Source organism: Anabas testudineus, chromosome 7 (genome assembly GCF_900324465.2).
Source record: "Anabas testudineus chromosome 7, fAnaTes1.2, whole genome shotgun sequence".
NCBI classification, from domain to species: domain Eukaryota; kingdom Metazoa; phylum Chordata; class Actinopteri; order Anabantiformes; family Anabantidae; genus Anabas; species Anabas testudineus.
This window is the reverse complement of record NC_046616.1, coordinates 3,265,842-3,408,457: the sequence shown is the minus strand read 5'-3', so window position 1 is coordinate 3,408,457 and position 142,616 is coordinate 3,265,842. Positions and strand designations below refer to the sequence as shown.

Here is a 142,616-nt window from a genome sequence, read left to right as displayed (position 1 = left end):
TTAACCACAATTGAGTTGCTTGGAAAAAACACCATACCATACACTATGTGTTGAGAAAAAAAGGCACAGCACACCAACATCAAAACCTCATCCCCACTGTAAAACATAGGGGAGGGAGCATCATGGTTTGGGGCTGCTTTGCTGCCTCAGGGCCTGGACGAATTGTTGTCATTGATGGAAAAATGAATTCCAGAGTTTATCAAGACATTTTGCAGGAAACCGTAAACCAACTGAAGCTCCATAGAGGATGGGTGATGCAACAGGACAGTGACCCAAAGCATACAAATAATTCAACAAATTAATAGCTTCAAGAGAACAAAATATGCCTTCTGGAGTGGCCCAGTCAGAGTCCTGACCTCAACCTGATTGAAATGCTGTGGCTTGACCTTAAGAGAACGATTCACACCAGACATCTCAAGAATATTGCTACACGGAAACAGTTTTGTGAAGAGGAGTGGTCCAAAATGAATCCAGATCGTTGTGCAGGTCTGATCTGCAACTACAGGAAACGTTTGGTTGAGGTTATTGCTGCAAGGGTCAAAACATATAATGTTTGTTTACTATTATTTTAAGCAGATTGTGTTTTTGTATTCTTATGAGTTAGATGAAGATTGGAGCACATTTTATGACCAATTCAAGTGAAACTCCACGTAATCCCAAAGGGTTCACATACTTTTTCTTGCCACTCTAGATAAAAAATACATAACTGTAGCCAGTGTCGTATATAACACTCATCAGCTTAGGAAGTAATTGTATTTTTGATCAACCTCCTCACTTGAATGTGGCATCAGAAGACAATTGATGCTTTGTGAATTTGTTTTTTTGAGTCATGATGGTTATTGAATAATAATTCTTTGTCCATTTGTCATGAGAAGTGATTTCCTCCACATTACATTGACCCATTCTTTAAAAGAATATTGATAATATTTTTGGTCATTTAAATCAGGTATGAGTAGCAGTTAAAAGTAACAAGGGGAAAGCTGAAGAGTATGACGTAAACCAAGATGGAGGGGGTGTGCAAAAAAAAAAAAAAAAAAAGAAAAGAAAAAGAAATGAGAGAAAGTGAAATGGGGTGAACAGGATAATAAGATGCTTATAACAAATGACTTTTCTCTGAAGGCTGCAATGGTTTAGCAGTTTCTCCTCCTCCCTCTGGTGATGGAGACCCAAGTAGAACTCTGCTTTCCACAATTCAACACTTCTTGCAAGAAGCAAACACACACTCATTTTGAGTCTATTATCATTTACACTCTGCTGTCCTCCTTCTCTCTGCTCACTATGTCTCTCAACCTGCTTGTCATCATCTCCATCTCTCACTTCAGGTACAGATACATGTTTTAATATTTAAAGTACAGTTTGACCTCAGAACATTATATCCTGATGTTTTGTCCTTAAGCACTGCTTATAACCACCACACTAGCCTTGTTGAAAAATTGTGGTTTTACCTGTTAGTACTGCTTTTATAAAAAGTTGTGTGGTTATAATGCTTTTGGTATTTGTAATACTCAGTGATATTGTCTCACTCCAGGCAGCTCCACACTCCCACCAACCTCCTCCTTCTCTCTCTGGCTGTCTCAGACTTCCTTGTGGGTCTCATCGTGATGCCTTTTCAAATCCTCTTCATAGAACCCTGTTGGTTTCTTGGTGAACTGATGTGTGCTTTGTGCTATATCATACCCTTCATCACTGTCTGTTCCTCTGCGGTAAACATGGTTCTGATATCAGTCGACCGTTATGTTGCTATCTGTGACCCTCTACGTTACCCCATCAAATTCACTCTAAAGAGAGTTCAAATCTATATCCTCCTGTGTTGGGTTTATTCTGTTTTTTACAGTTTTCAGATTTTATTTGATAACCTGAAACAACCAGGCAGTTATAACTCCTGTTATGGACAATGTGTGGTTAACATAAATGGAGCTGTTGATCTTGTCTTAGGTTTTATCATCCCTATTTCCTCCATCACCATTCTGTATATGAGAGTGTTTGTAGTTGCTGTGTCTCAGGCTCGTTCCATGCGCTCCCACGTTGCAGCTGTCAAACTGCAGCGTTCAGTGACTGTAACTGTGAAGAAATCCGAGCTGAAAGCAGCCAGGACTCTTGGTGTGGTTGTTGCTGTGTTTCTCATGTGTTACTGTCCATATTATTGTGTCACTCTCTCTGGTGCTGATCTTGTAGTTGGTTCCTCATCTGAGGTCATTATGGTTTTTTTGTTATATTTAAACTCCTGTCTAAACCCTGTGATTTATGCTTTTTTCTATCCCTGGTTTAGAAAATCTGTTAAACTCATTGTTACCTTTGAGATTTTGCGTCCTCTCTTGTGCAGACACTGTTCTGTAAGAGAAAGTTTCTGGATGACCCTGAAAGAGACAAATGTCTTTTTCTGTGAGGGGAAAATACATTAATGATGTTCTTATCTTTTGTAATTTAATGTTGTGCAAATATAAGGAGTTCAGTTTAATTCAGTCCATTTATAGACAACAAAATAAATAAATAAATCACAACAAAAGTCTCCTTTACAGTGACAGTGGCAATTTACAGTGTAGGGCCTTACAGAATCACATGGAAAGCATATACAACTATGTAGAATCATACATACATATTTTCCTTTGCTGAATTCATTTTCAATGCACTTCTATATTCTGACGTCAATAAAATATAACAATATTGTAAAATTAGGCTGTAGATTCACAAGCCTACATTCTTATATTCATGCAGACATGTTTTGAATTGATAAAAGCTGAATTGATACTGCTATGTAGTACTTAACACTATAATTGTTAAAGCACAACAATTGATGGTTCATAACAAATATACAAGAAAACATCCTCACTGTGTGTCTGCTCTCAAAGTCAGAAATCATAATCATTACAAAATAATGGTTTTCAAGGTTTCTTTCAATGAAAACAACACATGTACATTGTAATAATTTACACATGTGCATCATGATAGTTTAAGAAATTTGCACAGTGCACAAATAGAGGAATTATTAGAAATTAAGCTTTCACTTATTAATCACAATGTAAGATTTATACATGGTACGCTTATTTAGGAAGGCCTTTTAATTAATCATTAAAAGTTTCCTTAAGCCAACGTGCAGTGAATCTTTATGTTTTCTGTTTCTACAGTCCCGTGTGTTGCAGCTTCACAAAGTGCCAATCAGTGTTTTTAAAACAGTCCTGGGGAGTAGAGAGTAGAAAGTACCATAAAAATGGTATTCCCTGATATCTGTGGCCTCTTTCAGGAGGATCATGTGCACTGCCGCAAAGCAAAAAATGGTTTATGAATAGTTTGAGGAGCACAACAACGAGTTTAGGGTGTTGACAAATTTCCCAGATCTTAATCAAATAAAGGATCTGTGGGATGTGCTGAACAAACAAGACTAATCAATAGAGGCCCCAACTCACAACTTACAGGACTTAAGGGATCTGCTGCTAAGATCTTGGTACCAGACACCACAGCACATCTTCAGAGTCTTTGACCAATCAAGGCTGTTTTGGCAGCAAAAGGGGAACGAATAATACCATAATGTTATTGCTGATCAGTTAGTAGGACATATTTCAAATGCACAAAAAATTGAACAAAATAAAAACACCAATTGAACTATTATATAAACCACTTCACCATGGACCACGTCTTGTTAAGGGTCCTGGTAGTGCTGCAGCAAATCCCAGCTGTCATTGGTTAGATGTAGGGGTCACGTACACAGGTTGGCAGTCTATTACAGAGCTGACATACGGAGACAGACAATCATTTACACCTATTAGACTCACCAGTTAATCTAACTGCTTGTCTTTGAATTGTGTGAGGAGGCAGGATTGCAGAAATCCCAAACAAGTATGTGGAAAACAGGGAAACTCCACACAGAAAGGCACCTGGCTAACAGGTGGATTCAAACTCAGACAGTGCCAACCACTGCACCTCTGTGTCACTCCAAATAAAATAAAAAATATAGATAGATAAAAAATACATAACTGTAGCCAGTGTCTTATATAACACTCATCAGCTTAGGAAGTAATTGTATTTTTGATCAACTTCCTCACTTGAATGTGGCATCAGAAGACAATTGATGATTTGTAAATATGGTTTATTGAGTCATGATGGTTATTGAATAATAATTCTTTGTCCATTTGTCATGAGAAGTGATTTCCTCCACATTACATTTGACCCATTCTTTATAAGAATATTGACATCACAAATGAATGGGATGGGTTTTTGATCATTTTAATCAAAATAATTCATCTTTTTTCTCAATATGATAACTGAAGTTACGACAATGTATCAGCCAATTGAAACAAAAAGCAATCTGTTACAGAGAGTAACAAAGGGAAAGCTGAAGAGTATGACGTAAACCAAGAGGGAGGAGGTGTGCAAAAAAAAAAATAATAAAAAAGAAATGAGAGAAAGAGAATGAGGCTGTACAGGATAATAAGATGCTAATGACACACAGTTTCTCTCACAAGGCTGCAACTGTTTCATCCCTCTGGTGATGGAGACCCAGGTGGAAGTTAAAGTCTGCTTTCCACAATTCAACACCTCTTGCAAGAAGCAAACACGCACTCATTTTGAGGCAATGATCATTTACGTCCTGATGTCCTCCATCTCTCTGCTCACTGCATTTCTCAACCTGCTGGTCATCATCTCCATCTCCCACTTCAGGCACAGATACATGTCTTAACATTTACAGTTAAAACATCCTGGTGGTTTGATCAGACTTTTGTTCTTAAGAACTACTTATAACCACCAAACTAACCCCAAAGAAACACAGTAGTTTTACCTGTTATTACTGCTTTTATAAAAAGTTGTGTAGTTATAATGCTTTTGGTGTAATACTCAGTGATATTGTCTCACTCCAGGCAGCTCCACACTCCCACCAACCTCCTCCTTCTCTCTCTGGCTGTCTCAGACTTCCTTGTGGGCCTCATCGTGATGCCGTTTCAAATCCTCTTTACAGAACCCTGTTGGTTTCTTGGTGACTTGATGTGTGTTTTGTGTTATATCATACCCTTCATCACTGTCTGTGCCTCCGCAGTCAATATGGTGCTGATATCAGTCGACCGTTACGTCGCTGTCTGTGACCCTCTGCGTTACTCTGCAAAGGTCACTCCAAAGAGAGTTCAAATCTCTGTTCTCCTTTGTTGGATTTACTCTGTTTTCTACAGTTGTCTGATTTTATTTGACAACCTGAAACAACCAGGCAGGTATAACTTCTGCTATGGACAATGTGTGATTAACATAATGGGAGCTGTGGACATTGTCTTAAGTTTTATCATCCCCATGTCGTCCATCATCATTCTGTATATGAGAGTGTTTGTGGTGGCTGTGTCTCAGGCTCGTTCCATGCGCTCCCACATTGCAGCTGTCAAACTGCAGCGTTCAGTGACTGTAACTGTGAAGAAATCAGAGCTGAAAGCAGCCAGGACTCTTGGTGTGGTTGTTGCTGTGTTTCTCATGTGCTATTGTCCATATTATTGTGTTTCCTTGTCAGGCTATGATCTCTTGATTGGTTCGTCATCTGAGGTCTTTATGGTGTTTCTAGTATATTTAAACTCCTGTCTAAATCCTGTGATCTATGCTTTTTTCTATTCCTGGTTTAGAAAATCTGTTAAACTCATTGTTACCCTTGAGATATTGTGGCCTTATTCCTGTGCAGACATCGTTCTCTGATCTGACCTGGGAGGAGACATATACAGTATATTAGCCACATCTCCTTTAATGTTGCACACATAGGAGTGATGCTATTCTATTTGTTGTAATTTGCATGTTAAAATTAAAAACATAACTCTGCCAGAATTTACTGAGCACTAGTTTATTATTTTTCTGTAGTAATTGTGTTTTTTATTGTCAGTTGAGCTACCGATTCACATGATCATATATGTGCTGTAAATGATCTGGTTGTAGTAATAGAGCAATTCCCATCCCTCTGATGACAGAGGCATTGAATTGAAGTAACTACATAAGAAAAAAAATCCATGGCATGTATGTGCAGGTATACAACATCCTCAGACACAAACCTATTGAAGTAACATAGTCAAATCATGTGTTGTAGGCTACAGGTCACATGAAGAAAAATTCCCTTCAGGCTTTTCTGAGATTTAGCATTAACAAAAATGAAACACAAATGACGTCATAATGACCTTGACCTTTGGACCACCTGTTGATTCTTGAGTGCAAATGGACAATTGTGCTCACAAGAATAGGACACATGGATGTACAGACACCCAAAAACATAATATCTCTGGACACAGCTGTCAGCGGCGTGGAGGCATAAAAAGGTTTAAACAAATATTACATTTTTATTATTAACAGGCACTGGGCTGACTTTTGAAGGGTAGTGAATTTCCATGATCGCCAGTATCTTATTGTAAAACAGTCTGATTCAGAAATGTTAGTAACACCGTCACGGTAAGGGCCAGAGTATACTACAGTGCCAAGGGGCCCAGTACCATCCAGGTTAGTGATATATGGTAAAAGACAAATATATTGACACATTACCAGTGTGTTAGCTAACAGTCAAGTCCAATATTCAACGTCTCTATCAACACATCAGAAACATACAGTGAGGGAAAAAATTATTTGAACCCCAGCTGATTTTGTAAGTTTGCCCACTAACAAAGAAATGATCAGGCTATAATTTCAATGGTAGGTTTATTTGAACAGTGAGACACAACAATGACAAAAAAAATCCAGAAAAATGCGTTTCAAAAAGAGTTATAAATTAATTTGCATTTCCATGAAGGAAATAAGTATTTGATCCCCTATCCATCAGCAAGATCTCTAGCTCCCAGGTGGATCTTATACAGGTAACGAGCTGACATTGGCAGCCCTCTCAGCTCGTTACCTGTATAAAAGAGACCTGTCCACAGAAGCAATCAATCAATCCAGATTCCAAACTCTTCACCATGGCCAAGACCAAAGAACTTTCCAAGGATGTCAGGGACAAGATTGTGGACCTACACAAGGCTGGAATGGGCTACAAGACCATCGCCAAGCAGCTGGGTGAGAAGGTGACAACAGTTGGCGCAATTATTTGCAAATGGAAGAAACATAAATTAACTGCCAATCTCCCTTGGTCTGGAGCTCCATGCAAGATCTCACCTCGTGGAGTTTCAATGATAATGAGAACGGTGAGGAATCAGCCAAGAACCACTCGGGAGGAACTTGTCAATGATCTCAAGGCAGCTGGGACCATAGTCACCAAAAAAACAGTTGGTAACACACTACGCCGTGAAGGACTGAAATCCTGCTGTGCCCGCAAGGTCCCCCTGCTCAAGAAAGCCCATCTACAGGCCCGTTTGAAGTTTGCCACTGAACATCTGACTGATTCAGAGGAAGACTGGGTGAAAGTGTTGTGGTCAGATAAGACCAAAATCGAGCTCTTTGGCATCAACTCAACTCGCTGTGTTTGGAGGAGGAGGAAGGCTGCCTATGACTCCAAAAACACCATCCCCACTGTCAAATATGGAGGTGGAAACATTATGCTTTGGGGGTGTTTTTCTGCCAAGGGGACAGGACAATTGCACCGCATCAAAGGGAGGATGGATGGGGCCATGTACCGTCAAATGTTGGGTGAGAACCTCCTTCCCTCAGTCAGGGCATTGAAAAGGGTCGTGGTTGGGTACTCCAGCATGACAATGATCCAAAACACACGGCTAAGGCAACAAATCACTGGCTCAAGAAGAAGCATATTAAGGTCATGGAGTGGCCTAGTCAGTCTCCAGACCTTAATCCCATAGAAAATCTGTGGAGGGAGCTGAAGGTTCGAGTTGCCAAACATTGGAGAGGATCTGCAAAGAGGAGTGGGCCAAAATCCCCCCTGAGATGTGTGCAAACCTTGTGGCCAACTACAAGAAACGGCTGACCTCTGTGATTGCCAACAAAGGTTTTGCCACCAAGTACTAAAGCACGTTTTTCGAAGGGATCAAATACTTCTTTCCTTTGTAGAAATGCAAATTAATTTATAACTCTTTTTGAAACGCATTTTTCTGGATTTTTTTTTGTCATTGTTGTGTCTCACTGTTCAAATACACCTACCATTGAAATTATAGACTGATCATTTCTTTGTTAGTGGGCAAACTTACAAAATCAGCTGGGGTTCAAATAATTTTTTCCCTCACTGTATGTGTTCAACAGCTAATCTGGTGCTCGACAGGTAGTTTTCAGTGGGACTTTAGAGGCTTTTCAGTAAAAAAAACAGCCACATACTCTGTCTTAAGTGTTTTTATTTTTAATTAGTTTGAGTTATTTTGTGTTTTCTTTAACCTTGGGCTTGGAGACGAGACCCACAGATAAAATAGTTGGTTTTAAACAAAAAAAGTTACAATAATGCAATAATGTGTTTGCTCTCAGGCGTGAGTGTTTTCTTTTGTTTGTGAACACAACACACACACACACACACACACACACACACACACACACACCCTGCATAATCTTCATTTTCACACCTGCTTTCCTTGGGGGTCATATGATGACATAAGATGATTCACTGCAGAGTTCAATGAATGCCCAACCTCCTCACATCAACACTGATGCAATCATTGCCACAAGAGAGCCACAGCTCATCAAGCTACCACTATAGTTGATGCAACAATTACAGTTGACATAGTTAGTTGAAGTCTGAAAAAATCACTTACACTGTTCAAGACAAACTAGAAGGAAGAAGCAGTAAGTTTGACTTAACCAGCGTTCTTTGGCTGAACTCACCTTTGTCAGGACTGACTTAGGTGGCTTGTAGACAATTAGGACATTAAATTAAGACATTTTGACATGAGTGGTCAGATAAAAATTCACTGTGCTCCATTAAAAAACCAAAGGCATGTTTGATTGAGAATCTTGAAGGGTCTCTAAGAAAACAGACACTTTAGGGATGGACATCTCAACTCAAACTCAGGGCACCAAGACAGGCTAGCAGGTCCAGTTCAATAGATTTTTCAAAACACAATCATGAAGAAAAGGCCTTGGACCGATTGTCTGTAGCTCCAGATAGCCCTCACACCATGCTTCATTTGTCCCATTTATTGTGAATTTGGCCTTAAGATGTTACCAAACAACATGATGCTTACATCTTCAGACAGTGGTTGTTAATGCTAGGTATTTGACTACTTGACTCCAGCAAAGGCTGTAGGTAGTTCCTAGAACAAGCACAGGGAAAATGGTGCAGGTGCAAAATGGAAAATAAACTGAGAAATGTTGGGTCTTTTAAGATTTCATACAGTTATATCTGTGTTAAACGCTCTTAAAAGATAGATAATGTAAACACTGTGGGTTGGCCCTGAAATCCCCAGTTTGAATTCAAATTGCTTAAGAAAAACACTGAATACAGTGGCAAATAAAAAGTATGTGTACCCTTTGGGATTACGTGGAGTTTTGCATTAAAATTGGTCATAAAATGTGCTCCAATCTTCATCTAACTCACAACAACACAAAAACACAGTCTGCTGAAAATAATCATGTCATATCATAATTCATGTTTTTATTGAATATAACATGTAAACATTCACAGTGCAGGGTGGAAAAAGTATGTGAACCTTTGGACTTAATAACTGGTTGACCCGTCTTTTGGCAGCAATAACCTCAACCAAACGTTTCCTGTAGTTGCAGATCAGACCTGCACAACGATCTGGAGTAATTTTGGACCACTCCTCTTCACAAAACTGTTTCCGTGTAGCAATATTCTTGGGATGTCTGGTGTGAATCGCTCTCTTAAGGTCATGCCACAGCATTTCAATCGGGTTGAGGTCAGGACTCTGACTGGGCCACTCCAGAAGGCGTATTTTGTTCTGTTGAAGCTATTCTTTTCTTAAATTACTTGTTTGCTTTGGATCATTGTCCTGTTGCATCACCCATCCTCTGTGGAGCTTCAGTTGGGGACAGACAGTCTTACGGTTTCCTGCAAAATGTCTTGATAAACTCTGGAATTCATTTTTCCATCAATGACAACAATCCGTCCAGGCCCTGAGGCAGCAAAGCAGCCCCAAACCATGATCCTCCCTGCGCCATGTTTTACAGTGGGGATGAGGTTTTAATGTTGGTGTGCTGTGCCTTTTATTTACGTTAAGTGAACCATCTACTATGTTCTGTTTCACTGCCTTCCAGGATATTAATGAAGATGACCCAGGTGCTCTTTTGCAAACTTCAAACGTGCTGCGATATTTTTTTTAGACAGCAATGGCTTCCTCCGCGGTGTCCTCCCATGTACTCCATTCTTGTTAAATGTTTTTCCTATTGTAGATCTTCTTCTTCTCTTTCGGCTTTTCCCATCAGGGGTCGCCACAGCGAATCATCCTTTTCCACCTCACTCTATCATGAACATCTTCTACCCTAACACTAGCCAACCTCATGTCCTCTGTTAACACATCCATATATCTCCTCTTTGGTCGTCCTCTTGTCCTCCTGCCTGGCAGCTCCATCTCCAACATCCTTCTACCAATATATTCACTATCCCTCCTCTGAACATGTCTGAACCACCTCAGTCTGGCCTCTCTGACTTTGTCGCTAACTCAGTCAACGTGAGCCGTCCCTCTGATGTACTCGTTCCTTATTCTGTCTAACCTGGTCACTCCTAAGGAGAACCTCAACATCTTCATCTCTGCTACCTCCATCTCAGCCTCTTGTCTCTTTCTCACTGCTACCGTCTCTAACCCATAGAGCAGAGCTGGTCTCACCACTGTCTTGTACACCTTTCCTTTGAGTCTTGCTGACACTCTTCTGTCACACAACACTCCTGACACTTTTCTCCACCCGCTCCAACCTGCCTGCACTTGCCTCTTCACCTCTTTTCCACACTCCCCATCACACTGAACTGTTGACCTTAAGTACTTAAACTCCTGCACCTTCTTCACCTCAGCCCCCTGTAACCTAACGCTTCTACCTTGATCCCTCTCGTTCAGACACATGTATTCTGTCTTACTACGACTCACCTTCATGCCTCTTCTTTCCAGAGCAAACCTCCACCTCTCTAGCTGTTCCTCTACCTGCTCTCTACTCTCACTGCAAATCACAATGTCATCCGCAAACATCATTGTCCAGGGAGATTCCTGTCTGACCTCATCTGTCAGCCTGTCCATCAACATAGCAAACAAGAAGGGACTCAAAGCTGATCCTTGGTGTAGTCCCACTTCCACCTTGAACTCCTCTGTCTGACCTACAGCACATCTCACCACCGTCATACTTCTCTCATACATGTCCTGAACTACTCTGACGTACTTCTCTGCCACTCCCGACGACCTCATATTCGCATGGTTATTTTGGCAATTTTTACGCCGGATGCCATTCCTGACGCAACCCTCTCTATTTATCCGGGCTGGGGACCGGCACAGAAGTAACTGGCTTGCAACCCCTGTGGCTAGATTGTTTCCCCTATTGTAGATGTGTCAACAAAAATCTTAGCATGTGCCAGAGATTTCTGTAAGTCTTTAGCTGACACTCTAGGATTCTTCTTTACCTCATCCAGCATTCTGCGCTGTGCTCTTGCAGTCATCTTTACAGGACGCCCACGCCTAGGGAGAGTAGCAACAGTACTGAACTTTCTCCATTTGTAGACAGTCAGTCTTACCGTGGACATCAAGGCTTTTGGAGATACTTTTGTAACCCTTTCCAGCTTAATGCAAGTCAACAATTCTTCATCGTAGGTCTTCAGAGAGGCATGGTTCACATCATATCATATTGTGAAAAGAACAGGTTTTAGTTCTGCTTATGTATTCATAATTATAAGTATGACATTCAAAGTGATTTACAGTAATTTGGGTAGGTACGACACCATACTCCAGCAAAATTATTTGATCCCTCACTGCCGATCATAATAATCTAACTTCATAAGTCAGCCAAAACAAAAATATCCTCTTACACCAATAGATTTCAGAAAATGTAAAAGACGCACATGAGTATGAGGGAGGAGGAATGACAGTGGCCAACAGGAAGAAGAAAGACGGTGAGGGAGGAGAGAGAGATACATTAAGAATATGACAGAGAACTTGACTCAGGTGATTAGCAGCTTCTCCTCCCTCTCTCTCTCTGATGATGGAGACATTTGAGGAAGCTGAACTCTGTTTTCCAGAACTCCTCAACACCTCCTGCAAGAAGCACAAACGCCCTCACTCTGAAACAGTGATCCTTTACACTCTGCTGCCCTCATTCTCTCTGCTCACTGTGTCTCTCAACCTGCTGGTCATCATCTCCATCTCCCACTTCAGGCACAGATAGATGTTTAACTTTGATCATTTGTTGTTGTGATGAGATTCATTGAAATAAGTGACCTCTGAGTTATTACATCTTTTGGTTTAATGATATCTCTGTTCATTTATTTACAGTTTGTATAATGCACTGACAGACTGCAAATAACTGTTCTGTTTGAAAACAGATTTTTCTCTTGGCAATAATACTGTGAATGTTTGTAATAGTCACAATAATAATAATAATACTACCCTACTACAGGCAGCTCCACACTTCCACCAACCTCCTCCTCCTCTCTCTGGCTGTGTCAGACTTCCTTGTGGGTCTTCTTGTGATGCCGTTCCAGATTCTCTTAGCAGAACCCTGTTGGCTCCTGGGTGACCTGGCATGTATTCTGTGTTCTTTTCTACCCTTTATCACTGTCCCTGCATCAATAGTAAACATGGTGCTGATATCAGTTGATCGTTATGTTGCTGTCTGTGACCCTCTGCATTATACTGCAAAGATCACTCCAAAGAGAATTAGAATCTCTGTTCTACTGTGTTGGATTTATTCTGTTTTCTACAACTTTCTGTTTCTATTCGATAACCTGAAACAACCAGGCAGGTATAACTCCTGCTATGGAGAATGTGTGATTAGTGTAAATGGAGCTGTCGATCTTGTGATAAGTTTTATCATCCCCATTTCATCCATCATCATTCTGTATATGAGAGTGTTTGTAGTTGCTGTGTCTCAGGCTCGTTCCATGCGCTCCCACATTGCAGCTGTCAAACTGCAGCGTTCAGTGACTGTAACTGTGAAGAAATCCGAGCTGAAAGCAGCCAGGACTCTTGGTGTGGTTGTTGCTGTGTTTCTCATGTGTTACTGTCCATATTACGGCATATCTCTCGCTGGCTATGACCTCATGATGGGTTCTTCAATTAACATTTTTATGTTTTTTCTGGTGATATTGAACTCCTGTCTAAACCCTTTGATTTATGCCTTTTTCTATCCCTGGTTTAGAAAAACTGTTAAACTCATTGTTACCCTTCAGATATTGCAGCCTCATTCCTGTCAGGCCAACGTACTGTAGAGAGAAACTGTGGAGTGACAGTTTGTGATGTACATTTGTGAAAAGGTTACAAGTGTACATCATTAATATGTCCTGTAATCTTTAAAGAAAAGAATCATAAAAAGATTTATGAACATACAAAGTTTAATATGTGTTATAGTTATTTCTTTTTTCAGTATTCTAGTGTCCATAAAGTGTCTGGACTTTTGTTTCCGTTGTGGATTTTGCCTGCCGGACTTTTCTTTGTACTGTCTGTGTGTATGACCTGGATCACCCCGTCATCAGATATTAGTCTGCTGGATTTAGTGACTGAACTACCTCTGTAGTTGTAGCAAAATGCGGCAGCACGCCTCATTTTTAATCAACCTAAAAGGTCTCATGTCACACCGCTCTTCAGATCTTTGCACTGGCTTCCTGTGGCTGCAAGGATCAGGTTCAAAGCTCTGTCTCTTGCTTACAGAGTGGTCAACTCCACAGCCCCATCTTATCTCAATTCAATCATTCAGGTCTACATCCCCTCCCGTCCACTGCGCTCAACCAGGGAACGTCGACACCAAGGAAAACTGTTCAGCTCAGTGATCCCCACCTATTCCTGTCAACAACCACTTCCGGTTCACACCCAGACTTCCACACTCACCCCACGCCGTCTCCTCCCAACGATTTCCCTGCAATACTCATTGACTTTTCCCCTTTTACTCTTTTTGTAAATAAAACCTTTAAATGCTACATGTTGTAGCTGAGAGGAGGATGCTGTCCAAACTCCTCTCAATCCTGGACAATCCCTCCCACCCACTGCAGTTTGTTGGCTGGACAAAGGAGCACGTTCAGCCAAAGACTTAACATTAAATGCTTCACAGAGCGCCACAGGAGATCCTTTCTACCTGTGGCCATCAATCTGTACAATTCCTACCCCCTCTGTAAGGGGTGGGAGAAATGATGGTGTCATACTTGCTCTCAATCCACATAGGGTATATATCTTCTTCTTCTTTCGGCTTTTCCCATCAGGGGTCGCCACAGCGAATCATCCTTTTCCACCTCACTCTATCATGAACATCTTCTACCCTAACACTAGCCAACCTCATGTCCTCTGTTATAACATCCATATATCTCCTCTTTAGTCGTCCTCTTGCCCTCCTGCCTGGCAGCTCCATCTCCAACATCCTTCTACCAATATATTCACTATCCCTCCTCTGAACATGTCCGAACCATCTCAGTCTGGCCTCTCTGACTTTGTCGCTAACACAGGCAACGTGAGCCGTTCCTCTGATGTACTTGTTCCTTATTCTGTCTAACCTGGTCACTCCTAAGGAGAACCTCAACATCTTCATCTCTGCTACCTCCATCTCAGCCTCTTGTCTCTTTCTCACTGCTACCGTCTCTAACCCATAGAGCAGAGCTGGTCTCACCACTGTCTTGTAGACCTTTCCTTTGAGTCTTGCTGACACTCTTTTGTCACACAACACTCCTGACACTTTCCTCCACCCGCTCCAACCTGCCTGCACTCGCCTCTTCACCTCTTTTCCACACTCTCCATCACACTGAACTGTTGACCCCAAGTACTTAAACTCCTGCACCTTCTTCACCTCAGCCCCCTGTAACCTAACGCTTCTACCTTGATCCCTCTCGTTCAGACACATGTATTCTGTCTTACTACGACTGACCTTCATGCCTCTTCTTTCCAGGGCAAACCTCCACCTCTCCAACTGTTCCTCTACCTGCTCTCTACTCTCACTGCAAATCACAATGTCATCCGCAAACATCATTGTCCAGGGAGATTCCTGTCTGACCTCATCTGTCAGCCTGTCCATCAACATAGCAAACAAGAAGGGACTCAAAGCTGATCCTTGGTGTAGTCCCACCTCCACCTTGAACTCCTCTGTCTGACCTACAGCACATCTCACCACCGTCATACTTCTCTCATACATGTCCTGAACTACTCTGACGTACTTCTCTGCCACTCCCGACGACCTCATACAGTACCACAGCTCCTCCCTCGGCACCCTGTCATACGCCTTCTCTAAATCCACAAAGACACAATGCAGCTCCTTCTGACCATCTCTGTACTTTTCCATCAACATTCTCAAAGCAAAAATGGCATCAGTGGTGCTCTTACGGGGCATGAAACCATACTGCTGCTCACAAATCTCCACCTTCTTCCTAAGCCTGGCTTCCACTACTCTTTCCCACAGCTTCATTGTGTGGCTCATCAACTTTATTCCTCTGTAGTTGCTGCAGTTCTGCGTGTCACCCTTGTTCTTAAAGATCGGAACCAGAACGCTTCTCCTCCATTCCTCAGGCATCTTCTCACTCTCTAGAATCCTATTGAACAAACTGGTTAAAAACTCCACTGCTGTCTCTCCTAAGCACTTCCACACCTCCACAGGTACGTCATCAGGACCAACAGCCTTTCCACTCTTCATCCTTTTCAGAGCCTTCCTAACCTCATCCTTTCCAATCTCTGCTATTTCCTGCTCCACAACATCAACATCTTCCTCCCTTCTTTCCCTGTCATTTTCCTCGTTCATCAGCTCCTCAAAATACTCCTTCCATCTTTTCTGCACACTCTCCTGGGTTGTTAGCACCTTTCCATCTCTGTCCTTAATCACCCTTACCTGTTGCACATCCTTCCCATCTCTATCTCTCTGTCTGGCTGGCCTGTACAAGTCCTTCTCTCCTTCCTTTGTGTCTAACCTGTCATACAGCTCATCGTAAGCTTTCTGTTTGGCCTTTGCCACCTCCCTCTTCACTCTACGCTGCGCTTCCTTGTACTCCTGTCTACTTTCCTCAGTCCTTTCTACATCCCACTTCCTTCTAGCCAACCTCTTCCTCTTGACACATTCCTGTACTTCCTCATTCCACCACCAAGTGTCTTTACCTTCTTTCCTCCTTCCAGATGACACACCTAGCACCTTCCTACCTGTTTCCCTGATAACCTCTGCTGTAGTTTCCCAGTCATCTGGAAGCTCATCCTGACCACCAAGAACCTGTCTCAACTTCTGTCTGAATTCCTCACAAGTTTCTTCATTCTTTAACTTCCACCACTTGGTCTTCTTTTCTGTCTTCCCTCTCTTCTTCTTCCTGACCTCCAGAGTCATCTTACACACCACCATGCGGTGCTGTCTGGCTACACTCTCTCCTACCACCACTTTGCAGTCACTAACCTCTCTCAAATGACCTCGTCTACATAGGATGTAGTCCACCTGCGTACTCCTACCTCCACTTCTGTATGTCACTCTATGTTCCTCTCGCTTCTGGAAGTAAGTGTTGACTACAGCCATTTCCATCCTCTTAGCAAAGTCCACCACCATCTGTCCTTCCAGATTCCTTTCCTTCACACCAAACCTGCCCATCACCTCCTCATCACCTCTGTTGCCCTCACCAACATGCCCATTGAAGTCTGCTCCAACAACAACTCTCTCTCCTCTGGGGATACTCTCTATGACCTCATCAAACTCACTCCAGAATCTCTCCTTCTCTTCTAACTCACAGCCAACCTGTGGCGCATACCCACTGACTACATTCATCATCACCCCTTCAATTTCTAGCTTTATGCTCATCACCCTGTCTGAGACTCTTTCACCTCTAGAACACTGTTTACGAACTCCCCCTTCAGGATCACTCCTACCCCGTTTCTCTTCCTATCCACACCATGGTAGAACAGTTTGTATCCTCCTCCAATACTACGTGCCTTGCTGCCCTTCCACCTTGTCTCCTGCACACACAGAACATCTACCTTCCTTCTCTCCATCATGTCTGCCAGCTCTCTGCCTTTCCCTGTCATCGTGCCAACGTTAAGAGTCCCTATTCTCAGATCTATGTTCCTGCCTTTTCCCTTCTCTCTCTGACCACGAACCCTTCTGCCTCCCCTCTTTCTTCGACCAACAGTAATCAAATTTCCACCGACACCCTGTAGGTTAACAGCATCGGTGGCGGTCGTTGTTAACCCGGGCCTCGACCGATCCGGTATGAAAGTCTTGTGGATGATTCGCATGGTTATTTTGGCAATTTTTACGCTGGATGCCCTTCCTAACGCAACCCTCTCTATTTATCCGGGCTTGGGACCGGCACAGAAGTCACTGGCTTGCAACCCCTGTGGCTAGATTACATAGGGTATATATATTGACCCAATTTCATTTGTCTATTTTACATATTTTGTATATATATATATATATTGAGTTTTTCTGTATTGATGTTTGTGTATTTATGTTGGTGTTGGATCTTTCCTGGTTGTGGTTCCTTTTCTTTCTGTCTGTGTTAAGAACAGTGGTAATGAGGCAAAACAATTTCCCTGGGCTTAAAGTTTTTTTTTTTTTTTTTTTGAATCTTGAAAAATGTTTCCTGTATCAGTGTTATCTCTGACAAAGGAGTCTTTCCTCAGACTTGTGACACATTTATCTGCTATTGTACTTCTTTGCCCTTAAATAACCAAATGCACTTCATATTGACATTATTATAATGGTTTATAGACAAACTCCTCTTACTGTACAGAGACATCAGTTAAGTCGCATAAATCTCCTTTTCAATTAGTGCCAATGGCCTTTATTCGAATGTTCAAAAAAACAAAACAGAATCACAGGTGTAGTGTTTGCACATTATATAGTATTTCTAGCCATGTTGCATACATTATCTCTTAAAACCCAGAATAACAGGATGAAATGCTTTATGGAACCATTGTTCCTAGCAGCAACCAAATAAAAGCCAAGTTTGGCCTCATTCAGTGCATCCTGTGTGCAAAGAAACCAGACTCAGCAGATCATTTTGGGGGCATAATGATCATGAGCACATATGTAACCTACATATCTTCTCTTGCACTGAGTGAATTACACAAATGACTTGCTTTTAAGAGAGTTACATGCAAAACCTCCTAAAAACTGCTTTCAGCTTGTGTGAATGTTGGTCTTAAGGTTAAGTCCTTCTCAACAACCAGCTGAACCAAACAAAAATTTAATTTGGGCTGCATTACTGCCAAAAACTCAATCACTAAACAGTATTTTTTTCATGGCAAATATATTAATATGGATGGTAAATGCACATTTTGCACGCATTCACTAATTTCGTATTTGCATACTACTTTAAATAACACAGGCCATCTGCACCTGAATTTCAGACACAAACTCTTGGGCAAAAATGCTTCACTCAGCAAACTTATGAAGACAAAGTTGCAAAATACACTGAATGTGCTATTTTACTAATTTCAGAGATGCAGTCCTCAGTGCACACCCTTAGTAGATCAGCTTGTGACGTATTTCAGAGGAATATCAGTGTCCACAAGTGACAGACAGTGAGGGAGGAAGAAAAGGAGAGAGAAATTGTCGATGACACTGAACCTTTCTCAGAAAGCTACAAATGATCAGCGGTTTCTCTCCTCCTCCTCTCTGTGATGATGGAGACACTGGAAGAAGCTGAACTCTGCTTTCCACAACTGAACAACTCTTGCAAGAAACGCACACGTCCTCACTCTGAGTCAATGATCATTTACACTCTGCTGCCCTCCTTCTCTTTGCTCACTGTGTCTCTCAACCTGTTGGTCATCATCTCCATCTCCCACTTCAGGCATGGATAATTATCTTAACTCTGATCATTTGTCAAATTTCTCTGAACAGTTACATTGTTTTGGTTTGATGATGTCTTGGTTCATAAGCAGATCTTACCACTGTGACATTTTAAAACTGGAATATGCTGTTGTCAGTAATTTTGCACCTAAACGTTGTTCTGTTCTAAAAATGTTTTTTCTCTTTGCAATGATACTGTGAATGTTTGTAATAGTTACCATAATGATACCATCTCACTACAGGCAGCTCCACACCTCCACCAACCTCCTCCTCCTCTCTCTGGCTGTGTCAGACTTCTTTGTGGGTCTTCTCGTGGTGCCGTTTCAAATCCTGTTATTAGAACCCTGTTGGCTCCTGGGTGACCTGGCATGTATTCTGTGTTCTTTTCTACCCTTTATCTCTGTCCCTGCTACAGCAGTAAACATGGTGCTGATATCAGTCGATCGTTATGTTGCTGTCTGTGATCCATTGCGTTACGGCACCAAAATCACTCCAAAGAGAGTTCAAATCTGTGTTCTCTTATGTTGGACTTACTCTGTTTTCTACAATTTCCTGTTTTTATTTGATAACCTGAAACAACCAGGCAAGTATAACTCCTGCTATGGAGAATGTGTGATTAGTGTCAATGGAGCTGTTGACCTCGTTTTAAGGTTCATTATTCCCACCACATCCATCATCATTCTGTATACGAGAGTGTTTGTGGTGGCTGTGTCTCAGGCTCGTTCCATGCGCTCCCACATTGCAGCTGTCAAACTGCAGCGTTCAAAGACTGTAACTGTGAAGAAATCCGAGCTGAAAGCAGCCAGGACTCTTGGTGTGGTTGTTGCTGTGTTTCTCATGTGTTACTGTCCATATTACGGCATATCTCTCGCTGGCTATGACCTCATGATGGGTTCTTCAATTAACATTTTTATGTTTTTTCTGGTGATATTGAACTCCTGTCTAAACCCTGTGATCTATGCCTTTTTCTATCCCTGGTTTAGAAAAACTGTTAAACTCATTGTTACCCTTGAGATATTGCAGCCTCATTCCCGTCAGGCCAACGTACTGTAGAGAGAAACTGTCACTGAAAAGACACAAACATACAGTACTAATATGTCCTGTAATTTTTTCCAAAAGGGCTTGTTTAGATTTTTGAATGTGTAGAGTTTAATATATATTTTTCTTGCCATAATCTCTGAGTAACATTTATTCAACATCTGTGTCACATTTTTATATCATTTATTGGCAGCAGAGGTAATTTAGGCAGCTGAGTTTCACATAGATGTGATCACTTTAATGTGGTTTATGTGCAGTTGATGGGGAAAATATTCCTGAAAATCCTAGAAATGAACACATAATAAAAAAAATATGATCTTTTCATATTTTACTACAGTTTGAGCTTTTGACATATCTATTATAACAGAAAACAATATAATAAATGTGTGATTAATTGTAAATGGACATGTTGACCTCATTTTAGATTTATTATTCCCAACACAGCCATTATCATTCTGTATATGAGAGCATTCAGAACCCCTTTTTCGATTCCTAGGAGAGTGATTCCAAGCCGGGTGACAGGAGCGAGGATGAAGTAAGATGGGTTAGGAGTTTTGGGACTCAAACTGTTGAGTGGCGGCGTCAGCCTTGATGTTGCGGTTGCCTGGATGATATGAAAGGGAGAAGTTGAATCTATTAAAGAACAAAGCCCACCTGGCTTGTCGGGCTTTGAGACGCTTAACTGTGCGGAGCTACTCCAAGTTCTTATGATCGGTCCAAACCAGAAAAGGCTGTTTGGTTTCCTCCAGCCCGTGACGCCATTTCTCCAATGCCAATTTAATGGCTAGAAGTTCCTGGTCTCCCATGCAGTAATTGCTTTCTGCAGGGGACATTTGCCTGGAGAAGAAAGCACAAGGATGCATTTTATTGTAATTTTTGGATCCCTGAGAGCACACTGCCCCTACTTCCAAGCCCGATAAATCTACCTCCACCACAAACTGGAATCAGAATGGGAGCTTAAGTGAATCTTTGTTTCAGGAGATTGAAGGCTTTCTGGGCTTCTGAGGTCTGGGAAAATCATGCTTTAGTGGAGGTTAGAGTGTGAAGTGGGCTGCCGACCTGACTGTAATTGTGCACAAATTTCCTGAGAAATTGGCGAATCCATAAAAACACTGTAGAGCTTTATGTGACTCAGGAGTAAACCACTCCTGCACTGCCTAGATCTTGGCTGGGTCCATCTGAATCTGTCCAGGAGATACAATAAATCCTAGAAAGGGAACATTCTTGGCATGAAACTGACATTTCTTCTTCTGCACGTGTTCCACGTGCTCGGTTTCAGTTTTGGAGAAAATAAGAATGTCATCAAGAGACAAAAACAAAGTTATTCAGCATATGTCCTAAAACATAATAAACCAGATTTTGGAACATGACAGGGGGCATTGGTAAGTCCAAAAGGCATGATCTTTGCAAAGGTTTAAAGTTTCATAAAGATGGACGCATCCTGCAAGAGCTAAAATGCAGAAGAAATTAAAGGGACAGGATGCGCTTTTTTAAAAATCTTTTTTTATGATAATGTCGTTCAAACCTTGAAAGTCAACACAAGGACAGAGGCCTCTGTCTTTTTTGCCGACATAAAAGAAACCGGACCCTTCTGGAGAGGAAGAGGGTCCGATCAAGCCAGCAGCTAGTACCTCGTCCAGGTATTCTGCATAGCGATTCTCTCCAGGGTAGGGCACCTGATCAGAAGACTGGGGGCTGGATCGTCGCTTGCAGGAAGGTAGCGGAGCTGGTCGGTCCCAAACCGAGAATCCTGCCTGGTCTCCAATCAACATGGGGGTTGTCCCAATTAGGCCAGGCGGAGCCTAGAACCAAAGGTAAATCTGGAGACTAAATTATGTGAAAAGTATCTGTTCATGATGCCTGTCAATGGACAAATGAACAGAATCCATGAGACAGGATGAAATGCTTTATGGAACCATTTTTGCTAGCAGCAACCAAATAAAAGTCACTTTTGGCCTCATTCAGTGCATTCTGTGTGGACAGAAACCAGAGTCAGATCATTTTGGGGGCATAATGATCATGAACACACATGTAACCTACATATCTTCTCTTGCACTAAGTGAATTACACAAATGGCTTACTTTTACAAGAGTTACGTACAAAACCTCCTAAAAACTGTCTCATTTAACTTGTGTGACTGTCGGTTCTTAGGTTCTAAGTCCTTTTCAACAACTAGCTGAACCAAACAAAACTTTATTTTGTGCTGCTTACGTGCTTGTAGTTCAACCAAAAACTCCAGAACTGGATCACTAGACAGTATTTTTTCATGGCAAATATATTAATATGGATGGTAAATACACATTTTGGACACATTCTTTAATTTCGTATTTGCATCCTACTCCTTCAAATAACACAGGCCATCTGCACCTGAATTTCAGACACCATCCCTTGGGCAAAAATGCCTTACTCAGCAAACTTATGAAGACAAAGTTGGAAAATACGCTGAATGTGCTATTTTACTCATTTCAGAGATGCAGTCCCTCAGTGCACACCCTTAGTGGATCAGCTTGTGATGTTTTCTGAGGTTGTTGCCAAGTTTCTACATGATTGACATGCACATCTTTAGTAAACCAGGGCCTTAGTGAGTTTTGAAGCCCAAAAAAGAAGCTAGTTATGGACTTCCATTACACATACACCTTACATTAAATGTTTTAGCATTTTGAAAAAAACAAAAAGAATTTGTGCATATTGTAATTGGAGATAAATCTTATTGTTAACTTTAACAATACTTCTGACTGCTATATCACTGCAGCTCATAATATCGTGACTTTATTACTGCTTGCATCAACCAAAACTGAAATACTACATCCCAGTAAAGGATTTCATACAAAGATAACAGAAGTGACAAAGGTGCATGAGTATGACTTGCAGTATGAGGGAGGAGGATAGTGAGGGAGAAGGGGGAAGGAGAGGAGAGAGAAATTGTCAATGACACTGAACTTTTCTCAGAAAGCTACAAATGATCAGCAGTTTCTCTCCTCCTCCTCTCTGTGATGATGGAGACACTGGAGGAAGCCGAACTCTGTTTTCCACAACTCAACAACTCTTGCAAGAAACGCACACGCCCTCACTCTGAGTCAATGCTCCTTTACACTCTGCTGCCCTCCTTCTCTTTGCTCACTGTGTTTCTCAACCTGTTGGTCATCATCTCCATCTCCCACTTCAGGCATGGATAAATGTGTTAACTCTGATTATTTGTCTAATTTCTCTGAACAGTTACATTGTTTTGGTTTGATGATGTCTTTGTTCATAAGCAGATCTTACCACTGTGACATCACAACTAGAGTATGCTGTTGTCAGTAATTGTGCACCTAAACGTTGTTCTGTTCTAAAAATGATTTTTCTTTTTGCAATAATACTGTGAATGTTTGTAATAGTTACCATAATGATACCATCTCACTACAGGCAGCTCCACACCTCCACCAACCTCCTCCTCCTCTCACTGGCTGTCTCAGACTTCTTTGTGGGTCTTCTCGTGGTGCCGTTTCAAATCCTGTTATTAGAACCCTGTTGGCTCCTGGGTGACCTGGCATGTATTCTGTGTTCTTTTCTGCCCTATATCACTGTCCCTGCTACAGCAGTAAACATGGTGCTGATATCAGTCGACCGTTATGTGGCTGTCTGTGACCCATTGCGTTACGGCACCAAAATTACTCCAAAGAGAGTTAAAATCTGTGTGCTCCTATGTTGGATTTACTCTGTTTTCTACACTTTCCTGTTTTTATTTGATAACCTGAAACAACCAGGCAAGTATAACTCCTGCTACGGAGAATGTTTGATTAATGTAAATGGACATGTTGACCTCGTTTTAAGGTTCATTATTCCCACCACATCCATCATCATTCTGTATACAAGAGTGTTTGTAGTTGCTGTGTCTCAGGCTCGGTCCATGCGCACCCACATTGCAGCTGTCAAACTGCAGCGTTCAAAGACTGTAACTGTGAAGAAATCAGAGCTGAAAGCAGCCAGGACTCTTGGTGTGGTTGTTGCTGTGTTTCTCATGTGTTACTGTCCATTTTATGGCATATCTCTCGCTGGCTATAACTACATGATGGGTTCTTCAACTCACATTATTATGTTTTTTGTGGTGACATTTAACTCCTGTCTAAACCCTTTGATCTATGCCTTTTTCTATCCCTGGTTTAGAAAAACTGTTAAACTCATTGTTACTCTTGAGATATTGCAGCCTCATTCCCGTCAGGCCAACGTACTGTAGAGAGAAACTGTGGAGTCACTGAAAAGACACTAACCTACAGTACTAATATGTCCTGTAATGTTTTTTTTGAATGTAAAGAGTTTAATATATATTTTTCTTACCATAATCGCTGAGTAACATTTTTTTAAAATTAATTTTTCCAATATTACAGTGTCAATACATCCTATTTAGTCAAAATACATCTGTGTCACATTTTTATGTCATTTATTGGCAGTAGAGGTAATTTAGTGATCACTTTAATGTGGTTTATGTACAGTTGATGGGGAAAATATTCCTGAAAATCCTAGAAATGAACACATAATAAAAAAGTATGATCTTTGCATATTATGCTACAGTTTGGGCTTTTAGCACATCTATTTGTTATAGAAAGCAATTTAATAAATACTATTTAATACTACTACATATGTAGACTGTAGGTTTGACCACTCATTCTTCTTTGTATACTTAAATGGTGAACTAAAGATTTTATTAAAGTCCCATTGAGATTTTATAGATCACTATATGTAAGGAAGATATTCACAATGGTGACAAACACAAAAATTGATACCACACAGAATAACAACGATATGACTTAACTGAATAAACTGATAAATACAAAAACAAATATCTCACAGGTTTACCAGTCATCACTAAAAACACAATGACTTTGTATGTAAAGATGTTGGGCAGAATACGAGGGCAAGTCCACAATCAAATACAAAATAGCAGTGGTGGGTTAATGGTCTAAGGATTGTGACAACTTTCCTTCTCATTTTCAGACAGTACCACTCATTGCGTTTAGGCTACTGGTTGCATGGCAAATGTCACTAGTTTCAGGTAATTTCAGCTGTTAATTCCAAGAACAATGTGTTGAAGGTTAAATTGCTTTTTGTAGCCACTGTCTGTTCTCACTCTTCTATATGAGAGTGTTTGGGGTGGCTTTGTCTCAGGCTCTTCTATCCCTGGTTTAGAAAATCTGTTAAACTCATTGTTAGACTTCAGATATTCCAGACTCACTGCTGTCAGGCCAAGGTACAGTAGAGAGAAACTGTGGCATCACTGAAAAGACACAAATACAGTACTAATGTCCTGTAATCTTTAGAGAAAATTTTGAACATACAAAGTTTAATATGGGTCCTAGTTTTTTATTTATTCAATATTCTAGTTTCCACAAAATTAGTCACATTTATCAGCTTTTGAACTTCTTTCCCCTTAAATAACCAAATGAGCTTCATATTGAAATTATTACAATGGTTTATAGTATAGACCAAGTCACAAAAATTTCTCATTTTTACATTTACATTTTACATTTAGTCATTTAACAGATGCTTTTCTCCAAGGAGAAAAAACATCAAAGCAAAGTGTTTGTTTCCAGAGATGTAAGTACAAAAGGGCAATAAAGTTATTTTTATTAAATTTTTTTAAAGGAAGGAAGATGCGGAAGAGTTCTGTTTTCAGCAGTTTTTTTTAAATATTGCAAGTGAGGTGGCTGAGCGTGCAGAGTCTGGCAGCTCATTCCACCATCGTGCGATCACTGAGCTGAACAGTTTTCCTTGGTGTCTACTGTGTGGTGCTGGTACCACCAGACGCCGTTCACTTGTGGAGTGCAGTGGACGGGACGGGATGTAGACCTGAACGATTGAATTGAGATAAGATGGAGCTGTAGAGTTTACCACTCTGTAGGCAAGAGACGGAGCTTTGAACTTGATCCTTGCAGCCACAGGAAGCCAACGCAAAGATTGGAAGAGTGGTGTGACATGAGTCCTTTTTGGTTGATTGAAAATGAGGCGTGCTGCTGCATTTTGGATCATCTGTAGGGGTTTGGTCGTGGATGCCGGTAAACCCATCAGTAGTGCATTGCAGTAGTCAAGACGAGATATGATCAACACCTGTACAATGAATTGGGTCGTGTACTCCGTCAGTTAGGGTCTGATCTTTCTGATGTTGTGGAGGGCATATCTACACAACCTAGAGACTGTGGCGATGTGTTCCATGAAGGTCAGTTGGTCATTAATGATGGCCGTCTTAGCGGAGACAATCACCGCAGATCCAATGTTGATGCTGATGTTGAGTTGTGTCGAAGGTCTGGCAAGGAAGAATAGGACTTCAGTCTTGGGAATGTTAAGTTGAAGGTGTCTTTCTCTCATCCAGGCAGAGATGTCAGAGAGACAGGCAGAGATGCGAGACGAGACAGTAGAGTCATCCGGCGGAAAGGACAGGAAGAGCTGTGTGTCATCCGCATAGCAGTGATAAGAAAAGCCGTGTGAATGGATGATAGAGCCTAAATAAGTATAGATTGGAAAAAAGAAGAGGACCAAGGACTGAGCCCTGTGGTACACCGGTGGAGAGGTTATGAGAGTCTAAATCAAGCCCCTGCCAGGATAACTTGAAGGTTTGTTCAGACGAGTATGACCGAAGCCAGGCTAGAGCTGATCCAGAGATGCCCAAGTCTGAGAGTACAGTCATAAGAATCTGATGGTTGAGTGTCAAAGGCTGCAGATAGATCTAATAGAATAGCAGAAGAAGGACAGAAGAGGTACCTGCAGCTTTTGCCACCCGTAGGGATTCCACAACAGTCAGAAGTGCCGTTTCTGTGGAGTGATCACTCTTGAAGCCATACTGATTGACATCAAGGAGATTGTTCCAGGAAAGAAAGTCAGAGAGTTGATTGAAGGCTGCACGTTCCAGGGTCTTGGCCAGAAATGGAAGAAGAGAGACCGGTCTGAAGTTCTCCACAATGGAGGGATCCAGAGAAGGCTTCTTCAACAGTAATCTGGGCCTGCTTGAACGAGGTGGGAAAGGTGCCTGTTGTGAGAGAAGTGTTGGTGATCTGTGTAATGGCTGGTATTAGTGTTGGTGCAATAGCTTGAAGAAGAGTAGGGGGGATTAGATCCAGAGAGCAGGTGGTCGGGCGGTTGGAGGGGAGGAGGTTGGATACATTGTCCTCTGACAGTGTTGAAAAAGTGAAGAGAGATGCGTTGTTGGGTTTAGTTAGTAGAATGTCATCATCAGGAGGAGAGAACTGGGAGCTGATGGCTGCCACCATGTAAGGTAAAAAAAGGAGGAGAAGTCGTCTGCTGTGAGACAGGTGGGTGGCGGAGGTGGAGGTGGATAGAGTAGAGACTTGAAAGTGGAGAACAGCTTCCTGGTATCTGTGGTGTTGCTGAGCTTGTCCTGGTAGTATTCAGTCTTCCCCCTGGTGACACTGTGAGAGAAAGATTGAAGCAAATCCTGATAATCAGTTAGAGCAGGTTGAGACTTGGATTTGCACCGTGCGTTGTTCACGGATCTGGTCAGTGAGCCACGAGTTGGAAGCTGAAGGAAAAGCAGGTCTAGAAGATATTGGGCAGAGACTATCCAGGCAGAATGAAAGAGCATTGCAGAACCTGTCCGTGGCAGTGTCTGTGTCAGAGGGGGAGAGATCCTGCAACGAGGTCAGCGTTGCAGAAAACGGGGAAGAAAACTGCTCCGGGTTGAGATATCTGAGGTTGCGGCGGAATATGTCCTGTGCAGTGGAAGCATGTGATGGTCTAGAGATGAAGACTGTGAGCTGAATGAAGAAGTGATCCGACAAATGCAGAGGAGTGACAGAGATTTCGTCCACACTGCAGTTCTGGATCAGAATGAGGTCCAGGTTGTTACCAGCTTTGTGAGTGGAGACTAATCTCAGGTCAAACGTGTTCAGAAGAGCGAGCACGTCAGTCAGTCATTTTTAATTAGTACTAATGGCCTTTATTCAGATATTCAAATAAAAAGAAAAAAAAAATCACGAGTGTGGTGTTTGCAAATTATATAGTATTTCAGGCCATGTTACAAATAAAATTAACTTTTGGCATCATTCAGTGTATCCTGTGTGCACAGAAACCAGACCCGGCACATCATTTTGGGGGCATAATGATCATGAACACACATGTAACCTACATATATTCTCTTGCACTGAGTGAATTAAACAAATAGCTTACTTTTATGAGAGTTACATGCAAAACCTCTTAAACAGTCTTTCAGCTTGTGTGAATGTTGGTGTTCAGGTTAAGTCCTTCTCAACAACTAGCTGAACCAAACAAAACTTTATTTTTGTGCTGCATTACTTGCTTGTAGTTCAACCAAAAACTCCATAACTCGATCATTGGATAGTATTTTTTCATGAGAAATATATTACTATAGATCATGGGTCAGGAACCTTTTTGACTAAGAGAGCCATATAAAGCAAAATATTTGGAAATTTATTTCAGTGAGAGCCATATAATATATTTTAAAAGTGAATTCAACTAAAACTAAAGTTCATTGGCTACATCCAGCATGAACGTTTTAGAATACTTGCCATCTGTGAATGGTTTTCCGTTCCTCACTATTGCTAAAGATCCAGCAAAGCTGACGGAATTATAGTCACCTTGCTGGGTCCATACGCGGAGTTGCTGCTGGCTAGCTTGCACCCTGCTCAGTAGCTCTTGGCACGCTTTCTTTCTGCTGTCTCCTGCAGGGTATTTGGATGCAAGGTAGCATGGCGGGTGTCGAAGTGCCGCTTTACATTCGACCGTTTCATCGATGCAATTTTGTCATTGCAAATTAGACACACCGCAGAACTGCTCTCTCCACAAAGGCGAATTCTTCGGTTCATTCGTCCCGAAATGTACGATACTCATCATCTTTTTTTCTTTTTGTCGAAGGGTTAGTGACTGATTCAAAAGGGGGCCTTTACCTGTTTACCGAACAACGGCCAACGTAGGCCAGTATCATCCAATTAAAATAACGGACAATTGCACCTGCAGCAAACTGCAGCCCTGAACAGGACATGAGCAGTGAAAAATCGATGGATGGATTAAAACAAGTGAGAATATTTTGTTTTATCTACGAGCCAGATGCAATCATCACATTTAAATTTACATTTGGTCATTTAGCAGCTTTTATCCAAAGCGACTTACAAGTCAAGAAGAAACAACATCAAAGCAAAGTGCTATCAAAAAAGTGTTTTTGTTTCAAGAGATGTGAATTTTTTTTTTTTTTTAAGTGCAAAGGAAGATGCGGAAGAGTTCTGTTTTCAGCAGTTTTTTAAAGATTGCAAGTGAGGTGGCTGAGCGTGCAGAGATAGGCAGCTCAATCCACCATCGTGGGATCACTGAGCTGAAGAGTTTTCATTGGTGTCGACTGTGTGGTGCTGGTACCACCAGACGACGTTCCCTGGTTGAGCCCAGTGGACGGGAGGGGATGTAGACCTGAATGATTGAATTGAGCTAAGATGGAGCTGTGGAGTTGACCACTCTGTAGGCAAGAGACGGAGCTTTGAACTTGATCCTTGCAGCCACAGGAAGCCAACGCAAAGATTGGAAGAGCGGTGTGACATGAGTCCTTTTTGGTTGATTGAAAATGAGGCGTGCTGCTGCATTTTGGATCATCTGTAGGGGTTTGGTCGTGGATGCCGGTAACCCCATCAGCAGTGCATTGCAGTAGTCAAGACGAGATATGATCAACGCCTGTTGATCATCAAACACATTCTTGAATTTTGTACTTGCATCGTACTCCTTCAAATAACACAGACCATCTGTGCACAGACAGATTGCATATGAATTTCAGACACAATCCCTTAAGGAAAAATGCCTTACTTAGCATATTTATAAAGGCAAAGTTTCAAAATACGCTGCATATGCTATTTTACTCATTTCAGAGATGCAGTCCTCAGTGCCCACCCTTAGTAGATCAGCTTGTGATGTTTTTTGAGGTTGTTACCAAGTTTCCTAATGATTCACACGCAAACCTTTAGTAAACCAGGGCCTTACCGCCCTGTTGCACTCACACCCATCATCATGAAGTGCTTCGAGAGGCTGGTCATGAGGCACATCAAGTCCCAGCTTCCACCCTCACTGGACCCTCTGCAGTTTGCATATCGTCCAAATCGTTCCAAGGACGATGCCATCCCCACTACTCTCCACCTGGCCCTCAGCCATCTGGACAACAAAGACACATATGTTCGAATGCTGTTCATAGACTTCAGCTCAGCATTCAACACCATCATTCCCCAGCAGCTGATTGGAAAGCTGAGCCGACTGGGTCTGAACACCTCCCTCTGCAACTGGATCCTGGACTTCCTGACTGGGAGACCCCAGTCAGTCCGGATTGAGAACAGCGTCTCCAGCACCACCATGCTGAGCACTGGGGCCCCTCAGGGCTGTGTGCTCAGTCCACTGCTGTTCACTCTGCTGACTCACAACTGTGTAGCAATGCACAACTCGAACCAGATCATCAAGTTCGCTGATGACATGACTGTGGTGGGTCTCATCAGCAAGAATGGCGGTCAGCGTACAGAGAGGAGGTACATCAGCTCTCAGCCTGGTGCAAGGCCAATAACCTGTCTCTGAACGTTGGGAAAACTAAAGAGATGGTTGTTGACTTTAGAAGAGCAAAGAGTGACCACTCTCTGCTGCCCCCCATCCTGACTACATTTTACAGGGGGACCATCGAGAGCATTGTGAGCAGCTGCATCACTGCCTGGTTTGGGAACTGCAAACCCACCCCTCACACCCAATCTTCACACTTCTGCCATCAGGGAAGAGGTTCCGGAGCATTCGGGCCTCACAACCAGACTTTTGAACAGTTTCTTCCCCCAAGCCATCAGGCTCCTCAACACACACACAACAAACTGAACTGAGCACACACACTCGCTAGATTTGACATGTTTCCATCTTTCAGTTGTAAATTGTATTCATTTCCGCTACTGGTCGCTGCTGTTTTGTGTTTTGTGTTCTGTTTTTGCTTCAGATCTTCTTCAGATGTCTGTCTGCACTTTCTCTTTGTGTTCTTGCACTGTTTGCACTAGGTTGCACAGGATGCACTTTATGTGGCTAGGGCTACTTAGCAGTCCTCAGCTCCATGTTTGTCTTGTTGCCGTTTTATGTAGCACCATGGTTCTGGAGAAACGTTGTCTCATTTCACTATGTACTGCTTCAGCTATATGTGGTTGGAATGACAATAAAGCTTCTTGACTTGACTTGACTAGTAAGTTTAAAAGCCCAAAAAAAGAAGCTAGTTATGGACTTCCACACCACCTTACATTAAATGTTTTAGCATTTTGAAAAAAACAAAAAGAATTTGTGCATATTGTAAATGGAGATAAAGCTTATTGTTAAATTTAACAGTACTTCTGACAGCATAGCTGCTTTTATCCTTTTAATATATCACTGCAGCTCATAATACCGTGACTTTATTACTGCTTGCATCAACCAAAACTGAAATACTACATCCCAGTAAAGGATTTCATACAAAGATAACAAAAGTGACAAAGGTGCATGAGTATGACTTGCAGTATGAGGGAGGAGGACAGTGAGGGAGAAGGGGGAAGAGAGGAGAAAGAAATTGTCAATGACACTAAACTTTTCCCAGGAAGCTACAAATGAGCAACAGTTTCTCTCCTCCTCCTCTCTGTGATGATGGAGACACTGGAGGAAGCTGAACTCTGCTTTCCACAACTCAACAACTCTTGCAAGAAACGCACACGTCCTCACTCTGAGTCAATGCTCATTTACACTCTGCTGCCCTTCTTTGCTTTGCTCACTGTGTCTCTCAACCTGTTGGTCATCATCTCCATCTCCCACTTCAGGCATGGATAAATGTTTTAACTCTGATCATTTGTCTAATTTCTCTGAACAATTACATTGTTTTTGTTTGATGATGTCTTTGTTCATAAGCAGATCTTACCACTGTGACATCACAACTAGAGTATGCTGTTGTCAGTAATTTTGCACCTAAACGTTGTTCTGTTCTAAAAATGATTTTTCTTTTTGCAATAATACTGTGAATGTTTTTGAATGTTTTTTGTTTGTAATAGTTACCATAATGATACCATCTCACTACAGGCAGCTCCACACCTCCACCAACCTCCTCCTCCTCTCTCTGGCTGTCTCAGACTTCTTTGTGGGTCTTCTCGTGGTGCCGTTTCAAATCCTTTTATTAGAACCCTGTTGGCTCCTGGGTGACCTGGCATGTATTCTGTGTTCTTTTCTACCTGTTTTCTCTGTCCCTGCTACAGCAGTAAACATGGTGCTGATATCAGTCGATCGTTATGTTGCTGTCTGTGATCCATTGCGTTACGGCACCAAAATCAATCCAAAGAGAGTTAAAATCTGTGTTCTCCTATGTTGGATTTACTCTGTTTCCTACGATTTCCTGTTTTTATTTGATAATCTGAAAAAACCAGGCAAGTATAACTCCTGCTACGGAGAATGTGTGATTAGTGTAAATGGACATGTTGACCTCATTTTAAGGTTCATTATTCCCACCACATCCATCATAATTCTGTATACGAGAGTGTTTGTGGTGGCTGTGTCTCAGGCTCGTTCCATGCGCTCCCACATTGCAGCTGTCAAACTGCAGCGTTCAACGACTGTAACTGTGAAGAAATCAGAGCTGAAAGCAGCCAGGACTCTTGGTGTGGTTGTTGCTGTGTTTCTCATGTGTTACTGTCCATATTATGGCATATCTCTCGCTGCCTATGAGCTTATGACGGGTTCTTTAATTAACATTTTTATGATTTTTCTAGTAATATTGAACTCCTGTCTAAACCCTTTGATCTATGCCTTTTTCTATCCCTGGTTTAGAAAAACTGTTAAACTCATTGTTACCCTTCAGATATTGCAGCCTCATTCCCGTCAGGCCAACGTACTGTAGAGAGAAACTGTGGAGTCACTGAAAAGACACAAACATACAGTACTAATATGTCCTGTAGTCTTTTCCAAAGGAGTCACTCTTTGAGATTTTTGAATGTATAGAGGTAAAAATATATTTTTTCTTACTATAATTTTTGAGAAACATTTATTTAAAATGTATTTTCCAATATTCCAGCGTCAATAAATCCTAATTAGTCAGGATACATCTGTGTCCCATTTTATGTCATTTATTGGCAGCAGAGGTAATTTAGGCAGCTGAGTTTCACATAGATGTGATCACTTTAATGTGGTTTATGTACAGTTCATGGGGAAAATATTTCTGAAAATCCTTCCCACTTGACTGAAACAGTAGTTAAGGAAATAAATCAAATTATAAATAAGCATTCATGGCCTCTTTTTTATTTTCTAAATAGAAATAAACACATAATAAAGTATGATCTTTTCATATTTTACTACAGTTTGGGCATATCCATCATACAGTGGCAAGAAAAACTTTGTGAACCTTTTGGAATTTCATGGTTTTCTGCATTAATTTGTCATAAAATGTGCTCCGATATCCATCTAAGGCACAACAACAGAAAAACACAGTCTGCTTAAAATAAGTATGTGAACCTTTGGACTTAACTGGTTGACCAAATGTTCCTGTAGTTGCAGATCAGACCTGCACAACGATCTGGAGTAATTTTGGACCGCTCCTCTTCACAAAACTGTTTCAGTGTAACAATATTCTTGGGATGTCTGGTGTGAATCGCTCTCGGTCATGCCACAGCATTTCAATCAGGTTGAGGTCAGGACTCTGACTGGGCCACTCCAGAAGGTGTATTTTGTTCTGCCATTGTCCTGTTGCATCACCCATCCTCTGCAGGGCTTCAGTTGGCGGACGGGTGGTCATACCTTTTCCTGCAAAATGTCTTTGATAAACTCTGGAATTCATTTTTCCATCAATGACAACAATCCGTCCAGGCCCTGAGGCAGCAAAGCAGCCCCAAACCAAGATGCTGCCTCCACCATGTTTTACAGTGGGGATGAGGTTTTGATGTTGGTGTGCTGTACTTTTTTTTTCTCCACACATAATGTTGTGTGTTTTTTGTTAACAACTCAATTTTGGTTTCATCTATCCACAGAATATTTTGCCAGTAGTGCTGTGGAACATCCAGGTGCTCTTTTGCAAACTTTAAACGTGCTGCAATATTTTTTTTTGGACAGCAATGGCTTCCTCCGTGGTGTCCTCCCATGTACTCCATTCTTGTTTAAAGTTTTTCCTTATTCTAGATGTCAACAAAAATGTTAGCATGTGTCAGAGATTTCTGTAAGTCCTTAGCTGACACTCTAGGATGCTTCTTTGCCTCATTCAGCATTCTGCGCTGTGCTCTTGCAGTCATCTTTACAGGGGAGGAGAAAGATAAATCAGGGAGGAGGGAAATCTTGGTTGTTGTGGCGCCGCGTGTGTGGCAGCTAGTCTCAGCAGCTCTGTCTTTTTGTGTTCTTTTCTTTGCATTTTTTAATGTTTTCTTCCACCTTATTTGTGTTTTTTGTTTTTTATATAAATCCATATGGAGTCCTGCGACAAAGGGTACAAACTTCACTACTTTTGCGCTTTGTTTTATTATCTTTTTTCAGCTTTTTGAGCCGGCCTCGGGGGAGCCTTTAGGATGCAGTTCCATTGTTTACACTCGAGACCAGCTGCTAGTTCTTAGCCGAGCTAAGCATGCTATTCGGGGATCAATGTTTAGCTTGGGCCACATGTCTTCGCTAATAGTCTACACAGTGACTCTGACTCCTTATATACATTCATTCTCATGTTGGAAATTAGTTGTGTAAAGTGTGAATTTAAGAGTTTGAACATGTTTAAGATTTGTTTATTAATGCTGTGTACATGTCCAAGTGATAGATAGATAGATAGATAGATAGATAGATAGATAGATACTTTATTGATCCCCAAGGGGAAAGTTTGGTGTTGCAGCAGCCATTACACACAAAAACATTGAACATTAAGTAACATGATCTACACAACAATACACGAGACACAGTACAAGAATAACACAGAGAATAGACAGTAATACCAACAAAACACACAGTAGGACTTGAATGTAAAGTGACTAAGTTACACATCAGCGTGGACACTGACTCTCTGTCAGGGAGTCATTGTACAGGCTGGTGGCTGTTGGCACAAATGACTTCCTGAACCGTTCCTTGTCACAGCGGAGCTGGAGAAGTCTCTGGCTAAAACTGCTCCGCTGTTTGATAAGCAGGCTGTGGAGAGGATGTGAGCTGTTCTCCATGATGCTCAGCAGTTTGTGCAGCATCCTCCTCTCCACCACCTGCTCTAAAGGTTCCAGAGGAGCCCCCAGCACAGAGCCAGCTTTCCTGATCAGCTTATTCAGTTTCTTAGTGTCGATGGCACTGATGCTGCTGCCCCAGCAGACGACAGCAAAGAATATTGCACTGGCTACAACAGACTGGTAGAAGATCTGCAGCATCTTGTTGCACACATTAAAGGACTTGAGCTTCCTCAGGAAGTAGAGTCTACTCTGTCCCTTCCTGTATACAGCCTCTGTGTTGAACTTCCAGTCCAGTCTGTTGTCCAGGTGAACTCCCAGGTATCTGTACCTCTCCACCACCTCCACCTTTTCACCCAGAATGGACACAGTGTCAAAGCCAGTTTTCTTCCTCCTGAAGTCCACAACCATCTCCTTGGTCTTGCTTACATTCAAGGTGAGATGGTTGTTCCCACACCACTTCACAAAGCTGTCCACCAGACCTCTGTACTTGGTCTCCTCCCCACCGCTGATACACCCAACCACTGCAGAGTCATCTGAGAACTTCTGCAGATGGCAGGACTCAGTGTTGTACTGAAAGTCTGAGGTGTACAGGGTGAAGAGGAAAGGCGAGAGGACAGTCCCCTGAGGTGCTCCTGTGCTACTGACCACCCGCTCAGACTCACATCCCTGCAGTCGTACAAACTGTGGTCTGTCTGTCAGGTAGTCAGTGATCCAGGAGGTTGTGGAGGAGTCTACCTGCATCTTCAGGAGCTTCTCTCTCAGCAGGACAGGCTGGATGGTGTTAAAGGCACTGGAGAAATCAAAGAATGTGATCCTCACAGTGCTGTTTGCCTTGTCCAGGTGTGAGAGAGCTCGCTGAAGCAGGTAGACAATAGCATCATCTACTCCAACCCGGGGACGATAGGCGAACTGCAGTGGGTCTAGTGATGTCTCAACCTGAGGTCTCAAATGAGTCAGAACCAGTCTCTCCAGGACCTTCATGATGTGTGAGGTGAGGGCGACTGGTCTGTAATCATTTAGAGCAGAAGGAGATGAGGTTTTTGGAACTGGCGTCAGACATGATGTCTTCCAGACCTTTGGCACCTGCTCCATTATCAGGCTCAGGTTGAAGAGGTGCTGTAGAATCCCAGAGAGCTGCTCAGAACAGGACTTCAGGACTCTGGGGCTGACACCATCAGGTCCTGCTGCCTTATTCTGGTTCAGCTTCTCCAGCTGCCTCTTCACCTGGCTGCTGGTCACTGACAGATGGGTAGGGGAGGTGAGTATGGTAGAGGAAGAGGAGGGGGGTGACGGTGGGATCATTTCTTCTGCAAGAGTTCCAGTGACGGGTGTGGTTTTATGACCGTCACTGATGTTCCTTGTAGCCTTGTATGGATAGGGTGTGGGTGGGCAGCAGTGAGAAACGCTTCTCTCACCTGGTACCTTGTCTCCACTCCGACGGCCTGCTTCTTCACTCTGCCTTAGACTCACCCTCAGCTCTCTCTGCACAGACTTCACCTGGTCCTTGTCTCCCTCCAGAAAGGCCTTCTTCTTCCTGTTCAGCAGCTCCTTTAAGTTGCTGGTGATCCAGGGCTTGTTGTTAGAGAAGCACCTCACTGTCCTGGTTGGGATGATGTTGTCCACACAGAAGTTAATGTACTCTGTGACGCTGTCTGTCATGGAATTGATGTCGTCTCCATGTTGGTCACAGAAAACATTCCAGTCTGTGGCTTCAAAGCACCCCTGCAGAGTTTCAATAGCTTCCTGAGACCACTTCCTTACAGTTCTCGTGGTCACTGTCTGCTTTTGAACAATAGGAGTGTAGACGGGGGTGAGGAGCACCAGGTTGTGGTCAGATCTGCCTAAGGGAATGAGAGCAGTGGAGGTGTATGCATCCTTAATGTTTGCATACAGTAAGTCTAAAGTCTTGGATGCTGGTTCTGTAAGTTAGCGGTGACTGAGTTGATGACGTCACACGCTACTTCAGGAGCGGCTGACGGGGGAATGTAAGTCGTAATGACAATAACACAGCTAAACTCCCTCGGTAGATAATATGGACGCAAACTTACAGCTAACAGTTCAATGTCCGGGCTACAGAGACGCTCCTTTACCGTAACATGACCGGGGTTACACCACCTGTTACTCACAAGCACTGCAATCCCCCCTCCTCTCTTCTTACCACTACTCCTACAGTCTCTGTCCACCCGCACCGTCCTGGAGCCCCTGATGGTGCAGTTGGAGTCCGGAATATGTTCCTGCAGCCAGGTCTCAGTAAAACACATGATGCTGCACTCAGTGCACCGAGCTCGTCCATCTTATTCACCAGGGACCTCACATTTCCCGTGACCACAGAAGTTAGAGAAGGTTTAAACCTTCTCTTCCACTCTTTCTTTTTTAGTCCAGCTCTGCATCCCCGGCGCCTTCTCCTTAGCTCCACGGGGATCAGAGGCCTTTCTCTCGGTGAGTGTTGGGAGAGCGCGATCAGCTGATCTCTGGTGTAAACAATGCGTCCGCTCCTGGTCGCGTCCATTGTTAATCCCCATCAATACATAAAGTGTTGGAAAAGTCGCGAAAAATGGGGAAAAAATCATCAGTAACGCCATATTCCAACGTGAATTAAGTTGTTTCGAAGGAGAGTTAAAAGAGAAAAGTAAGGAAAGAAAAAAAAACGCCCAAATAACTAAAAAACTACAATCTAACGGGAGCTACTGCAACAGGCAGCCACCTGAGGCGGCGCCAGGGTTAGAGCGAACTTGACTGAGAGGTGGCAAATGAAGATGTCTGATACTCACGGCTTAGGGTAGAACGGTGAGATTGAGTCAGTGCGGGAGTGGTGATGTCGGAGAGTGAGATGATCCGGAAGTGCTTGCCCCAGCAGAGGAGTTTGTCCAGTGTGACTTCCAAAATGACCGACTGCTGTTGGAAGCACGTGTGGGCACGTTGGCCTGGAACTTTCTGGTGAGAGATAAAAGTTAGCACAAGGACAAGCCAGCCGCCTCCAGAATCTGAATTGCTATAGGCAGGTCGAAGTTCTGGTCGGGGGTCATGCGCGGTGATACTCTATTGACAGGGAGAAACGTGGCCTAGATCCAAAATCCTGTGGTAATCCAGGTCTGTCCAATGGGCAGACAAAACTATCTGCCCATTGGACTGAGGATGGAAAGCAGATAAAAGGCTGACCCATAATTCCCAGAAGGCGACAGAACTCAGATCGCAGATGCACCGTTTCTTTAGCAGATGGGAGTTTGGCCTATGAGATGAAATCAACCATCTTGGCAAGGCAGTGCACAGTGGTCAGGATGGTGTTAGGGCCTTTGTAAAGGGGAAGTCGGGTGACAAAATCTACAGAGATCTGTGAGCAAGGATGATGAAAGTTGGAGAGTGGGAGAATGTGCCCTGCAGGTTCCTGATGTACAGGCTTAGCCTGTGTGCAGAAAGAACAGGTTGGAATGAAGGTCTAAACATTGGCTGCCAGAGTAGGCCATCGGAACCAGCGTTTGACCACGAAAAGGGGGCCCGCATCCCAGGGTGGCAGAAAAGGTGAGAAGAACGGCACCAGACCAAATCCTTAGATCAGAGGTTATCAGGAACATACAATTTATCCGGCATCTACCTCGGCTCGGGGAGAATCAGGATGGGAGCTGAAGTAAATCTTTGTTTCAGGAGATTGAAGGCTTTATAGGTTTCTGAGGTCCAAGAAAGTCAAGGTTTGGTGGAGGTCAGAGCGTGAAGTGGGCTGGTGACCTGGCTGTAATTGCCCTGTAGAAATTGGCGAATCCAAGGAAACGTTGCAGAGCTTTATGGGACTCAGGAGTAAACCACTCCTGTACTGCCTAGATCTTGGCTGGTTCCATCTGAATCCGTCCAGTAGATACGATAAATCCTAGGAAGAAAACGGTCTTGGCATGAAACTGACATTTCCTCTATCGCACGTGTTCCACATGCTCGGTTTAAGATTTGGAGAAAATAAGAACGTCATCAAGATCAAGAGACAAAAACAAAGTTATTGAGTATATCTCCTAAAACATAATTAACCGGATTTTGGAACACGATAGGGGCATTGGTAAGTCCAAAAAGCATGACCTGGTATTCATAGTGTCCAGAGGGTGTGATGAAAGCGGTTTCCCACTTGTTTCCTTGCCTCATTCCGACCAGATGGTAGGCATTGTGAAGGTTTTGAATTTGGTAAAGATGGATGCCTTCTGCAAGAGCTAAAATGCAGAAGAAATTAAAGGGACAGGAATTTTAAGAATTTGTGCATATTGTAATTGGAGATAAATCTTATTGTTAACTTTAACAGTACTCCTGACAGCATAGCTGCTTTTATCCTTTTAATATATCACTGCAGCTCATGATACCGTGACTTTATTACTGCTTGCATCAACGAAAACTGAAATACTACATCCCAGTAAAGGATTTTATACAAAGATAACAGAAGTGACAAAGGTGCATGAGTATGACTTGCAGTATGAGGGAGGAGGACAGTGAGGAAGAAGGGGGAAGGAGTGGAGAAAGAAATTGTCGATGACACTGAACTTATCTCAGAAAGCTACAAATGAGCAACAGTTTCTCTCCTCCTCCTCTCTGTGATGATGGAGACACTGGAGGAAGCCGAACTCTGTTTTCCACAACTCAACAACTCCTGCAAGAAACGCACACGCCCTCACTCTGAGTCAGTGATCATTTACACTCTGCTGCCCTCCTTCTCTTTGCTCACTGTGTCTCTCAACCTTCTGGTCATCATCTCCATCTCCCACTTCAGGCATGGATAAATGTCTTAACTCTGATCATTTGTCTAATTTCTCTCAACAATTACATTGTTTTGGTTTGATGATGTCTTGGTTCATAAGCAGAGCTGATGATGGAGTATGCTGTTGTCAGGAATTGTGCATCTAAACGTTCTTCTGTTTTAAAACAGATTGCCCATGTTTTTGAATGTTTCTAATAGTTACCATAATGACACCATCTCACTACAGGCAGCTCCACACCTCCACCAACCTCCTCCTCCTCTCTCTGGCTGTGTCAGACTTCTGTGTGGGTCTTCTCGTGGTGCCGTTTCAAATCCTGTTATCAGAACCCTGTTGGCTCCTGGGTGACCTGGCATGTATTCTGTGTTCTATTTTACCCTATATCTCTGCCCCTGCTATAGCAGTAAACATGGTGCTGATATCAGTCGATCGTTATGTTGCTATCTGTGATCCATTGCGTTACAGCACCAAAATTACTCCAAAGAGAGTTAAAATCTGTGTGCTCTTATGTTGGATTTACTCTGTTTTCTACAATTTACTGTTTTTATTTAATAACCTTAAGCAACTAGGCAAGTATAACTCCTGCTACGGAGAATGTGTGATTAATGTGATGGGAGCTGTTGACCTCATTTTAAGGTTCATTATTCCCACCACATCCATCATCATTCTGTATACGAGAGTGTTTGTGGTGGCTGTGTCTCAGGCTCGTTCCATGCGCTCCCACATTGCAGCTGTCAAACTGCAGCGTTCAAAGACTGTAACTGTGAAGAAATCAGAGCTGAAAGCAGCCAGGACTCTTGGTGTGGTTGTTGCTGTGTTTCTCGTGTGTTACTGTCCATATTATGGCATATCTCTCGCTGGCTATGAGCTTATGACGGGTTCTTTAACTCACATTTTTATGTTTTTTCTGGTGATATTTAACTCTTGTCTAAACCCTGTGATTTATGCCTTTTTCTATCCCTGGTTTAGAAAAACTGTTAAACTCATTGTTACTCTTGAGATATTGCAGCCTCATTCCCGTCAGGCCAACGTACTGTAGAGAGAAACTGTGGAGTCACTGAAAAGACACTAACCTACAGTACTTATATGTCCTTCAATCTTTTCCAAAAAAGTCGCTTTTTGAGATTTTTGAATGTACAGACTTTTATATTTTATTTTACCATAATCTGTAAGTAACATTTATTTTAAATGTATTTTTCCAATATTCCAGTGTGAATAAATCCTCATTAGTCAGAATACATCTGTGTCATTTATTGGCAGCAGAGGTAATTTAGGAAGCTGAGCTTCACATGGATTTGATCACTTTAATGTGGTTTATGTAAAGTTGATGGGGAAAATATTCCTGAAAATCACCATTTAAGTCATTGAGATTTTATAGCTTACTGTATCTAAGGAAGATATAGAGATAAGGGGGAAAAACACAAAAATTAATACCAAAAACAATAACAACACTATGACACAGTATAAAACTGCTTAACTGAATAAATAGATAAACAAATCTATCTCACAGTTTTACCAGTCATCACTACAGTGACTTTGTACATAAAGATGTACTGTTGGGCAGAATACGAGGGCCAGTCCACAATCAAATACAAAAATACAGAGGTGGGTTAATGGTCTAAGGATTGGGACAACTTCCCCTCTCATTTTTAGAGCTGTCACACAGGATGGAATGTCACTGATCATATTACATCATCCTTATTATATTTCAAATTGTATTATTATATCATTGTTAAACAGTATGATCAGTACTGGGATAAGAATAAAACTATTGAATTCCAGCAGCTATGAATAAAATAAATGATCCAAACATTAACAACCTGTTACACCAGAGAGAAAAATGAATGCAGAGGTTAATGAAGACATAGATGATGACACATAGGATGAGAGAGGAGGAAGATCAGAGAGAAAGAGAGTAAAAGACAGGATGGGAGAACAGAAGAGGAGGGAGGAAAACTTTAGTCATAAAACTTCCAGGATCCAGCTTCTTGTGTCTTTTACTCTGTGATCGAGATAATGACTTACACTCTGCTGTCCTCCATCTCTCTGCTCACTGCATTTCTTTACCTGCTGGTCATCATCTCCATCTCAGATACTTGTTTCTGTAATAATGTGTTATTAATACTAATTCATAATTCATACTAATCTGGTTCAGAATCTGGTTCACTACTACATATAACAACTACAAAAACAACTGCTTTTTACTGATCATGATGTGTTTTATATATAATATTCACTGTGATGACTTCTTCTCACTCCAGGCAGCTCCACACTCCCACCAACCTCCTCCTCTCTCTGGCAGTCTCACACTTACTCATGGGCCTTGTCATAGTACCGTTTCAAATCTCTTAAACAAACCCGCTGGTTCCTGGGTGATGTCATATGTACTCTGTATTTTCTATTAGTTTTTATCACTGTCTGTGCCTCAGTTTTAAACATGGTGCTGATATCAGTCGACCGGTATGTTGCTATCTGTGACCCTCTGCATTATCCCACCAAATTCAGTGCAAAGACAGTTCAAATCTATATTCTCCAGTGTTGGGGTTGTGCTACAGTCTACAGTTGTCTGATTTTACCTGAAACAACCAGGCAGGTCTAACTCCTGCTATGGAGAATGTGTGATTAACAAATTTGGACCTTTTCACATAGTTATAAGCTTTATCTTTACCAATGTATCTGTTGTTATTCTACATATGAGAGTGTTTGACAGAATTGTGTCTACCAAGTGGCTGAAGACGACATGCAATTATGAGCATACACGACCCTGACCACCTTCCACGACCAAGATGTTGGATCCAGGGAGCACAGAAGATGAAGGCTGGTCTCCAGCTCTTGATTGAGTAGCTCTGTCTGCCGATTGGACTGAGGATGGAAACCTGATGAAAGGCTAACCCAAAATTCCCAGAAGGCCACAGAACTCCAGAAACGAGCAGTGAACTGGTGACCTCTGTCCCTCTGTCAGTCCTGGGGAAGTCCGTGGAAACGGAAGACATGCTAGATGAGCAGATCAGCCATCTCTTTAGCAGATGGGAGTTTGGCTAATGGGATGAAATTAACCATCTTGGAAAAGCAGTCCACAGTGGTGAGGATGGTGTTAGGGCTTTTGAAAACAGGAAGTCTGGTGAAAAAATCTACAGAGATGTGGGACCAAGGACGATGAAAGTTGGAGAGTGGGAGAAGGTGCCCTGCAGGTGCCTGATGTACAGGCTTTGCCTGTGCACAGACAGAACAGGTTGAAACAAAGGTCTAAACATTGGCTGCCAGAGTAGGCCACCAGAACCGGCGTTTGACCAAGAAAAGGGTGCGGGCCATCCCAGGGTGGCAGAAAAGGTGAGAAGAATGGCACCAGTCCAAAATCCTAGAACGGAGGTTATCAGGAAACTACAATTTATCCGGTGGACAGGCTGAGGGTGACGGCACGTGAGCATTCAGGACCTCTTTTTCGATTCCTAGGAGAGTGATTCCAAGCCGGGAGACAGGAGGGCGGATGAAGTCAGATGGGTTAGGAGCATTCGGGGGCTCAAACTGCTGAGAGAGGGTGTCAGCCTTAATGTTGTAGTTGTCTGCATGGTATAAAAGGGAGAAGTTGAATCTATTAAAGTGCAAAGCCCACCTGGCTTGTCGGGCGTTGAGACGCTTGGCTGTGCGTAAATACTCCATGCATCTAACTTGGGATCAGGGAGAATCAGGATGGGAGTAGAAGTGAATCTTTGTTTCAGGAGATTGAAGGCTTTATGGGTTTCTGAGGTCCAAGAAAATCAAGGTTTGGTGGAGGTCAGAGCGATGGTGAGATACAATTAATCCTAGGAAGGAAACGGTCTCACATGAAATTCAATTCAATTCAATTCAATTCAATTCAATTCAGTTTTATCTGTATAGCGCCAATTAACAACAGAAGTCATTTCAAGGCACTTTACAGTGTAAGGTTTAAGACCTTACAGAGAATAATTATACAAAACATGATACAGACAACCCAACAATCCCATTTGAGCAAGCTGTAGGCAACAGTTGAGAGGAAAAACTCCCTTTAGAGGAAGAAACCTCCAGCAGAAACTAGGCTCAGAATGGGCGGTCATCTGCCTCTCTGAGTGGAAAGAGAAGAGAGAAAAGAACATCATTAAACCACAATAACAACACCAACAATAGATAGAGATATCCTGATCAAAGATATCTCAGAGATTTTTTACAGTATTACTTGAGGCCAATACTAAGTCATCAATGGTGAGAACGTGATTAGACATAGTGTCTCTGAGATTTTTAGGCCCAAACAGTATAACCTCTGTCTTGTCTGGATTTAAGAGAAGAAAACTGGAGGACATCCAGGTCTTTATGTCTTTTAAGCATGCTTGAAGTTTGAATAATTGATTAGTTTCTCCTGGTTTCATAGATAATTATAGCTGGGTATCATCTGCATAACAATGGAATTTTTTAGAGTGTTTCCTAATAATTTTGTCTATGGGGGCATATAAAAAGTGAAAACAATTGGTCCAAGCACAGAACCCTGTGGAACTCCATAGATAACTTTGGTGTGCATGGAAGATTCATCATTAACATGTACAAACTGGAATCTATATGATAGATATGATTTAAACCACTCTAGTGCTGTTCCTTTGACCCCAATGACATGTTCCAGTCTGTGTAATAAAATATTGTGATCTATAGTGTTGAATGCAGCACTAAGATCTAACATGACGAGTATAGAGAGTAGACCACTGTCTGATGCTAATAGAAGATCATTAGTGACCTTTACCAGTGCTGTTTCTGTGCTATGATGTACTCTAAATCCTGACTGGAAATCTTCATACAAGTTATTACTGCGCAGGTGGTCATATAATTGAGAAACTATCTTTTCAAGGATTTTAGAGATAAAGGGCAGATTGGATATTGGTCTATAATTCACTAAAACCCCTGAGTTCAGAGTAGGCTTTTTGAGTAGGGGATTGACTACAGCAACCTGCAAAGTAGGCCATCATCTAATATGGATGTGCTGATCAAAGGTAAAACATCTTTGAGGAGTCTAGTCGGGATGGGATCTAAGAGACATGTTGATGGTTTAGAGGAATTCATTACTAAAATTAATTCAGAATGATCTACGGGGAAGACGCAGTCTAAGTAGGACTGTGGTCTTGCAGATGAATCTAGAGTGGATGTACAATCCATGTCGTACGCAGGGAGGATCTGATCAATTTTTTCTATAATGTTTATGATTTAGGAAATTCATGAAATCATTGCTGCTGAGAGTTGAGGGAATACTAGGCTCGACAGAGCTATGACTCTTTGTCAGCCTGGCTACAGTGCTGAAAAGAAACCTGGGGTTGTTCTTATTTGCCTCTATTAATGAGGAGTAATATGAGGTTCTAGCTTTACGGAGGGCTTTTTTATATATTATTAAGCTATCTTTCCAGGCTAGGCAATATTCATCTCAATTGGTAGAACATCACCTCTTTTCCAGCTTACATGATTTCTGTTTTAAGCTACCTATTTGTGAATTGTACCATGGAGCTAACTTCCCCTGAGTCACTAGCTTCTTTTTCAAAGGAGCAACAGTCAATCACTCAGCCTCACCTCCAATGCTGCATATAAACTACATTTATTACAAATTCCCTTCTCACTAAAGAAGGCCCGAGGAGAAACTAAACGTGGCAAACCGAGCAAGAGAGACGAGGAGGAGGAGAGGGAGAAGCAGCCACAGATGGTAGGAATTGTGTAGGTTTTGTCATGGTTCCAGCCTCGTGGCTCCTGGTGTTACCCCCGTGCTTTTATTTTGGCGACTTCCTGTTTCCTCTTCCCAGTCTGATTGCCTTCACTCACCTGATTGGTTACACCTGCTTTCCCCCGGAGTATAAATACCGGCCTGCTCACCTGTTTCCCCTGCCAGATAGTTTGTTCTCCATACCCGGACTCTATCCAGCGTTTCTTGTGGACTGATTTGTTTGGATTTCTCGGACTCTGCCTGATCTGGACCCCGTCTCTTGCCTGACCCCCTGGTACTGTGAGTTTTGTTCATTCCCTGTCATTTCCCCTGCTCACAGTACCAGACCCGTACCTGTGCCTGCTTGATTCCCTTTCCCGGACCTGTACCCCTTCTGTCCTGTCATATCTCTGGCCATGGAGTCCTTCCTGCAGCATTTGACAGGTTTTGAGTTTCGTAAAGATGGACGCGTCCTGCAAGAGCTAAAATGCTAAGGAAATTAAATGGACATTTTTTTAAGATAATGTCATTCAAACCTTGAAAGTCTACACAAGGACGGAGACCTCCGTCTTTTTTGCCGGCATAAAAGAAACCAGCCCCTCCCGGAGAGGAAGATGAAAACACATTAAATTTACATATCTGTGAATTACACAAATGGCTTACTTTTATGAGAGTTACGTGCAAAACCTCCTAAACACTGTGTCAAGGTTTCAAGTCCTTCACAACAACTAGCTGAACCAAACAAAACTATATTTTGTGATGCATTACTTGCTTGTAGTTCAACCAAAAACTCCAAAACTCGATCATTAGACAGTATTTTTCCCCCCAAATATATATTAATATGGATGGTAAATACACATTTTGGAGACATTCTTTAATTTTGTATTTGCCTTGTACTCCTTCAAATAACACAGGCCATCTCTGCACAGACAGATTGCATCTGAATTTCAGATACAATCCCTTGGGCAAAAATGCCTTACTTAGCAAAAAATACAAAATACGCTGAATGTGCTATTTTACTCATTTCAGAGATGCAGTCCTCAGTGCACACCCTTAGTAAATTGAGGTTGTTACCAAGTTTCTACATGATTGACACGCAAACCTTTAGTAAACCATGGCCTTAGTGAGTTTAGAAGCCCAAAAACGAAGCTAGTTATGGACTTGTTTTAGCATTTTGGGAAAAAAAAAATACTTATTGTTAACTTTAACAGTACTCGTGACAGCATAGCTGTTTTTATCCTTTTAATATATCACTGCAGCTCATAATAGCGTGGCTTTATTACTGCTTGCATCAATCAAAACTGAAATACTACATCCCAGTAAAGGATTTCATACAAAGATAACAGAAGTGACAAAGGTGCATGAGTATGACTTGCAGTATGAGGGAGGAGGATAGTGAGGAAGAAGGGGGAAGGAGAGGAGAGAGAAGTTTTCAGTGACACTGAACTTTTCTCAGAAAGCTTCAAATGATCAGCAGTTTCTCTCCTCCTCCTCTCTGTGATGATGGAGACACTGGAGGAAGCTGAGCTCTGCTTTCCACAACTCAACAACTCCTGCAAGAAACGCACACGTCCTCACTCTGAGTCAGTGATCATTTACACTGTGCTGCCCTCCTTCTCTTTGCTCACTGTTTTTCTCAACCTGCTGGTCATCATCTCCATCTCCCACTTCAGGCATGGATAAATGTTTTAACTCTGATCATTTGTCTAATTTCTCTCAACAATTACATTGTTTTTGTTTGATGATGTCTTTGTTCATAAGCAGAGTTTACCACTGTGACATTTTAAAAACTAAAGCTTGCTGTTGGTGGAATTTTGCATCTAAATGTTGTTCTGTTTTAAAACAGATTTTTCTCTTTGCAATAATACTGTGAATGTTTGTAATAGTTACCATAATGATACCATCTCACTACAGGCAGCTCCACACTTCCACCAACCTCATCCTCCTCTCACTGGCTGTCTCAGACTTCTTTGTGGGTCTTCTCGTGGTGCCGTTTCAAATCCTATTATTAGAACCCTGTTGGCTCCTGGGTGACCTGGCATGTATTCTGTGTTCTATTTTACCCTATATCTCTGCCCCTGCTACAGTAGTAACCATGGTGCTGATATCAGTCGATCGTTATGTTGCTGTCTGTGACCCATTGCGTTACGGCACCAAAATCACTCCAAAGAGAGTTCAAATCTGTGTGCTCCTATGTTGGACTTACTCTGTTTTCTACAATTTCCTGTTTTTATTTGATAACCTGAAACAACCAGGCAAGTATAACTCCTGTTACGGAGAATGTTTGATAAATGTAAACGTAAATGTTGAATGTGTTATTAATGTGATGGGAGCTGTTGACCTTATTTTAAGGTTTATTATTCCCATTTCAATCATCATCATTCTGTATACAAGAGTGTTTGTGGTGGCTGTGTCTCAGGCTCGTTCCATGCGCTCCCACATTGCAGCTGTCAAACTGCAGCGTTCAGTGACTGTAACTGTGAAGAAATCAGAGCTGAAAGCAGCCAGGACTCTTGGTGTGGTTGTTGCAGTGTTTCTCATGAGTTACTGTCCATTTTATGGTATATCTCTTGCTGGCTATAACTACATGATCAATACTTCAACTCACATTTTTATGTTTTTTGTGGTGATATTTAACTCCTGTCTAAACCCTTTGATCTATGCCTATTTCTATCCCTGGTTTAGAAAAACTGTTAAACTCATTGTTACCCTTGAGATATTGCAGCCTCATTCCCGTCAGGCCAACGTACTGTAGAAAGAAACTGTGTGAGAAATATTCCTGAAAATCCTTCTCACATGACTGAAACTGTAGTTAAGTTAATAAATCCAATCAAATCATCAATTAGAATTTATGGCCCTTATTTTATTTCCTAAATAAAAATGAACACATATTAAAAAAGTATGATTTTGGCACATCTATTATAACAGAAAGCAATATAATAAATACTCTTAAATACTACGGCAACTGTAGACTGTAGGTTTGACCACTCATTCTCCTTTGTATACTTTAATAAAATTTTTAATTTTGAACATGGTGCTGATATCAGTCGACCGCTATGTTGTTATCTGTGACCCTCTGCATTACTCCACCGAATTCACTCTAAAGACAGTTAAAATCTATATTCTCCTGTGATGGGGTTGTTGTCTACAGTTGTCTGGTTTTACCTGAAACAACAAGGCAGGTATAACTCCTGTTATGGAGAATGTGTGATTAACATATTTGGATCTGTTCACAGTGATAAGCTTTATCTTTAACAATATAGGTGTTGTTATTCTATATTTGAGAGTGTTTGTACGATACGGTAAATCCTAGGAAGGAAACGGTCTTGTGTCTGTGTTATGTGTCTTGAATAAATCAAGACACAGGCGACTATGAGGAACTGAAGAAGTAGTTTTGCTGAGGACAAAACTTACTGGTAAAAGTTCTGGAATTCAGTCTGTGAGTTCTGTAGTGTAAGTAGTTTTGTAGTGTAAACTAGCAGAATTTATTCTAAATGTGGAATTTTTTCTAAAAATTATATCTTTAAGGGTATAGTTATACTTTGTTGAATCATGGTGGACTGGAGCTCATAATCGTGATAGAAAGCACCATCAGAGTGAAGTCGCAGGTAGAAAAGATGACAGTGGGAAAGTGGCAGGCAGAACAGATAATAATTGTTGCCCAGACAAGTGTCCCCCTCCCTATACCTCCCCCAACCTTTCCAGCGCTCCCATCTCTTCTTTGTAGCCCCTTACAGAACTGCACGCGCTGACAGTGGACTCTGACCTGGACTGCTGCCCCCTTTGTCGCCAACAACCACACCCAGACATCCCAGCATCTGCATCTGCTGCACAACAACAACAGCCACAAGACGAAGGCGATGCATCTGGAATGTCCAGCTCATCAGAGATGGCCAGTCTGCCAGCTAGTCACACAAGAGGTAAAATGCAATCCAAATGTGCAGGTCCCTACACCACACAAGACAGCGATGACGATGATGACCAGGGACCAAGTATGTTCCTTCCCATGGTAGAGGTGGCTGGCCCAGAGGGTCCTATTCTGGTGCATCGTCCATGGCACGCCTATGTTGTATGTAAAATCCAACAACGACTTCCTTCCATTCTGCAAGGAATATTGCCCTACTGGAGTAGAAATCCATAGAATTCTGGCTAAGCAACTGAATGCTAGTGACTTTCACCGGTTGACCATAGCTCTTCCAGCAGTTGGCCTGACATTAAAAAACACTGAGTGGAACCACGTCACTAACGCTGACTACCGTGCTGCCACAGATGCCCTTCAAGAAAAGATAAAAGAAGTGTTTCCCAGAAAAACCAACATGACCAAAATCAGCACCTGCAAACAGGGACCAGATGAACCTGTAGACGAATACGCACATCGCCTCGTTGAACTGTTCAATACACACGGCGGCATGGACATCCCCGCAAATGGCGTGGAAGGAGATGACTGCACAGCCTCCTGTGTAAATATCTTTTGAAAAGACTGAAACCTGAACTGGCGACTGAAGTTAAGCGCACTTATATAGAAGAAGAAGGCCGCTTTAAAGAAATTGTACGCCATGCACGTCATGCAGATAACATCAATAGAGCGAAGGAATCTGCAGCAAAGGAACAGCAGGAGAACATACACTACATATTACCAGTATGTTTCTGAAAGCCCAGAAGGTTTCAAATGCTTTCCTGTGCTATCGTTAATTATAGCTCAGACTCCTGTGCTCTTTTTGGTGGACTCTGGAGCCACACATTCTGTAATAACACATGCTTCATTTCCATACACACCTAAACTGAGCGGTCGCATAGTTTACTCTGTAAGATCACCTGGCTAGACGGTTAAAGAAAAGGTGACAGTTTCACTGTCCTGTACCGCAGCTGATCGCAAAATTGTTAAACATTCTTTTTTGTTCTCTTCTCTATGTCTGATAAATCTCCTAGGAAGAGACCTCATATGTTTGTTGGGTATAAGTATTATCAGCACACCTGAAGGCTTAAATGTAATTAACACTTCTGATTTGGATTCATATGCTGGTGTACGCTTGAACTCAGATCCCCTCATGTATATATATGAATGGTTAATTAAGATTGAGATGCTTACCACTGACCTCCTCACTTTTGCCCATAGGACATTAACAGACACATGTTCAGACTTTATGACATCAGGAGAGCTGCATTGTACAGCTCATGTGTCCTATGGTCCAAATGAACAGTATGAGAAACTATGGCTCCGCTTAGGTGATGAATGTATTACCTCTCAAACCCTGTACTGGGATGAGTACAGGTGCGCGCTTGCGATCTCTCTTAGCCCCAAACAACTTTGTTCTTATGATGTCCCTCACTCCTCCCCACATGTTTCTTTGGCCAAACATAACATGGAGGAGTGGCAGGACCTAGGCTTGTTTGTTAAGCGCTGTCAAGCTGTAAGACAATGGCAACCCACTGCAGATCCGTCTGAGTTATTCTCCGACTCTGCAGTGTTATTGCAAAACGTATCAGGCTAGTTTAAATGTTGTTCATGTTGTTTTTACAGACCAGCTGGTTCCCACCCCTATGTCACCCTTGATGCATTTGTTTCAAGTAACATCAGAAGCGCCCTCCATTTTTGAACCTTTACTAGACTCAGTCCATCCTTCCTTTGGGCTGATCATAAATATGATGTTGGTCTAATAAAGGATTGTGAACCTGTAATTATTATTCCTGAATCTGACTATCGTCCATGTAAACCACAGTATCCTTTAAACGGGAAACCATTGATGGTATCACACCGGCATTTAACTCATTGCTCACAGCTGGAGTAATTGCCCCTGTGAAATCTCCCCAGTGCGCACTCCCTTGATTCCTGTAAAGAAAATCAGAGACCATGGTCAACCCATAGAATGGAGGTTTGTCCAAGACCTACAAGCAGTAAATGCTGCAGTTCCACTTCCATGTCACTACTCTGCACAAGCTGTGTAGCACTCACTGAAGCATGTAAAGCTGCACCATTTACAAAGATTCTCGGTATGCTTTTGGTGTTGCACATGACTTTGGCGCCCTGTGCAAACACAGGAATTTCCTTAAATCTGATGGTAAACCTATACTGCTATACTGCTATTTTGCTACCTTTAGCTTTAGCTATCTGCAAATGCCAGGCACATACTTCTAACCGTGACTTTGTCTCCTTAGGCAACGCAGCTGCTGATGAGGCTGCCAAGGCTGCAGCATGTAAAACTCTTCCTCTCTCCTCCCCCACTCTTCTCTCCCTCTTCCCTATCAGCCCTCCCCTCCCTAACAGAAATGCAGCCTTTTTCTACACCACAGGAAGCACGCCTATGGAAGAGCAATGGAGCACACTTCACTGATGGTGTGTGGTGGGGTCCTGATGACAAGCCTTGCCTCCCAAAACATTTTTTTCCACAATTTGCTGAATTGACACATGGGTTAGACCACGTGTCAAAAGGAGGGATGTTAGAATGCACTCACATAACATTGGTACACAAAAGGCTTTTCTGTGTATCCACAAAAACCCTGTGAAGCTTGCATGATCTGTGCTACACACAATGCAGGACGTGTTCCACACATACAACAAGCAGCACATCACCTTTAAAACCCTTCGAACATCTTATGATGGATTTCATAGAGCTATCACCAGCAGAAGGGAAAAGATACTGCCTAGCGATGGTCAACATGTGGTCAAAGTGGGTGGAAGCTTTTCCAGCTAAACATGCAAACAGTCATGTAGTAACCAAAGCTCTTTTGACAGAGATAATCCCCCATTGGGGAATTCCATGCAAAATCAGCTCGAACAATGGATCCCATTTTGTTAATGCACCAAAAACTGAAGTGAGTACATTTTTAGGAATAGATATTAGACAACACTGTGCCTATTACCCACAAAGTGGAGCAGTTGAAAAAGAGAATGGTACTCTTAAAAACAAACTGGACAAGAGCTGTAGTGAAACAGGCCTACCTTGGACAAAGACACTGCCAGTCGTGCTGTGTGATAACGCCATGTTAAGGTATTGCAAAAATCTCTCGACTGTGCTATCTTAAATATCTCAACAGGTGAAGGACGCACTTCCTAAACAGGCCACTGGACCACTGCATTTTTTCCAACCTGGAGATTGGGTGATCATGAAGGAGCTCATACGAAAGCACTGGAACTCCAAGCGCTGGCAGGGACCCTTCCAGGTCCTCCTTACAGTTTACACAGCAGTGAAGGTCGCAGAAAGAGCTACATGGATCCATTGTAGCCACTGCAGAAAGGTTCCAGAGCCAGAAGACGACTTCTCCCCAGCAGTACATCAACAGGAAAAGATCTAATACCCACTCACTGTGCATACACACAGCACACAGGTGAGGCTGCACTGATTTAATACGGTCCCTGAGTGTAGACGGATCGCTGCTCAAACCGCACCAGGCGATAACATTTATACACATACACGTTCCAAGAGAAAACACACACACGAGTGACCTTAAGTCACCTACGAGGGACATCAACATTGACACATTTCCTCTCCACATGGAGCGGATTAAGCCGCTTGCAGGCAGGTAGCGGAGCAGGTCAGTCCCCAACCGAGAATCCTGCCCGATCTCCAGTCAACATGGAGGTTGTGCCGTTAAAGCCAGGCGGAGCCTACAACCAAAAATAAGTCTGGAGAATGAACTATGTGAAAAGTGATCTGTTCATGATGATAGTCAATGGACAATGAACAGAATCCATGAGACTGGATGAAATGCTTTATGGAACCATTGTTCCTAGCAGAAACCAAATAAAAGTCACATTTGGCCTCATTCAGTGCATTCTGTGTGGACAAAAACCAGAGTCAGATCGTTTTGGGGGCATAATAAACGTGTGCACACATTTAACCTACATACTTTCTCTTTCATTAAGGTAATTAAATAAATAGCTTACTTTTACGAGAGTTACATGCAAAACTGTCTTTCAGCTTGTGTGAGTGTTGGTCTTCAGGTTCTTAGTCCTTTTAAACAACTAGCTGAACCCTACAAAACTTTATTTTGTGCTGCATTACGTTCTTGTAGTTCAACCAAAAACGCCAGAACTGGATCATTAGACAGCATTTTTTCATGTCAAATATATTAATATGGATGGTAAATACACATTTTGGACACATTCTTTAATTTTGTATTTGCATCCTCCTTCAAATAACACAGGCCATCTGCACCTGAATTTCAGACACAATCCCTTGAGCAAAAATGCCTTACTCAGCAAACTTATGAAGACAAAGTTGCAAAATAAGCTGAATGTGCTATTTTACTCATTTCAGAGATGCAGGCCTCAGTGCACACCCTTAGTAGATCAGCTTGTGATGTTTTCTGAGGTTGTTACCAAGTTTCTACATGATTGACATGCCCACCTTTAGTAAACCAGGGCCTTAGTGAGTTTTGAAGCCCAAACAAGAAGCTAGTTATGGACTTCCATTACACATACACCTTACATTAAATGTTTTAGCATTTTGAAATGCTTTAAGAATTTGTGCATATTGTAAATGGAGATAAAGCTTATTGTTAACTTTAACAGTACTCCTGACAGCATATTTGTTTTTATCTTTTTAATATATCACTGCAGCTCATAATAGTGTGACTTTATTACTGCTTGCATCAACCACAACTGAAATACTACATCCCAGTAAAGTTTATACAAATATAGCAAAAGTGACAAAGGTGCATGAGTATGACTTGCAGTATGAGGGAGGAGGACAGTGAGGAAGAAGGGGGAAAGAGAGAAGAGAGAAATTTTCAATGACACTGAACTTTTCTCAGAAAGCTACAAATGATCATCAGTTTCTCTCCTCCTCCTCTCTGTGATGATGGAGACACTGGAGGAAGCTGAACTCTGCTTTCCACAACTGAACAACTCTTGCAAGAAACGCACAGGTCCTCACTCTGAGTCAATGCTCATTTACACTCTGCTGCCCTTCCTTGCTTTGCTCACTGTTTTTCTCAACCTGTTGGTCATCATCTCCATCTCCCACTTCAGGCATGGATAATTATCTTAACTCTGATCATTTGTCTAATTTCTCTGAACAATTACATTGTTTTGGTTTGATGTCTTGGTTCATAAGCAGAGTTTACCACTGCCACATTTTAAAACTGGAATATGCTGTTGTCAGTAATTGTGCACCTAAACGTTGTTCTGTTTTAAAATGTTTTTTCTCTTTGCAATAATACTGTGAATGTTTGTAATAGTTACCATAATGATACCATTTCACTACAGGCAGCTCCACACCTCCACCAACCTCCTCCTCCTCTCTCTGGCTGTCTCAGACTTCTTTGTGGGTCTTCTCATGGTGCCGTTTCAAATCCTGTTATCAGAACCCTGTTGGCTCCTGGGTGACCTGGCATGTATTCTGTCTTCTTTTCTACCCGTTATCACCGTCCCTGCTACAGCAGTAAACATGGTGCTGATATCAGTCGATCGTTATGTTGCTGTCTGTGATCCATTGCGGTACAGCACCAAAATCACTCCAAAGAGAGTTAAAATCTGTGTTCTCTTATGTTGGATTTACTCTGTTTTCTACAATTTTATGTTTTTATTTGATAACCTGAAACAACCAGGCAAGTATAACTCCTGCTACGGAGAATGTGTGATTAAGATAAATGGAGCTGTTGACCTCATTTTAAGGTTCATTATTCCCACCACATCCATCATAATTCTGTATTCGAGAGTGTTTGTGGTGGCTGTGTCTCAGGCTCGTTCCATGCGCTCCCACATTGCAGCTGTCAAACTGCAGCGTTCAGTGACTGTAACTGTGAAGAAATCCGAGCTGAAAGCAGCCAGGACTCTTGGTGTGGTTGTTGCTGTGTTTCTCATGTGTTACTGTCCATTTTATGGCATATCTCTCGCTGGCTATGAGCTCATGATAGGTTCTTCAACTCACATTTTTTTGTTTTTCATGGCAATATTTAACTCCTGTCTAAACCCTGTGATCTATGCCTTTTTCTATCCCTGGTTTAGAAAAACTGTTAAACTCATTGTTACCCTTGAGATATTGCAGCCTCACTCCTGTCAGGCCAACGTACTGTAGAGAGAAACTGTGGAGTCACTGAAAAGATACAAACATACAGTACTAATATGTCCTGTAATTGTTCCAAAAGAGTCGCTCTTTGAGATTTTTTAAATGTACAGAGGTTAATATATATTTTTCTTACCATAATTTCTGAGTAACATTTATTTAAATTGTATTTTCTAATATTCCAGTGTGATTAAATCCTAATTAGTCAGAATACATCTGTGTCCCATTTTATGTCATTTTTTGGCAGCAGAGGTAATTTAGGCAGCTGAGTTTCACATGGATGTGATCACTTTAATGTGGTTTATGTACAGTTCATGGGGAAAATATTCCTGAAAATTCTTCTCACTTGACTGAAACAGTAGTTAAGTTAATAAATCCGGTCTCTAATTATCAATTAGCATTTATGGCCCTTAATTTATTTCCTAAATAGAAATGAACACATTTGCATATTATACTACATTTTGGGCTTTTGGCATATCTATTATAACAACAACAACAAAAAAAAAGAATATAATAAATACTATTTAATACTACTTTAACTGTAGACTGCATTCATTGTTCAACATTATGATCAGTACTGGGATAAGAACAAAACTATTGAAGTCCAGCAGCTATGAATAAAATAAATGAACAACCTGTTACAACAGAGAGAAAAATGAATACAGAGGGTGATGAAGACATAGATGACGACACATAGGATGAGAGAGGAGGAAGATAAATCAGGGAGGAGAGAAATCTTTAGTCAGAGAGCTGCCAGGATCCAGCTTCTTGTGTCTTTCACTCTCTGATGATGGAGGCACTGAAAAAAGCTGAACTCTGTTTTCCACAACTCAACACTTATTGCAAGAAACGCACAGGTCCTCACTCTGAGTCAATGCTCCTTTACACTCTGCTGTCCTCCATCTCTCTGCTCACTGCATTTCCTAACCTGCTGGTCATCATGTCATGTTTTAGTAATAATGTGTAATTAATACTAATTCATTTTATTCTGGTTTAGAATCTGGTTCACTACTGAATATAACAACTACATATATTCTTCTGTGTTGGGGTTGTGCTATTGTCTATAGTTGTCTGATGGGTTGAAATGAACCATCTTGGCAAAGCAGTCCACATTGGTCCGGATGGCGTTAGGGCCTTTGGAAACGGGAAGTCTGGTGACAAAATCTACAGAGATCTGGGACCAAGAGCAACGAGGGCTAGAGAGTGGGAGAAGGTGCCCTGCAGGTGCCTGATGTACAGGCTTGGCCTGTGCGCAGACAGAGTTGCCAGAGTAGGCCACCAGAACCGGCGCTTGACCACGAAAAGGGTGTGGGCCATCCCAGGGTGGCAGAAAAGGTGCATACAATATATCCGGTGAACAGGCTAAGAGTGACGGCGTGTGAGCATTCACTACCTCTTTTTTTGAGTCCTAGGAGAGTGATTCCAAGCCGACAGACAGGAGGGAGGATGAAGTCAGATGGGTTAGGAACGAGGGCTCAAACTGTTGAGAGAGGGCGTCAACCTTGATGTTGCAGTTGTCTGGATGGTATGAAAGGGAAAGGTTTAATCTATTAAAGAACAAAGCCCACCTGGCTTGTCGGGTGTTGAGACGCTTGGCTGTGCAGAGATACTCCAGGTTTTTGAAGTCCAAAGAAATTAAGGTTTGGTGGAGGTCAGAGGGTGAAGTGGGCTGGCGACCTGACTGTAATTGTGCATAAATTTCCTGAGAAATTGGCGAATCCAAGAAAACCATGCAGAGCTTTACGGGACTAAAAGGTTATTCTGCATATATCATCTAAAACATAATTAACCAGATTTTGGAACACGACAGGGGCATTGGTAAGTCCAAAAGGCATGACTGGTATTCATAGGGTGTCCAGAGGGTGTGTTGAAAGCGGTTTTCCACTCGTCTCCTTGCCATTTCGACCAGATGGTAGGCATTGCAAAGTTTTCGAGTTTCGTAAAAATGGACGCGCCCTGCAAGAGCTAAAATGCAGAAGAAATTAAAGGGACAGGATACAGTTTTTTTTTAATGGTAATATCACTCAAACATTGGAAGTCTACACAAGGACGGAGGCCATAGTCATATGGTATACACAGATACACACAGATTAACAAAAATATGACACAGTATAAAACTGCTTAACTGAAAGGTAATAATGTGTTTTAATACATTTATTAATACTAATTCATTTTCTTTCATACCGGATCGGTCGAGGCCCGGGTTAACAACGACCGCCACCGATGCTGTTAACCTACAGGGTGCCGGTGGAAATTTGACTACTGTTGGTCGAAGAAAGAGGGGAGGCAGAAGGGTTCGTGGTCAGAGAGAGAAGGGAAAAGGCAGGAGCATAGATCTGAGAATAGGGACTCTTAACGTTGGTACGATGACAGGGAAAGGCAGAGAGCTGGCAGACATGATGGAGAGAAGAAAGGTAGATGTTCTGTGTGTGCAGGAGACAAGGTGGAAGGGCAGCAAGGCACGTAGTATCGGAGGAGGATACAAACTGTTCTACCATGGTGTTGATAGGAAGAGAAACGGGGTAGGAGTGATCTTGAAGGGGGAGTTTGTGAACAATGTTCTAGAGGTGAAAAGAGTCTCAGACAGGGTGATGAGCATAAAGCTAGAAATTGAAGGGGTGATGGTGAATGTAGTCAGTGGGTATGCGCCACAGGTTGGCTGTGAGTTAGAAGAGAAGGAGAGATTCTGGAGTGAGTTTGATGAGGTCATAGAGAGTATCCCCAGAGGAGAGAGAGTTGTTGTTGGAGCAGACTTCAATGGGCATGTTGGTGAGGGCAACAGAGGTGATGAGGAGGTGATGGGCAGGTTTGGTGTGAAGGAAAGGAATCTGGAAGGACAGATGGTGGTGGACTTTGCTAAGAGGATGGAAATGGCTGTAGTCAACACTTACTTCCAGAAGCGAGAGGAACATAGAGTGACATACAGAAGTGGAGGTAGGAGTACGCAGGTGGACTACCTCCTATGTAGACGAGGTCATTTGAGAGAGGTTAGTGACTGCAAAGTGGTGGTAGGAGAGAGTGTAGCCAGACAGCACCGCATGGTGGTGTGCAAGATGACTCTGGAGGTCAGGAAGAAGAAAAGAGGGAAGTCAGAGAAGAAGACCAAGTGGTGGAAGCTAAAGAATGAAGAAACTTGTGAGGAATTCAGGCAGAAGTTGAGACAGGTTCTGGGTGGTCAGGATGAGCTTCCAGATGACTGGGAAACCACAGCAGAAGTTATCAGGGAAACAGGTAGGAAGGTGCTAGGTGTGTCATCTGGAAAGAGGAAAGAAGGTAAAGACACTTGGTGGTGGAATGAGGAAGTACAGGAATGCGTCCAGAGGAAGAAGTTAGCTAGAAGGAAGTGGGATGTAGAAAGGACTGAGGAAAGTAGACAGGAGTACAAGGAAGCGCAGCGTAGAGTGAAGAGGGAGGTGGCAAAGGCCAAACAGAAAGCTTACGATGAGCTGTATGACAGGTTAGACACAAAGGAAGGAGAGAAGGACTTGTACAGGCTAGCCAGACAGAGAGATAGAGATGGGAAGGATGTGCAACAGGTAAGGGTGATTAAGGACAGAGATGGAAAGGTACTAACAACCCAGGAGAGTGTGCAGAAAAGATGGAAGGAGTATTTTGAGGATCTGATGAATGAGGAAAATGACAGGGAAAGAAGAGAGGAAGATGTTGATGTTGTGGAGCAGGAAATAGAAGAGATTGGAAAGGATGAGGTTAGGAAGGCTCTGAAAAGGATGAAGAGTGGAAAGGGTGTTGGTCCTGATGACGTACCTGTGGAGGTGTGGAAGTGCTTAGGAGAGACAGCAGTGGAGTTTCTAACCAGTTTGTTCAATAGGATTCTAGAGAGTGAGAAGATGCCTGAGGAATGGAGGAGAAGCGTTCTGGTTCCGATCTTTAAGAACAAGGGTGACACGCAGAACTGCAGCAACTATAGAGGAATAAAGTTGATGAGCCACACAATGAAGCTGTGGGAAAGAGTAGTGGAAGCCAGGCTTAGGAAGAAGGTGGAGATTTGTGAGCAGCAGTATGGTTTCATGCCCCGTAAGAGCACCACTGATGCCATTTTTGCTTTGAGAATGTTGATGGAAAAGTACAGAGATGGTCAGAAGGAGCTGCATTGTGTCTTTGTAGATTTAGAGAAGGCGTATGACAGGGTGCCGAGGGAGGAGCTGTGGTACTGTATGAGGTTGTCGGGAGTGGCAGAGAAGTACGTCAGACTAGTTCAGGACATGTATGAGAGAAGTATGACGGTGGTGAGATGTGCTGTAGGTCAGACAGAGGAGTTCAAGGTGGAGGTGGGACTACACCAAGGATCAGCTTTGAGTCCCTTCTTGTTTGCTATGCTGATGGACAGGCTGACAGATGAGGTCAGACAGGAATCTCCCTGGACAATGATGTTTGCGGATGACATTGTGATTTGCAGTGAGAGTAGAGAGCAGGTAGAGGAACAGCTGGAGAGGTGGAGGTTTGCTCTGGAAAGAAGAGGCATGAAGGTCAGTCGTAGTAAGACAGAATACATGTGTCTGAACGAGAGGGATCCAGGTAGAAGCGTTAGGTTACAGGGGGCTGAGGTGAAGAAGGTACAGGAGTTTAAGTACTTGGGGTCAACAGTTCAGTGTGATGGAGAGTGTGGAAAAGAGGTGAAGAGGCGAGTGCAGGCAGGTTGGAGCGGGTGGAGGAAAGTGTCAGGAGTGTTGTGTGACAAAAGAGTGTCAGCAAGACTCAAAGGAAAGGTGTACAAGACAGTGGTGAGACCAGCTCTGCTCTATGGGTTAGAGACGGTAGCAGTGAGACAGAGACAAGAGGCTGAGATGGAGGTAGCAGAGATGAAGATGTTGAGGTTCTCCTTAGGAGTGACCAGGTTAGACAGAATAAGGAACGAGTACATCAGAGGGACGGCTCACGTTGCCTGTGTTAGCGACAAAGTCAGAGAGGCCAGACTGAGATGGTTTGGACATGTTCAGAGGAGGGATAGTGAGTATATTGGTAGAAGGATGTTGGAGATGGAGCTGCCTGGCAGGAGGGCAAGAGGACGACCAAAGAGGAGATATATGGATGTCTTAACAGAGGACATGAGGTTGGCTAGTGTTAGGGTAGAAGATGCCCATGATAGAGTTAGGTGGAGAAGGATGATTCGCTGTGGCGACCCCTGATGGGAAAAGCCGAAAGAGAAGAAGAAGATTAATACTAATTCATTTTATTCTGGTTCAGAATCTGGTTCACTGCTAAATATAACAACTACAATGAATGTGTGGCAAGATGGCGGCTTATTTATGTCTGTGTTATTTTTGTCTATCACATCTTGCTATGCAAGAAACATCTACAACCATCAAGATCTCCTTAAAATGGGAGTTTGTTGTGACCGGAGTGTTACAACTGAGTTTCTTCGTTCACAAAATATCCCGGAGGACATCGCAAGGAATCCCGGCCTTAGGTGGTTCACGATCCCGGCGTTGAGGAGGCGAAAGCGGAGGGACAGGAAACAAAAGAGAGGTTGCAGAGCCGGTGCGCTAGCTAGGCTAAGGAGGCGACCACAGAGACCACCGCTTCCCAGCCTTTTCCTGACGAATGCCAGATCACTCATCAACAAAATGGATGAACTGAGACTAAGGATTAATAACAATTTCCTAAAGTACAGCTGCATTTTGTTGATCACAGAGACCTGGCTTCATCCTCTCATCCCAGACTCTGCTACCCAGCTAGCAGGCTACACCGCTCAGCGCCACAACAGGACAAAGGACTCCGGTAAGAGCAGAGGAGGGGGGCTCTGTGTTTATGTCAACAATAACTGGTGCACAAATACCGAGACTGTAAAGAGTCACTGCTCTCCGGACCTGGAGTTTGTGACAGTTAGATGCAGGCCTATCTACCTCCCGAGAGAGTTTACTGTTGTCATGGTCACTGCTGTTTACATTCCACCGAATGCTAATGCTAACTCGGCTTTCGGACATTTACACGGCAGCATTAGCAGGCAGCAGAGCAGGTATCCCGACGCTGTGCACATCATAGCAGGGGATTTTAACCACATGGACCTAAAGCCAGTGCTTCCTAATCTCCACCAGCATGTTAAGTGTACCACCAGAGAAGCAAATACTCTGGACAAGGTTTACACAAACATTAAGCTAGGCTATAGGGCCAGACCACTACCTCACCTGGGCCAGTCTGACCATGTGTCTCTGCTTTTAATCCCTGCATACGCCCCCCTCAGGAAAACTGCTCTTACAATCTCAAAAATCGTAAAAACATGGCCTGATGATGCCACTCAGCAGCTGCAGGACTGTTTTGAGAGGACCAACTGGGATGTTTTTGAAAATCCAGACCTGGAAGTGTTCACAGATAGTGTGCTATGTTACATTAGAAACTGCATAGACACTGTTAATGTGGACAAGCACATCAGGGTGTACCCTAACAGGAAGCCCTGGATGAACCGGGAGGTCCAGCAGCTACTGAGGGAGAGGAACACTGCCTTCAGGTCTGGCGACAGGGCTCACTACAGCTCGACACGAGCCAACCTGAAGAGAGGCATCAGGAAGGCTAAACTGGAGTATAAGAGGAGGATCGAAGGTTGCCTGGACAGCAAGAACAGCAGGGAGGTGTGGCAGGGAGTCCAGCATCTGACTAACTACAGGACAACTCTCTGTGCCGCTGAAGGCGACTCCTCGTTGGCGGAGGAGCTGAACCTTTTCTTCTCCCGCTTCGAGGTAGATCAACCAGATACACCAACACATCCACATCCTGCAGCCCATCATGAAGGAGCACGAGGTGAGGGTAGTATTAAGGTCCGTCAACTCACGGAAGGCTGCTGGTCCGGATGGCGTCTCTGGACGAGTACTGAAGGACTGTGCAGACCAGCTGGCTGGAGTCTTCACCACGATTTTCAACCTGTCTCTGACCCGGTCTACTGTCCCACCGTGCCTGAAGTCCTCCACCATAGTCCCCCTGCCCAAGAAAACGCACATCACCAGCCTCAATGACTACCGGCCAGTTGCACTCACCCCAGTGGTCATGAAGTGCTTTGAAAAACTGGTAAGGGGTCACATCACTTCATTACTCCCACCATCCTTCGACCAACACCAGTTTGCGTACAGGGCGAACAGATCCACAGAGAATGCCATAGCCACTGCCCTCCACACGGCACTGTCCCACCTGGAGTAGCAGGGGAGCTATGTGCGGATGCTCTTTGTGGATTATAGCTCTGCATTTAACACAATTCTTCCTCACAAACTAGTAAACAAACTGTTGGACTTAGGACTTCCATACTCCACCTGCTCTTGGATCAAGAGCTTCCTCTCTGACTGCAGTCAGAGGGTGAGAGTGGGCCCACACACCTCCAAGGTCCTTAGTCTCAGCACTGGCTCCCCACAGGGCTGTGTGCTGAGCCCCCTGCTCTACACTCTTTACACCCATGACTGTACTCCTGCTCACCCCAGCAACACTATCGTCAAGTTCGCAGATGATACCACAGTGGTGGGACTCATCTCAGGGGGGGATCAGTCTGCCTACAGAGACGAGGTGGAACAGTTGACGATGTGGTGCAGGGGGAACAATCTGCTCCTTAATGCCTCCAAGACAAAAGAGGTTATCATTGGCTATAGGAGGACGAAAACTGAGGCCCCTCCAATGTACATTAGTGGGGACTGTGTTAAGAGGGTGTCAGACTTCCGCTTCTTGGGGGTTCACATAGAGGAGGATTTAACCTGGGGAGTACACACCTCTGAGCTGATAAGAAAGGCCCAGCAAAGGCTGCATTTCCTGAGGGTACTTAGGAAGAACAACATCTCCCAGAGACTGCTGGTGTCCTTTTATTGATGCTCTATTGAAAGCATCCTCACATACTGTGTTTCTGTGTGGTTCAGCAGATGCACAGTGGCTCAGAGGAAAGCTCTCCAGAGAGTGATCAAAACAGCACAGAGGATCACCAGTTGCCCTCTTCTCCCACAAGAAGAACTTCACAGTTCCCGCTGCCTCAAAAAAGCTCAAACCATTCTCAGGGACACTAGACACCCTGGACACTCTCTCTTTGAACTGCTGCCATCAGGGAGAAGGTTCAGATGAATCAAAACTAGGACTGACAGATTCAAGAAAAGCTTTTATCCCATAGCAATAACTACATTAAACACAGTAAAGAAGGGACTATAGGAACTAGTACAGTAACGTTGACAGTATGCTCACTCGTGGGAGTGAGAGCTGGTCTACAGCACAATGTAGGTTCTTTGTTTACTTGATGGTTGTTTGTGTCTTATTCTGTCTTTTTGACTGTCTCTGATTATTTATTCTGTTTTTTTAATTATTTCTTTTCATTGTATATATGGCACAGACTGGTTGGCACCTTAATTTCGTTGTACGATGTTGCAACGAAAATAAAGTTTATCTTTATCTTTAACAACAACTGCTTTTTCCTGATGATGATGTGTTTTATATATAATATTCACTGTGATGATTTTCTCTCATCTTATGAGCATACACGACCTAGACCACCATCGATGACCAGGATGTTGAATCCAGGGAGCACAGAAGATGGAAGCTGGTCTCCAGTTCTTGATTGAGTTACTCTGCCTGCCCATTGGACTGAGGACGGAAACCAGATGAAAGGCTGACCCAGAATTCCCAGAAGGCGATAGAACTCAGTCCAGACATGCTGGAAATGAACCATCTTGGAAAAGCAGTCCACAATGCTTTTAGGGCCTTTGGAAAGGGGAAGTCTGGTGAAAAAAATCTACAGAGATGTAGGACCAAGGACGATGAGGGCTGGAGAGTGGGAGAATGTGCCCTGCAGGTGCCTGATGATGGGCAGACAGAACAGATTGGAACGAAGGTCGAAACATTCGCTGCCAGAGTAGGCCATCAGAACCATGAAAAGGGTGCGGGCCAGAAAAGGTGAGAACAATGGCCAGTCCAACACCCTAGAGGACCCTAGGAACATACAATTTATCCGGTGAACAGGGTGAGGGTGACGGCGTGTGAGCATTTAGTACCTCTTTTTCGATTTCTAGGAGAGTGATTCCAAGTAGGGAGACAGGAGGAAGGATGAAGTCAGATGGGTTAGGAGCATTCGAGGGCTCAAACTGTTGAGAGAGGGCGTCAACCTTGATGTTGCGGTTGTCTGGATGGTATGAAAGGGAGAAGTTGAATCTATTAAAGAACAAAGCCCTGCTGGCTTGTCGGGTGTTGAGATGCTTGGCTGTGCGGAGATACTCCATGCATCTACCTCGGCATCAGGGAGAATCAGGATGGGAGCTGAAGTGAATCTTTTTTTTCAGGAGATTGAAGGCTTTATGGGTTTCTAAGGTCCAATAAAATCAAGGTTTGGTGGAGCAAGAGCTAAAATGCACAAGAAATTAAAGGGACAGGATACAATTTTTTTTATGGTAATGTCATTCAAACCTCGGAAGTCTACACAAGGACGGAGGCCTCCGTCTTTTTTGCCCACAAACAAGAAACCGGCCCCTCCCGGAGAGGAAGAGGATCACATCAAGCCAGCAGCTAGTACCTCGTCCAGGTACTTCTGCATAGCCATTCTCCCCAGGGTAGGGCACCTGATCGGAAGACTGGGGGCTAGATGTGGATTAAGCCACTTGCAGGCAGTTACCAGAGCAGGTCAGTCCCCAACCAAGAATCCTGGGTTGTGCAATTAAGCCAGGTGAAGCCTAGAACCAAAGGTAAGTCTGGAGACTAAATTATGTTAAAAGTGACCTGTTCATGATGATAGTCAATGGACAAATGAACAGTATCCGTGAGACAGCATGAAATGGTTAATGGAACCATTGATCCTAGCAGCAACCAAATAAAATCCACATTTGGCCTCATTCAGTGCATTCTGTGTGGACAGAAACCAGAGTCAGATCGTTTTGGTGACATAATGAACGTGTGCACACATGTAACCTACATATTTTACTCTTTCATTAAGGGAATTAAATAAATAGCTTACTTTTACGAGAGTTACACGCAAAATGTCCTAAAAACTGTCTTTCAGTTTGTGTGACTGTCGGTTTTCAGGTTAAGTCCTTTTCAACAACTAGCTGAACCCAACAAAACTTTATTTTGTGCTGCATTACGTTCTTGTAGTTCAACCAAAAACGCCAGAACTGGATCATTAGACAGCATTTTTTCATGTCAAATATATTAATATGGATGGTAAATACACATTTTGGACACATTCTTTAATTTCGTATTTGCATCCTACTCCTTCAAATAACACAGGCCATCTGCACCTGAATTTCAGACACAATCCCTTGAGCAAAAATGCCTTACTCGGCAAACTTATGAAGACAAAGTTGCAAAATAAGCTGAATGTGCTATTTTACTCATTTCAGAGATGCAGGCCTCAGTGCACACCCTTAGTAGATCAGCTTGTGATGTTTTCTGAGGTTGTTACCAAGTTTCTACATGATTGACATGCCCACCTTTAGTAAACCAGGGCCTTAGTGAGTTTAGAGCCCAAAAGAGAAGCTAGTTATGGACTTCCACACCACCTTACATTAAATGTTTTAGCATTCTGAAAAAAAAACCTTTAAAAATTTGTGCATATTGTAAATGAAGATAAATCTTATTGTTAACTTTAACAGTACTCCTGACAGCATATTTGTTTTTATCTTTTTCATATATCACTGCAGCTCATTATAGCGTGACTTTATTACTGCTTGCATCAACCACAACTGAAATACTACATCCCAGTAAAGGATTTCATACAAAGATAACAAAAGAGACAAATATGCATGAGTATGACTTGCAGTATGAGGGAGGAGTACAGTGAGGAAGAAGGGGGAAAGAGAGGAGAAAGAAATTGTCAATGACACTGAACTTTTCTCAGAAAGCTACAAATGATCAGCAGTTTCTCTCCTCCTCCTCTCTGTGATGATGGAGACACTGGAGGAAGCCGAACTCTGTTTTCCACAACTCAACAACTCCTGCAAGAAACGCACACGTCCTCACGCTGAGTCAATGATCATTTACACTCTGTTGCCCTCCTTCTCTCTGCTCACGGTTTTTCTCAACCTGCTGGTCATCATCTCCATCTCCCACTTCAGGCATGCATAAATGTCTTAACTCTGATTATTTGTCTAATTTCTCTCAACAATTACATTGTTTTTGTTTGATGATGTCTTTGTTCATAAGCAGAGTTTACCACTGCCACATTTTAAAACTGGAATATGCTGTTGTCAGTAATTGTGCACCTAAACGTTGTTCTGTTTTAAAACAGATTTTTCTCTTTGCAATGATACTGTGAATGTTTGTAATAGTTACCATAATGATACCATTTCACTACAGGCAGCTCCACACCTCCACCAACCTCCTCCTCCTCTCTCTGGCTGTCTCAGACTTCTTTGTGGGTCTTCTCGTGGTGCCGTTTCAGATCCTGTTATCAGAACCCTGTTGGCTCCTGGGTGACCTGGCATGTATCCTTTGTACTTTTCTACCCTATATCACTGTCCCTGCTACAGCAGTAAACATGGTGCTGATATCAGTCGATCGTTATGTTGCTGTCTGTGATCCATTGCGTTACGGCACCAAAATCACTCAAAAGAGAGTTAAAATCTGTGTGCTCCTATGTTGGACTTACTCTGTTTTCTACAATTTCCTGTTTTTATTTGATAACCTGAAACAACCAGGCAAGTATAACTCCTGCTATGGAGAATGTGTAATCAGTGTAAATGGACATGTTGACCTTGTTTTAAGGTTTATTATTCCCACCACAGCCATCATCATTCTGTATACGAGAGTGTTTGTGGTGGCTGTGTCTCAGGCTCGTTCCATGCGCTCCCATATTGCAGCTGTCAAACTGCAGCGTTCAGTGACTGTAACTGTGAAGAAATCCGAGCTGAAAGCAGCCAGGACTCTTGGTGTGGTTGTTGCTGTGTTTCTCATGTGTTACTGTCCATATTATGGCATATCTCTTGCTGGCTATGACCTCATGACGGGTTCTTCAACTCACATTTTTATGTTTTTTGTGGTGCTATTGAACTCCTGTCTAAACCCTTTGATCTATGCCTTTTTCTATCCCTGGTTTAGAAAAACTGTTAAACTCATTGTTACTCTTGAGATATTGCAGCCTCATTCCCGTCAGGCCAACGTACTGTAGAAAGAAACTGTGTGAGAAATATTCCTGAAAATCCTTCTCACATGACTGAAACCGTAGTTAAGTTAATAAATCCAATCAAATCATCAATTAGAATTTATGGCCCTTATTTTATTTCCTAAATAAAAATGAACACATATTAAAAAAGTATGATTTTGGCACATCTATTATAACAGAAAGCAATATAATAAATACTCTTAAATACTACGGCAACTGTAGACTGTAGGTTTGACCACTCATTCTCCTTTGTATACTTTAATAAAATTTTTTATTTTGAACATGGTGCTGATATCAGTCGACCGCTATGTTGTTATCTGTGACCCTCTGCATTACTCCACCGAATTCACTCTAAAGACAGTTAAAATCTATATTCTCCTGTGATGGGGTTGTTGTCTACAGTTGTCTGGTTTTACCTGAAACAACAAGGCAGGTATAACTCCTGTTATGGAGAATGTGTGATTAACATATTTGGATCTGTTCACAGTGATAAGCTTTATCTTTAACAATATAGGTGTTGTTATTCTATATTTGAGAGTGTTTGTACGATACGGTAAATCCTAGGAAGGAAACGGTCTTGTGTCTGTGTTATGTGTCTTGAATAAATCAAGACACAGGCGACTATGAGGAACTGAAGAAGTAGTTTTGCTGAGGACAAAACTTACTGGTAAAAGTTCTGGAATTCAGTCTGTGAGTTCTGTAGTGTAAGTAGTTTTGTAGTGTAAACTAGCAGAATTTATTCTAAATGTGGAATTTTTTCTAAAAATTATATCTTTAAGGGTATAGTTATACTTTGTTGAATCATGGTGGACTGGAGCTCATAATCGTGATAGAAAGCACCATCAGAGTGAAGTCGCAGGTAGAAAAGATGACAGTGGGAAAGTGGCAGGCAGAACAGATAATAATTGTTGCCCAGACAAGTGTCCCCCTCCCTATACCTCCCCCAACCTTTCCAGCGCTCCCATCTCTTCTTTGTAGCCCCTTACAGAACTGCACGCGCTGACAGTGGACTCTGACCTGGACTCCTGCCCCCTTTGTCGCCAACAACCACACCCAGACATCCCAGCATCTGCATCTGCTGCACAACAACAACAGCCACAAGACGAAGGCGATGCATCTGGAATGTCCAGCTCATCAGAGATGGCCAGTCTGCCAGCTAGTCACACAAGAGGTAAAATGCAATCCAAATGTGCAGGTCCCTACACCACACAAGACAGCGATGACGATGATGACCAGGGACCAAGTATGTTCCTTCCCATGGTAGAGGTGGCTGGCCCAGAGGGTCCCATTCTGGTGCATCGTCCATGGCATGCCTATGTTGTATGTAAAATCCAACAACGACTTCCTTCCATTCTGCAAAGAATATTGCCCTACTGGAGTAGAAATCCATAGAATTCTGGCTAAGCAACTGAATGCTAGTGACTTTCACCGGTTGACCATAGCTCTTCCAGCAGTTGGCCTGACATTAAAAAACACTGACTGGAACCACGTCACTAACGCTGACTACCGTGCTGCCACAGATGCCCTTCAAGAAAAGATAAAAGAAGTGTTTCCCAGAAAAACCAACATGACCAAAATCAGCACCTGCAAACAGGGACCAGATGAACCTGTAGACGAATACGCACATCGCCTCGTTGAACTGTTCAATACACACGGTGGCATGGACATCCCCGCAAATGGCGTGGAAGGAGATGACTGCACAGCCTCCTGTGTAAATATATTTTGAAAAGACTGAAACCTGAACTGGCGACTGAAGTTAAGCGCACTTATATAGAAGAAGAAGGCCGCTTTAAAGAAATTGTACGCCATGCACGTCATGCAGATAAGATCAATAGAGCGAAGGAATCTGCAGCAAAGGAACAGCAGGAGAACATACACTACATATTACCAGTATGTTTCTGAAAGCCCAGAAGGTTTCAAATGCTTTCCTGTGCTATCGTTAATTATAGCTCAGACTCCTGTGCTCTTTTTGGTGGACTCTGGAGCCACACATTCTGTAATAACACATGCTTCATTTCCATACACACCTAAACTGAGCGGTCGCATAGTTTACTCTGTAGGATCACCTGGCTAGACGGTTAAAGAAAAGGTGACAGTTTCACTGTCCTGTACCGCAGCTGATCGCAAAATTGTTAAACATTCTTTTTTGTTCTCTTCTCTATGTCTGATAAATCTCCTAGGAAGAGACCTCATGTGTTTGTTGGGTATAAGTATTATCAGCACACCTGAAGGCTTAAATGTAATTAACACTTCTGATTTGGATTCATATGCTGGTGTACGCTTGAACTCAGATCCCCTCATGTATATATATGAATGGTTAATTAAGATTGAGATGCTTACCACTGACCTCCTCACTTTTGCCCATAGGACATTAACAGACACATGTTCAGACTTTATGACATCAAGAGAGCTGCATTGTACAGCTCATGTGTCCTATGGTCCAAATGAACAGTATGAGAAACTATGGCTCCGCTTAGGTGATGAATGTATTACCTCTCAAACCCTGTACTGGGATGAGTACAGGTGCGCGCTTGCGATCTCTCTTAGCCCCAAACAACTTTGTTCTTATGATGTCCCTCACTCCTCCCCACATGTTTCTTTGGCCAAACATAACATGGAGGAGTGGCAGGACCTAGGCTTGTTTGTTAAGCGCTGTCAAGCTGTAAGACAATGGCAACCCACTGCAGATCCGTCTGAGTTATTCTCCGACTCTGCAGTGTTATTGCAAAACGTATCAGGCTAGTTTAAATGTTGTTCATGTTGTTTTTACAGACCAGCTGGTTCCCACCCCTATGTCACCCTTGATGCATTTGTTTCAAGTAACATCAGAAGCGCCCTCCATTTTTGAACCTTTACTAGACTCAGTCCATCCTTCCTTTGGACTGATCATAAATATGATGTTGGTCTAATAAAGGATTGTGAACCTGTAATTATTATTCCTGAATCTGACTATCGTCCATGTAAACCACAGTATCCTTTAAACGGGAAACCATTGATGGTATCACACCGGCATTTAACTCATTGCTCACAGCTGGAGTAATTGCCCCTGTGAAATCTCCCCAGTGCGCACTCCCTTGATTCCTGTAAAGAAAATCAGAGACCATGGTCAACCCATAGAATGGAGGTTTGTCCAAGACCTACAAGCAGTAAATGCTGCAGTTCCACTTCCATGTCACTACTCTGCACAAGCTGTGTAGCACTCACTGAAGCATGTAAAGCTGCACCATTTACACAGATTCTCGGTATGCTTTTGGTGTTGCACATGACTTTGGCGCCCTGTGCAAACACAGGAATTTCCTTAAATCTGATGGTAAACCTATACTGCTATACTGCTATTTTGCTACCTTCAGCTTTAGCTATCTGCAAATGCCAGGCACATACTTCTAACCGTGACTTTGTCTCCTTAGGCAACGCAGCTGCTGATGAGGCTGCCAAGGCTGCAGCATGTAAAACTCTTCCTCTCTCCTCCCCCACTCTTCTCTCCCTCTTTCCTATCAGCCCTCCCCTCCCTAACAGAAATGCAGCCTTTTTCTACACCACAGGAAACACGCCTATGGAAGAGCAATGGAGCACACTTCACTGATGGTGTGTGGTGGGGTCCTGATGACAAGCCTTGCCTCCCAAAACATTTTTTTCCACAATTTGCTGAATTGACACATGGGTTAGACCACGTGTCAAAAGGAGGGATGTTAGAATGCACTCACATAACATTGGTACACAAAAGGCTTTTCTGTGTATCCACAAAAACCCTGTGAAGCTTGCATGATCTGTGCTACACACAATGCAGGACGTGTTCCACACATACAACAAGCAGCACATCACCATTAAAACCCTTCGAACATCTTATGATGGATTTCATAGAGCTATCACCAGCAGAAGGGAAAAGATACTGCCTAGCGATGGTCAACATGTGGTCAAAGTGGGTGGAAGCTTTTCCAGCTAAACATGCAAACAGTCATGTAGTAACCAAAGCTCCTTTGACAGAGATAATCCCCCATTGGGGAATTCCATGCAAAATCAGCTCGAACAATGGATCCCATTTTGTTAATGCACCAAAAACTGAAGTGAGTACATTTTTAGGAATAGATATTAGACAACACTGTGCCTATTACCCACAAAGTGGAGCAGTTGAAAAAGAGAATGGTACTCTTAAAAACAAACTGGCCAGGTGCTGTAGTGAAACAGGTCTACCTTGGACAAAGGCGCTGCCAATCGTGCTGTGTGATAACGCCATGTTAAGGTATTGCAAAAATCTCTCGACTGTGCTATCTTAAATATCTCAACAGGTGAAGGACGCACTTCCTAAACAGGCCACTGGACCACTGCATTTTTTCCAACCTGGAGATTGGGTGATCATGAAGGAGCTCATACGAAAGCACTGGAACTCCAAGCACTGGCAGGGACCCTTCCAGGTTCTCCTTACAGTTTACACAGCAGTGAAGGTCGCAGAAAGAGCTACATGGATCCATTGTAGCCACTGCAGAAAGGTTCCAGAGCCAGAAGACGACTTCTCCCCAGCAGTACATCAACAGGAAAAGATCTAATACCCACTCACTGTGCATACACACAGCACACAGGTGAGGCTGCACTGATTTAATACGGTCCCTGAGTGTAGACGGATCGCTGCTCAAACTGCACCAGGCGATAACATTTATACACATACACGTTCCAAGAGAAAACACACACACGAGTGACCTTAAGTCACCTACGAGGGACATCAACATTGACACATTTCCTCTCCACATGGAGCGGATTAAGCCGCTTGCAGGCAGGTAGCGGAGCAGGTCAGTCCCCAACCGAGAATCCTGCCCGATCTCCAGTCAACATGGAGGTTGTGCCGTTAAAGCCAGGCGGAGCCTAGAACCAAAAATAAGTCTGGAGAATGAACTATGTGAAAAGTGATCTGTTCATGATGATAGTCAATGGACAATGAACAGAATCCATGAGACTGGATGAAATGCTTTATGGAACCATTGTTCCTAGCAGAAACCAAATAAAAGTCACATTTGGCCTCATTCAGTGCATTCTGTGTGGACAAAAACCAGAGTCAGATCGTTTTGGGGGCATAATAAACGTGTGCACACATTTAACCTACATACTTTCTCTTTCATTAAGGTAATTAAATAAATAGCTTACTTTTACGAGAGTTACATGCAAAACTGTCTTTCAGCTTGTGTGAGTGTTGGTCTTCAGGTTCTTAGTCCTTTTAAACAACTAGCTGAACCCTACAAAACTTTATTTTGTGCTGCATTACGTTCTTGTAGTTCAACCAAAAACGCCAGAACTGGATCATTAGACAGCATTTTTTCATGTCAAATATATTAATATGGATGGTAAATACACATTTTGGACACATTCTTTAATTTCGTATTTGCATCCTACTCCTTCAAATAACACAGGCCATCTGCACCTGAATTTCAGACACAATCCCTTGAGCAAAAATGCCTTACTCAGCAAACTTATGAAGACAAAGTTGCAAAATAAGCTGAATGTGCTATTTTACTCATTTCAGAGATGCAGGCCTCAGTGCACACCCTTAGTAGATCAGCTTGTGATGTTTTCTGAGGTTGTTACCAAGTTTCTACATGATTGACATGCCCACCTTTAGTAAACCAGGGCCTTAGTGAGTTTTGAAGCCCAAACAAGAAGCTAGTTATGGACTTCCATTACACATACACCTTACATTAAATGTTTTAGCATTTTGAAATGCTTTAAGAATTTGTGCATATTGTAAATGGAGATAAAGCTTATTGTTAACTTTAACAGTACTCCTGACAGCATATTTGTTTTTATCTTTTTAATATATCACTGCAGCTCATAATAGTGTGACTTTATTAGTGCTTGCATCAACCACAACTGAAATACTACATCCCAGTAAAGTTTATACAAATATAGCAAAAGTGACAAAGGTGCATGAGTATGACTTGCAGTATGAGGGAGGAGTACAGTGAGGAAGAAGGGGGAAAGAGAGAAGAGAGAAATTTTCAATGACACTGAACTTTTCTCAGAAAGCTACAAATGATCATCAGTTTCTCTCCTCCTCCTCTCTGTGATGATGGAGACACTGGAGGAAGCTGAACTCTGCTTTCCACAACTGAACAACTCTTGCAAGAAACGCACAGGTCCTCACTCTGAGTCAATGCTCATTTACACTCTGCTGCCCTTCCTATCTTTGCTCACTGTGTCTCTCAACCTGTTGGTCATCATCTCCATCTCCCACTTCAGGCATGGATAATTATCTTAACTCTGATCATTTGTCTAATTTCTCTGAACAATTACATTGTTTTGGTTTGATGTCTTGGTTCATAAGCAGAGTTTACCACTGCCACATTTTAAAACTGGAATATGCTGTTGTCAGTAATTGTGCACCTAAACGTTGTTCTGTTTTTAAATGTTTTTTCTCTTTGCAATAATACTGTGAATGTTTGTAATAGTTACCATAATGATACCATTTCACTACAGGCAGCTCCACACCTCCACCAACCTCCTCCTCCTCTCTCTGGCTGTCTCAGACTTCTTTGTGGGTCTTCTCATGGTGCCGTTTCAAATCCTGTTATCAGAACCCTGTTGGCTCCTGGGTGACCTGGCATGTATTCTGTCTTCTTTTCTACCCGTTATCACCGTCCCTGCTACAGCAGTAAACATGGTGCTGATATCAGTCGATCGTTATGTTGCTGTCTGTGATCCATTGCGGTACAGCACCAAAATTACTCCAAAGAGAGTTAAAATCTGTGTTCTCTTATGTTGGATTTACTCTGTTTTCTACAATTTTATGTTTTTATTTGATAACCTGAAACAACCAGGCAAGTATAACTCCTGCTATGGAGAATGTGTGATTAAGATAAATGGAGCTGTTGACCTCATTTTAAGGTTCATTATTCCCACCACATCCATCATAATTCTGTATTCGAGAGTGTTTGTGGTGGCTGTGTCTCAGGCACGTTCCATGCGCTCCCACATTGCAGCTGTCAAACTGCAGCGTTCAGTGACTGTAACTGTGAAGAAATCCGAGCTGAAAGCAGCCAGGACTCTTGGAGTGGTTGTTGCTGTGTTTCTCATGTGTTACTGTCCATTTTATGGCATATCTCTCGCTGGCTATGAGCTCATGATAGGTTCTTCAACTCACATTTTTTTGTTTTTCATGGCAATATTTAACTCCTGTCTAAACCCTGTGATCTATGCCTTTTTCTATCCCTGGTTTAGAAAAACTGTTAAACTCATTGTTACCCTTGAGATATTGCAGCCTCACTCCTGTCAGGCCAACGTACTGTAGAGAGAAACTGTGGAGTCACTGAAAAGATACAAACATACAGTACTAATATGTCCTGTAATTGTTCCAAAAGAGTCGCTCTTTGAGATTTTTTAAATGTACAGAGGTTAATATATATTTTTCTTACCATAATTTCTGAGTAACATTTATTTAAATTGTATTTTCTAATATTCCAGTGTGATTAAATCCTAATTAGTCAGAATACATCTGTGTCCCATTTTATGTCATTTTTTGGCAGCAGAGGTAATTTAGGCAGCTGAGTTTCACATGGATGTGATCACTTTAATGTGGTTTATGTACAGTTCATGGGGAAAATATTCCTGAAAATTCTTCTCACTTGACTGAAACAGTAGTTAAGTTAATAAATCCGGTCTCTAATTATCAATTAGCATTTATGGCCCTTAATTTATTTCCTAAATAAAAATGAACACATTTGCATATTATACTACATTTTGGGCTTTTGGCATATCTATTATAACAACAACAACAAAAAAAAAAAAGAATATAATAAATACTATTTAATACTACTTTAACTGTAGACTGCATTCATTGTTCAACATTATGATCAGTACTGGGATAAGAACAAAACTATTGAAGTCCAGCAGCTATGAATAAAATAAATGAACAACCTGTTACAACAGAGAGAAAAATGAATACAGAGGGTGATGAAGACATAGATGACGACACATAGGATGAGAGAGGAGGAAGATAAATCAGGGAGGAGAGAAATCTTTAGTCAGAGAGCTGCCAGGATCCAGCTTCTTGTGTCTTTCACTCTCTGATGATGGAGGCACTGAAAAAAGCTGAACTCTGTTTTCCACAACTCAACACTTATTGCAAGAAACGCACAGGTCCTCACTCTGAGTCAATGCTCCTTTACACTCTGCTGTCCTCCATCTCTCTGCTCACTGCATTTCCTAACCTGCTGGTCATCATGTCATGTTTTAGTAATAATGTGTAATTAATACTAATTCATTTTATTCTGGTTTAGAATCTGGTTCACTACTGAATATAACAACTACATATATTCTTCTGTGTTGGGGTTGTGCTATTGTCTATAGTTGTCTGATGGGTTGAAATGAACCATCTTGGCAAAGCAGTCCACATTGGTCCGGATGGCGTTAGGGCCTTTGGAAACGGGAAGTCTGGTGACAAAATCTACAGAGATCTGGGACCAAGAGCAACGAGGGCTAGAGAGTGGGAGAAGGTGCCCTGCAGGTGCCTGATGTACAGGCTTGGCCTGTGCGCAGACAGAGTTGCCAGAGTAGGCCACCAGAACCGGCGCTTGACCACGAAAAGGGTGTGGGCCATCCCAGGGTGGCAGAAAAGGTGCATACAATATATCCGGTGAACAGGCTAAGAGTGACGGCGTGTGAGCATTCACTACCTCTTTTTTTGAGTCCTAGGAGAGTGATTCCAAGCCGACAGACAGGAGGGAGGATGAAGTCAGATAGGTTAGGAACGAGGGCTCAAACTGTTGAGAGAGGGCGTCAACCTTGATGTTGCAGTTGTCTGGATGGTATGAAAGGGAAAGGTTTAATCTATTAAAGAACAAAGCCCACCTGGCTTGTCGGGTATTGAGACGCTTGGCTGTGCAGAGATACTCCAGGTTTCTGAAGTCCAAAGAAATTAAGGTTTGGTGGAGGTCAGAGGGTGAAGTGGGCTGGCGACCTGACTGTAATTGTGCATAAATTTCCTGAGAAATTGGCGAATCCAAGAAAACCATGCAGAGCTTTACGGGACTAAAAGGTTATTCTGCATATATCATCTAAAACATAATTAACCAGATTTTGGAACACGATAGGGGCATTGGTAAGTCCAAAAGGCATGACTGGTATTCATAGGGTGTCCAGAGGGTGTGTTGAAAGCGGTTTTCCACTCGTCTCCTTGCCATTTCGACCAGATGGTAGGCATTGCAAAGTTTTCGAGTTTCGTAAAAATGGACGCGCCCTGCAAGAGCTAAAATGCAGAAGAAATTAAAGGGACAGGATACAGTTTTTTTTAATGGTAATATCACTCAAACATTGGAAGTCTACACAAGGACGGAGGCCATAGTCATATGGTATACACAGATACACACAGATTAACAAAAATATGACACAGTATAAAACTGCTTAACTGAAAGGTAATAATGTGTTTTAATACATTTATTAATACTAATTCATTTTATTCTGGTTCAGAATCTGGTTCACTGCTAAATATAACAACTACAATGAATGTGTGGCAAGATGGCGGCTTATTTATGTCTGTGTTATTTTTGTCTATCACATCTTGCTATGCAAGAAACATCTACAACCATCAAGATCACCTTAAAATGGGAGTTTGTTGTGACCGGAGTGTTACAACTGAGTTTCTTCGTTCACAAAATATCCCGGAGGACATCGCAAGGAATCCCGGCCTTAGGTGGTTCACGATCCCGGCGTTGAGGAGGCGAAAGCGGAGGGACAGGAAACAAAAGAGAGGTTGCAGAGCCGGTGCGCTAGCTAGGCTAAGGAGGCGACCACAGAGACCACCTCTTCCCAGCCTTTTCCTGACGAATGCCAGATCACTCATCAACAAAATGGATGAACTGAGACTAAGGATTAATAACAATTTCCTAAAGTACAGCTGCATTTTGTTGATCACAGAGACCTGGCTTCATCCTCTCATCCCAGACTCTGCTACCCAGCTAGCAGGCTACACCGCCCAGCGCCACAACAGGACAAAAGACTCCGGTAAGAGCAGAGGAGGGGGGCTCTGTGTTTATGTCAACAATAACTGGTGCACAAATACCGAGACTGTAAAGAGTCACTGCTCTCCGGACCTGGAGTTTGTGACAGTTAGATGCAGGCCTATCTACCTCCCGAGAGAGTTTACTGTCGTCATGGTCACTGCTGTTTACATTCCACCGGATGCTAATGCTAACTCGGCTTTCGGACATTTACACGGCAGCATTAGCAGGCAGCAGAGCAGGTATCCCGACGCTGTGCACATCATAGCAGAGAATTTTAACCACATGGACCTAAAGCCAGTGCTTCCTAATCTCCACCAGCATGTTAAGTGTACCACCAGAGAAGCAAATACTCTGGACAAGGTCTACACAAACATTAAGCTAGGCTATAGGGCCAGACCACTACCTCACCTGGGCCAGTCTGACCATGTGTCTCTGCTTTTAATCCCTGCATACGCCCCCCTCAGGAAAACTGCTCTTACAATCTCAAAAATCGTAAAAACATGGCCTGATGATGCCACTCAGCAGCTGCAGGACTGTTTTGAGAGGACCAACTGGGATGTTTTTGAAAATCCAGACCTGGAAGTGTTCACAGATAGTGTGCTATGTTACATTAGAAACTGCATAGACACTGTTAATGTGGACAAGCACATCAGGGTGTACCCTAACAGGAAGCCCTGGATGAACCGGGAGGTCCAGCAGCTACTGAGGGAGAGGAACACTGCCTTCAGGTCTGGCGACAGGGCTCACTACAGCTCGACACGAGCCAACCTGAAGAGAGGCATCAGGAAGGCTAAACTGGATTACAAGAGGAGGATCGAAGGTTGCCTGGACAGCAAGAACAGCAGGGAGGTGTGGCAGGGAGTCCAGCATCTGACTAACTACAGGACAACCCTCTGTGCCGCTGAAGGCGACTCCTCGTTGGCGGAGGAGCTGAACCTTTTCTTCTCCCGCTTCGAGGTAGATCAACCAGATACACCCACACATCCACATCCTGCAGCCCATCATGAAGGAGCACGAGGTGAGGGTAGTATTAAGGTCCGTCAACTCACGGAAGGCTGCTGGTCCGGATGGCGTCTCTGGACGAGTACTGAAGGACTGTGCAGACCAGCTGGCTGGAGTCTTCACCACGATTTTCAACCTGTCTCTGACCCGGTCTACTGTCCCACCGTGCCTGAAGTCCTCCACCATAGTCCCCCTGCCCAAGAAAACGCACATCACCAGCCTCAATGACTACCGGCCAGTTGCACTCACCCCAGTGGTCATGAAGTGCTTTGAAAAACTGGTAAGGGGTCACATCACTTCATTACTCCCACCATCCTTCGACCAACACCAGTTTGCGTACAGGGCCAACAGATCCACAGAGAATGCCATAGCCACTGCCCTCCACACGGCACTGTCCCACCTGGAGCAGCAGGGGAGCTATGTGCGGATGCTCTTTGTGGATTATAGCTCTGCATTTAACACAATTCTTCCTCACAAACTAGTAAACAAACTGTTGGACTTAGGACTTCCATACTCCACCTGCTCTTGGATCAAGAGCTTCCTCTCTGACTGCAGTCAGAGGGTGAGAGTGGGCCCACACACCTCCAAGGTCCTTAGTCTCAGCACTGGCTCCCCACAGGGCTGTGTGCTGAGCCCCCTGCTCTACACTCTTTACACCCATGACTGTACTCCTGCTCACCCCAGCAACACTATCGTCAAGTTCGCAGATGATACCACAGTGGTGGGACTCATCTCAGGGGGGGATCAGTCTGCCTACAGAGACGAGGTGGAACAGTTGACGATGTGGTGCAGGGGGAACAATCTGCTCCTTAATGCCTCCAAGACAAAAGAGGTTATCATTGGCTATAGGAGGACGAAAACTGAGGCCCCTCCAATGTACATTAGTGGGGACTGTGTTAAGAGGGTGTCAGACTTCCGCTTCTTGGGGGTTCACATAGAGGAGGATTTAACCTGGGGAGTACACACCTCTGAGCTGATAAGAAAGGCCCAGCAAAGGCTGCATTTCCTGAGGGTACTTAGGAAGAACAACATCTCCCAGAGACTGCTGGTGTCCTTTTATTGATGCTCTATTGAAAGCATCCTCACATACTGTGTTTCTGTGTGGTTCAGCAGATGCACAGTGGCTCAGAGGAAAGCTCTCCAGAGAGTGATCAAAACAGCACAGAGGATCACCAGTTGCCCTCTTCTCCCACAAGAAGAACTTCACAGTTCCCGCTGCCTCAAAAAAGCTCAAACCATTCTCAGGGACACTAGACACCCTGGACACTCTCTCTTTGAACTGCTGCCATCAGGGAGAAGGTTCAGATGAATCAAAACTAGGACTGACAGATTCAAGAAAAGCTTTTATCCCATAGCAATAACTACATTAAACACAGTAAAGAAGGGACTATAGGAACTAGTACAGTAACGTTGACAGTATGCTCACTCGTGGGAGTGAGAGCTGGTCCGCAGCACAATGTAGGTTCTTTGTTTACTTGATGGTTGTTTGTGTCTTATTCTGTCTTTTTGACTGTCTCTGATTATTTATTCTGTTTTTTTAATTATTTCTTTTCATTGTATATATGGCACAGACTGGTTGGCACCTTAATTTCGTTGTACGATGTTGCAATGAAAATAAAGTTTATCTTTATCTTTAACAACAACTGCTTTTTCCTGATGATGATGTGTTTTATATATAATATCCACTGTGATGATTTTCTCTCATGTTATGAGCATACACGACCTAGACCACCATCGATGACCAGGATGTTGAATCCAGGGAGCACAGAAGATGGAAGCTGGTCTCCAGTTCTTGATTGAGTTACTCTGTCTGCCCATTGGACTGAGGACGGAAACCAGATGAAAGGCTGACCCAGAATTCCCAGAAGGCGATAGAACTCAGTCCAGACATGCTGGAAATGAACCATCTTGGAAAAGCAGTCCACAATGCTTTTAGGGCCTTTGGAAAGGGGAAGTCTGGTGAAAAAAATCTACAGAGATGTAGGACCAAGGACGATGAGGGCTGGAGAGTGGGAGAATGTGCCCTGCAGGTGCCTGATGATGGGCAGACAGAACAGATTTGAACGAAGGTCGAAAGATTCGCTGCCAGAGTAGGCCATCAGAACCATGAAAAGGGTGCGGGCCAGAAAAGGTGAGAACAATGGCCAGTCCAACACCCTAGAATGGAGGTTATCAGGAACATACAATTTATCCGGTGAACAGGGTGAGGGTGACGGCGTGTGAGCATTCAGTACCTCTTTTTCGATTTCTAGGAGAGTGATTCCAAGCAGGGAGACAGGAGGAAGGATGAAGTCAGATGGGTTAGGAGCATTCGAGGGCTCAAACTGTTGAGAGAGGGCGTCAACCTTGATGTTGCGGTTGTCTGGATGGTATGAAAGGGAGAAGTTGAATCTATTAAAGAACAAAGCCCTGCTGGCTTGTCGGGTGTTGAGATGCTTGGCTGTGCGGAGATACTCCATGGATCTACCTCGGCATCAGGGAGAATCAGGATGGGAGCTGAAGTGAATCTTTTTTTTCAGGAGATTGAAGGCTTTATGGGTTTCTAAGGTCCAAGAAAATCAAGGTTTGGTGGAGCAAGAGCTAAAATGCACAAGAAATTAAAGGGACAGGATACAATTTTTTTTATGGTAATGTCATTCAAACCTCGGAAGTCTACACAAGGACGGAGGCCTCCGTCTTTTTTGCCCACAAACAAGAAACCGGCCCCTCCCGGAGAGGAAGAGGATCACATCAAGCCAGCAGCTAGTACCTCGTCCAGGTACTTCTGCATAGCCATTCTCCCCAGGGTAGGGCACCTGATCGGAAGACTGGGGGCTAGATGTGGATTAAGCCACTTGCAGGCAGTTACCAGAGCAGGTCAGTCCCCAACCAAGAATCCTGGGTTGTGCAATTAAGCCAGGTGGAGCCTAGAACCAAAGGTAAGTCTGGAGACTAAATTATGTTAAAAGTGACCTGTTCATGATGATAGTCAATGGACAAATGAACAGTATCCGTGAGACAGCATGAAATGGTTAATGGAACCATTGATCCTAGCAGCAACCAAATAAAAGTCACATTTGGCCTCATTCAGTGCATTCTGTGTGGACAAAAACCAGAGTCAGATTGTTTTGGGGGCATAATAAACGTGTGCACACATGTAACCTACATATTTTACTCTTTCATTAAGGGAATTAAATAAATAGCTTACTTTTACGAGAGTTACACGCAAAACGTCCTAAAAACTGTATTTCAGTTTGTGTGACTGTCGGTTTTCAGGTTAAGTCCTTTTCAACAACTAGCTGAACCCAACAAAACTTTATTTTGTGCTGCATTACGTTCTTGTAGTTCAACCAAAAACGCCAGAACTGGATCATTAGACAGCATTTTTTCATGGCAAATATATTAATATGGATGGTAAATACACATTTTGGACACATTCTTTAATTTCGTATTTGCATCCTACTCCTTCAAATAACACAGGCCATCTGCACCTGAATTTCAGACACAATCCCTTGAGCAAAAATGCCTTACTCAGCAAACTTATGAAGACAAAGTTGCAAAATAAGCTGAATGTGCTATTTTACTCATTTCAGAGATGCAGGCCTCAGTGCACACCCTTAGTAGATCAGCTTGTGATGTTTTCTGAGGTTGTTACCAAGTTTCTACATGATTGACATGCCCACCTTTAGTAAACCAGGGCCTTAGTGAGTTTAGAGCCCAAAAGAGAAGCTAGTTATGGACTTCCACACCACCTTACATTAAATGTTTTAGCATTCTGAAAAAAAACCTCTAAGAATTTGTGCATATTGTAAATGAAGATAAATCTTATTGTTAACTTTAACAGTACTCCTGACAGCATATTTGTTTTTATCTTTTTCATATATCACTGCAGCTCATTATACCATGACTTTATTACTGCTTGCATCAACCACAACTGAAATACTACATCCCAGTAAAGGATTTCATACAAAGATAACAAAAGTGACAAATATGCATGAGTATGACTTGCAGTATGAGGGAGGAGTACAGTGAGGAAGAAGGGGGAAAGAGAGGAGAAAGAAATTGTCAATGACACTGAACTTATCTCAGAAAGCTACAAATGATCAGCAGTTTCTCTCCTCCTCCTCTCTGTGATGATGGAGACACTGGAGGAAGCTGAGCTCTGCTTTCCACAACTCAACAACTCCTGCAAGAAACGCACACGTCCTCACTCTGAGTCAATGATCATTTACACTCTGTTGCCCTCCTTCTCTCTGCTCACGGTTTTTCTCAACCTGCTGGTCATCATCTCCATCTCCCACTTCAGGCATGCATAAATGTCTTAACTCTGATTATTTGTCTAATTTCTCTCAACAATTACATTGTTTTTGTTTGATGATGTCTTTGTTCATAAGCAGAGTTTACCACTGTGACATTTTAAAAATTAGATTATGCTGTTGTCAGTAATTGTGCACCTAAACGTTGTTCTGTTTTAAAACAGATTTTTCTCTTTGCAATGATACTGTGAATGTTTGTAATAGTTACCATAATGACACCATCTCACTACAGGCAGCTCCACACCTCCACCAACCTCCTCCTCCTCTCTCTGGCTGTGTCAGACTTCTTTGTGGGTCTTCTCGTGGTGCCATTTCAAATCCTGTTATCAGAACCCTGTTGGCTCCTGGGTGACCTGGCATGTATCCTTTGTACTTTTCTACCCTATATCACTGTCCCTGCTACAGCAGTAAACATGGTGCTGATATCAGTCGATCGTTATGTTGCTGTCTGTGATCCATTGCGTTACGGCACCAAAATCACTCCAAAGAGAGTTAAAATCTGTGTGCTCCTATGTTGGACTTACTCTGTTTTCTACAATTTCCTGTTTTTATTTGATAACCTGAAACAACCAGGCAAGTATAACTCCTGCTATGGAGAATGTGTAAACAGTGTAAATGGACATGTTGACCTTGTTTTAAGGTTTATTATTCCCACCACATCCATCATCATTCTGTATACAAGAGTGTTTGTAGTTGCTGTGTCTCAGGCTCGTTCCATGCGCTCCCACATTGCAGCTGTCAAACTGCAGCGTTCAGTGACTGTAACTGTGAAGAAATCCGAGCTGAAAGCAGCCAGGACTCTTGGTGTGGTTGTTGCTGTGTTTCTCATGTGTTACTGTCCATATTATGGCATATGTCTCGCTGGCTATGACTTCATGACGGGTTCTTCAACTCACATTATTATGATTTTTCTGGTGATATTTAACTCCTGTCTTAACCCTTTGATCTATGCCTTTTTCTATCCCTGGTTTAGAAAAACTGTTAAACTCATTGTTACCCTTCAGATATTGCAGCCTCATTCCCGTCAGACCAACGTACTGTAGAGAGAAACTGGAGTCACTGAAAAGACACAAACATACAGTACTTATATGTCCTGTAAATTTTTCCAAAACAGTCGTGGGATTTTTTTCATGGATAGAGTTTAATATATATTTTTTTTACCATGATCTCTTAGTAACATTTTTTAAATGTATTTTCCAATATTACCGTGTGAATAAATCCTAATTAGTCAGAATACATCTGTGTCACATTTTTATGTCATTTATTGGCAGCAGAGGTAATTTAGGCAGCTGAGTTTCACATGGATGTGATCAGTTTAATGTGGTTTATGTGCAGTTCATGGGTAAAATATTCCTGAAAATGCTTCTCACTTGACTGAAACAGTAGTTAAGTTAATGAATCCAATCAGATCATCAATTAGCATTTATGGCCCTTATTTTATTTTCTAAATAGAAATGAACACCTAATAAAAAAAGTAGGAACTTTGCATATTATACTACAGTTTGGGCTTTTGGCACATCCATTATAACAGAAAACAATATAATAAATACTATTAAATGCTACTACAACTGTAGACTGTTTGACCATTCGTCCTCCTTTGTATACTGTAATACAATTTTTAGCTCACCATTTAAGTCTAATTGAGATTTTTTAGCTCACTATATTCACAATGGCGACAAACGCACAAAAATCTTGAGCAAACCATTGCCTTAGTGGGTGTAGAAGCCCAAAAAAGAAGATAAATGTTTTAGCATTAAAAAAACTCTTTCTAATGTAAATGGAGATAAAGCATATTGTTAATTTTAACAGTACTCCTGAAAGTATAGATGCTTTTATCCTCTTAATATATCACTGCAGCTCATAATAGCGTGAATTTATTAATTAAATTCAATTTAATTATAGCTGTATAGTGCTTTTTATAATTGACATTGTCACAAAGCAGCTTTACACAACCAAAGTAACTATGGAAGTTCACATGAACAGTGAATGTGTAAGAATCATAATAATCAGATTATCCTCAATGAGCAAGTGGAGGGCGACAGTGGCAAGAAAAAACTCCCTGAGAAGGCAACAGGAAGAAACCTTGAGAGGAACCAGACTCAACAGGGAACCAATCCTCATATGGGTAATTACATGCTATGTGTCAGGCAGCAGGCAGGTCAGTATAATAGTTAATGTCTTAAAGTTAATATAGAGTCCAGTTAGTTATTGGAGGCTCTGGTAGACTTGTAGGAAATTCCAGTCCTGGACATTCGAGTGTTGAGTCGAGACCTCAGAGAAACAGCTGCCGACGTCCGCCGAGGCCAGGACCATCTTCACACACATCATATTGGGCCTAGAGGTGATGGAACCATGGACTAATTTTTCTGCATCATTTAGTGACAAAATATTCCTTATCTTAGCAATATTTCTGAGGTGAAAGAAAGCTGTCCTGGTGATATTATCTACATGAGCTTCAAATGAAAGACTGGAATCAAGAATCACACCAAGGTCTTTTAATGTTGCACTAGATGGAACACAAAGGCCATCTAGAGTTATGGTGTGATCTAAAATCTTGCTTCTATTTGCATGTAGTCTTATGTTAATATTATGACTAGTACTTCTGTCTCATCAGGATTAAGCAGAAGGAAGTTAATTAGAATCCAGTCTCTTATATCCTTTACACATTGCTCAACTTTTTGCTGAAACATATAACTGTGTGTTAATACCATGCTTATGGATTATGTTGCCCAGAGGAAGTATTTAGAGGGAAAAAAACAGTGGGCCTAAAACTGAACCCTGTGGAACACCAAACTCCACTGGAGAGCATGTGGAGTAATCGCCATTTAGATCTACATACTGATAACGATCAGTCAAGCAGGATCTAAGCCAGGAGAGGGCCGTTCCCTTAATTCCTTCAAGATTTTCTAATCTGTGAAGGAGAATACTATGGTCAATGGTGTCAAAAGCTGCACTGAGGTCGAGTAGCACAAGCATTGTGATGCTACCCTGATCAGAGGCCAATAGGAGGTAATTTACTACTTCAAAGTCCTTATACCGAGTTCAAATCTGTGTGCTCCTATGTTGGATTTACTGTGTTTTCTACAGCTTTATGTTTTTATTTGATAACCTGAAACAACCAGGCAAGTATAACTCCTGCTACGGAGAATGTGTGATTAATGTAAATGGACATGTTGACCTTATTTTAAGGTTTATTATTCCCACCACAGCCATCATCGTTTACGAGAGTGTTTGTAGTGGCTGTGTCTCAGGCTCGTTCCATGCGTTCCCACATTGCAGCTGTCAAACTGCAGCACGTGCCAGAGATTTCTGTAATTCTTGAGCTGACACTCTAGGATTATTCTTTACCTCATTCAGCATTCTGCGCTGTGCTCTTGCAGTCATCTTTACAGGACGACCACGCCTAGGGAGAGTAGCAACAGTAAACCCAAAACTGGTGTGTTTTTAAGGTAAAGGAGAGCTTTCAGCAACACATCCAATATCATCACACTGATTGAACTCAAGGTTGGCTCATTTCTGGCTCCAATTAGCTCTTGGAGAAGTCATTAGGCTAGAGGTTCACATACTTTTCTACCCTGCACTGTGAATGTTATTTTCAATAAAAACATGAAAACATATAATATTTGTGTACTATTATTTTAAGCAAACTGTGTTTTTGTATTTTTGTGAGTTAGATGAAGATCAGAGCACATTTTATGACAAATTAATGCAGAAAATCATGAGTTTTTCTTGCCGCTGTATGGAGTTTGTAATACTGTATATATGTTTCTTAATATAATCTGATTAACATTTTTTAAAATTTATTTTCCAATTTTAAGATAATATATACTATTTAATACTACTTCTAGACTGTATGTTTGACCACTCGTCCTCCTTTGTATACTTATTACTAAAATGTTTAGCCTACCATTTAAGTCCCATTGAAATTTTATCGTTCACTGTATGTTAGGAAGATATTTACAAGGGCGATAAACACGAAAATTGATACCACACAGAATAACAACAGTATGACACAGAATAAAACAGCTTAATTGAATAAATAATTTAATAAAAGAAAGAAAATACATAATTAAAAAAAAAACAATCTATCTCACAGGTTTACCAGTCATCAGTTAAAACACAATGACTTTGTACATAAATAAGTACTATTGGTCAGACCGCGAGGGCCAGTCCACAATCAAATACAAAAATGCAGAGGTGGGTTAAAGGATTGTGACAACTTTCCTTCTCTTCTTAGAGCTGTCACACAGGATGGAATGTCACTGATCATATTATCATATCATTATTACTATTTTTCACATTGTATTATTATATCATTGTTAAACTGTATGATCAGTACTGGGATAAGAACAAAACTATTGAATTCCAGCAGCTATGAATAAAATAAATGATCCAAACGAACGATAAAGAACCTGTTACACCTGAGAGAAAAGTTAAGGCAGAGGGTAATGAAGACATAGATGATGACACAAAGGATGAGAGAGGAGGAAGATCATAGAGAGAGAGCGTGCAAGGCAGGATGGGAGAACAGAAGAGGAGGGAGGAGAAAGATAAATCAGGGAGGAAGGAAATCTTTAGTCAGAGAGCTGCCAAGATCCAGCTTCTTGTGTCTTTTACTCTCTGATGATGGAGACACTGGAGGAAGCTGAACTCTGCTTTCCACAACTCAACACCTCCTGCAAAAAACACACACGTCCTCAAACTGAGTCTATGATCATTTACTTTTTGCTTTCCTCCATCTCTCTGTTCACTGTCTTTCTCAACCTGCTGGTCATCATCTCCATCTCCCACTTCAGGCACAGATACATGTTTTACCTTTTTTAATATCTTGTTGTAGTCATGTTATATGTATTAAGTGTTTTCTGAGCATTATATCCTGGTGATTTGGTGACACTCTTATACTGTCTCTATTTTCAAAAAGCGATTTCCTGCTTTCTTGCTAATGCTGTCACTCGGTATTTACAGTGACTATTTTCTTCCTCCAGGCAGCTCCACACTCCCACCAACCTCCTCCTTCTCTCTCTGGCTGTCTCAGACTTACTGGTGGGCCTTGTCGTAGTACCTTTTCAAATCCTTTTAACCGATTCCTGCTGGTTCCTGGGTGATGTCATATGTACTCTGTATTTTCTATTAGGCTTCATCACTGTCTGTGCCTCAGTTTTAAACATGGTGCTGATATCAGTCGACCGTTATGTTGCTATCTGTGACCCTCTACGTTACTCCACCAAATTCACTTCAAAGATGGTTCAAATCTATATTGTCCTGTGTTGGGGTTGTGCTGTTGTCTACAGTTGTCTGATTTTACTTGATAACCTGAAACAACCAGGCAGGTATAACTCCTGCTACGGAGAATGTGTGAATAACATATTTGGTCCTGTTCACATTTTGATATGCTTTATCTCTACCAATATGATTGTTATTCTGTATATGAGAGTGTTTGTGGTGGCTGTGTCTCAGGCTCGTTCCATGCGCTCCCACATTGCAGCTGTCAAACTGCAGCGTTCAGTGACTGTAACTGTGAAGAAATCAGAGCTGAAAGCAGCCAGGACTCTTGGTGTGGTTGTTGCTGTGTTTCTCATGTGTTACTCTCCATATTATTGTGTTTCTCTTGCTGGTTACGACATAATAATGGCCTCTTCAACTAGCACCATTATTAATTTTTTTCTGTTGTTGAACTCCTCTCTAAACCCTTTGATTTATGCCTTTTTTTATCCGTGGTTCAGAAAATCAGTAAAGGTCATTGTTACTCTTGAGATACTGCAGCCTCACTCCTGTCAGACCAACATACTAAGAACAGAAGAGTGAAACATAATATTTTCAGTAAAGTAATATTTGCTGTTTCAGAAATGAAAAGGCGAACAGTCTGTAACTTCAGCAACTTTCAAAGATACATCTTTTACATTTCATAACAAGATAAAATGTAATAAAATGAAAGTAATCATTAAATTGGGTAAAAGAGCCACATCATCACTTTAGTATTGTTTGTATGCTGTACATGCAGCTTGAGGTACATCAAACCCGTCATAACCCAATAAATAGTTATTATCATACTATAGTAGTACAACAAGGACTCACTGGTTTTGTTCAAGCACATCAAGCAAGCCGGGAACAAGTGAAGCAGCTGGACAGATTTGGAAGAGACTAAGAGGAAAGTAGAGTCTGTTAAAGGAACAAAGCCTTCTCTCAGGTACAGCAGGGAAACAGCATTGAGGGAGGCAGGATTAGTTTTATAGTAGAAGCAACTTATTAATACTTTCATCTCCCGCAAAAATTGAAGTAGTTGGACAGAGGAGAACCCGATGTGTCCTTTGTTGCTTTAATGTAATCATTTTTTTACCAGGAGTTATTGAGAGAAAGCACCTAAAGGTAAACACAACACAAGGAACATTTTGTTAGTGTGTGCGTGAATGTAGACAATTTGAAGTAGATTCTAATAAGTTATTAAATCCTTAAGAGAGGGATATTTGATCAGATCTTGCGTTGTGGTAGGATGCACAGTGGATTATGCATTTGGTGAAACATTGAGCTCTTTGAGAGGATGCTAATTAAAAAGTGGGTGTCATAATATAGATTACAGCTTACAATTTAAAGTGTAGAAGACACAGTAAACGTTAAAGTAGGTCCTGAGCTGTAATTCATGTAGTGCTGCCTTAATTGAACCTTGGTTTAAAAATTTGACAATCTTTTTTTTTTTTAACAGTGGTTTAAAAAAAAACAGTGGTCTTTAACCAAACCACAAACCCACATGAAAACATCATCCTAATGGTGGACCATGGTAGAGGGAGCATGGATTCCCAAGTTTCTCAGGGTATCCATCAGAGCAATGTCTTTCAACCAGTTGACGCTCTGTAGAAGCTGGTGGATACAGCATAGACACTGAAGTAAACCTACTGCAGACACCCTTTTTGAGGGGCAGTCAGAGCTCAAATGCAGTGGTGGTGGAATTAGTTTGTAAACCCTTAATAATGAGCACGACAAACACTTATTAATAAGGTAAAGAAACAACGCAGAGGGACAGACAAAGATTCAAAGACATCATTGGAACTGGCTTACATCTGTGTTAAAGAGTCTACAGTAGGTGCAACGTTGAACTAGTAGGGTGTCTATGGCAGGACACCACAAAGGAAGCTACTGCTTATTAAAACAAAAGTTACTGCATGCCTGAAGTTTGAAGAGCACATGGTTACTCTGCAGCAGTATTGACAAAATGTTTTGTGGACTGATAAAACTATATCAGGCAATTTGAAAAGAACACACAGCACTACATGTGGCGTAAAAAGGTCAATGCATACCGTCATGAAAACATTATCACAGTATGGTGGGGGAAACATCATGAATTGGGCCTGCTTTGCTTCATCAGGGCCTGGCCAGCTTGCAGTGATTGAGGGGAAGATATATTCCCAAGTGTATAAAATTGTTTTTTTTTTTTAGAATAATGTGAGAATGTCTGTACAACAGATGAAATTCTGTAGAAGTTCAGTGATGCAACAGGACAATGACCCAAAACACACAACAGAATAGCTTCATAAAAACACAATAAGCCTTTTCGAGAGGCCAAGACCTAGCCCAGACCTCAATCCCATATAGATGCTATGGAACGACTTAAAGAGAGCCACACACGACATGGCCAAAGAAAATCACAGAGTAAGTAAAGACACGGAAGATCAGAATTTTTTTGTGTTATTATTTAAGGAACATAATATTTCGTAATAATCTTGACTTATAAAACCATGAAATTCCAAAAGGTTCACATACTTTTTATTTCCACTTTATGGGAGGCATCTGTTATTTCAATGTATAATTTAATAAACATTTATGGTAAGTAAAAAATAATCTGGTAACATTTGGTACCAAGTAGATATAGATGATGAATTATATTACACATGGAATGAGGGAGAGAATGAAAGGCAGAATGAGAGGGAGGAGGGAGATAAGTCAGCTATATCAGGACTGTCCTGAGAAAGCTGGCATCTTCACATCTTTCTCTCTCTGTGTGATGATGGAGACACTAGAGGAAGCTGAACTCTGTTTTCCACAACTCTTCAACACCTCTTGCAAGAAGCACAAGCGTTCTCACTCTGAAAGGATGCTGACTTACGTTCTGATGTCCTCCGTCTCTCTGCTCACTGTGTTTCTCAACCTGCTGGTCATCATCTCCATCTCCTACTTCAGGCACAGCTACGTCTTGGCTTTCTTAATATTATTATAATATTTCTTAATAATTTTATGTCTAATGCTGTGACTTTATACAATATTCACAGTGATGAATTTCTCTCCTTCCAGGCAGCTCCACAACCCCACAAATCTCATTCTCCTCTCTCTGGCTGTGTCAGACTTCCTTGTGGGTCTCCTTGTGATGCCATTAGAAATCCTCTTAACAGAGCCTTGCTGGCTCCTGGGTGATCTAGTGTGTGTTCTGTATCATATGGTACCCTTCATTACTGTCACTGCCTCAGTTTTAAACATGGTGCTGATATCAGTCGACCGTTATGTTGCTATCTGTGACCCTCTTAGCCACCTCACCAAAATCACTCAAAAGAGAGTTCAATGTTCTGTTCTCTTATGTTGGATTTACTGTGTTCTTTACAGCTTTATGTTTTTACTGGATAACCTGAAACAACCAGGCAGGTATAACTCCTGCTATGGACAATGTGTAATCAACATAATGGGAGCTCTTCATCTTGTCTTAGGTTTTATTATCCCCATTTCCTCCATCATCATTCTGTATATGAGAGTGTTTGTGGTGGCTGTGTCTCAGGCTCGTTCCATGCGCTCCCACATTGCAGCTGTCAAACTGCAGCGTTCAGTGACTGTAACTGTGAAGAAATCAGAGCTGAAAGCAGCCAGGACTCTTGGTGTGGTTGTTGCTGTGTTTCTCATGTGTTACTGTCCATATTTCTGTGTCTCTCTCTCTGGTTCTGAGCTCATAATGACTTCTTCAACTAACACTTTTATTCATTTTTTATTATTTCTGAATTCCTGTCTAAACCCTTTGATTTATGCTTTTTTCTACCCCTGGTTTAGAAAATCTGTGAAAATCATTGTTACCCTTGAGATACTGCAGCCTAACTCCTGTCAGACCAATGTACTGTAGAGAGAAACTGTGGAGTGTCTGAAAAGAGACGTTTGACATGTTCTGTGAAAAGACAAACATTATTGATGTTGCAAGAAATGAATAGTCTGCACTAAAAAGCCATGTTGTTGTAGAAAGTGTATTTGTTTTATTGATTTTGTTCAAATTTATTTCTGCCTGTTCCAGTAAATGGTGCAGTCCAGTTCTACACAATAATAAAATAAGGATTAAAATATAATTTAAGATCTAAAGTAGTTTTCTCTGTACTAATAAAAGAAAACTCCTTCTTGCATCATATTTTTCATTTGAAATTCTGATTTACTTGGAATTTACTCCACCACTAGTTGTATAGAGTTTAATATATATTTTTCTTACCATACTATTATTACCATACCATATTATTTAAATTGTATTTTCTAATATTCCAGTGTGATTAAATCCTAATTAGTCAGAATACATCTGTGTCACATTTTTATGTCATTTATTGGCGACAGAGGTAATTTAGGCAGCTGAGCTTCACTTGGACGTGATCACTTTAATGTGGTTTATGTGCAGTTCATGGGGAAAATATTCCTGAAAATCCTTCTCACTTGATTGAAACAGTAGTTAAGTTAATTAATCCAAACTAAATATCAATTAGAATTCATGGCCTCTATTTTATTTTCTAAATAGAGATGTTACCATAATAAAAAAGTATATTTGCATATTATACTACAGTTTGAGCTTCTGGCACATGTATTATAACAGAAAGGAATATAATAAATATTAATAAATACTATTGAATACTACAACTATAGACTGTAGGTTTAACCAAACATCGTCCTTTATATACTTTAATAACATCTTTAGCTCACCATTTAAGTCCCATTAAGATTTTTTGCTCACCCTATCTAATGAAGATATTTACAAGGGCGATAAACATAAAAATTGATACCACACAGAAGAACAACAATATGACACAGTATAAAACAGCTTAACTGAATAAATAGATAGTTAAAAAAACAAATCTATCTCACAGGTTTACCAGTCATCACTAATAACAAAATGACTTTGTACATTTCATATTGTATTATTATATCATTGTTAAACAGTATAATCAGTGCTGGGATAAGAGTAAAACTATTAAATTAGAGCAGATATGAGTAAAATAAATGATCCAAACATAAACAACCTGTTACACCAGAGAGAATGCAGAGGGTGATGAAGACATAGATGATGACACATTGGATGAGAGAGGAGGAAGATCAGAGAGAGAGAGAGTGAAAGGGAGGATGGGAGAACAGAAGAGGAGGGAAATCTTTAGTCTCTGTGATGATGGAGACACTGGAGGAAACTGAACTCTGTTTTCCACAACTCTTCAACACCTCCTGCAAGAAACGCACACGTCCTCACGCTGAGTCAATGCTCATTTACACTCTGCTGTCCTCCATCTCTCTGCTCACTGTGGTTCTCAACCTGCTGGTCATCATCTCCATCTCCCACTTCAGGCACAGATACATTTTACCCTTTTTAATATCTTGTTGTAGTCATGTTATAAGTTATAAAGTGTTTTCTGTGCATTATATCCTGGTGATTTGGTGACACTCTTATACTGTCTCTATTTTCAAAAAGCATTTTCCTATTTGTCGCTAATGCTCTGACTTCTCATATTATTTACAGTAACTATTTTCTTCCTCCAGGCAGCTCCACACTCCCACCAACCTCCTCCTTCTCTCTCTGGCTGTCTCAGACTTACTGGTGGGCCTTGTCGTAGTACCGTTTCAAATCCTTTTAAATGAACCCTGCTGGTTCCTGGGTGATGTCATATGTACTCTGTATTTTCTAATAGGCTTCGTCACTGTCTGTGCCTCCGTTTTAAACATGGTGCTGATATCAGTCGACCGTTATGTTGCTATCTGTGACCCTCTACATTACTCCACCAAATTCACTCCAAAGATGGTTCAAATCTATATTGTCCTGTGTTGGGGTTGTGCTGTTGTCTACAGTTGTCTGATTTTACTTGATAACCTGAAACAACCAGGCAGGTATAACTCCTGCTACGGAGAATGTGTGAATAACATATTTGGACCTGTTCACATTGTGATATGCTTTATCTCTACCAATATGATTGTTATTCTGTATATGAGAGTGTTTGTGGTGGCTGTGTCTCAGGCTCGTTCCATGTGCTCCCACATTGCAGCTGTCAAACTGCAGCGTTCAGTGACTGTAACTGTGAAGAAATCAGAGCTGAAAGCAGCCAGGACTCTTGGCGTGGTTGTTGCTGTGTTTCTCATGTGTTACTCTCCATATTATTGTGTTTCTTTTGCTGGCTATGACATCATAATAGCCTCTTCAACTAGTACCTTTGTTAATTTTTTGTTTTTATTGAACTCCTGTCTAAACCCTTTGATTTATGCCTTTTTTTACCCCTGGTTTAGAAAATCAGTGAAAATCATTGTTACTCTTGAGATACTTCAGCCTCACTCCTGTCAGACCAACGTACTTAGAACTGAAAAGTGAAACGTGACATTTTCAGTAATGTTTGCAATTTTCAAAATAATTTATTTTACATTTTACAGTTTTCTTTGCCATTACAGATACAAGAAAATGAAAGTCATCAGTGAATTAGTTAAAAGCCAACTCATCGCTTTAGTAGTGTTTATATACTGTACATGCAGCTTTACATGCATCACACCTATCATAAAGCACATACCCAATAAATAATAAATGTTATAGTATAGTAGTACAACAGGGACTCACTTGTTTTGTTTTAAGCATCACACAATCAGAGAAAAGCTGCTGAAGGAACAAAGGCTTCAGTCTCCCCCAAAACGGAAGTAGTTGGACAGAGGAGAGCCTGTTTTCCAGTTTGAGTTATTAAATCCTCAAGAGAGGGGTATTTCATCAGATCTTGGGTTGTGGTTAGATGCACAGTAATTTATACATTTGGTGAAACATTGAGCTCTTTGAGAGGATGCTGTAGAATTAGATTGAGTGTCTGAATGATAAGAGATAACATTTCATATGGCTACAGCTGATGTGGATGTAATACTTTAGATTATATGTAGTGCTGCCTTAATTGAACCTTAGTTTAAAAAATTGACTATCTTCTTTTTTTTCTTTTAGTGTGAAGTGGTCTTTAACCAAACCACAAACCCACGTGAAAACATCATCCCAGTGGTGGAGCATTAATTCCCAAGTTTCTTAGGGTATCCATTAGAGCAATATATGTCTTTCAACCAGTTGACATTGAATAGATGCTTGTTGATACAGCATAGACACTGAAGTAAATATACTAATCTGCCTTTTCGAGGGGTTGTCAGCTCAAATGCAGTGCTAGTGAAAAATGTTTGTAAACCCTTCGATAATGACCCCAAGAACACTTATTAATAAGGTAAAGAAACAGCCCATGGAAAAAGCTAAAGATTTAAAGGCATCACTGGAACTGGCTAACACCTACGTCCACAGTTGATAAAACATTGAACAAGCAGGGAGTCTATTGCAGGACACCATGAAGGAAGCTGCTGCTTACTAAAAAGAACATTGCTGCATGCCTGAAGTTTGAAGAGCACAGGGTTACTTCGCAGCATTATTAGCAAAATGTTTTGTGGACTGATAAAAATATATCAGGCAATTTGAAAAGAACAAACAGCACTACATGTGGTGTAAAAATTCATCTGTCACATTTTTATGCCATTTATTGGCAATAGAGGTAATTTAGCCAGCTGAGCTTCACTTGGATGTGATCACTTTAATGTGGTTTATGTGCAGTTCATGGGGAAAATATTCCTGAAAATCTTTCTCACTTGATTGAAACAGTAGTTAAGTTAATAAATCCAAACTAATTATCAATTAGAATTCATGGCCTCTATTTTATTTTCTAAATAGTGATGTTACCTTAATAAAAAAAGTGTGATCATTGTATATTTTACTACATTTTGGGCTTTTGGCACATCTATTATAACAAAAAAGAATTTAATAAATACTAATAAATACTAAAATTCTACTCCAACTGTAGACTGTAGGTTTGACCACTTATTCTCCTTTTAATACTTTTTTTTTTAGCTCACCATATGTTAGGAAGATAAACACAAAAATTGATACCACACAGAATAACAACAATATGACACGGTATAAAACTGCTTAACTGAATAAATAGATAAATTGAAAAAACAAAAACAAAACAAATATCAATGATCAGTACTAGGACAAGAATTAATCTATTGAATTACAGCAGCTATGAATAAAATAAATGATCCAAACATAAACAACCTGTTACACCAGAGAGAAAAACAAATGCATAGGGTGATGAAGACATGGATGATGAGACATAGGATGAGAGAGGAGGAAGTTCAGAGAGAGAGAGAGTGAAAGGCAGGATGGGAGAACAGAAGAGGAGGGAGGAGAACGATAAATCAGGGAGGAGAGGAAATCTTTAGTCGGAGAGCTGCCAGAATCCAGCTTCTTGTCTCTTTCACTCTCTGATGATGGAGACACTGGAAGAAGCTGAACTCTGTTTTCCACAACTCAACACCTCCTGCAAGAAACGCACACGTCCTCACGCTGAGTCAATGCTTCTTTACACTCTGATGTCCTCCATCGCTCTGCTCACTGTGGTTCTCAACCTACTGGTCATCATCTCCATCTCCCACTTCAGGCACAGAAACATGTTTTACCTTTTTAATATCTTGTTGTAGTCATGTTATAAGTTATAAAGTGTTTTCTGAGCATTATATCCTGGTGATTTGGTGACACTCTTGTACTGTCTCTATTTTCAAAATGCATTTTCCTATGTGTCGCTAATGCTCTGACTTCTCATATTATTTACAGTAACTATTTTCTTCCTCCAGGCAGCTCCACACTCCCACCAACCTCCTCCTTCTCTCTCTGGCTGTCTCAGACTTACTGGTGGGCCTTGTCGTAGTACCGTTTCAAATCCTCTTAAATGAACCCTGCTGGTTCCTGGGTGATGTCATATGTACTCTGTATTTTCTATTAGGCTTCATCACTGTCTGTGCCTCCGTTTTAAACATGGTGCTGATATCAGTCGACCGTTATGTTGCTATCTGTGACCCTCTACGTTACTCCACCAAATTCACTCCAAAGATGGTTCAAATCTATATTGTCCTGTGTTGGTGTTGTGCTGTTGTCTACAGTTGTCTGATTTTACTTGATAACCTGAAACAACCAGGCAGGTATAACTCCTGTTATGGAGAATGTGTGAATAACATATTTGGACCTGTTCACATTGTGAAATGCTTCATCTCTACCAATATAGTTGTTATTCTATATATGAGAGTGTTTGTAGTGGCTGTGTCTCAGGCTCGTTCCATGCGCTCCCACATTGCAGCTGTCAAACTGCAGCGTTCAGTGACTGTAACTGTGAAGAAATCAGAGCTGAAAGCAGCCAGGACTCTTGGCGTGGTTGTTGCTGTGTTTCTCATGTGTTACTCTCCATATTATTGTGTTTCTTTTGCTGGCTATGACATCATAATAGCCTCTTCAACTAGTACCTTTGTTAATTTTTTGTTTTTATTGAACTCCTGTCTAAACCCTTTGATTTATGCCTTTTTTTACCCCTGGTTTAGAAAATCTGTGAAAATCATTATTACGCTTGAGATACTGCAGCCTTACTCCTATCAGACCAATATACTGAGAACTGAAAAGTGAAACATGATGTTTTCAGTTAAGTAATTTTCAAAAATATATATTTTACATTTTATAGTTTTCTTTCCCATAACAAGGTAAAATAAAATGAAAGTCATCAGTGAATTGGGTAAAAGAACAACATCATAGCTTTAATATTGTTTATATACTGTACATACAGCTTGAGGTACATCAAACCCATTAGAACATACTGTAGAGAGAAAAGAGACATCTGACATGTTCTGTGAAAAGACAAACGTTATTGCTGCTGCAAGAAATGAACAGTCTGCAATAAAAAGTCACGTAAAATTGGAGCTATCGATCTTAACTTAGGTTTTATCATCCCCATTTCCTCCATTATCATTCTGTATATGAGAGTGTTTGTGGTGGCTGTGTCTCAGGCTCGTTCCATGCGCTCCCACATTGCAGCTGTCAAACTGCAGCGTTCAGTGACTGTAACTGTGAAGAAATCAGAGCTGAAAGCAGCCAGAACTCTTGGTGTGGTTGTTGCAGTGTTTCTCCTGTGTTACTGTCCATATTTTTGTGCCTTTCTCTCTGGTTCTGAGCTCATAATGGCTTCTTCAACTAACACTTTTATAATTTTTTGTTATTGATGAACTCCTGTCTAAACCCTTTGATTTATGCCTTTTTTTACCCCTGGTTCAGAAAATCAGTAAAGGTCATTGTTACCATTGACATACTGCAGCCTCACACCTGTCAGACCAATGTACTGTAGAGAGAAACTGTGGAGTGACTGAAAAGAGACACATATTTTCTGTGAAAAGGCGTTATTGATGTTGCAAGACATGAACAGCACTCAGTCTAAAGTAAAAAGTCATGTTGTTGTAGAAAGTTTATTTGTTTTATTGATTTTGCACAAATTTAACTCTGCCTGTTCCAGTAAAAGGTGCAGTCCACTTCTACACAATAACAGAATAAGTATTAAAATATAGTTTAATATATACCGTTTTCTCTGTACTGTAACAGAGAGAATAAAAGAAAACATAGTTTTCATTTGAAATTCTGATTTACTTGGAATTAACTCCACAACTGTGTCAGTAGACTGGGCTACAGAGCCACATCCTCACTTCATTGTGATTTATAAACTGTACATGCTACATAATACCCATTATAAATCATAACAGCATTATAAATAGTTATTGTTGCATGATAAGGCATGGTAACACGATTCAAAGGAAAGAAGTGGCTGCTAGATGTACAAAGGAAAACTCTGGATATTTGAGGTCATCAAGCCAGTTATTAAAGCACTGTTTAATTATTTTTTTCCACTATAACTGTGTATGTTTAATGAGTGTGTTCAATAAATACACAATAGATCAGGACTATTTATGTTTTATCATCTTACAAACATTGTGTTTACAGAATTTTGTGACTTTGGGTCAATTTATACACAGACAACAAATGAAAAACTACTAGAAGATCTACTATATTTATCTAGGTCATTTGAATTATTTCTTTCATTGTTTTTTTATGTATATTACTAAGCACATTAGACTGTGACATCATCTAGCAATTTCTTGCCTTTTTTAGTGACTTTCTATTGAAATCAGTAGATAACACACTTTTGTTGCAGTGATGCCTTCCCTCACAACATTCACGGAAAATTATTTCCATTAGTGTGAAAATTATTGTGAGTGCATTCCCTAAACTGTGTGTTTATTAAAGTTCTTTCTGTGGCCACTGTCTGTACTCAGCCAAATACTGTTTACTCTACTGTTTAATACTAGTAATAATCTTTGCTATTACAGGATATTCAAAAGAGTCACATTTACTACATCTTTACGCAAGCAGGAACCATTATTGTCAGTTTTACTAGTCACATCATGTTAATTATACTGACAATGTTTTAATACGAATAAATAGGATCAAGTAGCTCTGCAAAGGTGTGGTTTGTAACTTTAAGTAGGATAAAAAAAACAAAAACAATTATAGGTGGGAATAAATGTATTTATAGAGCACATTTCTAAGTGTTACAAAGTGCATCACAAGAGAGACAAAAAAACATGTAGCCCAACAAGATCAAGTTGAGCAACCACTAGGCAAACAGCAGAGAGGAAAAACTCCCTCTAGAGGAAGAAACCTCCAGCAGAACTAGGCTCAGGGTTACTTGCTGAGCTGTTTCTGGACAAGACACCGAAACCCTGTAGTGTAGCGCTGACATAATATCTGGTAGCTGTCCACCCACAATTTTCCCAAGGGGATCAACAAATTATTCATTATTATTATGTTTTCATGAAGATACGCAGTGACCTTTTTACGACACATGTAGTGCTGTGTGTTCTTTCCAAAAAGCCTGATATAGTTTAGTTAACAACACTCTGGGTTGTTTTTTTACCTCATTATTGTTAAGTATTCTTGGGTTTATTATCAAAGGGTTTACAACAATAATACAAACAAAACATTGATACAAACACAAATTACAACAACTACCGCATCAGTCCTTAAGAAGACCAGTTCTAATGGAACTTGAGATTTGCCAGTGGACAGTTAATGCCCTATTTTTATCCAACTTGGCTTCATCAGCCCATTTTGAGTCAGGTGAATTATGGCTCTCTCACACAGATCTCCTGGGGTATAAGTATATGTTACATTTCCTACATGGTTGATGCTTCCAGGTTTTCTGTCTTGCAAGATGCTTGCAAGCGCAAACACAGCAAGGTTTTGTTGGCTAAAAATGGAATGGCATTGGATTGCCTGTAAAAATTAGCTCATCCTTCTCCCTCTGGTAAATATAACATATGCTTTAAACTCGTATACCTTGACCAGGAAACCGTATACAGAGAGCTGCACGTGTTCTGCAATTCTTTAGCGAGGGCCTAAAGATCAGTGGCTTATCTTTGTTCTGAAGACCAGCATGACCAAGTATCCGTGGCATTTGTCAGGCAAGATCCAGAGTTGCACCAAAAAGATAAAACTCTCACCAGTGATGTCAGGCTACTCCTAAAAGGCTGTAATACTGCCTTCAGGTCAGATGACAAAAAACTGTACAGTGCTGCTGGAGATGACCTGAAGAGAGGATCAGAAGGGCCAAGCTGAATCACAGGAGGAAAATAGAGGACCACCTCTCCAACAACAAACCTCACCAGATTTGGCAGGGTCTACAGCAGGTAACCAACTTCAGGGGACAGACCAGCACAGCTGCACACTCCAGCGCTGTGCTGGGGGAAAAGCTGACCACGTTCTTCTCGCGTTTTGAGACTACACCACTGCCGTCTGCAATCACACCACCTCTACCTCAATCTGTTCCCAGCTTCAAGCCACTGACTGTGCAGGCACAGGACGTGGTACGGATGTTTAGCAGAGTGAACTCTAGGAAAGCAGCTGGGCCCAATGGTGTTCCTGGGAAGGGCCTGTGCTGACCAGCTCTCCCCGGTCTTCACAAAACTTTTCAACCTGTCTCTGGAACAGGCTTTCATCCACGCCTGTCTGAAGTCATCCACCATTATTCCCATACCCAAAAAGTCTTCCACAGCCTGCTTCACTGACTACCGTCCAGTTGCACTCACCACTGTCATCACCAAGTACCTGAAACGCTTATTCCTAGGACACATAAAAGACTACCTCTCTCCAACCCTCGACCCCACCAGTTCACTTACGAAGCGAACAGATGGACTGAGGACCCATGTCCATCACCCTGAGCTACCTGGAAAAAAGAGACACCTATGCTATGGTGCTCTTTGTAGACTACAGCTCAGCCTTTAATACAATCATTCCTGACATCCTGGTCAGGAAATTGTCCGACCTAGGACTACATCCACTCATCTGTTCCTGGATCAAGGACTGTTAAATTAGGACCCCAGCTCTCCACCACCCAGATGCTGAGCACAGGCTTCCCACAGCGATGTGTGCTGAGTCCTCTAGGGGTGACAAGTCTGCCAACAGAGATGAAGTCCCGAAACTGTCTGTGTGGTGTGTCAGGCTAACAACCTCATCCTGAACACCACTAAGACCAAGGAGATCATCCTGGACTTCAGGAAGCACAGAGTAGGCCCAGCGCCACTCTACATCAACGGTGACTGCGTGGAGAGGGTCCACAGCTTCACCCTCCTGGATGCCACCATCTTGGCTGACCTCACTTGGTCCATCAACACCAAGACCGTCATCAAGAAGGCACAGCAGCACCTGTACTCCTTGAGAGGGCTCAGGAAGAACAATGTAGATCAGAAGCTGCTGGTAACCCTCTACTGCTCAAGCAGAGCGAGCGGCAGAGGCTCCAGAGAGTGGTAAAGACTGCGCAGAGGACCATCGGCTGCCCTCTCCCCTCCCTGAAGGACACTTACCTGCCTGTTTTTGCACTATGTTCCTATTTACTGCACATTTATTTTTATTTGATTACTTGTACATACTTAGATTTAGATTTATAGTACCACCACTCCAAGGCTGCTACAATTTCTTTGTATTCTTGTACAATGACAATAAAGGCTTCTGATTCTGATTCTGATTCTGATTCTGTGACTTGAACTTGGTGCGCCCCTCAGTGGTGCAAAACTGGCTACACTTGTCAGGAAAAGGATCACATTGGCCCTTTACAAAATTATTTTCTGCAGTGACAAAAGTGTTGCAATTGCTTTACTCTGGTCTTTGCCATGATAAACTGTTTGTTAGCACAGGCATTGCTGAAACACAGGAACTGACAAATGCTGAGGATGGGGGGCGTATGAAAAGCTTTCTGAATCCTGCTGATGACCTCATGAGGCAAAACCTCTGAATTGGTGTAACCCCATCTCATATAGATTTGGTTATATGAGAAGGGTTAGTCAGCTTCTTCTCTCCTCCTCCTTTCTGATGATGGAGTCTGTGGAGGAAGCTGAACTCTGTTTTCCACAGCTCCTCAACACCTCCTGCAAGAAGCACATGCTGCCTCACCCTGAAGCAGTGCTGACTTACACTCTGATGTCCTCTGTGTCTCTGCTCACTGTCTCTCTCAACCTGCTGGTCATCATCTCCATCTCGCACTTCAGGCACAGATACATGTTTTACCTTTTTAATATCTTGTTGTAGTCATGTTATATGTATTAAGTGTTTTCTGAGTATTATATCCTGGTGATTTGGTGACACTCTTGTACTGTATCGATTTTCAAAAAAGCAGTTTCCTATTTGTTGCTAATGACCTTTAATGGTATTTACAGTGACTATTTTCTCACTCCAGGCAGCTCCACACCCCTACAAACCTGCTCCTTCTTTCTCTGGCTGTCTCAGATTTACTCGTGGGTCTCATTGTGATGCCGTTTCAAATCCTCTTAACAGAACCCTGCTGGCTCCTGGGTGACCTGGTCTGTGTTCTGTGTTTTTTTTTAGGGTTTATCACTGTCCCTGCCTCAACAGTAAACATGTTGCTGATATCAGTCGACCGTTATGTTGCTATCTGTGACCCTCTGCATTACCCCACCAAATTCACTCCGAAGACAGTTCAAGTGTATGTTTTTGTGTGTTGGGGTTGTGCTGTTGTCTACAGCTTTATGATTTTATTTGATAACCTTAAACAACCGGGCAGGTACAACTCCTGTTATGGAGAATGCGTGATTAACATAACTGGAGTTGTTCACATTGTGATAAGTTTTATTATCCCCATTTCCTCCATCATCATTCTGTATATGAGAGTGTTTGTAGTTGCTGTGTCTCAGGCTCGTTCCATGCGCTCCCACATTGCAGCTGTCAAACTGCAGCGTTCAGTGACTGTAACTGTGAAGAAATCCGAGCTGAAAGCAGCCAGGACTCTTGGTGTGGTTGTTGCTGTGTTTCTCATGTGTTACTGTCCATATTATTGTATCTCTCTCTCTGGTTCTGAGCTCATAATGGCTTCTTCAACTAACTCTTTTATAAATTTTTTGTTATTGCTGAACTCCTGTCTAAACCCTGGAATTTACGCCTTACTCTACCCCTGGTTTAGAAAATCTGTGAAAATCATTGTTACCCTTCAGATCCTGCAGCCTCACTCCTGTCAGACCAACATACTGTAGAAAGAGAATGTGGAGTGATTTGTGATGTGTTTTCTATTAATAGAAAAATGTTTTTTGCGGAAATAAAAGGCCCTCAGCAATATTATTTGCATATTTGTTTAATTGATTTAGTAAAATTATGTCCTTTTTTGTTCGTTGAAGTATTTGCTGAATTCCAGTTGGACATCTTTTGATCTTAGCAATCTTTAAAATATATAAAACTATCTTTTAAAATATTATATAATTTAAGAGATTGGTATTTTTTTATTTTGTTTTCAAAAGCATTTCCCAGTGTTGAAATATCAATATAGTGTGATTTAGTCAGAATTTACTCAAACATTATTTCACTTTCTTGCAGTTTCCTGCCAGCAGAGGGGATCAGTGAATTGAGCTACAGAGCCATCTAATCTCTCTAATATGGGTCATATACTGTACATACTAAAATTTACATTTTACATTTAAGATCAACTTGTCACTTGATAAATTTAAGTAAATTACTGATTTAACTTTGATGCCGTTGCCAAGACAGTCATCTCCCAGTTACCCTGATTCCTGCCCCACAAGACACTGAACCTCTAACCCTTGGTGCCTAAAATGCAGCTGGTTGTCCACAAGATTTTTTTTTTTTAAGTAGAACTATTGTTTAATAAAAAAATATATAACAAATGAGAATAATTTAAATGATTAATATGATATAATAATTAAGTTGAACTTACTTAACTCAGTAACTCAGTTTGAGCGATGTTATACCCATACAATACATGGCAATATAATAAGTATTAGGGCAGGTACAGCATGAACTCAGTGGCTTTGGTCTCGGCCCATGGACGAGATTAAAAGGAAAGAAGTGGCTGATAGACATGCAACTGTGGTTTCACTGCTGCAACAAAGCCAGTGAATGAGATAATAAAATGCATAATATAAGAAAGGTGGGACATTAGTGCAGGGAGGATTCGTTTATTATAGAAGCAACTTATAATATGCTTCCATTTTACAGAATATATGTTATTTGTGTTGAGTTATATCTTTACTGAAATACTTTCAGGGTGTGAAACAAGTCTGCATCATAAGAACAACACCTGGAGACATAATCAGTGTTTTCAACTGCCTAATCCTACACTTACCTAGAACCTATTAGCCTATGGATGGCAAGTGTTACCTTGTGAAATAACCTGTAGCCCCAGTTGTGCCTTCTATACCCTTAAACGTCATGCTAAGGATGAACTAGGGGAGGAGGGAGAGCTCCAAAAGTCCATTGAACACTTCTTTTACTGTACAAAGTTATTTTCTGGAGTGACAACAGCGTTGCAATTACTTAATTCTTGCTGTGATAAACTGTCTGTTGGCACAGGCATTGCTGAAACACAGGAACTGACCAATGCTGAGGACTGGGGTGTGTGAAAAGCTCTCTTAATCCTGCTGAGGCCCTTAAGAGACAAAACCTCTGAATTGGTGCAACACTGGCAATAGAGTCTGGGCCCCGCCTTTCTGCTCTTTGCTGCCTCTCAGTGACCATGCATTTCTTTGAACCATAAGCTGAAAGAAGACATCTGTAAGGTCAAACAGGAGACTAAGCTCCTCCACAACTTGATGTCTACTGTTTCCAAACTCTGGATGTGTCAACATATTTCCCCTGGAAGTATGCTACTGCTGCAGTAACCCCTCTTTTGCGAACTCACCTGCTAATTCACCACTCTTGTTTAAAGCCCAGATGAATAGTTTCCCAGCTATAAATTGCTCTGTCTTTCATTCTGTGGATCATGGTCTCGTGAATTTATAGGTCTCGTTACTTCAGCACATCCACCAGATGTAAAATCTCGCAGTATCCATCAGCAGAGAAAACTCAACGGATGGTTTTTAAGAATTTGTGGCAATTATGGGCATCAAGTCATTTGGAACTGACAGGATCCAGAGCAGTAGAAGAAAAGAAGAAACTGCCATTAGTAAAGTAGATTTAGGAAATCAGTTCTTATAGTTCCTGAAGAGGAGGATATTAAAAAAAACAGGGCATGTAGTTATTAAGTACCTCAGAGTGGTCAAACATTGAGTGATTCAGTGTTGGTCCTGCCTTTAGGAGTAGGAGTGAGTTATGAACCTTCATAACTTCACTCCTATTGTCACCATAATATTGGCGCTTTGGAACTGGAACTGGTCAGGACTTGTTCAGATAATAGAGAGATGTTTCTACTGCTGAATGTCAGAGTTCATTGAAACAAAGAAGAATACTTTTTGGACTGTGTGAATTCATGAATCAGAATAAGTGAAAACAAAACACCACAGAAGAAAAAAAGAAACCAAAGGGTGAAAAAGACAGATGACAGAGTTTGACACACAGCACGAGGGAGGAAGTAGATCAGTGTCAGAGAGAGAATGAACGGCAGGATGGGAGGGAAGAGGGAGAAGGAGGAGAGAGAGAAAACAGCTGTATGAGAACTTTGCTGAGAAAACTGCCAGGATTCAGTGTCTTCCTGTCTCTTTCTCTCTGATGATGGAGACAATGGAGGAAGCTGAACTCTGTTTTCCACAACTCCTCAACACCTCCTGCAAGAAGCACAAACGTTCTCACTCTGAAGCAGTGATCACTTACACTCTGATGTCCTCTGTGTCTCTGCTCACTGTGTTTCTCAACCTGCTGGTCATCATCTCCATCTCCCACTTCAGGCACAGATACATGTTGTGTTATTAATATATTGTTATAGTAATCTTGATTGTGATGTCTGAGCATTATATTCTGATGTTTAAATGAGACTTATTTTAACTGGTATTATTGTCATTATTATTGTTTTGAAGAAACTTTTCTATGGCTGATATTGTGATTCTTTACAATTTTCACATTGATTTGATTTTCTCTCCCTCCAGGCAGCTCCACACCCCAACAAACCTCCTCCTTCTCTCTCTGGCTGTCTCTGATTTACTCGTGGGTCTTATTGTGATGCCGTTTCAAATTCTCTTAACAGAACCCTGTTGGCTCCTGGGTGATCTGCTCTGTACTCTGTATTTTTTGTTAGGCTTTATGACTGTCTCTGCCTCAGTAGCAAACATGTTGCTAATATCAGTCGACCGTTATGTTGCTATCTGTGACCCTCTGCGTTACTCCACCAAAATCACTCAAAACAGAGTTCAAATATTTGTTCTCCTGGCTTGGTTGTACTGTGTTTTTTATAGCTTTATGATTTTCTATGATAACTTAAAACAACCAGGCAGGTATAACTCCTGCTATGGAGAATGTGTGATTAATATAATGGGAGCTCTTCATCTTGTCTTAGGTTTTATCATCCCCATTTCCTCCATCATCATTCTGTATATGAGAGTGTTTGTGGTGGCTGTGTCTCAGGCTCGTTCCATGCGCTCCCACATTGCAGCTGTCAAACTGCAGCGTTCAGTGACTGTAACTGTGAAGAAATCAGAGCTGAAAGCAGCCAGGACTCTTGGTGTGGTTGTTGCTGTGTTTCTCATGTGTTACTGTCCATATTTTTGTGTCTCTCTTTCTGGTTCTGAGCTCATAATGGCTTCTTCAACGAACACTTTTATAAATTTTTTGTTATTGCTGAACTCCTGTCTAAACCCTTTGATTTATGCCTTTTTCTACCCCTGGTTTAGAAAATCTGTGAAAAGTCATTGTTACCTTTGAGATCCTGCAGCCTCACTCCTGTCAGACCAACGTACTGTAGAAAGAAACTGTGGAGTAACTGAAAAGAGACACAAGATATTTTTTGTGAAGGTGTGTTTCCTGTTGCATACGTTAGTTTGTCCAAAAAAACATTGTTGTCATTTGCTGCACTGTACTTGTACAAACTGTAACGTCAGTAGAGAATAGAGTTTTAAGCCATGACAGACAGAATAAAAGTCAACTCCCTCTTTAATTTTTTATTTTATTTTAATGCTCTTTGCATTCAAATCAATCAGATTTAGTCAGAATTTAATAGACAACAATATCGTTTCTATTTACAGGTGTGCAAGTGTGAAAAATGCAGGAAAAAGTTTTCCTTTTCCAAATGCTTTGTAAAAGGGCAACTAAAGGTAGCCATAGACTGGCACTTTAGAGTAGTTTTAAGTAAGTTCATAGTTCCTCAAGAGCAATTTAACCAGATTTTGTACTAGGAATCAGTTTGAGTCAGTTTCCATAGGTTATACATAGTTTGCACGGGTTTTGGTTTATGTAGCATACAAAGGATGGTGCAAACCAACATAAAAACATCATCCCAATAGTGAAGCATTGTGGGAGGAGACTCTTTACTTGGATGGCCGGTCATTATGAGTTTACTAAGGTATTAATGTCACATTGGTTGTTGCTGCTCAGTAGAAGTTCAGTTATATGTACCGGCTTCCTCCCTTTGTTCAGTCTTTGACCTGAGCCATGTGTTGTGTGCATCCATAACATAAACCACACATAAACATACAAGGCACACAGAAAACAAAAAACCAAGGTGCTTAAGAAAATTGCTCTGTCTTTCATTCTGTGAGTCATGGTCTCATGAATTTATGGGTCTCGTTGATTCAGAACATCCCCCAGATAAATAATCCACAGGATACATCAGCAGAGAAAACTCAATGGATGGTTTTTAAGAATTTGTATGTAAGGGTAAAAAAATGGGAATCAGGTATTTTGGAACTGACAGGATCCAGAGCAGTAGAAGAAAAGTAGAAACTGCCACCAGTAAAGTAGATTTAGGAAATCAGTTCTTATAGTTCCTGAAGAGGATGATATTTAAAAAAAAAAACAGGGCCCATAGTTACCAAGTACCTCAGCGTGGTCAAACATTCAATTCAATTCAATTCAATTCAATTCAATTCAATTCAATTCAATTCAATTCAATTCAATTCAATTCAATTCAGTTTTATTTGTATAGCGCCAATTCAAAACTGAAGTTATCTCAAGGCACTTTACAGTGTAAGGTTTAAGACCTTACAGAGAATAATTATACAAAAAATTATAGAGAAAACCCAACAATCCCACTTGAGAAAACGTTAGGCGACAGTAGAGAGGAAAAACTCAGTTTAGAGGAAGAAACCTCCAGCAGAACCAGGCTCATAGTGGACAGCCATCTGCCTCGAGCGGTCGGGGTGAGTGGAATGAGAAGAGAGAAAAGAACAGAAGAACACAAAAACAATTTGTTACGGAGTTCATTGAAAGAAAGAAAGAAAGAAAGAAAGAAAGAAAGAAGGATATATAGATAGATAGATTTCCTGTCAGGATTTAGAGTACATCATAGCACAGAAACAGCACTGGTAAAGGTCACTATTCTATTTTTTTCTATCTTCTATTAGCATCAGACAATGGTCTACTATACTATATTTTATTACACAGACTGGAACATGTCATTGGGATCAAAGGAACAGCACTAGAGTGGTTTAAATCGTATTTATCTGATAGATTTCTGTTTGTACATGTTAATGATGAGTCTTCCATGCTAAGCAAAGTGAGCTATGGAGTTCCACAGGGATCTGTGTTTGGACCGACTCTTTTCACTTTATATATGTCCCCCTTTAGGCAATATAATTAGGAAACACTCTATAAATTTCCATTGTTATGCAGATGATACCCAGCTATACTTATCTATGAAAACAGGGGAAACTAATCAATTAGTCAAACTTCAAGAATGCTTAAAAGACATAAAGACCTGGATGTCCTCCAATTTCCTTCTCCTAAATCCAGACAAGACTGAGGTTATACTGTTTGGGCCTAAAAATCTCAGAGACACTATGTCTAAACACATTCTCATCATTGATGACTTAGTACTGGCCTCAAGTAATACTGTAAGAAATCTCGGAGTTATCTTTGATCAGGATATCTCCTTCACTTCATACATAAAAGAAATCTCTAGAACTGCCTTTTTTCACCTGAGAAACATTAAAGTTAAAATTAGGAGCATCCTGATGCTGAAAAACTAGTCCATGCATTTGTTACTTCCAGACTGGACTACTGTAATTCATCATTAATAGGATGTCCCAATAACTCATTAAAGAGCCTCCAGTTAATCCAAAATGCTGCAGCCAGAGTTCTGACTGGAATTAGTAAGAGAGATCATATTTCTCTTACGTAAGCTTCTCTCCATTGGCTCCCTGTTAAATCCAGAATTGAATTTAAAATTCTTCTCCTCACTTATCAATCATCAATCCCTTAATAATCAGGCTCCATCTTATCTTAAAGACCTCATAGTTCCATATTTTTCTAACAGAACTCTCTGTTCTCAGACTGCAGGTTTACTTTTGGTTCCTAGAGTTTCCAAATGTAGAATGGGAGGCAGAGCCTTTAGCTACCAAGCCCCTCTCCACATTTAAGACTAGACTTAAAACTTTCCTTTTTTATAAAGCTTATAGTTAGAGATTGATCAGGTGACTCTGAACCATCTCTTAGTTATGCTGATATAGCTTAGTCTGCTGGGGGACCTCTACTGATAAACTGAGCTCCTCTCCTCTCTCCTTTCTCCTCTATCTATTTTAATTCTACCATTTCATGTCATTAACTTTGTGTCTTCTCCTGTAGTTGTGTTTCCTCCTCTCTGTCTCCCTCTCTCTGTACTTTTCTGCAGGTATCCTCGACCTGGAGCTGTACATCTCCAGAATCCAGTTGACCTGCCCAATGTTCTTGCTGCTTGTTGTTGTTGTTGTTGTTGTTGTTGTTGTTGTTGTTGTTGTGTCCTTCTGTTCTTTTCTCTGTTCTTTTTCCACTCACCCCAACCGGTCGAGGCAGATGGCCGCCCACTATGAGCCTGGTTCTGCTGGAGGTTTCTTCTCAAATCTTCCCCTAAAGCTTGTTTAAAAGGGATTGTTGGGTTTTCTGTATAATTTCTTTACTGTATAATTATTCTCTGTACGGTTTCTACACTGTTAAGTGCCTTGAGATGTTGTGAATTGGCGCTAAATCAATACAAATTGAATTGAATTGAATTGAATTGAATTGAATTGAATTGAATTGAATTGAATTGAATTGAATTGAATTGAATTGAATTGAATTGAATTGAATTGAATTAGGTAATTTTCTTGGTACACTGGTGCAGTGATGGGGTGGCATGTAACTCAGTAGGTGCCACAGTGTTTGTGGTTCACGTCCTCCTTTTTTTGTATGTTAAATATAGTTTGCATGTGTTTTAGTTGAGGTAGTATACAAAAGAAAGTGCAAACCAACATGATAACATCATCCCAACAGTGAAGTATTGTGGAAGGAGACTCTTGACTTATCAATGTCACGTTGGTTGTCTACGCTCAGTAGAAGTTCAGTGATGAAGCAGGAACACAATTCAAATATGAAAGTATATTACAAAATGACTTCAGAGACACAAAATCCACCATTTTGGAGTGACCAGGTCAGAAACCACCACTCAAAGGAGATACTAGGTGTTCCCTAACTAATGCTCTGACTAAGTTCAATGTTTGTTTTGGCTCAGTAAAAACACATAAATTAAGCGTTTTCTTTTGGTTTCATAATTTTCACTTACTTCCTCGTTGTTCCTTATTTGTACCTTGAGATGATTCTGTTGTGATTTGATGCTATCTAAATCAACTTGAATTGAATAGTTTAGTTATATCAGTACAGGAACTTGGTAGTATGCATTGTCTCCCACAGTTTAGAGATTTAAAACCTTTTTTGCCATATTCTACATCCTGTCTTGTATTTAGGTCACATATATTGTAGGTTACATCAAACTTCAGGGCGTCTGACCTGTGGTTTAAGTTTATTCATTTTGTTCTTTAGTGCACTTTCTATACATTTGTTAACTCATCACTGACGTCAGTGACTTGCAAATAGTGAGTTAAAAAGTCAAGTGTGGACCTCTCCTCTTTGTTATTTACTTTAGGTTGGGCTGTGAAAAGAGGCAAAACTAAAGGTAACTATGTGTACATAGAGACTAAATAAAAACAGTAAATATGTAAATGAACCCAGCATCCTACTTGTTCTTAAGGCCAAAAACGCTGCTGCTTTAAGAAAGAACATAACTGATGTTCTAGAGTCCAACTCTAAGCAGAAACCGTTGTCAACCTGTTACACCAGAAAGAGAAAAATGTTCAGATGATGAGTAATGAGGGAGGAGGAAACTCTGTAAATTCAGCTTCTCCTCTCTCTCTCTCTCTCTGTGATGATGGAGACACTGGAGGAAGCTGAACTCTGTTTTCCACAACTCCTCAACACCTCCTGTAAAAAGCCCACAGGTCCTCACTCTGATACAGTGCTGGTTAAAGTTCTGATGTCCTCTGTGTCTCTGCTCACTGTGGTTCTCAACCTGCTGGTCATCATCTCCATCTCCCACTTCAGGCACAGATACATGTTGTGTTATTAATATATTGTTGTAGTAATGTTGATTGTGAAGTCTGAGCATTATATTCTGGTGTTTTAGTGACACTTATTTTAAATGTCATTATTGTTTCTTTAAAGCAAATTATTGTGATTATTACAGTGACTATTTTCTTCCTCCAGGCAGCTCCACACTCCCACCAACCTCCTCCTTCTCTCTCTGGCTGTCTCAGATTTACTCGTGGGTCTCATTGTGATGCCGTTTCAAATCCTCTTAACAGAACCCTGCTGGTTTCTTGGTGACTTCATATGTACTATGTATTTTTTGTTAGGCTTCATCACTATCTGTGCATCAGTAGTAAACATGGTGCTGATATCAGTCGATCGTTATGTTGCTATCTGTGACCCTCTGCATTACTCCACCAAAATCACTCAAAGCAGAATTCAATTATTTGTTCTCTTATGTTGGTTGTACTGTGTCTTTTACAGTTTTTTGTTTTTATCTGACAACCTGAAACAACCAGGCAGGTATAACTCCTGTTATGGGGAATGCGTGATTAACATAATAGGAGTTGTGGACCTTGTGTTAAGTTTTATCATCCCCATGTCGTCCATCATCATTCTGTATATGAGAGTGTTTGTGGTGGCTGTGTCTCAGGCTCGTTCCATGCGCTCCCACATTGCAGCTGTCAAACTGCAGCGTTCAGTGACTGTAACTGTGAAGAAATCAGAGCTGAAAGCAGCCAGGACTCTTGGTGTGGTTGTTGCTGTGTTTCTCATGTGTTACTGTCCATATTTTTGTCTCTCTCTCTCTAGTTCTGACATCATTATGGCTTCTTCAACTAACTCTGTTATAAATTTCTTGGTATTGCTGAACTCCTGTCTAAACCCTGTGATTTATGCCTTTTTCTACCCCTGGTTTAGAAAATCTGTTAAACTCATTGTTACTCTTGAGATACTGCAGCCTCACTCCTGTCAGACCAATGTACTGTAGAGAGAAACTGTGGAGTGACTAAATATAAAGACGATATTTTCCTGTGTGTTTCCTGTTGCATATCTTAAACACACTTAGTTTGTACAAAAACATTATTGTCATTTGCTTCACTGTACTTGTACAAACTGTAACATCAGCAGAAAATAGCATTTAATATGTGGTATATGGGTTATTTTTGCCATGACAGATAGAATAAAGGTAAACTCTCCCTTTTTATTGCATTTAAAAAAAAATATTTCAATGCTTTTTAAATGCAAATCAATCATTCTGTCAGATTTAGTCAGAATTTACGAAACAACTTTATAATTTCTTTGTATTTTACATATTTTGAAGTGTGAAACATGAAGGACTCTGGAAAAGGTCTACTAAAAGTTGACATAAACTGGCACTTTAGAGTAGATTTACATAAGTTCATAGTTCCTGAAGAGGGGGCCATTGAATTCATTTTTTGATTAGGTTAATTTATTGGTACACCGGTGCAGTGATGGGGTGGCATGTAACTCAGTTAGTGTCACAGTGTTTGAGGTTCACGTCCTCCTTCTTCCAGCCTGCATGCCACAGTGTCCTAGGAAAGAAGCAATGAAACCCCATGATAGTGCCATAATGTACTGCAGCTGTTTGAGAATGATTTTCAAAATCCACCTTTTATAGTGACACAGTCAGAGTCAGAAACCTCAACTCAAAGGAGATACTAGTTAAAAACCTGAAAAGATCTGATCTTACTTTTTCCAGATTTAGCTTTTCCTTCTTTAGCCCATTATTCCCTTATGCTGTGACCAGCCTTGTGTTCCCCATGTCATGCTCTGACTAAGTTCAATGCTTGTTCTGGCTCATGTTGGGTAACACATGAATTAAGCCATTTCTTTTGCTATCAAAACAAACATGAAATGAATAGTTCATTTTTTTGCAGTGCAGCAACTTATAATTACTGTATGTAGTGTGTCCCACTGTCTGGAGATGTAAAGCCTTTCTTGCCGCACTCTTTCATGCTGTCTTTAGATCACATATTGTCATCTACATCAAGCTGGAGAGCATCTAGCTTGTGGATTGTTTAGGTAACTTTATGTTCATTTTGTACTTTAACTTTATCTATACAACACATCACTGATGTTACTCACTTACATTCAGTACTTCAACTGGTTGTTGTTGTACTTCAGTCAAGTGTGGACCTCTCCTCTTTGTTCTTCACATTAACTTGAGTTGTGACTAGAGGCAAAATGATGGGTAACTCTGTTTACAGGGTCTCTGAGACTAAATAGAAACAGTAAAAATGAAAATGAATTTTGTAGTGTCAACAGACACTACAAAAACAGGCAGAAACATGAGGACAAAGTAACAACGTAAAACTACCCAGATGGCAGAGAATAAAGTAACAAATCAGGAATCAAAGTACAAACAAAAACCACTGCACGATGGCAGGAAAACACTCACAGGGGAAACAGGTAACAAAGTCCGAAAGTTCAGAGGGGGGAGAACGAAATCCAGAGTCCAGGGGGGGAAGCAGACAGGCCTGAGGAGGACGAGCAGGCAACGGAAACAAACAGGCTGGACACAGGTGAGGAAACGACAACGAACTGACAGAGGGGAAAGGGCTGAGGAGAGCTTTGTAGGGGAAAGTGGGAACAGGTGAGTCCAATGTTCAGCTGATTGCTGTGAGCAGAAGGAGAGAAGGGGCTGGTGGGCGGAGTCCAGAGAGAGAGTGAGGTGGAAAAGTGAGGGAAATCCTCAGCTTGGCCCGATGCCAGGCCGAAACGGTGACACTATGCATCAATAGTAAACATGGTGCTGATATCAGTTTACCGTTACGTTGCTATCTGTGAATCTTTGCGTTACCCTGCAAAGATCACTGCAAACAGAGTAAAAATCTATATTCTCCTTTGTTGGATTTACTCTTTTTTCTGCAACTTTATGATTTTATTTGAGAACATGAAACAACCAGGCAGGTATAACTACTGTTATGGAGAATGTACGATTAATGCAAATGGAGCTGTCATTCTTGTTTTAGGTTTTATCATCCCCATTTCGTCCATCATCATTCTGTATATGAGAGTGTTTGTGGTGGCTGTGTCTCAGGCTCGTTCCATGCGCTCCCACATTGCAGCTGTCAAACTGCAGCGCTCAGTGACTGTAACTGTGAAGAAATCAGAGCTGAAAGCAGCCAGGACTCTTGGTGTGGTTGTTGCTGTGTTTATCTTATGTTACTGTCCATTTTTTTGTGTCTCTCTCTCTGGTTATGACATCATTATGGCCTCTTCAACTAACCCTTTCATACATTTTTTGTTATTATTGAACTCTTGTCTAAAACCCGGCATTTACGTCTTCCTCTATCCCTGGTTTAGAAAATCTGTTAAAGTCATTGTTACCCTTCAGATACTGCAGCCTCATTCTTGTCAGTCCAACGTACTGTAGAGAGAAACTGCAGATTCACTGTTTTCATATGCTGCATTGTACTTGTATGTAATGTAACATCAGTACAGAATAGAGTTTAGAGAATAGAGCATACTCTTTCTATGCTGTTCACATTTTATTTTGATGCATTTTACATGAAAATCAATCATTATTTTTGATTTAGTCAGAATTTATATGCAACTGTATCATTTTTTTGAAATATACCCATTAGCGAGTATGAACAATGTATGAACAATGCAGCGCTTTGGAAAAGAGTTACTAAATGTAGACATAGACTGGCACTTTAGGGTAGATTGAAATAATCAGTTCATAGTCCCTGAAGAGGGGACCAATTATTAGCTTTTGTTTTGTTGTTGAGTGACTTGTGTATTTTTTAACCCCTCCAGCACTAAAAAATTGGTTAATTGTCTCCCGGTGAAAATTCCATAGTGTTGTTTTCCCTGTTCTTTCAATCATGACTACCATCCAACTATGATTTCCATAAAGGTGTAAATAAAGTATTTCATTATTATTATTTAGATTTAGGTACATGATTCTCAGCAGAAGTTCAGTGATGAAGCAGGTCCACAATTCAAATATGAAAGTCTATTACTAAACTACTTCGGAGACACAAAATCTTCTTCAGATGTCATTGACATGGATCCTTTCAGTCCAAAACTGCTCCTCATGGGAAAGTGAGATAAATCTCTCCCTTAAGCATCATAGACAAATCTTAGCTGATCATTTCTGCGAAAGTCTTTTCAGGAATCATCTTTCAGACATGCAACCAAGACTCTGCTGGAACATTAAGAGTTTAAGAGAGATTAAGAGTCTGAAATCTGTGGATAATGGTCTCATGAATTCATAGGTCTCGTTACTTCAGCACATTCACCAGATTTAGAAACTCACAGTATCCATCAGCAGAGAAAACTCAATGGATGGTTTTTAAGAATTTGTAGCAAATATGGGAATCAAATATTTTGGAACTGACAGGATCCAGAGCAGTAGAAGAAAAGAAGAAACTGCCATTAGTAAAGTAGATTTAGGAAATCAGTTCTTATAGTTCCTGAAGATGAGGATATTTAAAAAATAGGGCATGTAGTTATAAAGTACCTCAGAGTGTTCAAACATTGAGGGAGGAAGAAGATCAGTGTCAGAAAGAGAATGAACAGCAGGATGGGAGGGAAGAGGGAGAAGGAGGAGAGAGAGAAAACAGCTGTATGAGAACTGTGCTGAGAAAACTGCCAGGATTCAGTGTCTTCCTGTCTCTTTCTCTCTGATGATGGAGACACTGGAGGAAGCTGAACTCTGTTTTCCACAACTCCTCAACACCTCCTGCAAGAAGCACAAACGTTCTCCCTCTGATGCAGTGATCACTTACACTCTGATGTCCTCTGTGTCTCTGCTCACTGTGGTTCTCAACCTGCTGGTCATCATCTCCATCTCCCACTTCAGGCACAGACACATGTTGTGTTATTAATATATTGTTGTAGTAACCTTGATGTGAAGAAGTGATGTCTGAGCATTATATTATTATTACTACATTGTGGTGCTTTAGTGACACTCATTTTAACTGTTATTATTGATGTTTTGAAGCAACATTTTTACGGCTGATGTTGTGATTTTTTTACAATATTCACATTGATTTGATTTTCTCTCCCTCCAGGCAGCTCCACACTCCTACAAACCTCGTCCTCCTCTCTCTGGCTGTCTCAGACTTCCTTGTAGGCCTCTTCGTGATGCCGTTTCAAATTCTCTTAACAGAGCCCTGCTGGCTCCTGGGTGATCTAGTGTGTGCTCTGTGTTTTTTCTTAGCCTTTGTCACCGCCAATACATCAATTGCAAACATGGTGCTGATATCAGTCGACCGTTATGTTGCTATCTGTGACCCTCTGCATTACTCCACCAAAATCACTCAAAACAGAATTCAGATCTCTGTTTTCCTGGTTTGGGTTTACTGTGTTTTTTACTGCTTTATGTTTTTCTACGATAACTTAAAACAACCAGGCAGGTATAACTCCTGTTATGGAGAATGTGTGATTAATATAAATGGAGTTGTTAACATTGTGTTAAGTTTTATCATCCCCATTTCCTCCATCATCATTCTGTATATGAGAGTGTTTGTAGTTGCTGTGTCTCAGGCTCGTTCCATGCGCTCCCACATTGCAGCTGTCAAACTGCAGCGTTCAGTGACTGTAACTGTGAAGAAATCAGAGCTGAAAGCAGCCAGGACTCTTGGTGTGGTTGTTGCTGTGTTCATCATGTGTTACTGTCCATTTTTTTGTGTCTCTCTTTCTGGTTCTGAGCTCACGATAGCCTCTTCAACTAACAATTTTATAAATTTCTTGGTATTGCTGAACTCATGTCTAAATCCTGTGATTTATGCCTTTTTCTACCCCTGGTTTAGAAAATCAGTTAAACACATTGTTACCCTTGAGATCCTGCAGCCTAACTCCTGTCAGACCAACGTACTGTAGAGAGTAACGGTGGAGTGACTGAAAAGAGACGTTTGACTTGTTCTGTGATAAGAGGTTATTGCCGTTGCAAGAAATGAACAGCACTCAGTCTGTAGTAAAAAGTCATGTTGTTGTAGAAAGTGTATTTGTTTTATTGATTTTGTGCAAATTTAATTCTGCCTGTTCAAGTAAATGGTGCAGTCCAGTTCTACACAATAATAGAATAAGTATTAAAATATTGTTTAATATATACAATAGTTTTCTCTGTAATATAACAGACAGAAGAAAACTCCCCCTTGCATTATATTTTTCATTTTAAATTCTGATTTACTTAGAATTTACTCCGCAACTGTGTCACTTTTTCACACCTTTCTGCAGCAGAACTGATCAGTAGACTGGGCTACAGAGCCACATCCTCACTTCATTGTGATTTATAAACTGTACATGCTACATAATACCCATTATAAATCATAACAGCATTATAAGTAGTTATTGTGCATTACACAGCATAGTAACATGCTAGGAAGAAAGTGGCTGTGAAGGTGATTAAAAGGAAAAAAGTGGCTGCTAGATGTGCAAAGGCAAACTCAGGTCCAATTCACAGCTGAAGGAAGAGATTGTTTGAGGTTGTTACTGTGAAAAGGTCATCAAGCCAGTTGTTAAAACACTGTTTTAATTATTTTTTCCACCATAACTGTGTATGTTTAATGAGTGTGTTCAATAAAGACACAATAGATCAGGACTATTTGTGTTTTATCGTCTTACAAACATTGTGTTTACTGATTTTTGTGACTTTGGATCAATTTATACCCAAATAACAAATGAAAAACTACATATTTCTAGAAAATCTACTATATTTATCTAGGTCATTTAAATTATTTCTTTCATATTTTTTAAAATATATTAATATGGACATTAGACTGTGACGTCATCTAGCAATTTCTTGCTTTAGTGACTTTCTATTGAAATCAGGAACCATTAGTTCCTTGAGTAAAGGAACTAATGGTAGTACAAAAAAAACATTGGTAGTACAAACCTCTGCAATTTTGCCTGATTGGCTGCTCCTCCAACGGTAGGCGTATCGTATCTCTTCCTGTTGTCGACGCTGACTCGCTATTCAGTTGCTCTGTTTGTTTCACTAAATTTAACAAACTTTAAACTAAATTCATAGTGTTAGTGAAAAGCAATAAAAATAAAGACGACTCCTCTCTCAGAACAAAATAACAAGACAACAATCAAATGTGGACTTTTAAATATCAGATCTCTCTCGTCTAAATCCCTGTTAGTAAATGATTTGATAATTGACCATCAAATGGACTTATTCTGTTTCACTGAAACCTGGCTGCAGCAGGATGAATATGTCTCTCTGAATGAGTCGACCCCCTCAAGTCATATTAATTATCATGTTCCTAGAAGCACAGGTCGGGGTGGAGGAGTAGCAGCAATCTTCCACTCAAGTTTGTTAATCAACCCCAGACCTAAACATAGTTCTAATTCATTTGAGAGCCTCACTCTTAGCCTCTCTGATCCTAACTGGAAAAATCCAAAACCAGTCCTGTTTGTTATTGTGTACCGTCCTCCTGTCCCTTACTCTGAGTTTTTAACTGAATTCTCAGACTTTCTATCTGATGTAGTTCTTAGTGCAGATAAAGTCATTATAGTGGGTGACTTCAATATCCATGTAGATGTTGATATAGATTAGTCTGCTGGGGGACCTCTACTGATAAACTGAGCTCCTCTCCTCTCTCCTTTCTCCTATATCAATTAAATTCTACCATTTCATGTCTTTAACTTTGTCTTCTCTCTCCTGTAGTTGTGTTTCCTCCTCTCTGTCTCCCTCTCTCTGTACTTTTCTGCAGGTATCCTCGACCTGGCGCTGTACATCTCCAGAATCCAGTTGACCTGTCCAATGTTCTTGATGCTTGTTGTTGTCTTTATTGCCTGCTGTTCTTTTCTCTCTTCTCTTTCCACTCACCTCAACCGGTCGAGGCAGATGGCCGCCCACTATGAGCCTGGTTCTGCTGGAAGTTTCTTCCTCTAAAGGGAGCTTTTCCTCTCCACTGTTGCCTAAAATCTGCTCAAATGGGATTGTTGGGTTTTCTATATAATTTTTTGTATAAATATTTTCTGTAAGGTCTTAAACATTAAACACTGTAAAGTGCCTTGAGATAACTTCTGTTGTAAATTGGCGCTACACAAATAAAATTGAATTGAATTGAATTGAATTAGTGTCAGTTTTAGTAGTCACATCATGTTAATTATTCTAACAATGTTTTAACAGCAATAATTTATATCAAGTACCTCTGCAAAGTCGAGGTGTGTAACTTAAAGTAGAATAGAGCCAAAATAAAACAAAAACAACCTGTTGCAAGAAAAAAAAAATTATAGGTGGTGTGGGAGGTATAGATGATGAAGGGTGTGATTTGTAGAAGAGAGAGGAGGAAGATCAGTGTCAGAGAGAGAGAGAAAGTCAGGAAAGGATGGAGGAGGAGAGAGAAATCAGCTATATGAGAACTTTCCAAGTGTTAGGCAGCTTCTCCTTCTCCTCTCTCAAAGATGATGGAGACACTGGAGGAAGCTGAACTCTGTTTTCCACAACTCCTCAACACCTCCTGCAAGAAGCACAAACGTTCTCACTCTGAAGCAGTGATCACTTACACTCTGATGTCCTCTGTGTCTTTTCTCACTGTATTTCTCAACCTGCTGGTCATCATCTCCATCTCCCACTTCAGGCACAGATACATGTTGTGTTATTAATATATTGTTTTAGTATTGTTGATTGTAAGAAGTGATTTCTGAGCATTATATCCTGGTGTTTTAGTGACACTCATCTTAACTGTCATTTTTGTCATTATTGTTCTTTTGAAGCAACTTTTTTATGGCTAATGTTGTGATTTTTTACAATATCCACATTGATTTGATTTTCTTTCACTCCAGGCAGCTCCACACCCCAACAAACCTCCTTCTTCTCTCTCTGGCTGTTTCAGATTTACTCGTGGGTCTCATCGTGATGCCGTTTCAAATTCTCTTAACAGAACCCTGTTGGCTCCTGGGTGATCTGGTCTGTGCTCTGTGTTTTTTCTTAGGCTTCATCACTGTCTGTGCCTCAATAGCAAACATGTTGCTGATATCAGTCGACCGTTATGTTGCTATCTGTGACCCTCTGCATTATTCCACCAAAATCACTCAAAACAGAATTCAAATATTTGTTCTCCTGGCTTGGTTGTACTGTGTTTTTTACAGCGTTATGCTTTTCTATGATAATTTGAAACAACCAGGCAGGTATAACTCCTGTTATGGAGAATGTGTGATTAATATAATGGGAGCTCTTCATCTTGTCTTTGGTTTTATCATCCCCATTTCCTCCATCATCATTCTGTATATGAGAGTGTTTGTAGTGGCTGTGTCTCAGGCTCGTTCCATGCGCTCCCACATTGCAGCTGTCAAACTGCAGCGTTCAGTGACTGTAACTGTGAAGAAATCCGAGCTGAAAGCAGCCAGGACTCTTGGTGTGGTTGTTGCTGTGTTTCTCATGTGTTACTGTCCATATTATTGTATCTCTCTTTCTGGTTCTGAGCTCATAATGGCTTCTTCAACTAACTCTTTTATAAATTTTTTGTTATTGCTAAACTCCTGTCTTAATCCTGTGATTTATGCCTTTTTCTACCCCTGGTTTAAAAATTCTGTAAAAATCATGGTTACCCTTGAAATCCTGCAGCCTCACTCCTGTCAGACCAATGTACTGTAGAGAGAAACTGTGGAGTGACTGAAAAGAGACACAAGATAATTTCTGTGAAAGTGTGTTTGCTGTTGCATATCTTAAACACACTTAGTACAAAAAAGCATTGTTGTCATTTGCTGCCCTGTACTTGTACATACTGTAACATCAGTAGAAAATATAGTTTAATATGTCGTTTTGTTTTTGCCATGACAGACAGAATAAGTAAACTCTCTGTTTTATTGCATTTTTTATTTTGTTTTAATGCTTTTTGCGCTAAAATCCTTCTGATTTAGTCAGCGTTTACTATGCAACTGTATAATTTCTTTGTATTTTACATGTTTACAAGTGTAAAAAAATGCAGGAAAAGGGCTACTGAAGGTAGGCACAGACTGGCACTTTAGAGTAGATTTAATCAGTTCATAGTTCCTGAAGAGGGAAGAGGGGGCCATTTTATTAGATTTTGTATTATAGTTGAGTGGATTGTGTATTTTTTATCCCTTCCAGTCCAAACTTAATTGTCTCCAGTTTAAAATGCCATAGTGTTGTGTTCCCTGTTGTTTCAGTTTATATGTGAAATCACACATCAGTTCTCATTTTACTGCTTTATTTGCAATAATAAAAATAAATGTCTGTATTTGATTAGGTTAATTTCTTGGTACACCTGTGCAGTGATGGGGTGACATGTAACTTAGTTGCTGCCACAGTGTTTGTGGTTCACGTCCCCCTCCATCCAGGCTTCATGCCAAGGTGTCCGTGGACACAACAATGAAACCCCATGATAGTGCCATAATGTACTGCAGATGTCCTACAATAATTTTCCAAAGGGCATCAATAAAATGTTTCATTATTATTATTTAGATTTAGGTACATGGTCAATCACTCACCATACTTCTTTTTGTATGTTATATATAGTTTGCACCTGTTTTAGTTTATGTAGCATACAAAGGACAGTGCAAACCAACATGAAAACATCACCTCAACAGTGGAGTGTGGTGGAAGGACACTCTTGACTTGGACAGCCGGTCGTTATGAGTTTACTAAGGTATTAATGTCACGTTGGTTGTTGATGCTCAGTAGAAGTTCAGTGATGAAGCAGGACCACAATTCAAATATGAAACAGAGACAAAACCTCTGAATTGGTGCAACCCCGGCAATATAGTCTGGGCCCCGCCCTTCTGCTCCTTGCTGCTTCTCAGTGACCATACATTTCTTCCAACCATAAGGTGAAAGAAGACATATGTGAGGTCAAACAGCAAACCAAGCTCCTCCACCACTTGGTGCCTACTGTTCTCCAAACTCTGGAAGTGTCAACATGCTGCCCCTGGAGGAATTCAAATAATAATTAAATATTTGGATCAAGTATCTGAGAAAAATATGGTGTGTAATGTTAGGTGGTGTACAGCTAGTATTTCACTGTGTGATTTGATTTAATAAATATTGTAAGTAAAGATAATGCTGTCAGACATGCTATTCAAAGATATATATTAAACCACAACAGTGAGTATTGGGCCAAAACATTTGACTGGAACATTTAACAACGTTATTCCATTTTAGCAGCTACAAATATAATGACCTCATGAGTTTATCAATCAGATAAAGTGAAACTAAAACTTGTTACACCAGAGAAGAAAAAAAAAAACCAAAGGGAGAAAAAGACGATCACATAGAGTGTGATAGAGCGTGACACATAGCACGAGGGAGGAAGTAGATCATTGTCAGAGAGAGAATGAATGGCAGGATGGGAGGGAAGAGGGAGAAGGAGGAGAAGGAGGAGAGAGAGAAAACAGCTGTATGAGAACTGTGCTGAGAAAACTGCCAGGATTCAGTGTCTTCCTGTCTCTTTCTCTGTGATGATGGAGACACTGGAGGAAGCTGAACTCTGTTTTCCACAACTCCTCAACACCTCCTGCAAGAAGCACAAACGTTCTCACTCTGAAGCAGTGATCACTTACACTCTGATGTCCTCTGTGTCTCTGCTCACTGTGGTTCTCAACCTGCTGGTCATCATCTCCATCTCACACTTCAGGCACAGATACATGTTGTGTTATTAATATATTGTTGTAGTAACGTTGATGTGAAGAAGTGATGTCTAAGCATGATATTCTGGTGTTTTAGTGACACGTATTTTAACTGTTATTGTGTTTTGTGTTGTGATTTTTTACAATATTCACATTGATTTGATTTTCTCTCCCTCCAGGCAGCTCCACACTCCCACCAACCTCCTCCTTCTCTCTCTGGCTGTTTCAGATTTACTCGTGGGTCTCATTGTGATGCCGTTTCAAATCCTCTTAACAGAACCCTGTTGGCTCCTGGGTGATCTGGTCTGTGCTCTGTGTTTTTTCTTAGCCTTTATCACCGTCCCTGCCTCAACAGGAAACATGGTGCTGATATCAGTCGACCGTTTTGTTGCTATCTGTGACCCTCTGCATTATTCCACCAAAATCACTCAAAACAGAATTCAAATATTTGTTCTTTTATGTTGGATTTACTGTGTTTTCTACAGCTTTATCCTTTTCTATGATAACTTAAAACAACCAGGCAGGTATAACTCCTGCTATGGAGAATGTATGATTAATATAATGGGAGCTCTTCATCTCGTCTTAGGTTTTATCATCCCCATTTCCTCCATCATCATTCTGTATATGAGAGTGTTTGTAGTTGCTGTGTCTCAGGCTCGTTCCATGCGCTCCCACATTGCAGCTGTCAAACTGCAGCGTTCAGTGACTGTAACTGTGAAGAAATCAGAGCTGAAAGCAGCCAGGACTCTTGGTGTGGTTGTTGCTGTGTTTCTCATGTGTTACTGTCCATATTTTTGTGTGTCTCTTTCTGGTTATGACATCATGATGGCTTCTTCAACTAACTCTTTTATAAATTTCTTAGTATTGCTGAACTCCTGTCTTAATCCTGTGATTTATGCCTTTTTCTACCCCTGGTTTAGAAAATCTGTTAAAATCATTGTTACCTTTGAAATCCTGCAGCCTCACTCTTGTCAGACCAACGTACTGTAGAGAGAAACTGTGGAGTGACTGAAAAGAGACACAAGATAATTTCTGTGAAGGTGTGTTTGCTGTTGCATATCTTAGTTAGTACAAAGAAGCATTGTTGTCATTTGCTGCACTTCGCTTGGACATAATGTAACATCAGTAGAAAATAGAGTTTAATATAGTTTTGTTTTTGCCATGACAGACAGAATAAAAATATACTCTCTCTTTCATTGCATTTTTTATTTTATTTTAATGCTTTTTAAATGCAAATCAATCATTCTGTATGATTTAGTCAGCGTTTACTACGGAACTGTATTATTTCTTTGTATTTGACATGTTTACAAGTGTGAAAAATGCAGGAAAAGGGCTACTAAAGGTAGGCACAGACTGGCACTTTAGAGTAGATTTAAGTAATCAGTTCATAGTTACTCAAGGTGCCATTTTATCAGATTTTGTATTGTAGTTGAGTATATTGTGTATTTTTCATCCCTTCCAGTCCAAACTGAATTTTTTCCAGTGAAAATGCCATTGTCTTGTGTTCCCTATTGTTTCAGTTTATATGTGAAGTCACACATAAGTTGTCATTTTACTGCTTTATTTGCAAAATAAATGTCTATATTTAATTAGGTTAATTTCTGGCTACACCTGTGCAGTGATGGGGTGGCATCTAACTCAGCTGTTACCACAGTGTTTATGGTTCATGTCCCCCTTTCATCCAGGCTACCAGCTGTCCGACAATGATTTTTCCAAAGAGTATAAATAAAGTATGTCATTATTATTATTTACATTTAGGTACATGGTCAATCTCAACACTCACAACTGCATAAAAGCTGCATTTGAAATGCAAAATCCACAGCGTTTATTGAAACTCATCCTTAGAAAAGTAGTTTGTGCCAGTTAGTTTGCATAGGTAATATATAGTTTTGTACGTGTTTTGGTTCATGTAGCATACAAATGACAGTGCAAACTAACATAAAAACATCGAAATAAATGCAAGTAACATTACTTCAGTGTTTTGAAATGATAAAATTGAACGTATTTTGGAGATATTTCTAACATGATGAAAACATGCCTGAACAAGCTTAGTGACATGATGCTCAAAGTTTAGTTCACTATCAAACCAAACACCAAGGCTTTTTGCAGTGGGCTTAGAATTATCTAGGAGAGATTCTGCGCAGGCCAGAATTTGTTTGGCTATATGTTGTGGACTGATAACAACTATTTCTGTTTTGTCAGAATTCAGCTGCAGAAAATTTTGAGCAATCCAACTTTTTATCTAATTTATACAGTGATGTAAGAAACTCAGTCCCCCATGGTCAGACATCTTGAAGAGACAGTACAGCTGAGTGTCATCAGCATAGCAATGAAAAAACACCGTATTTACGAATAATATGTCCCAAAGGGAGCATGAACAAAGAGAACAAGATTGGCCCCAGCACTGAACCTTGTGGGACTCCGTTCTTTACAGGAGAAAAAGATGACTTGCAATTATTAACGGTAACACAAAATGATCTGTTGAAAAGATATGAAGAGAACCAGTCCAGTTCAGTGCTTTCTATTCCAGCCCAGTGCTTTGGTCGGTCCAACAAAATGTGGTGGTCTACTGTGTCAAAAGCAGCACTAAGATCAGAATATAGCACATACCAGTATCTTCAGTAGGATGGTCTCTGTACTGTGGTGTTTGCGAAAACCAGATTGGAATTCATCAAAATGTTATAGTTGTGTGCAGCTAGAAATAAGTCATGCACTGACTAAGCTCAATTCTTGTTTTGGCTCGTGTTAGGTAACAACACATAAATTAAGCGTTGTTATTAGGTTTCATGATTTTCGTTGCTTTTATTCCTCATGTTATTTATTATTTGTGCCTTGAGATAATTCAGTTGTGATTTGATGCTATCTAAATCAACTTGAATTGAAAAATGTTGTTATATCAGTACAGGAACTTCATAGTACGTAGTGTCTCTCACAGTTTGGAGATTTAAAACTTTAATTGCCATATTCTACATCCTGTCTTGTATTTAGGTCACATATATTGAAGGTTACATCAAACTTGAGGGCATCTGGCCTGTGGTTAAAGTTTGTCCGTTTAGTTCTTTATTACACTTGTAAATTTGTCTACTCAACACATCACTGATGCCACTGACATCCACTGACTGACATATAGTACTTCAGGTTGACCTTTTCCTTTAGTTAAAAAGTCAAGCAATGACCTCTCCTCTTTGTTCTTTTCTTTAGGTTGGGTTGTGAAAATAGACAAAACAATCGTAACTATGTGTACATGGAGACTGAATAAAAACAATAAATGTGTAAATGAACCCAGTATCCTACTGGTTCTTAAGGCTAAAAACACTGCTGCTTTAACAAAGAACATAACTGATGTTCTAATCACTCGAGTCCAACTCTCAGCAGAAACCATTTGTCAACCTGTTACACCAGAGAGAAAAAAATATTAAAGGACTGAAAAGGTTCAGATGATGAGTAATGAGGGAGGAGGAAACTCTGTAAATTCGGCTTCTCCTCTCTCTCTCTCTCTGTGATGATGGAGACACTGGAGGAAGTTGAACTCTGTTTTCCACAACTCCTCAACACCTCCTGTAAAAAGCCCACAGGTCCTCACTCTGATACAGTGCTGGTTAAAGTTCTGATGTCCTCTGTGTCTCTGCTCACTGTGGTTCTCAACCTGCTGGTCATCATCTCCATCTCCCACTTCAGGCACAGATACATTTCTTGGTTTCTTAATATGATATTGTATTAATATTTAAAACAATAATTGATCTGAGGAATAGTTTCTTGTGGCTTTATGAGACCTACAGTATTTAAACTATTTTTGCAATTTAAAATATGTTAAATGCTATATTGATGTACAAATTATATATTATATGTTAAAAATTAGCAACTGTTTTCTGAAATTTCCTAATGCAACAACTTTAGTGGTGATAATACTGTTGATGTTTATTCACTGTGTTGATTTTCTCTCCCTCCAGGCAGCTCCACACTCCCACCAACCTCCTCCTTCTCTCTCTGGCTGTCTCAGACTTCCTTGTGGGTCTCTTTGTGATGCCGTTTCAAATCCTTTTAACAGAACCCTGCTGGCTCCTCGGTGACCTGGTGTGTGTTCTATATTTTGTCTTAGCCTTTATCACTCTCTATGCATCGATAGTAAACATGGTGCTGATATCAGTTGACCGTTATGTTGCTATCTGTGACCCTCTGCATTACACCACCAAATTCACACCGAAGATGGTTCAAGTCTATGTTCTCCTGTGTTGGATTTATTCCGTTTTCTACAGTTTTATGATTTTATTTGATAACCTGAAACAACCAGGCAGGTATAACTCCTGCTACGGACAATGTGTGATAAATGTGATGGGAGTTGTTGATCTCATCTTAGGTTTTATCATCCCCATTTCCTCCATCATCATTCTGTATCTGAGAGTGTTTGTAGTTGCTGTGTCTCAGGCTCGTTCCATGCGCTCCCACATTGCAGCTGTCAAACTGCAGCGTTCAGTGACTGTAACTGTGAAGAAATCAGAGCTGAAAGCAGCCAGGACTCTTGGTGTGGTTGTTGCTGTGTTTCTCATGTGTTACTGTCCATATTTTTGTGTTTCTCTCTCTGGTTATGACATCATAATTGCTTCATCAACTAACACTTTTATTAATTTTATTTTATTACTGAACTCCTGTCTAAACCCTGTTATCTACGTCTTTCTCTATCCCTGGTTTAGAAAATCTGTGAAAATCATTGTTACCCTTGAGATACTGCAGCCTCACTCCTGTCAGACCAATGTACTGTAGAGAGAAACTGTGAAAAAGAAAAATGTGGTTTCTTCTAACAGACAAATGTTTTTGCGGAAATAAAAAGAACTCAGCATATTTGTTCTATTCATTTTTTACACAGTTTTGCATTTTGAAGTAATTATTATTTTAATTCTTCCAGGGGAAGCACGTTGACACATCCAGATTTGAGGAACAGTAGAAACCAAGTTGTGGAGGATCTAGGTCACCTATTTTTATAGGTATAACGTAGCTCGAACTGAGCTACTGAGTTTAGTAGGTTTCATTTATTTTAACTTATTATTTGGTATTCAATAATAATTCATACTTTTTTAATCTTTTTGAGGAATTGAACCTCTGACCCTTGGTGCCTGAAATGCAGCTGTCTGTCTGCAAGAATTCCTCAAAATGTGTTCTATATTTTGTTTTAGCCTTTATTACTCTCTATGCATCAATAGTAAACATGGTGATGATATCAGTCGACCGTTATGTTGCTATCTGTGACCCTCTGCATTACCCCACCAAATTCACTCCAAAGACAGTTCAAGTCTATGTTCTTGTGTGTTGGGGTTGTACTGTTTTCTACAGTTTTATGATTTTATTTGATAATCTGAAACAACCAGGCAGGTATAACTCCTGCTATGGAGAATGTGTGGTTAACATAAATGGAGCTGTTGACATTGTCTTAGGTTTTATCATCCCCATTTCGTCCATCCGAGCTGATAAGTAAAACCAAACAAACCAGAGAAGAAAAAAAGGAAACCAAAGGGTGAAAAAGACAGATGACAGAGTTTGACACACAGCATGAGGGAGGAAGTAGATCAGTGTCAGAGAGAGAATGAATGGCAGGATGGGAGGGAAGAGGGAGAAGGAGGAGAAGGAGGAGAGAGAGAAAACAGCTGTATGAGAACTGTGCTGAGAAAACTGCCAGGATTCAGTGTCTTCCTGTCTCTTTCTCTGTGATGATGGAGACACTGGAGGAAGCTGAACTCTGTTTTCCACAACTCCTCAACACCTCCTGCAAGAAGCACAAACGTTCTCCCTCTGATGCAGTGATCACTTACACTCTGATGTCCTCTGTGTCTTTTCTCACTGTGTTTCTCAACCTGCTGGTCATCATCTCCATCTCCCACTTCAGGCACAGATACATGTTGTGTTATTAATATATTGTTGTAGTAACGTTGATCGTAAGAAGTGATGTCTGAGCATGATATTCTGGTGTTTTAGTGACACTTATTTTAATTGTTTTTTTTTGTCATTATTATTCTTTTGAAGCTGCGTTTTTATGGCTGATGGTGTGATTTTTTACAATATTCACATTGATTTGATTTCCTCTCACTCCAGGCAGCTCCACACCCCAACAAACCTCCTCCTCCTCTCTCTGGCTGTCTCAGACTTCCTTGTGGGTTTCATTGTGATGCCGTTTCAAATCCTCTTAACAGAACCGTGTTGGTTCCTTGGTGACTTCATATGTACTATGTATTTTTTGTTAGGCTTCATCACTGTCTATGCCTCAATAGTAAACATGGTGCTGATATCAGTCGACCGTTATGTTGCTATCTGTGACCCTCTACGTTACTCCACTAAAATCACTCAAAACAGAATTCAAATATTTGTTCTCCTGTATTGGATTTACTGTGTTTTTTACAGCGTTATGCTTTTCTTTGATAACCTGAAACAACCAGGCAGGTATAACTCCTGCTATGGAGAATGTGTGATTAATATAATGGGAGCTCTTCATCTCGTCTTAGGTTTTCTCATCCCCATTTCCTCCATCATCATTCTGTATATGAGAGTGTTTGTAGTTGCTGTGTCTCAGGCTCGTTCCATGCGCTCCCACATTGCAGCTGTCAAACTGCAGCGTTCAGTGACTGTAACTGTGAAGAAATCAGAGCTGAAAGCAGCCAGGACTCTTGGTGTGGTTGTTGCAGTGTTTCTCATGTGTTACTGTCCATTTTTTTGTGTCTCTCTCTCTAGTTATGACATCATTATGGCCTCTTCAACTAACTCTTTTATATCTTTCTTGGTATTGTTGAACTCCTGTCTAAACCCTGTGATTTATGCTTTTTTCTATCCCTGGTTTAGAAAATCTGTGAAAGTCATTGTTACCCTTGAGATCCTGCAGCCTCACTCCTGTCAGACCAACATACTGTAGAGAGAAACTGTGGAGTAACAGAAAGTAAAGACGATATTTTCTGTGTGTTTCCTCCATATCTTAAAAACACTTAATTTTGTACTTTATTTAATTGTTAATTTTGATTTAGGTACATGGTCAGTCACTCAACATTCACACAGCATAAAAGCTGCATTTGACCTGAATCAGTGTATCCTGAGTGCAGTAAACACAAAATCCACAGTATTGATACACACCCTTAGAAAAGTCCTTTTCATAGCTTATATATAGTTTGCACATGTTTTGGTTCACGTAGCATACAAAGGATACTGCAACATGAAATCGTCATCCCAACAGTGGAGTGTGGTAGAAGGACACTCTTGACTTGGTCAGCTGGTCATTATGAGTTTACTAAGGTTTTAATGTCTCAATGGTTTTTGATGCTCAGTAGAAGTTCAGTGATGAAGCAGGACCACAATTCATATATGCAAGTATATTACAAAATTATTTCAGAGACACAAAACCCACCTTTTGGAGTGACCCACTCAGAATATCTGCCTCCCATGTAGGAGACTGGGGTTCAAATCCCAGCTGTGGCCTACCACCAGTAGGGGTCCTTAGGCAAGACCCCCTCACGCTTACCCTGCCTTCCCTTGTACCCTACTTGTAAGTTTCTTTAGATAAAAGCGTCTGCCAAATGTAATCTTGTTTTTAGTTTCAGATTTAGATTTTCCTTCTTTAGCCCATTATTCCCTTATGCTGCGACCTTCCTTGTGTTTTCCATGTCATGCTCTGACTAAGCTAAATTCTTGTTCTGGCTTATGTTGGGTAACAACACATAAATTAAGCGTTTTCTTTTGGTTTTATGATTTTCTTGCTCTTTGTTCCTCATGTTATTTCTTATTTGTGCCTTGAGATGATTCTGTTGTGATTTGATGCTATCTAAATCAACTTAAATTGAATAGTTTAGTTATATCAGTACAGGAACTTGGTAGTATAATAATAATAATAATAATAATAATGAATATGAGTATGTAGTGTCTCCCACTGTTTGGAGATTTAAAACCTTTTTTCTGTCTTGTATTTAGGTCACATATATTGTAGGTTCCATCAAATTTCAGGGCGTCTGGCCTGTGGTTAAAGTTTGTTCATTTTTTTCTTTATTGCACTTTCTATACATTTGTTAACTCATCACTGACGTCAGTGACTTGCAAATAGTGAGTTAAAAAGTCAAGTGTGGACCTCTCCTCTTTGTTATTTTCTTTAGGTTGGGTTGTGAAAATAGACAAAACAATCGTAACTATGTTTACATGGAGACTGAATAAAAACAATAAATGTGTAAATGAACCCAGCATCCTACTGGTTCTTAAGACTAAAAACACTGCTGCTTTAAGAAAGAACATAACTGATCACTCGAGTCCAACTCTCAGCAGAAACCATTGTCAACCTGTTACACCAGAGAGAAAAAAATATTAAAGGACTAAACAGGTTCAGATGATGAGTAATGAGGGAGGAGGAAACTCTGTAAATTCAGCTTCTCCTCCCTCTCTCTCTCTCTCTGAAGATGGAGACACTGGAGGAAGCTGAACTCTGTTTTCCACAACTCCTCAACACCTCATGTAAAAAGCCCACAGGTCCTCACTCTGATACAGTGCTGATTAAAGTTCTGATGTCCTCTGTGTCTCTGCTCACTGTGGTTCTCAACCTGCTGGTCATCATCTCCATCTCCCACTTCAGGCACAGATACATGTCTTGGTTTCTTAACAGTTTCTTTTATTAATATTTATTACATTAAGTGATCTGAGCAATATCTTCTTGTGGTTTTATGAGAAATATTTAAACAGTTTTTGCAATGTAAAATATGTTAAATGCTTTATTGATATACTATTCATATATAATATTATTTGAAAATTAGCAACTGCCATTGAAGTTTCTGCAACAACTTTAGTGGTCATAATACTATTGATGTTTATTCACAATTAAGTTGTTTTCTCACTGCAGGCGGGTCCACACTCCCACCAAACTCCTCTTCCCCTCTCTGGCTGTCTTCTTTCCTTCCATGTGGGCCTCACAGTGATGTCTTTTTTAAATCCTTTTAACAGAATCCTGTTGGCTCCTGGGTGACCTGGTGTGTGTTCTGTATTTTGTCTTGGACTATATCACTCTCTATGCATCAATAGTAAACATGGTGCTGATATCAGTCGACCGTTATGTTGCTATCTGTGACCCTCTTCACTCCAAAGAAAGTTCAAATCTATGTTATTGTTTGTTGTTGTCTACAGCTTTATGTTTTTATTTGATAACAGGACTCTTGATGTGGTTGTTGCTGTGTTTCTCATGTGTTACTGTCCATATTATTGTGTCTCTTTCTCTGGTTATGACATCACGATGGCTTCTTCAACCAACAATTTTATGAATTTTCTTGTATTGCTGAACTCCTGTCTAAACCCTGTGATCTACGTCTTTTTCTATTCCTCGTTTAGAAAATCTGTTAAAATTATTCTCACACTAGAAACACTTCAAAGTCACTGAAGTGTTGGCCTCTAGACCAACGTACTGTATAGAAAACTGTGGAGTGATTGAGGGGAAAATGAAAATGTTTCTTTGTGTTGAAAGAAATCAAAAGCACTAACTCGAAATAAAATATATTAAATTATACTTCCATGGTTGTTCTTTTGTTTTTTGCTCCAACACAGTATGTAAAATATTCTTCATGCAGAGCAATTTAAGTACATGTTGTACCCCAGCTCCTGTAATTAATTGGATAGTATTAACATACTAGAAATTCCACTTACAACAAAGAGACTCAAAAAATAAGTAAGCAGCTGTTAGACAGCAACGCTCTCTCTGCTCATGTTCTGTACTGAGGCTGATTCTTCCAAAGCATCTTCGCAGTATAGAAGAGAAGTTCATCTAAACATTTTGAGCACAGACTCTGCTAAAACTGAAAATGGGTTTTTAAAGGAACATCTTCACATGAGTAAAAGGCATATCAGATTCAGATACCCCAACAGTTTGTCGAAGTCTTCCATCAGACTTTTTTAAATACCTGTTGCACAGAGAATTGATATGAATGAATGAATCAATCAAAGCAGAAAGGTGCTGTGTGCACTTCCTGTGGCATGTGGCAAAAATTATGTTCATGTTCAGAAGATAGGAAGTTAGAAGTGCATTAGTTAGTCTTGCAGTTCTCTAGGTTTCAGTTAGTCTACGTAACCCAGCTGTTTTTAGGGTGTCCTCTATTCTTTTCTAGCCCATTTTATGTCTGAAATCTCGCGAGGTTTCTCATGGGGTTTGCCGCAAGATTTCGCTGGTCTTCCGGCTATTTAAACATGGTGGCGCTGCATTGTTAGTGCGTGGAGTAAGAGCATTTGGAGCTGCTCCATGTAGGTTTCCAACCATCACAACTTTTGTATCTTCTGTCATTATTGTCATGTCACTTACTGGTATGCCTCTCACTTGTAGATATCTCAGGCCTTTTGCCAAAACATCATCTTCTTTGTGCTGTATGAGGTATATTACAATAGGGAACTGGTGAGTCTTTGTTTTGTTTGTAGGTATCCTAGCACCACATTGTATTGTTTGTATTTTCAAACATTTTATTGACAGGTGCGATAAAGGGCATTTTAAAGCACTAGGAATTTGTCCTGATGTTGGGTGCAGACATGAGAGAATAGAATAGAAGAAAAACAGAACAAAACAAAAAAAAAGAGGGGCATACAGAGTCAGAAGGCACAATAGTAATTATGAGAAAAATATGGTTGTGGCTGTGAAAATGAGTATGACTATAAATATTAATGCAGAATTAGCAGCCTGGCCTTGTCCCTGGCAGTGGCTGCAGCAAACTAGACTGTGATGGAGGAAGTGAGGATGGATTTGATGATGGCGTTGTAGAAGTTGGTCAACATCTGCTTAGGAAGGTTGTACTTCTTAAGCTGCCACAAGAAGTACAACCTCTGCTGAGCCTTCTTGGTGAGAGAGCTGATGATCTGCTCCCACTTGAGCTCCTGGGTGATGGTGATGTGCAGGAAATGGAAGGACTCAACAGAGGTGACCGGGGTGTTACAGAGGATGACAGAGAGGAGGGGGGCTGGTTCTCTTGTGAAATCCACTATCATCTCCACTGTCTTGAGAGGGTTTAGCTCCAGGTTGTTCAAGCTGCACCATGACACCAGACGGTCCATCTCGATTCTGTTGGCTGACTCGTCTCCATCAGAGATGAAGCCAATGAGGGTGGTGTCGTCTGTGAACTTTAGGAGTTTGACGGACTGGTGTCCAGATGTGCAGTTGTTTGTGTGCATTGAGAATAAAAGAGGAGAGAGGACGCAGTGCTGATGGTCTGGGAGTCCGAGACATGCTTCCCCAGCCTCATGAACTGCCGTCTGTCTGTCAGGAGGTCTGTAATCCACCTGCACAGTGGATCCGGCACGTTCAGCTGAGAGAGCTTGTCTTGGAGCAGAGATGGAATCAAGTGGACCATGATGTGGTCTGACTGCCCCAGTGCAGCGCGAGGGACGGCACGATAAGCACCGCTGATGGTGGTGTAGCAGTGGTCCAGCACATTCTCCTCTCTCGTCGGGCACTTAATAAACTGTTTGAATTTCGGGAGGTCGTGGGAGAGGTTACTTTTGCTAAAGTCACCTAAGACAATAACCAAGGCGTCCAGGTTTTTCCGTTCCACATTCAGAATTTTGTCATCGCGCTCTGTAAACACCGAAAGTAAAGACCGGGTGTAAACACCGACAAGAATGAATGAAGAGAACTCACGGGACGAGTAGAAGCGATTGCAATTGATGGTGAAGGCCTCTAGGTCGGGGGAACAGTGCTGGGACAGTACAGTGATGTTGTTGCACCAGCCGCTGTTGATGTAAAGACAGATTCCACCTCCTTTCGTTTTGCCGGAAAGCTCTGTGTGTCTGTCCGCTTTGTATGATTTGGTTGGGTTTTTTTTAACTTAGCATGGGCGCTAGCTTCACTCCCCAGTCACCTGCATACATGTATTAACATATTTAACACTAATATAATGGATTAAATGTTGATTTCATTGGAATTTATTGTCTATAATTGTCTGGTTGAATAATTATGTCTATTGTGACAATAATTTGAACTTTAAATTATGTACATGTAGAACTGAATCGATTAATAACATTGATAGAATGTGTATACTGAGTGTTAGTACTAATAGTTGGTCCTGTTTTGTACAGGCCAGGTTTCTTATCCTTGCCCAGGAATCTTTCCTACTATAAGATGTCGTGCTACCACTAAGCCTCGGGCCTGAAGAACCAGACCAGGAGAACTGACAGCCATAAATCTGTCAGTGCGGTGGGAGGCGCTGTTGCCTGCTCTTGGAATCACCTATCATTTCCTCCTGAGGCTTATCCAGTCTCTGTGCCGTGGACTCCAGCCCTGGTGGGCTTATCTACTGATAATTTTGTTGACGTTGATTGCTTTTATAAATATTAATAAATATTAATACATTCACCTATATGCACTCTACTTTTATGTCTATGTGTTTCAAATCATGATCCAAATCCTCCCAGAGGCGAAACCGTAGATCTTTTGAACTGGAACTGGCCCATTCTGATCTGTGCTTGCACATCGCGTAGCATCTGCTATGTAGACACTAGTTTTGTCTTAAATTAGTCTGTTAGGTCTTGTTTCTTAGTTTGTCTTTTCCTCCTACGATTAGTAGTCAGTGTTTTGTTTTCATACCATTTATTATTCCCTCCTAGATAGTGAGCATTTTTCATGTTGATTTATTTCTATTGCAATTTTTCTTTGATTATCGTTAATAAATTTCGTTCTGCACTGCCTATCCTGTTTGGCTCCTCCGCTTGAATCCCTGAGTGTGTGATGGGTTCTTACAAGATGTAATCAAAGTGTAGACTTTCAGCTTTATTTCTAATGACTTCATAGAATAATGGAATTTATCATTTAACTATTGCATCCTTTTACATCAAATTACGTGAATTTTCAGGGGCTCAAAGCCAAGTACACATATTACTTAATTTTTATTTTCCTATTAGTAAATAATTTAGTACTCCATGTACATGATTTATCTACTTTTACCCCCATGGCACCTTCTGGGCTCTGTATCATCCCAACTTGTAGCTATGATAATATTATTATAGCCAACTATTTGTTATTTTACCTAATGTTGCACTTTTTTGGCATATTCTCATAAAATACAATTAATGATGAAACCACAAACACAATGAATAGTGGAACTTCTGAACCCCTGATGAAGTGATGTTCATCATTCAGTGGTGTTTCGAGAAACCCTCAGGAACAGTGGCAGTCACTAATCACTGGTGATATGAGGATTTTAACTCAGAGCTCAATGGAAACTCAGTTAAAATGTAAAACTGTTCAACTTGTATACAACTTAATGTGCATTCACATGGGGCAAGTCAGCATATAACCAGTTTTCTACAGTCACTATCTTGACCATCCCACTATATCTACACTTCTCATCTCAGCTCCTGTTTTCTCCTGCTACTGGTGATTACTTCCTCATTGAAAACACCTGGTAACCATGCTTTTTAATGAGTCCTGTGTCACCCCCCTAATATCAGACCATCTGTGCTTTGACAAACTCTGCTTGTGAATTTCATTTCAGTCTGACCCCCTTGGGTCATGGCCTCTGGTGGCCTGTTTGCTATCCTGCCTGTGAGTTCTGTGGATGTTGAACTGTGAATTATTTTGCAGGATACAGGAACAGGAGTAAGCTTTGATTCTGTAATTTGGTTTTGGGACTATTTTTGGTTTTTAGTTGCTCAGTTATTGAATCTATGTTTTTATGTTCTTTCCTTACTGTGTTTAGCTTTTCTTTCTTTGGCCAATTATTAGGTTAAGAAACTATGTTATGTCAACTGTGCACAAGTTCTTTAAGAGTGAACAAAAACAGTAAATGTGTGATTAGTAAAACCATAATAATGAGCAACCATACACTCAACTTTATATAACATAAAATATTAATTATAGGCCCATAGTTCTTTTTATACCCCTTGATATTTTGACTTTGGTGCATATTTTCAAACAAATTTAAAATTTATAGCATCCATTGGTGCTGATAATACAGGACTCCAATAAATACAACCAAAAATAAGACCTGAGCTGAACAAAACACTCAATGATGTAGAATATAAAACATGGATTATGGGCCTCATATTAAAAATACAGCCTTGTTTGTTGTCACACCTCTGAAAACAAAGTTGTTATTACCAAAGCCATAAGTGATGCTGTTAATACTGTCAGCCAAATCCACCCTCATGCAACCTCCAGAGACAAAAGGTGGAAAAAAACAGGTTCCAAGGACCAACAACTATTCAGATGATGAGTAATGAGGGAGGAGGAAACTCTGTAAATTCAGCTTCTCCTTCTCCTCTCTCAAAGATGATGGAGACACTGGAGGAAGCTGAACTCTGTTTTCCACAACTCCTCAACACCTCCTGTAAAAAGCCCACAGGTCCTCACTCTGATACAGTGCTGATTAAAGTTCTGATGTCCTCTGTGTCTCTGCTCACTGTGGTTCTCAACCTGCTGGTCATCATCTCCATCTCCCACTTCAGGCACAGATACATATCTTGGTTTCTTGATATGTTATTTTTTTAATATTTATTACATTAAGTGATCTGAGCAATATCTTCTAGTGGTTTTATGAGAAATATTTAAACAGTTTTTGCAATGTAAAATATGTTAAATCTTTGCACTCATAATACGTTCTTATATTGATGTTTATTGCATTAAGTGAACTGAACAATTTTCACTTCTTGTGGTTTGATGAGACCTATTTAAACTGCCTTTGCAATAATTATTGATGTACATATGATATGTTCAAATCAAGCAGCTGTCATTGAATTTTCCTAATGCAACAGCTTTAGTGGTGATAATACTGTTGATGTTTATTCACTGTGATGATTTTCTCTCCCTCCAGGCAGCTCCACACTCCCACCAACCTCCTCCTTCTCTCTCTGGCTGTCTCAGACTTCCTTGTGGGTCTCATTGTGATGCCGTTTCAAATCCTTCTTATAGAACCCTGTTGGATCCTGGGTGATCTGGTGTGTGTTCTGTATTTTGTTTTAGCCTATATCATAACCTATGGTTCAATGACCAACATAGTGTTCATATCAGTCGATCGTTATGTTGCTATCTGTGACCCTCTGCATTACTCCACCATAATTACTCAGAAGAGAGTTCAAATCTCTGTTCTCCTGTGTTGGACTGATTGTGTTATTTACAGCTTTATGATTTTTTATGATAACTTGAAACAACCAGGCAGGTATAACTCCTGCTACGGACAATGTGTGATAAATGTGATGGGAGTTGTTGACATTGTCTTAGGTTTTATCATCCCCATTTCCTCCATCATCATTCTGTATATGAGAGTGTTTGTGGTGGCTGTGTCTCAGGCTCGTTCCATGCGCTCCCACATTGCAGCTGTCAAACTGCAGCGTTCAGTGACTGTAACTGTGAAGAAATCAGAGCTGAAAGCAGCCAGGACTCTTGGTGTGGTTGTTGCTGTGTTTCTCATGTGTTACTGTCCATATTTTTGTGTCTCCTTCTCTGGTTCTGAGCTTGTGATGGCTTCATCAACTAACACTTTTATTAATTTTTTGTTATTACTGAACTCCTGTCTAAACCCTGTGATTTATGCCTTTTTTCTACCCCTGGTTTAGAAAATCTGTTAAAATCATTGTTACCTTTGAGATACTGCAGCCTCACTCCTGTCAGACCAACGTACTGTAGAGAGAAACTGTGGAGTGATTGAAAAGAGACAAATATGTCTGTGAAGGTGTGTTTGCTGTTGCATATGTTAGTTTGTACAAAAAAAACATTGTTATCATTTGCATATTTTCTTCTGTCTTTTGAAATGTTTGCTGCACTGTACTTGTACATACTGTAAAATCAGTAGGAAAATAGTTTAATAGTTTTTTTGCCATGACAGAGAGAATTAGTAAACTCTCCCTTTCGTTGCATTTTATATTTTGTCATAATGCTTTTAATTTTACATGTTTGCGAGTGTAAAAAATGCAGGACTTTTGAAAAGGACTACTAACGGTAGACATAGACTGGCACTTTAGTTTAGATTTCATCAGCTCATAGTTCCTGTAGAGGGCGCTATTTTATTAGATTTTGTATTGTAGTTAAGTGAATTGTTAAATATTTCATCCCTTCCTGTCCAAACCTTAGTTAATTGTCTCCAGCCATATGTTCTCATTTTACTGCTTTAGTTGCAATAATAACAATAAATGTCTGTATCTTATTGGGTTAATTTCTTGGTACACCTGTGCAGTGACGGGGTGACGTGTAACTAAGTTGGTGCCACAGTGTTTGTGGTTCACGTCCCCCTTCTTTCAGGCTGCATGCCAAGGTGTCCCTGAACAAGAACATAAAACCCCACAATAGTGCCATAATGTACTGGATATGTCTGACAATGACTTTCCAAAAATATCAATAAAATGTATCATCATATTATTTAGATTCAGGCACATGGTCAATCACTCAACATTTGCACTGCATAAAAGCTGCATTTGACCTGAATCAGTGTATACTGAGTGTAGCAAACTCAAAATCCACCGTGTTTGTTGATACACAACCCTAGGAACTTAGTTTGTAGGTTATATATAGTTTGACTTGTGTTCCCCATGTCATTCTCTGGCTAAGCTCAATTCTTGTTTTGGCTCATGTTAGGTAACAACACATGAATTAAGCCTTTTTATTTGGTTGCATGATTTTTGTTGCTTTTCTTCCTCAAGTTGTTTCCTATTTTGTGAAGTGCCCTGAGATAATTCTGTCATGACTTAAATAAATAAATGTATAGTTTTGTTATATCAGTACAGGAATTTGGCAGTTCGGAGTGTCTCCCACTGTTTGGAGATTTATAAACTTAATTACCACAATCTTTCATGCTGTCTTGTATTTAGGTCACATATTGTCGGCTACATCAAGCTTGAGAGAATCTGTGGATTGGTTTAGGTTACAGTTTGTTCATTTTGTTTTTGTTTTTTTGACTTTGTGCAAATTCATCTACTCAATACGTCACTGATGTCACTGACTGACATATAGTGCTTCAGGTTGTCCTTGTTCTTTAGTTAAAAGTTAAGCATTGACCTCTCCTCTTTGTTCTTTTCTGTCATGATTCCAGCTCCGCCTCCCTGTCTGTCCCTGCTTTCCCTGTTTTCTCCCTGTCAGGTGACCTGCTAATTACTGATTGTCTGCACCTGGGCTTCCCCTGTCCCTTTATTAGCAGGTCAGTCAGCTTCCCCTTTGCCAGATAGTTGTACTCCAACCTGTGAACAGTCCTATCCAGCATTACCTTAAGATTGATTTTTGGAAACGAACCCTGCCCGACCTGAAACCTGTCTCTGCCTGACTCCCCCCTAACCGGACCTGCCTTCTGTTTTGACCTGCCTCTGCTCTGCTCTTCGACAGCGTGAGTGTTTTCTGCCTGACCTGTTCCTGCTCCCCTCTGCCTGTGTCTCTGTTCTGTCTCTAAGTTGGATTCCCTTGTGTATGACCTGGACCGTCCCTTGACATCGTTATCAGTCTATCGGATCTCTGTTTCTATATTACCTCTCAGTACTGACCTGGATTGTTGTTTGGACCTCGGATCTTGCCTCACGGACTTTAGTGCTTGGACTGCTTCTTGTGTGTGGACCCTGGATTCGTCTCTTACTCTGCGCCTCGTCTTTCTGGAAATCTGTCACTGTTTTTGTTCACTAACCCCTTGTGCTTTTGCCATTTAACCTATTCTGCATATCATTCCTCCTCTGCTCCCAGTCAACATATGCCTCACTCTACTGTCGGTCATTTTGGAATCTACAACTCTTCAGTCTTCTCTCTGGTTCACTCCTCCCCGCTTCTCAGCCACAGCTCATCAGGACTTCAAACACCATACTCACCTGACGACAGCCCTGTTCGGCCGCAAGTCCCGACTTTCATCCACTGCATTATTATTGTCAATAAAACATTTCTTGTCTCAGTTCTCTGGTCCTGTGTGGTCTCTGGCTATGGAGTCGGATCCTAGGCGCATGACATTTTCTTTATGTTGAGTTGTGACGAGGCAAAACGATGGGTCTTTTAATTAACACAAACATTGTGGAGAACAGTTTATTGTAGACGTTTTTCATTGGAAACAGATTCCTGCTCTCAAGACAGAATCTTCACCAGATTTGTGGGACTAAATAAAAACAGTAATGATTAAATGAATCCAGCGTCCTACTTAATCTTAAGGCTACAAAAAACATCTGCTTTTACAAAGCCCAAAACTGATGTCGTGATCCCTAGAGTCCAACTCTCAGCTAAACCATCGTCAGCCTGCTACAACAGAGAGAGAAAAATATATAAAAGGACTGAAACTGTTCAGATGATGAGTAATGAGGGAGGAGGAAACTCTATAAATTCAGCTTCTCCTCTCTCTCTCTCTCTCTGTGATGATGGAGACACTGGAGGAAGCTGAACTCTGTTTTCCACAACTCCTCAACACCTCCTGTAAAAAGCCCACAGGTCCTCACTCTGATACAGTGCTGATTAAAGTTCTGATGTCCTCTGTGTCTCTGCTCACTGTGGTTCTCAACCTGCTGGTCATCATCTCCATCTCCCACTTCAGGCACAGATACATGTCTTGGTTTCTTAATGTGTTATTTTTTTAATATTTATTGCAATACGTGATCTGAACATTATCTTTATGTGGTTTTATTAGACTTCTTTGAATATTTGCAATTTTCCTGAAACAGCATCTAATGTAGTTTAGGTTCAAAAGATTCAATGTCATAATGTTATTTCCCTCCAGGCAGCTCCACACTCCCACCAACCTCCTCCTTCTCTCTCTGGCTGTCTCAGATTTACTTGTTGGTCTCTTTGCGATGCCGTTTCAAATCCTTCTAACAGAACCCTGTTGGCTCCTGGGTGACCTGGTGTGTGTTCTGTATTTTGTCTTAGCTTTTGTTACTCTCTATGCATCAATAGTAAACATGGTGCTGATATCAGTCGACCGTTATGTTGCTATCTGTGACCCTCTGCATTACCCCACTAAGATCACACGAAGGAGAGTTCAAATCTGTGTTCTGCTCTGTTGGATTTCTTGTGTTTTCTACAGTTTTCTGATTTTATTAGATAACCTGAAACAACCAGGCAGGTATAACTCCTGTTATGGAGAATGTGTGGTTAATGTAATTGGAGCTGTTGATCTTGTCTTTGGTTTTATCATCCCTATTTCCTCCATCATCATTCTGTATATGAGAGTGTTTGTAGTTGCTGTGTCTCAGGCTCGTTCCATGCGCTCCCACATTGCAGCTGTCAAACTGCAGCGTTCAGTGACTGTAACTGTGAAGAAATCAGAGCTGAAAGCAGCCAGGACTCTTGGTGTGGTTGTTGCTGTGTTTCTCATGTGTTACTGTCCATATTATTGTGTCTCTCTCTCTGGTTATGACATCAAGATGGCTTCTTCAACCAACACTTTTATGAATTTTCTTGTATTGCTTAACTCCTGTCTAAACCCTGTGATCTACGTCTTTTTCTATTCCTGGTTTAGAAAATCTGTTAAAATCATTGTTACACTTGAGATACTGCAGCCTC

At 41.1% G+C, this 142,616-nt stretch overlaps 14 protein-coding genes across 14 annotated transcripts; all 14 read left to right on the top strand.

Moving 5' to 3' along the window:
* Positions 1–1,158: 1,158 nt before the first annotated feature.
* LOC113167149 (trace amine-associated receptor 9-like) lies at positions 1,159–3,283 on the top strand. Its single transcript, XM_026367559.1, has 3 exons — positions 1,159–1,322; positions 1,529–2,333; positions 3,242–3,283. The coding sequence occupies exons 1-3, from the start codon at positions 1,159–1,161 to the stop codon at positions 3,281–3,283; spliced, it is 1,011 nt and encodes a 336-aa protein (XP_026223344.1).
* A 1,203-nt stretch (positions 3,284–4,486) lies between these two features.
* On the top strand, positions 4,487–5,664 carry LOC113167148 (trace amine-associated receptor 13c-like). The gene is made up of 2 exons (XM_026367557.1): positions 4,487–4,656; positions 4,854–5,664. Exons 1-2 carry the CDS (start codon positions 4,487–4,489, stop codon positions 5,662–5,664), a joined length of 981 nt encoding a protein of 326 aa, XP_026223342.1.
* Positions 5,665–12,045: 6,381 nt separating this feature from the next.
* Positions 12,046–13,240, top strand: LOC113167987 (trace amine-associated receptor 13c-like; the record flags this gene model as incomplete). The annotated part of the gene is made up of 2 exons (XM_026368999.1): positions 12,046–12,188; positions 12,430–13,240. Coding segments are annotated over 2 exons (954 nt in total), but the record flags the coding sequence as incomplete, so codon positions are not given.
* Positions 13,241–18,234: 4,994 nt separating this feature from the next.
* On the top strand, positions 18,235–19,824 carry LOC113167147 (trace amine-associated receptor 13c-like). Its single transcript, XM_026367556.1, has 3 exons — positions 18,235–18,241; positions 18,619–18,772; positions 19,014–19,824. The coding sequence occupies exons 1-3, from the start codon at positions 18,235–18,237 to the stop codon at positions 19,822–19,824; spliced, it is 972 nt and encodes a 323-aa protein (XP_026223341.1).
* A 2,857-nt stretch (positions 19,825–22,681) lies between these two features.
* Positions 22,682–24,025, top strand: LOC113167141 (trace amine-associated receptor 9-like). Its single transcript, XM_026367549.1, has 3 exons — positions 22,682–22,697; positions 22,825–22,975; positions 23,215–24,025. Exons 1-3 carry the CDS (start codon positions 22,682–22,684, stop codon positions 24,023–24,025), a joined length of 978 nt encoding a protein of 325 aa, XP_026223334.1.
* Positions 24,026–30,286: 6,261 nt separating this feature from the next.
* Positions 30,287–32,662, top strand: LOC113167136 (trace amine-associated receptor 7e-like). Its single transcript, XM_026367538.1, has 3 exons — positions 30,287–30,311; positions 31,445–31,595; positions 31,852–32,662. Exons 1-3 carry the CDS (start codon positions 30,287–30,289, stop codon positions 32,660–32,662), a joined length of 987 nt encoding a protein of 328 aa, XP_026223323.1.
* Positions 32,663–37,039: 4,377 nt separating this feature from the next.
* Positions 37,040–40,709, top strand: LOC113167135 (trace amine-associated receptor 13c-like). The gene is made up of 3 exons (XM_026367537.1): positions 37,040–37,382; positions 39,534–39,684; positions 39,899–40,709. Exons 1-3 carry the CDS (start codon positions 37,040–37,042, stop codon positions 40,707–40,709), a joined length of 1,305 nt encoding a protein of 434 aa, XP_026223322.1.
* A 6,547-nt stretch (positions 40,710–47,256) lies between these two features.
* LOC113167134 (trace amine-associated receptor 13c-like) lies at positions 47,257–55,381 on the top strand. The gene is made up of 6 exons (XM_026367536.1): positions 47,257–47,334; positions 49,090–49,354; positions 49,554–49,822; positions 52,398–52,581; positions 54,183–54,333; positions 54,571–55,381. Exons 1-6 carry the CDS (start codon positions 47,257–47,259, stop codon positions 55,379–55,381), a joined length of 1,758 nt encoding a protein of 585 aa, XP_026223321.1.
* A 7,155-nt stretch (positions 55,382–62,536) lies between these two features.
* Positions 62,537–67,442, top strand: LOC113167133 (trace amine-associated receptor 13c-like). The gene is made up of 5 exons (XM_026367535.1): positions 62,537–62,985; positions 64,046–64,240; positions 64,357–64,370; positions 66,240–66,390; positions 66,632–67,442. The coding sequence occupies exons 1-5, from the start codon at positions 62,537–62,539 to the stop codon at positions 67,440–67,442; spliced, it is 1,620 nt and encodes a 539-aa protein (XP_026223320.1).
* An 862-nt stretch (positions 67,443–68,304) lies between these two features.
* On the top strand, positions 68,305–74,709 carry LOC113167132 (trace amine-associated receptor 13c-like). Its single transcript, XM_026367534.1, has 6 exons — positions 68,305–68,310; positions 68,415–68,679; positions 68,879–69,147; positions 71,723–71,906; positions 73,511–73,661; positions 73,899–74,709. Exons 1-6 carry the CDS (start codon positions 68,305–68,307, stop codon positions 74,707–74,709), a joined length of 1,686 nt encoding a protein of 561 aa, XP_026223319.1.
* Positions 74,710–81,051: 6,342 nt separating this feature from the next.
* LOC113167131 (trace amine-associated receptor 9-like) lies at positions 81,052–83,759 on the top strand. Its single transcript, XM_026367533.1, has 3 exons — positions 81,052–81,207; positions 82,552–82,706; positions 82,949–83,759. The coding sequence occupies exons 1-3, from the start codon at positions 81,052–81,054 to the stop codon at positions 83,757–83,759; spliced, it is 1,122 nt and encodes a 373-aa protein (XP_026223318.1).
* A 6,956-nt stretch (positions 83,760–90,715) lies between these two features.
* LOC113167932 (trace amine-associated receptor 1-like) lies at positions 90,716–91,810 on the top strand. Its single transcript, XM_026368903.1, has 2 exons — positions 90,716–90,888; positions 91,000–91,810. Exons 1-2 carry the CDS (start codon positions 90,716–90,718, stop codon positions 91,808–91,810), a joined length of 984 nt encoding a protein of 327 aa, XP_026224688.1.
* A 4,475-nt stretch (positions 91,811–96,285) lies between these two features.
* Positions 96,286–97,438, top strand: LOC113167130 (trace amine-associated receptor 13c-like; the record flags this gene model as incomplete). The annotated part of the gene is made up of 2 exons (XM_026367532.1): positions 96,286–96,425; positions 96,619–97,438. Coding segments are annotated over 2 exons (960 nt in total), but the record flags the coding sequence as incomplete, so codon positions are not given.
* A 4,782-nt stretch (positions 97,439–102,220) lies between these two features.
* Positions 102,221–103,395, top strand: LOC113166842 (trace amine-associated receptor 13c-like). The gene is made up of 2 exons (XM_026367018.1): positions 102,221–102,396; positions 102,585–103,395. The coding sequence occupies exons 1-2, from the start codon at positions 102,221–102,223 to the stop codon at positions 103,393–103,395; spliced, it is 987 nt and encodes a 328-aa protein (XP_026222803.1).
* The last annotated feature ends 39,221 nt before the right edge of the window (positions 103,396–142,616 follow it).

Bases quoted from the DNA above. Each gene is read 5' to 3' on its own strand.
- LOC113167131 (XM_026367533.1), top strand. From the start codon at position 81,052: ATGTCATTCAAACCTCGGAAGTCTACACAAGGACGGAGGCCTCCGTCT. The intron at 81,208-82,551 runs GTAGGGCACCTG...GAGACACTGGAG, and splicing joins GCATAGCCATTCTCCCCAGG to GAAGCTGAGCTCTGCTTTCC. The intron at 82,707-82,948 runs GCATGCATAAAT...ATCTCACTACAG, and splicing joins ATCTCCATCTCCCACTTCAG to GCAGCTCCACACCTCCACCA.
- LOC113167148 (XM_026367557.1), top strand. From the start codon at position 4,487: ATGGAGACCCAGGTGGAAGTTAAAGTCTGCTTTCCACAATTCAACACC. The intron at 4,657-4,853 runs GCACAGATACAT...GTCTCACTCCAG, and splicing joins ATCTCCATCTCCCACTTCAG to GCAGCTCCACACTCCCACCA.
- LOC113167134 (XM_026367536.1), top strand. From the start codon at position 47,257: ATGATACCATCTCACTACAGGCAGCTCCACACTTCCACCAACCTCATC. The intron at 47,335-49,089 runs GTGGGTCTTCTC...TCTTCTTTGTAG, and splicing joins TGGCTGTCTCAGACTTCTTT to CCCCTTACAGAACTGCACGC. The intron at 52,582-54,182 runs GTAGCCACTGCA...CACTGGAGGAAG, and splicing joins AAGAGCTACATGGATCCATT to CTGAACTCTGCTTTCCACAA.
- LOC113167141 (XM_026367549.1), top strand. The intron at 22,976-23,214 runs GCATGGATAAAT...ATCTCACTACAG, and splicing joins ATCTCCATCTCCCACTTCAG to GCAGCTCCACACCTCCACCA.
- LOC113167136 (XM_026367538.1), top strand. From the start codon at position 30,287: ATGGCGGTCAGCGTACAGAGAGGAG. The intron at 30,312-31,444 runs GTACATCAGCTC...CACTGGAGGAAG, and splicing joins GGTCAGCGTACAGAGAGGAG to CTGAACTCTGCTTTCCACAA. The intron at 31,596-31,851 runs GCATGGATAAAT...ATCTCACTACAG, and splicing joins ATCTCCATCTCCCACTTCAG to GCAGCTCCACACCTCCACCA.
- LOC113167132 (XM_026367534.1), top strand. The intron at 68,680-68,878 runs GTATGTTCCTTC...GGTTGACCATAG, and splicing joins CGATGATGACCAGGGACCAA to CTCTTCCAGCAGTTGGCCTG. The intron at 69,148-71,722 runs GTAAATATATTT...ATATCTCAACAG, and splicing joins ATGACTGCACAGCCTCCTGT to GTGAAGGACGCACTTCCTAA.
- LOC113167149 (XM_026367559.1), top strand. From the start codon at position 1,159: ATGGAGACCCAAGTAGAACTCTGCTTTCCACAATTCAACACTTCTTGC. The intron at 1,323-1,528 runs GTACAGATACAT...GTCTCACTCCAG, and splicing joins ATCTCCATCTCTCACTTCAG to GCAGCTCCACACTCCCACCA. The intron at 2,334-3,241 runs GTAAGAGAAAGT...GGCCTCTTTCAG, and splicing joins TCTTGTGCAGACACTGTTCT to GAGGATCATGTGCACTGCCG.
- LOC113166842 (XM_026367018.1), top strand. From the start codon at position 102,221: ATGATGGAGTCTGTGGAGGAAGCTGAACTCTGTTTTCCACAGCTCCTC. The intron at 102,397-102,584 runs GCACAGATACAT...TTCTCACTCCAG, and splicing joins ATCTCCATCTCGCACTTCAG to GCAGCTCCACACCCCTACAA.
- LOC113167147 (XM_026367556.1), top strand. The intron at 18,773-19,013 runs GCATGGATAATT...ATCTCACTACAG, and splicing joins ATCTCCATCTCCCACTTCAG to GCAGCTCCACACCTCCACCA.
- LOC113167135 (XM_026367537.1), top strand. From the start codon at position 37,040: ATGACCGGGGTTACACCACCTGTTACTCACAAGCACTGCAATCCCCCC. The intron at 37,383-39,533 runs GTGAGTGTTGGG...CACTGGAGGAAG, and splicing joins GATCAGAGGCCTTTCTCTCG to CCGAACTCTGTTTTCCACAA. The intron at 39,685-39,898 runs GCATGGATAAAT...ATCTCACTACAG, and splicing joins ATCTCCATCTCCCACTTCAG to GCAGCTCCACACCTCCACCA.
- LOC113167932 (XM_026368903.1), top strand. From the start codon at position 90,716: ATGGAGACACTAGAGGAAGCTGAACTCTGTTTTCCACAACTCTTCAAC. The intron at 90,889-90,999 runs GCACAGCTACGT...CTCTCCTTCCAG, and splicing joins ATCTCCATCTCCTACTTCAG to GCAGCTCCACAACCCCACAA.
- LOC113167133 (XM_026367535.1), top strand. From the start codon at position 62,537: ATGCTCTTTGTGGATTATAGCTCTGCATTTAACACAATTCTTCCTCAC. The intron at 62,986-64,045 runs GTACATTAGTGG...CAATGCTTTTAG, and splicing joins AAAACTGAGGCCCCTCCAAT to GGCCTTTGGAAAGGGGAAGT. The intron at 66,391-66,631 runs GCATGCATAAAT...ATTTCACTACAG, and splicing joins ATCTCCATCTCCCACTTCAG to GCAGCTCCACACCTCCACCA.